General features: G+C 50.0%; 14 protein-coding genes, 1 long non-coding RNA gene and 2 pseudogenes across 20 annotated transcripts; 9 read left to right on the top strand and 8 right to left on the bottom strand.

Moving 5' to 3' along the window:
- Positions 1-20,833: 20,833 nt before the first annotated feature.
- On the top strand, positions 20,834-21,565 carry LOC120663875. The gene has a single exon (XM_039942818.1). It carries the CDS (start codon positions 21,022-21,024, stop codon positions 21,367-21,369), a length of 348 nt encoding a protein of 115 aa, XP_039798752.1. The 5' UTR covers positions 20,834-21,021; the 3' UTR covers positions 21,370-21,565.
- A 16-nt stretch (positions 21,566-21,581) lies between these two features.
- LOC120668043 lies at positions 21,582-23,970 on the bottom strand. The gene is made up of 3 exons (XM_039948000.1): positions 23,779-23,970; positions 22,420-22,636; positions 21,582-21,742 (listed from the first exon to the last, which is right to left on the bottom strand). Exons 1-3 carry the CDS (start codon positions 23,968-23,970, stop codon positions 21,582-21,584), a joined length of 570 nt encoding a protein of 189 aa, XP_039803934.1.
- Positions 23,971-35,849: 11,879 nt separating this feature from the next.
- LOC120666900 (formin-like protein 3) lies at positions 35,850-37,728 on the top strand. The gene has a single exon (XM_039946886.1). The coding sequence runs from the start codon at positions 36,203-36,205 to the stop codon at positions 37,382-37,384; it is 1,182 nt and encodes a 393-aa protein (XP_039802820.1). The 5' UTR covers positions 35,850-36,202; the 3' UTR covers positions 37,385-37,728.
- Positions 37,729-41,915: 4,187 nt separating this feature from the next.
- Positions 41,916-45,399, bottom strand: LOC120666899 (transcription factor PHYTOCHROME INTERACTING FACTOR-LIKE 13-like). Of its 3 annotated transcripts, XM_039946885.1 has the most exons (9): positions 45,084-45,399; positions 44,291-44,414; positions 43,584-44,190; positions 43,391-43,492; positions 43,238-43,303; positions 43,074-43,139; positions 42,765-42,995; positions 42,530-42,686; positions 41,916-42,297 (listed from the first exon to the last, which is right to left on the bottom strand). In XM_039946885.1, exons 2-9 carry the CDS (start codon positions 44,347-44,349, stop codon positions 42,257-42,259), a joined length of 1,329 nt encoding a protein of 442 aa, XP_039802819.1. In that variant the 5' UTR covers positions 44,350-44,414; positions 45,084-45,399; the 3' UTR covers positions 41,916-42,256. The 3 variants fall into 3 exon arrangements, with proteins under 3 accessions (XP_039802819.1, XP_039802817.1, XP_039802818.1); XM_039946883.1 differs by having other exon boundaries at positions 42,530-42,995; XM_039946884.1 differs by having other exon boundaries at positions 42,530-42,995; positions 44,342-44,414.
- Positions 45,400-53,722: 8,323 nt separating this feature from the next.
- On the bottom strand, positions 53,723-54,616 carry LOC120666898. The gene has a single exon (XM_039946882.1). The coding sequence runs from the start codon at positions 54,586-54,588 to the stop codon at positions 53,926-53,928; it is 663 nt and encodes a 220-aa protein (XP_039802816.1). The 5' UTR covers positions 54,589-54,616; the 3' UTR covers positions 53,723-53,925.
- Positions 54,617-54,961: 345 nt separating this feature from the next.
- On the bottom strand, positions 54,962-64,542 carry LOC120666896 (WD repeat-containing protein 75-like). Of its 2 annotated transcripts, none has more exons than XR_005671929.1 (16): positions 61,158-61,361; positions 60,853-61,053; positions 60,556-60,726; positions 59,853-60,246; positions 59,606-59,724; positions 58,699-58,776; positions 58,399-58,539; positions 58,221-58,265; positions 57,707-57,873; positions 57,539-57,617; positions 57,335-57,417; positions 57,036-57,165; positions 56,816-56,948; positions 56,200-56,335; positions 55,735-55,909; positions 54,962-55,488 (listed from the first exon to the last, which is right to left on the bottom strand). XR_005671929.1 is itself a non-coding variant. In XM_039946880.1 (16 exons), exons 1-16 carry the CDS (start codon positions 61,275-61,277, stop codon positions 55,286-55,288), a joined length of 2,388 nt encoding a protein of 795 aa, XP_039802814.1. In that variant the 5' UTR covers positions 61,278-64,542; the 3' UTR covers positions 54,962-55,285. The 2 variants fall into 2 exon arrangements, 1 of the variants encoding a protein (XP_039802814.1); XM_039946880.1 differs by having other exon boundaries at positions 56,187-56,335; positions 61,158-64,542.
- On the bottom strand, positions 61,695-64,503 carry LOC120666897 (pentatricopeptide repeat-containing protein At4g02750-like). The gene has a single exon (XM_039946881.1). It carries the CDS (start codon positions 64,467-64,469, stop codon positions 62,364-62,366), a length of 2,106 nt encoding a protein of 701 aa, XP_039802815.1. The 5' UTR covers positions 64,470-64,503; the 3' UTR covers positions 61,695-62,363.
- Positions 64,543-66,993: 2,451 nt separating the features above from the next.
- Positions 66,994-67,998, top strand: LOC120668042 (annotated as a pseudogene).
- Positions 67,999-70,064: 2,066 nt separating this feature from the next.
- LOC120666895 lies at positions 70,065-81,778 on the top strand (annotated as a pseudogene).
- A 1,754-nt stretch (positions 81,779-83,532) lies between these two features.
- On the top strand, positions 83,533-84,434 carry LOC120668041. The gene is made up of 4 exons (XM_039947999.1): positions 83,533-83,571; positions 83,628-83,701; positions 83,897-84,021; positions 84,137-84,434. The coding sequence occupies exons 1-4, from the start codon at positions 83,533-83,535 to the stop codon at positions 84,304-84,306; spliced, it is 408 nt and encodes a 135-aa protein (XP_039803933.1). The 3' UTR covers positions 84,307-84,434.
- A 1,089-nt stretch (positions 84,435-85,523) lies between these two features.
- On the top strand, positions 85,524-87,821 carry LOC120666894. 2 transcript variants are annotated; one of them, XR_005671927.1, is made up of 2 exons: positions 85,524-85,714; positions 87,181-87,821. It is a non-coding gene; the product is annotated as an uncharacterized LOC120666894 (long non-coding RNA). The 2 variants fall into 2 exon arrangements; XR_005671926.1 differs by having other exon boundaries at positions 87,165-87,821.
- A 450-nt stretch (positions 87,822-88,271) lies between these two features.
- On the bottom strand, positions 88,272-91,570 carry LOC120663870. The gene is made up of 10 exons (XM_039942814.1): positions 91,066-91,570; positions 90,120-90,221; positions 90,006-90,041; positions 89,816-89,911; positions 89,637-89,726; positions 89,377-89,493; positions 89,262-89,294; positions 89,107-89,157; positions 88,920-89,001; positions 88,272-88,827 (listed from the first exon to the last, which is right to left on the bottom strand). The coding sequence occupies exons 4-10, from the start codon at positions 89,882-89,884 to the stop codon at positions 88,817-88,819; spliced, it is 453 nt and encodes a 150-aa protein (XP_039798748.1). The 5' UTR covers positions 89,885-89,911; positions 90,006-90,041; positions 90,120-90,221; positions 91,066-91,570; the 3' UTR covers positions 88,272-88,816.
- A 3,341-nt stretch (positions 91,571-94,911) lies between these two features.
- Positions 94,912-99,527, bottom strand: LOC120666892 (serine carboxypeptidase-like 17). Its single transcript, XM_039946878.1, has 13 exons — positions 99,203-99,527; positions 98,873-99,095; positions 98,668-98,790; positions 98,450-98,552; positions 96,852-96,889; positions 96,674-96,775; positions 96,510-96,590; positions 96,262-96,417; positions 96,059-96,130; positions 95,724-95,848; positions 95,505-95,618; positions 95,275-95,320; positions 94,912-95,162 (listed from the first exon to the last, which is right to left on the bottom strand). The coding sequence occupies exons 1-13, from the start codon at positions 99,361-99,363 to the stop codon at positions 95,079-95,081; spliced, it is 1,428 nt and encodes a 475-aa protein (XP_039802812.1). The 5' UTR covers positions 99,364-99,527; the 3' UTR covers positions 94,912-95,078.
- Positions 99,528-105,762: 6,235 nt separating this feature from the next.
- LOC120666893 (C-factor-like) lies at positions 105,763-108,874 on the top strand. Its single transcript, XM_039946879.1, has 6 exons — positions 105,763-106,087; positions 106,210-106,365; positions 107,461-107,554; positions 107,662-107,744; positions 107,883-108,036; positions 108,254-108,874. The coding sequence occupies exons 1-6, from the start codon at positions 105,971-105,973 to the stop codon at positions 108,484-108,486; spliced, it is 837 nt and encodes a 278-aa protein (XP_039802813.1). The 5' UTR covers positions 105,763-105,970; the 3' UTR covers positions 108,487-108,874.
- Positions 108,875-110,271: 1,397 nt separating this feature from the next.
- LOC120666891 (L-type lectin-domain containing receptor kinase IX.1-like) lies at positions 110,272-113,006 on the top strand. Its single transcript, XM_039946877.1, has one exon. It carries the CDS (start codon positions 110,717-110,719, stop codon positions 112,799-112,801), a length of 2,085 nt encoding a protein of 694 aa, XP_039802811.1. The 5' UTR covers positions 110,272-110,716; the 3' UTR covers positions 112,802-113,006.
- Positions 113,007-115,195: 2,189 nt separating this feature from the next.
- LOC120666890 (thiosulfate/3-mercaptopyruvate sulfurtransferase 2-like) lies at positions 115,196-120,476 on the top strand. Of its 2 annotated transcripts, none has more exons than XM_039946875.1 (12): positions 115,196-115,448; positions 115,524-115,742; positions 116,275-116,334; positions 116,503-116,565; positions 117,460-117,584; positions 117,779-117,941; positions 118,126-118,185; positions 118,287-118,345; positions 118,782-118,863; positions 119,324-119,387; positions 119,950-120,017; positions 120,101-120,476. In XM_039946875.1, the coding sequence occupies exons 1-12, from the start codon at positions 115,293-115,295 to the stop codon at positions 120,197-120,199; spliced, it is 1,218 nt and encodes a 405-aa protein (XP_039802809.1). In that variant the 5' UTR covers positions 115,196-115,292; the 3' UTR covers positions 120,200-120,476. The 2 variants fall into 2 exon arrangements, with proteins under 2 accessions (XP_039802809.1, XP_039802810.1); XM_039946876.1 differs by having other exon boundaries at positions 115,198-115,391.
- A 168-nt stretch (positions 120,477-120,644) lies between these two features.
- On the bottom strand, positions 120,645-123,082 carry LOC120668040 (L-type lectin-domain containing receptor kinase IX.1-like). Its single transcript, XM_039947998.1, has 3 exons — positions 122,286-123,082; positions 121,087-122,164; positions 120,645-120,663 (listed from the first exon to the last, which is right to left on the bottom strand). Exons 1-3 carry the CDS (start codon positions 123,058-123,060, stop codon positions 120,645-120,647), a joined length of 1,872 nt encoding a protein of 623 aa, XP_039803932.1. The 5' UTR covers positions 123,061-123,082.
- Between the last annotated feature and the right edge of the window lie 14,219 nt (positions 123,083-137,301).

Here is a 137,301-nt window from a genome sequence, read left to right as displayed (position 1 = left end):
GTCCTCAGCAACCTGTCTCTTTCTACAATGAACACAAGGCAAAGAGTTTAATATTTTCAGATTAGTAGTCATTAGTAAAACATGAACTAAGACAGCTGTGTACCTCTTCTTTGGAGTGGCAGTTTCTCCATCTTCTCCAACAACTGGCATCTGGCAAGTCTTGAAGAAGTGACCAAATTCTTTGCACCTTCTGCATCTCACTTTCTTTTTTGTTGCATTTTTCTCTAGACATCCCCGAATCCTGGCTTTCCTAGACCTGCCTGCTGATCTACCCAGTAAAGGAGGGTACACTTTGAAGCCAAGGTCCACAACTGGCCACTGGGATCTGTCTGGTAATGCTTCAACTCTCCCTTCATATGCAGCTCTGAACCTTGCAACTGAGTAGTACTCATACACATAATCCCCAATGTTCAGGCCTCTGTTGGACAAAATCCATGCCAAGGCATGCCTGCAGGGTTTACCTGTCACTTGCCATTCTCTACATGAACATTTGTGGTTTTTCATGTCCACAGAATGCCTTCTAGTGTTGTTCCACTTGTCAATTAGAGTCACTTCTGCTATGTCATTGTTGACGCAAAAATCAACATACTGGAATCCGAGGGCAAGTGTTCACCGAGTCACAGAAAGACACCCAAGCGTGCCAGTCAATTTGACCTAAAATTGACAAGGGAGAAAATGAAATCAAATTCGAGAGCGTATCGGCTGGGATTCCGAATATCTCTCAGATGGGCGTATCGGCAAGCTTTGCCGATACTATAGATGACAAAAAGATATTAAATACAAGCGCATAATAAACAAGCGTATCGGCAGGATCAGCCGATACACTAAACGACAAAACCAGCTTTGAACAGCCGATCGTGTATGTATGACAAGATCTAAGCTACGAATGTGTAGCTTAGATGATGTGAAGCTAAAAATAGATCTAAACCGACTTTTGAGATAACAAAAGTGTTACTCCAAAACCTAAAGCCGATATAGTATGTTTTTAGGTGTGATAATGGTCAAAAAGCATAGGAAAACCTACAAATCTAGCCGATATCAAAAATTGGTGAATAAATCTAAACAAGGCGTCAGCGATGCACCCGGAAGTCAAAGCCTAGATAAACGCGATAACTTTTGAATAGATTTGAACGAAGCCACAGCGATGCGCCCGGTAGCTAAAGCTCAAATATACTCGGTAAAACAAAAACTCACCAGCAAATCAAGTCGCTCGAATGTGAGGCGTCATTGATCAACTTGAAAGAACTCGTAGAAAAAAGAAGAGAAAAGGCGAAGTCGCTGAAAAAGTGCAAAGAAATTGTAAAGTTTGTTGTATTGGATGTGTATCAAGTTTTTCCGGTCCCTTACAACTGATATATATAGTCTAACGCTATCAAGTTCTAGCCGATTACGGCAAACATTACTTGACTAAAAAGAAAAGATTTGATCCTCTTCTCCTTCCTTGACTTCATCGGCAACTCTCCATCGGCCGGATACCAGAACGGACAAATAAGCATCTTCACGGTATATTCCTATGGCCCATCGGACGAACTCCATCGGCCGATAAAAACGTGTGCATTTTTTGGTTTCTTCCAAATCGGCCACATTCCCTTCACAAAAATCACCTTCCTTGACACGTGTCAAAAAACGGTGTCAACACATGCCCCCCTAGTTTTGGAATAATTTGCTTTGTTCCGAAATTACTCCAACCAGCATTCAAAGCTATTCCTCGTAACCCGTGCACACGGCTTACCCCGTACAACTGGGTAAAACTCTTCTTTGCCCCTGGCCTTTCGCCTTCCATCTGCGCAGGCCAAACGCACCGATTCACATTCCGTCTTTTTACCTGCCCAGACAAATCCATAAAAATCACCCATCGGCTCTACATCGGCAACAAGCCTCCATTAGCTACAACACCTCTCCCTTTCTGTTTCCAAGAGCTCCAAAAAACCCTAGGCTTTCCTGTAGCAATGGTGGGCTCCAAGCACCCCGATGAGGGTCCCTCCATTGCCCTGTCGGCGATCCGTCGTCGCGTGGAGTAAGCCCCTCTTTCTTCCGTCTTCGGATTGTCATGCTTTTGTTCAACTTCGATCTCTAATTTCTTTGCCTCTTTTCTGTAAAGTGACGATGTCTCTTCTGGTTTCTCCAACTCGGAGGGACCCCCTTTTCCTGGTGTTCCCGAGAGCACCAAGGAGTACATTCGCCAGCTCCTCGCGAGAAGCATGAAGCTCGGCAGACTTATTCCTAGGAGACCATCTGGTCTCAGTTCCTTGCCGCCGAACTGGAGGCGGTGCAATCCGATCGGGCAACCCTCCAGGCCTAGCTCACCGCCGCCGACTCCAGGGTCGCTTGTAGGTTGCCCCTTCCAAAGCATCGCTTTCTCCTGTTTTTGACTCTTTTTCTGACATCTTGCTTCAGTCCTGGAGTCGTAGGTCCAAACCCTCCATGCCGCAGTAGCCACCGCTACTGAGTAGGTGAACGCGCGCGGCGACACCATCGCCGCCTGTCTGCAGGACATCCCCAACCGCATCCGGGAGATCGCCGGACATGGAGTTCGTCGTGGCGCCGCCGTAGCCTCCGCCACGGCCCAGTTCGAGACCGGTCATGATCTCCTGCAGGTCGAACCGGTCCACTTCCTGCTGGGCAGCGAAGACTGGTTGTAACACCCTGCCCGGATACTCCGGCCGTAGGCCCGGATACTCCGGACATGGAGTTTCTAAGTCATCTAAGTTTTTCCATCTGGGCCCCACAACCATTAAAACTGACTCATCTCTCTCATAGCTCACTCTCACTCTCACTCTCTCTCGTTACTCTCTCTCCCTCTCACTCCCTCAAGAGCCCTCTCTCTCCCCAAACTCTAGAACTCAAAAATCCCCATCCCAAATCAATCCCAAGACCAAGGAAGCTCAAATCAGCGTGGGGGATCATCTTCTCTAGGTATTCCACCATGGGGTGGCTTCGTTTTTTAGTTTTCTTGCAAGGAGAGCTTGCTCAAGGTACTAAGAGCTAGGGCAAAAAGGGATTGATCGATCTAGGGTGTTTAAATCGATTTCTTTTGGGTCAATCATCTCCCTATGAACCATTCTATTAGGGCCTGAAAGGGTTTCAAATTTTGTTGGTTGGTTTTGCCAAAATCAAGATTTCAGTTTTTGGGGCGAAAATGGTGTGAAGCCCGGAGACTCCGGGTATAAGCCCGGATACTCCGGATTTGGAACACTCTGGGGGAACTCCGGGTATATGCCCGGATACTCCGGACTTGGAACACTCCGGGGAAAACTCCGGGTATAGGCCCGGAAACTCCGGACTTGGAAGTCCGGATACTCCGGGTATTCGTCTGGATACTCCGGATTTTTGGGGAATGTTTTGGGTCAGGGAGTGCAATTTTTGTGTAAATACCTAGTAGTTGCATCTAGTCATTGGCTATTTTAAGGTTGCAACCCATTTATGCATTTCTCATGGCAATTGCATACGTGTAGAAACCGCAGCCCAGGAGGTCGTGTACGAGGTGGTTGCGGAGCCATCGGAGCCGCTGGTGTAGGCCCAACAGGAGGAGAGGCGTGAGAACCCGGCCCAAGGCCCAGTTCACCCCAGTGCCCAGCAGCAACCCGAAGGCAAGCCCCGGTGCATGCCCTATTATTTAAAATTTATGACACCTATATATGTTTTTATTACTTGTGCATTAGGTTTAAGAATTGTTTGGAACTCTAGTTGCATGATCCCTAGGTTCCCTGGAGTTATACTAGTATGTATAGGACGATAGAAATGCTATGCTTAATAAGATCTCGGTAGAAGTCGAGTGATTTCTGGCCACTCGCGAGATATAGGATATCTCGTTATTTTGAGTATATGGAATATTGGAATAGGTTGGAGAAGGAAAAAAATGGAGACCGGGCGGGGAAAGGCTAGCCCCATCTGTGTCGGCTAAGGACCGTTCGTTGTCTAGCCCTGTGATCGAGTTTGAATTGTACTAGCCGCATGCCGGGAGTAGGAGGTAGTCGAAACCGGTAAGTCGAGTACTGCCTTGCTTCGAAAGTACAGGAACTCGCACCCAACTCCTGGGGTGGTCAAGTAGTCGCGGAGAATTGGGGAAGCATATGTTTACTTTTGGTGGTCTCACGTTGAGCTCGGCTGACCATATGTCGTTGGGCTGGTTCCTATAGTTCGAGGCGGGGAGGGGAATGGTTGGTGCATGTGGTCCGACGGGGCATACGCGTGCCGTATTGGTTAGGTTCAGCTTGCAAGGTTAAAGTAGATCGATTCGCCGTCAGTCGCTCTCGGATATGAGCACCTTGATCGCAGCACCGCATCGTAGTAATGCTATATGGAATTTAAGTGATGATTGGAAATGATTATCATGAATTATTACTCTATGTTTGTTACGATTGCTTAGCAGGTGCAAATACTAGTTGATGATTTTAGCATATAGAATTTGGAGCTAAAAATGGGGGGGATAAGGACTCATTTTAGAAGCTTTTTCTGCAAAATTAACCACCAGCCAGAAAGCCTTGCATGTCTAGATATGTGGGCTAAGTTATACCCACTGGTCGGGTAAGTCTTGCTGAGTATTAGTTGCTCAGGATTTGTTGCCACCACATTTTTTTATTTCAGGGCATTCGGACGTTGATTTCTGCCCCTACTGTGTCAAGTTTATCGGCAGAGATGCAAAGGGGTGGGAAGTGGTGGATCGAGACCCCTAGGCTAGGAGTTAGCCGGGTTGCACCCTCGAGGGCTGAGTGTGCAGCCCTCTATCCTGTCTGGACCGGTCTGACCGATGGTTAGTGTAGGCCGAGGGGCACTGGTCTGTCTGGTGTTGGGAACCGGTCTGACCGGTTGTGTTGGACCTGAACCAGGGAGTTAGTTTAGTTGTAGGTTCTTTTCTTTGAACTTGTTTCGCTATTGTAAAGTTTGAACATTATGTAATCTTTGTAAATTATGTAAGTCATGGTGTATTTGAACTCGGATTGTAAAACTATGGTATTTTCACTGGGTTTGTAAAAGTTATTTATTACCTTGTGTCGAGTTGTTGTATTTTCAAGTATTTTGTCATGATTGTACCATCTGCGCCCGCCTTCGCGTGGGACTACCGGTGTCGTTTCGATCGTACTGTGGGTTGAGAAAGGATCGCCAAATTAAGCCGTTAAGCTAATGCACCTGATGTGTTCAAATGACGGCCATTACGCTTAATTAGAGTTTTAATTTGGCGGTTCCATCACACTGGTGGGCCTTCGAGGAGCTCGCCAACGACATGGAAATGGCAGCCGCCGCCATCTCCGCAGATGTCAGCATAGAGGCGGTCATCGGCAACGTCTTTGCCGATGATTAGATTTCTAGGAGTAGCATCTTCCTAGAAACAATCTTTTGTTGTATCGGCCAGATCCTCAGATCGGCCCTTTTGTAAATAGTATTATTAATGAAGTATTCCCCTTTTCCTGCCAATTTTCATTGGAATTTCCTAATTGACGTTGCAAAAAATCAACTCTGATCCGAATTTGAACGCATCTGTTTATTCTGAATGGTCCTTCCCACGTTGGCGACCATTTGCCGAATTTTGAACTCTTTGTTCCTATCGGCAGTATCAACTTCCAAACCAATTCTCCTTGCTCAAAGGTTTTGGCTTTTACCTTTTTATCATACCATCGGCTAACTCTGGCTTTATTTGCCTCAATATTTATAAGAGCCTTCAGCCGATGGCCAGCCAAAGAATCTAATTCATCTTTCATCAGAGCAGAATATTCATCGGCCATCAATTGATTCTGAAACGTGACACACCGTGAATCAAGTTTCAACTCCCATGGGAGAACAGCTTCATGTCCGTACACCAAATGATATGGAGACACCTTTGTACCGCCATGACAAGCCATCCTGTATGCCCATAAAGCTACATGAAGCACAGTATGCCACTTTCTAGGATATTCATCAATCTTTCTCTTGATCAATTTGATGACCCCTTTATTAGATGCTTGTGCCTGACCGTTAGCTTGGGCATAATATGGAGAAGAATTCAGAAATTTAATCCCCATTCCAGTAGCAAATTCCTCAAATTCATCTGACGTAAACATAGTACCCTGATCGGTCGTAATGGTCTGTGGAATACCAAACCGATATATAATATGTTCTTTGACGAATTCAATCATCTCTTTTGATGTAACATTTTTCAGAGGAATTGCTTCAACCCACTTGGCGAAATATTCAGTGGCCACCAAGATAAACTTATGATTTTTACTGGATGGAGGATATATCTGGCCGATCAAATCAATTCCCCATCCTCTAAATGGCCACAGCTTGATTATGGGATTCATGGCTGACGCAGGAACTCTTTGCACGCTCCCAAACTTCAGACATTCTTAGTGACCTCTGTAATATGTGAAGCAATCTTTCAATATCGTCGACCAAAAATATCCATTCCTCTTGATCACCCATTTCATCTTATAGGCCGATTGATGGGATCCACAGACACCTTCGTGAATTTCACCCATTAACACCTTTGCTTCTTCTTTATCAATGCATTTGAGCAAAACCCCATCAATTGTCCGATAATATAAATCTTCCTCCAACAATACGTACTTGATTGCCTGAAATCTGTTTTTTCTGTTCACTTTCTTGGATGGATCTTTCAAATAATCAATAATCTCTTTCCTCCAATCATCGACTGTTAATTCCAAGGCCATTATTCCTTCCATCGGCCGATATCCTGAAGCATGCTGAGCCAGCCGATTCGCATCACTGTTCTGAAATTTGGGAACATGCTCGATGGTTACCTTCTTGAATTCTTTCAGTAGCTGGAGACATTTTTCATGATATAATTGCAAAATATCATCTTTGCATTCATACTCCCCAACTAACTGATTAACCATCAGCATAGAATCTCCAAAAATCTCAATAGCATCGGCTTTGATCTCTCGAAGTAATTGAATTCCCTTGAGAATAGCACGATACTCAGCTTGATTATTGATTGCAGAGGCTTCAATCGGAAATGAGAACTCAAAATTTGCCCCCCGAGAGGAAATAAGCACCACACCAATTCCAGAACCATTCCCACACGAAGATCCATCAAAGAATAAAGTCCAAGGAACAAGATCTACCATGTTTAGATCTGGTCCACAATGTTGCACAACAAAATCGGCTACGGCTTGACCCCTAACTGCTTTAACCGATTCATATCTCAAATCAAATTCTGACAATGCCAAAATCCATTTCCCTATTCTCCCTTTTAAAATCGGCAATGAGAGCATATATCTAATAACATCATCTTTGCTCACAACAACACATTCAGTCGATAATAAATAATGCCTAAGCTTGGTACAGGAGAAGTATAAGCAAAGACACAATCTCTCGACAGGAGAATACCTGGTTTCAGCATCCAGCAACCTTCTGCTCACAAAATAAATATCTCTTTCTTTTCCTTCAAATTCTTGAATAAGGGCCGATCCAATAGCACGCTCATCAGCCGATAAATATAATTTAAACGGCTTTTGTTCTTGGGGAGGAACCAATACTGGAGGCTTTACCAGATAATGTTTAATTTCATCCAATACCTTCTGATGTTCCTCTCTCCATACAAATTCCTGATCGGCCTTCAACTTCAGTAAAGAATTGAACGGTTAAATTTTTCCCGACAGATTAGATATAAATCTTCGAATAAAATTAATCTTGCCGATCAGTGACTGAAGTTCAACTTTTGTCGTAGGGGCTTCAACTTTGTCGATGGCTGATATAGTTTTTTGACTAATTTTAATTCCTCGCTCATGTACCATAAAACCCAAGAATTGGCCAGCTGATACACCAAAAGCGCAATTGTTTGGATTCATCTTTAAACCATGCCTTCTGGTGCATTCCAAAGCTCTACGCAGATCAGCCAAATGTTCTTGGTGCCCCTTTGACTTCACAACCACGTCATCAATGTATATCTCCACAATTTTGCCGATGAGTTCATGAAAGATATAATTCATGGCTTTCTGGTACGTAGCACCAGCATTTTTTAATCCGAAGGTCATGACTACCCACTTGAATAAACCGAGATGCCCTGAATATCTGAACGCAGTCTTGTGGATGTCTTCCTCTGCCATAAAGATCTGATTGTATCCAGCATTGCCATCCATAAAACTGATCACTTTGTGCCCAGCAGCAGCATCTACCAACATATCAGCTATCGGCATAGGGTAACTATCCATCGGCGTAGCTTTGTTAAGATCCCTGAAATCAATACACACTCGTAGTTTGCCATTCTTCTTGTAAAAAGGAACCACATTAGAAATCCATTCGGCGTAACGACACTGCCGAATAAAACTAGCTTCAATTAACCATGTAATCTCGGCCTTTATATCTGGCAAAATCTTAGGATTACATCGCCCCGCTCCTTGTTGATATGGCCGATATCCCGGTTTTATAGGCAAACAATGTTCCACAATAGATCTATCCAAGCCAGGCATCTCATAATATTCCCAAGAAAAGCAATCTTTGTATTCTCTTAATAAACTCTTCAATTCTTGTTTATATTTGGGATCCAAATTGGCACTAATAAACGTCGGCCTTGGTTTATCACCATCTCCAATATCAATTTCTTCTAACAAATCAGCCGACGTAAATCCCTGTCACAATTTTCCTTCTTCTTCTAGGAATTCATCCATTAGGAACTCTCTGAAGAACCGACTGCTTGGATCGGTGTGGAACTGTTACTGGCCGATTCACCATCGGCCTTAGCCTTAACACGCCAGACTTGTGATCTGATCCCTTTCTTGCGCAGAATCTGTTCTCGCTCTTCCTCAATGATCTCTAGCTGGCGTAACCTCTGAACACGTCGCTTCTGAGACCTGGTCAAACCCCCTAGGCACCATTGAGATTGATCTATGCGATCGGGCTCACATTCTGGATCTCTCCGCATTGGCTGATCATCTTGCACACTTTCATCGGCCATCTGTTCTAGCCGATCGTGTGCAGGCACTCTTCTATCAGCAGGATCACGTAGCATTGTCCTGCCCCCCAGTCGATCATGCACCGATATTGTCGGTGTCCCGACCCGGGGGTCCGGATCTCAACTAGTAAATGCTGCGTATTTCCTCGTCCCAGATGATGATGCAAGAGGCAACACAGTAACGCACGGGTTTACCCTAGTTCCGGCCGCGGGGCCGTACGTCCAGCAAAGGGGGTGTGCGAGGGCGCTGTATTATCTTGCACCCGGAGTGCTTGTAGTAGGGGGTACAAGCAAGGCGAGAGAGGGAGGGAGGCTCCCAAATCTTTGCTAGAAGTGGAGTCGGTTGAGGCGAGTGCTCAGTGGTGCTGAGAGTGTGGCGATGATCGTGAGTGTGGGTGACCGTGGTTGCTGATGTCCAAAACGTCAGAACCCCCCTTAAAGGAAGCCCGCCTCCTCCTTTTATAGTCACAAGGAGGGGCGGGGTATATGTGCAGGGGAACGTGGAAGTCGTCGTCTTCCCCCAAATCGCGGGGGTGCAGTGGTCGAACGCTGTAGGAAGTACAATGTGGGGCTTGACGTCGGGCGTGGCGGTCGTCCTGGATATCGTCCTTGGTCTTGCAGAGGTTGCGCTGGCGTCCTGCCAGCTCCAGCAGGCGGCGTGGTCGTCGCGGTAGGGTGTACTGTCCTCCAGACATGGCGTGATGGCGTTCCGTGGGCCCCGTAAGCCAAGGTCTTACATGCCCCAGCGGTGGCGGGGCACACGGGGGTCCCGGACCCCCCTGGATAATGTGCTGGTGCGCGCACTAAGGGGGTCCGAGGGTTGCGTGGATGTTCCGGACCCCTCGAGGGGGGATGCCCGGGACTCCGACTGCGTGTGCTATGCGCCCCACTTGGAGGGGCACGTGGCGTCGCCGGACCCCTTCCCAGGCAGGAGGTGGGTCCGGGGCCATACATGTGATGAGGTGGAGTCCGGATGGCCGGAGTTGGCAGAATAGTACGGGGGTAGTGCCGGGCACGCTTCGTCCCACGTCGCAGGTCCCACAGTGCGCCACAGTGCCCGGGATGGCAGAGCAGTGACCAGAGTTGGCGGATGGGACTCCGGTCATAGCCACTGTGGGGGATGGCGGCTTGACGCCGTCTGTCCTGAGCACTGGAGAGGAGTGGTTGGCATTCAATGCCTCCGTACGACGGGCGGTTGAGCGGCAGAGCCGTTTGTCCCTTACGCCGAGGGGTGGCCTCGAGCGAGGCGGATGTTCGCTGCCCTCGAGCGAGGTGGAGATTGTTTGCCCGCTCAGGGGAGGTTCGCTGCCCTCGAGCGAGGTGGAGATGGTTTGCCCGCTCGAGGGTAGATTCGCTACCCTCGAGCGAGGCGGAGATGCGGGGCACAGTCAAGGGTCCCGATGGGAGCCCTCGAGCGAGGCGAAGATCGTCCTGCGGGCCCGAGAGGGGTGCGAATGGACCGCACGCTGGGCTTCTTTGAGTCCTTTGCTTTCTTCCAGATTGGAAGGAGGCCGTGGGTCTTCGTGGGCCCAGTTGCCTTAACATGTGTTTGCGTTTTTTAGAGCGATTCTAGTATCCCGATTAGGGTGTCCCTAATCGTGGTACCCGACAGTAGCCCCCGAGGCTTTGGTCGAGTCAAGGGATTCGGCCAAAGGGTATTTCGGCGATTTTCCCCCTTTGACGTGATTAGTCTGCTGTGCACCCGCCAGGCGCGCCTGAGCGCCAGCCCGACGGATGTGACAACTCGTCGGTCGAGGTAGTGCGCCTACGGGGGGAGTACTTCGAGGCGCGCACCTTTTTTGTTTGTTCGTTCCTGGGGCAAAACGTGTCCGCGCGCTGAGGGGGGCCAGGGCGTCGATGGCGCCTGCTGCTCGGCAGCTGGTACTGCCGTCGCGCTGTCCCGCACTTAGGGCCTTGACCCGGCTTTCCCTGGTTGCCTTACGTCGCGCCGTTCGAGGGCGGTCGGCCTGAGCCGATGCTGTGCCGCTTAGCGTCCAGGGGCTCAGCTTCGCTTTATTTTGTTCGGGTAACCGAGGGCGTCCTTTGCTCGTGGAGTGCCGTGCCATCACGGGCGGTCCAAGCCTTCGCCCTTCGACAGGCTTGAAGCTTGGCGCCTGACACAGCTATAAATAGGGGTCGTGGGGTTCCCTTTCCTCTCCAACTTCCCTGCTCTTTCTTCCAGCATTGCCTAAGTCTTAATATTTTCCTTTGCCTTTCGTGACCGGCCCCAGATAGGGTGGTCTGGCTTTTTTAGGCTTTGGTGCTAGAAGAATGCTTGCGAGCGGCGGGGGAATACCGGAGAGGGCGTACGCACCACCCCTCAGCTTCAGTGGGATCAGCAGAAGAGCATTGGGCCCGTGGGGTCCCGCTCCTACGATGTCCCCTAGCTTGAAGGGGAACGGCGGCGCCTGACCATGGCGTTAGTGCCAGGTTTGGCGGCTGTTCTTCGCATCGTCCCCCTCGGCAACAAGGTTGCTCTCGGGGAGACGGTGCGGAGGGTGCTGTCCGCCAGCTCGACCCCCCGCATAGTCTTCGGTGGAGGAGACGCTAGAAGAAAGCTTGCGAGGAGAGCATCCCGCTGGACCTGTGCGGCCTGGGGGTTGTTCCTCGCATCCCTAGCAGCCTGGCCATTGCGTCAGCCAAGGGCTCGGTGCTTTTCTTCGTTGCTCGCCTCCCCCAAGACAAAGAAAATTGCCACGCAGGTGGCAATGTGTTTGTACCTTTCGACGGCTTCGCGCTGGTAAACCTTTGTAATCTTTATTTGCATTGAGCAATGAAGTCCCTTTCTCCTTTACGGGGAGGCTGACCGAGGGTATAGGGATATACAGAGGGTTATAGTCCTCGAATATGTGTGAAGTCTCCTTCACGGGGGCGCGTCAGCGCACCCGCGGGTGTAGCCCCCGAGGCTTTGGAGGAGAGTTTGTGCTCGTCCAAGGGCTATAAACATTGCCCCACTGGGTTGCCTCACCGGGGTGGCCGTCCAGCATCTTTTTTAGCCGGCAACGGCACTCTTTCAGCTGCCCTCGGCATTCTCCGTGCTGGTACAACGACCCGGCGTTTAGCTTAACCATCAGGAGAGCGCGCGTTAATAGCGGGGGATTTGGTTATACACGTGGAGCTTCGCAATTGACGGTCGTCGACTTATTCGAGGGTGCGGTCTGAACCGTGGTGTGCGAGGAGCCCCCGAGCTCAGGCCCATGTGAAGGCATTCAGGGGAACTCTCGTCTTTGATTAAGACCCTCGTCGCCCTTCCGCAGGGAGGAGGGGTGAAGCGCACCATGCTACCCATGCCCGGGCCGCGAGCTATGGCTGCTTCAGTGAGCTGTTAGCGGGTAGTTCAAGCGGACGTCCGTGCCCTGTTCGATAAGGGTCGGCTCGTGGTCCATGGACACGTCACATAAAGCGCTTGCGAAGGTTTGCTAGGCGGGGCTCGGACCCGTTCGATAGGGTCTGAGGGCTCGATGCTCTCCCTCGATGGGATCCCCCTTCTTGGCACCCTCGACTGGCCTTGAACACTGTGTAGGATGTCTCGAACTCCGTGTTCGAGGGTAGCTTGTACGTCACATCCATGCAGTCCCTGACTCTGGCGATCTGGGGCGCCTGTCGAACCCCCGACGGGCCAGGCTTCGAACCCCTAATCAGTAAGGCCTCGGAATGTGATTCCTTCGAGGGTAAAGAGACCCCTGAAGGAATATTCCGTCATGATTCGAAGACGGCGCAGGGTCGCCGGTCATGCGCGCGGGTCTTCCGCTGGTTGTGTGCGACATGGCCCGATTTGTGCGGTGCGGGCGCGCCTTTTCAGGCGGCAGCCTCGGGCAGACGAAGCGGCGTGGGCGGCGGCTGACGGATGGGACAGTGCAACAGTCGCGCCGCGTCCGCCGATTACTGTGCCGCAGTTATTGCTATGTGCGCGCGTGGGAGACTCAGCGGTCGTGGGGCCCCAGCCGTCAGCGACAGCATAATCTACCGCATTCAATGCGGTAGATTCGGGCTGTGGCCGCGGACCCGCCCATCGCAAAGGATAAAAACGAAAGGGAAGGGGTTGTTTTGGGCTCACCTGGCCATTTGCCTTCGCCTCGCTTTGCCTTAGCCATCCCGGAGCCTTCATTCCCGCATCCCCCCTCGACTCGAAGAGATGTCGGATGTCTAGGAGCCCTTGCCGTGGGGGAGGTCCTCCGCCACCGTGGCGGTTCTGGAGCAGTTGGTTGCCGACCGGCTGTTGCCGCGGAACTCCACCGTGGTCGATGGCGCCGGTGTGGATCTCCCCGCTGCCAGAGGAGACCGAGCCGAAGCCTCCCCAGGGCTACGTTGTGAGCTTCGTGCATCTTCATGAGCAAGGCTTCGGCGTCCCCGTCTGCAGGTTCATGCTGGCGTTATGCGAGTACTACGGAGCAGAGCTGCATAATTTCAACCCCAGCTCCATCTCGCAAGCGGTAGTCTTCGTCGCCGTCTGCGAGGGGTACCTCGGCATCGAGGCTCATTGGGATCTTTGGATCCATCTATTCCGCGGCGAGCTCTTCGTCGAGAATGCGCGGGGCCAGCCGAAGCGGTTCACGCGCGTCGGTGGCCTGACGCTGCACGTGCACCCGTACTGGAAGAATTTGTACATCCCCTGCAAGATGACGACGAACAACGCCGGGTGGAGTCGAGGGTGGTTCTACCTTCGGAACTATAGCGGTGCGCTCCCGACGTTCACCAACAAGGTACTCCGGGAACGACCACCGAAGTGGGACTGGGGGGTATCGCCCCCAGCGCAACAAGCCAAGCTCGGAGTCCTCACGGATGCGCTGGCGCTCCTGGCGAAGAAGGGGTTGACGGCAGCGGCCGTCGTCGCGAACTTCCACCGGCAGCGGGTGATCCCTCTCATAGAGAGGTCCCTGCCGATCTACAAGGTCACCCCCGGGAGCCAGGCTGAGGGCTCGAGGACGGCGTTCGAGCTGCTTTCCCGTACCACCGTCGCCCGGAGGGCGAGGTACGCGGTGGCGGATTTCCCCTACGACCCCGAGGATCTTTGGAGGATCAAGATGCGCCCCGAGGCGGGGTACATTTCACTGGTGAGTTTCGATTCCGAATTCGTTATGTCTTGTACGGACCCTTTCCTTGCTCCTGACTCTAGCTTGGTCATATTTTGCCGGGGTTAAAGTGCCACCCCTCGAGGCCTCTAGTCCTGGAAGAACGCCAAATCAACCGCCTGCACGCAGAGAAGTTGAAGAGGCGGAAGGACGCGGTGGAGGCGAAGGCCGAGAGGAAAAGGAAGAGGAAGGCGAAGCACGACAAGGCGTGCAAGATCGCTCGTGCGGAGGGGAAGCCGCGGCCTGCCACGCCCGAGTCCACGGAGGAGGAGGAGGAGGCCTCGGACGCCGAGGGCCGCCTTCTGGGGGACGACCGGGTGGCAGCGGGTGCGAGTCCCCCACCGACCTACCGGTGGGATGTCGACGAGGGGGCGCCGGCAGCGCCGAAAGAAACAAGGATTGCGGCGGAGTCGTCGGCGGATCCGTCCTTCGAGGGGGCGGAGCGGGAGTCATCCCCTCCGGCGGCGGGTGAGGAGACGCCCGCGCCCCAGGTGCTGATTGGCGACGAGTCTGCTGCGGGCGCGGAGACGCCCGTGCTGACAGCCCCGAGGCTCCAGGTCGACCCGAGGGCGGCGCCCTCGGGGCAGTCTTCGAGGGGCAGCACGGTGCCGCGGGCTCGGAGAAGCGGTACGAGAAAGCGGAGCATGAGTGCTCGATACGGGTAAGTAGACTTGGAATTCATATCTGTTGTGTGTTTGATCGATTTCTCAATCCTGTTGTCCTCAGCTTTTGTTCCTCAATTTCCAGCCCCGGGGCTGTCGCTAAGGATGCAGTGCAGCTCGCCCCGACTAAGGCCCTCAAGACCGGGGCACGCAGTACGCCGCACACGGCGCCGCAGCTCCTGCCTGCCGTGGACCTCGTGGTATGGTCTGCAACCAGCTAAATTTGGTGGCATTAATGCAACAAAAATCCTTCTAAACCTATGTATGGTGGCATCAACCCCTATGTATGGTCTGCAACCAGCTAAAACCCCATCTACACTTGGCTTCAATGCAACAAAATTCCTTCTGAACCTCATCTTCTTATTCTTCCTTTCTAAATTAATTTCAATTACACTATCAGGTGCACTGATCTTCATCTGTGCTTTCCAGTTGAACAAAAATTGGAAGCTCTCCTCATATTTACCATGAACTTGCTCTAAGGCAAGTTTCAATCCTGACCAAGTCTTTGAATACTTAAGCTTGATGCCATAATCTCCTTCCACCTTCTCTTTAGCATCCTTTGCACCTTTATTGGGGTTTTTCTTCACCCATTCAGACAACCTATCAGCAACCCATCCCTGAGTTGTCATCTTGCTCTCCCTAAGCTTGGTAGTTGGACAATTGTGCTATGCAGAAAGAACTTTTATCGGCACAACCAATACAAACAGGTGTGAAATTGGAAGCATAACAAACTAAACAATTACATAACTAAATCAGACATGTACTTTACCTCAATTGTCTTCTTATCCCAAATGTGGGAAGCATGTATGCGTCATGGGCATCCCTGATGAGCACACTTGGCAATGAATCTGGTCTTATCTATCTTGAGGTCAGTGAACTCAAAACCCTTCTGTACAGCGTAATGCCTAATTGCTTTCCTAAAGCTCACAATATCAGGAAACAAAGCACCCTGCTCTATATTTGGCTGATCAGAATCATGAATCACATTCAACTCCTGTAGATCTGCATCATTGACCTCTGCCTCAAGATGCACACCTCCTTCAGCAGCAGTCCCATTTTCATTAAATTGAGGACATGCATGTGCATGAGATGATTCAGGTGCTTGTGAACTAGGCTGTGATGGTGTAAGTGTGGGTTCAGCAGCAACATTTTCAGTGCCTGCTGCTGAAGATGGTGGCACAGGCATATAGATGCGCTCATCATCTACCCCAACATATTCCTCCTCATTGTCAAACAAATCTGTCTCTAGAGCATCTGCCTCCTAAACTGCAGCACCTTCTGATACTGCTACCTTGGATGCAGACGCTCCCTTTTGGTTAGCAGGTGCCCCTTCATCAGGTAGCACCATACATAGTGGCTCTAGTTCTTCAGTTAGTACCACCTCAGCAATCTTGGAATTGTCAAGGATGGCTACTACCACATGGCAACGCATCTCTGCCCCATACATTTCAAACATGTCACGCAACTGAAACTCTTCTGTTAGTCTAATGTCCTCACCCAATTTTTTGTGAAAAAACCACACTGTAGCCGACTGGTTAGGTGCCCATTTTACTTCATTTTCCAGACATTTCATGAGCAAATCAAGTGAATAAGAGCCAATCTCGACATCTCACTTAATCACCCGGCCCTTACAGTACACTTTCCTACCCATAGAATCGACTGTGAGAAACCCTTCCACCATAATCTCTAGCGAGAACAACTCACACCTATAAAGAGGAGACAGAGAAACCCAACAACAAATCAACAACCTACGATTCACCCTTCGTCTAGTTAGGTTTGGGGAACAGATCTAGGCTTACCTACTGTGCCCGCCGCTGCTGTCCACGCCGTCGACCTCCATCGGCGCCCCGAGTAGGGGAGGTTCCGTCGAGGGGGGGCTCACCATCCGCTTCAAGTTGCCTGCATCAGACTTCCTTGGAGGTCTTCCGCCGCCGTTGTTCCGCCGCCGCCGCCGGTCTAGGGTTTGTCGGGTCGAAGAGGGGAGGGGCGAGTGTTCGAGTGAGGACTGACCGGCTCAGCTGAACCAACCATGGCCTTATCATTTGGGGAACGGCTCCGCTGGTTCGGCTCGGCTCGTCGTCTCGGCTCGGCTTGAGTCGCCAACCCAGTAGAATACGTCGCGTACGGTCTGCATGTGTGCCCAAAGCCGCGTCAAGAGTACAAAATGGCACGAGCCGAGTAGAGATGAAATAGCAATGGCATGGTTCCAAACAGACGAATAGTAATGGTAGTTCTCTGAACTTGAAAAATTGTAATGGCACGGATTGAATTAACCCTTAATCTAATGGGCTGATCATATGGGTGCTGCGTGATGACAGGAGACGGGGGTTGGTTGGGGTACTTGGGTGGGCGGCAAAAGGAACTTGATCAGGGGATCACCGAGGAGATGCTACGTGCCGTCCAACCGCCGAGCATTGGGAGCAAAGAAGAACATGTGCGTTGGATTGGGGGATCATGGAAAGGCCAAGGACGGTGTGTGGAACAAAGGTCAGCTTGGGTTGGCCATTCTGAAAGCCTGAAACAAAACAAAAAAAAAAGATGATGGGTACGTGCTCGATGATGGATGAAAGAACGAGCGGCTTGGCCAGGCTAGACAAAACGGTGAGAGTGGTTAGTTGGAGTATTTAGCTGTGTTGTTAAAGCTTAGTTGCGCGCGCGTTGGACTAAGCACCCCCATTGGGTTTTGAACAATTTTTTCCATATCTTGAATTAATTAGCTCGTTCCAAGCATTTTTTATTTCATATGTAATGGTATTTTATCTTTGTAGGCCAACAAGAAGTTAGCACCTTAATAAGGTGACAAATGATTACCTTTTTTGTAAGAAATAAAAGATTATGTTGCCTGGAAGACATTGAATGAACAATGAAAGGTCATTTTTTCTAAAAAGTGTGGCAGCTGCTGCGGTAATGTGAAAACTCGAAAGGCTTAGCAATATCATAATTTACTTGCCCACATCTTAGAACCAATCGCTGTGTTCGCTTGGCTTGTCAGCCAACCAACCAGTAGTACTGTTCTCTCAAATTAAATCAGTACCAGGCACCAGCTACCAGCCAGTCAGCAGTACTGTTCTTTTATAACAAATCAGCACCAACCACCAGCCACAGCCAAGCGAACACAGCGAATATCAAAAAGTATTCAACATCATAGCACCAACCTATACTTTGGAAAACAGTACTCTCGACTCTCAAGATAAAAAGGAAGATGCTAACCCTGCCCAAATGGTAGAGTAAAACCCACCGAATAAAATGGAAGTCAAAGGTACCACATGAAAGTACATATCAAGCACGACCTCTAGCAGTACCATCAAAATAAAATTCAGATATTTGACAATAAAAGCAATGATCATTTTTTTTTTGCGATCGTGCCTGAGCATGTATTTCATTAAGAAGAAAGCAGTTTACAAACAATTCTTAATGCGGCCAAGCAGAGCTTGACCAACACAAGATCACAAAGGACTAAAAAAGAGAAAAAACTGAAAAAACACAAACAAACACCTAAAGACCACAACAAACAACCAGCAGCAGAAGCAAGACGGGGGAGAACACCTCCAACCCTACAACCCAAACCAAGGCCAACCTAACGCCAACGAACAACTAGACCTGATAAAAGAAACTACACTGTCAAAGGCGTGAAGATCAGCAACACAGTCAAGGTGGCAAAGCATCCACCCGACCGACCAACAACGACGGCAAAGCATCCGTCCGAGGAGAACTCAAGCCAACGACAGGGCGGCAAAGCATCCGCTAACAGACGACCAACGCGACCTGGATGATGCAGAGTAAACTAAGCGAAGGCAGGCGCAGAAGTGGATCCACCCCGAGAAGAGCCAACGACCACCACCGGCGAGAGCATCCAAGACAACGCCTCCAGGGAGGGAGCGACGCAAAAGGCGCCGTCGTCGTCCGACCAACATGATCTGGATTTTCACCTGGAAAGCTCGAGAGGGCATAGGGGGACAGAGTGACGCCTTCAACAAGGCAAGCGACGCCCTCGGGTGTCGCCGTCACCAGCCCGCAAACGAGCCAAGGCTTTCGCCTTCACCCCAATCCCAACCAAGTGCCGATGGCAGAAGACGCCGTCACGCAGGGGAGCCCAACGCACCCAGGACGGCCAGCGGGGGCCGAAGCGGCGGCGACAACGCATAGGGGAAAAGGTGACGGCTTCAACAAGGTAAACGACGCCCACGGGCGTCGCCATCACCGGCCCGCGAGCAGACCAAGGCTTTCGCCTCCCCAAATGTGGTGGTGACGCAGCCAGGAGCACCTGGCCACCGGCGGCAGCGCCAAGGCCAAGGGCCCCTGGTCACCCGAAGTGGCGGCAGCGCGGTGAAGGCCCACGGCCAAGCGGTTGCGGCGGCGCGGCCAAGGGCCCAAGGCCAGGCGCCCCGGGCCCCCCGAAGCGACGGCGGCGGCGGCGCGGCCCAGGGGCGGCGCGACCAAGAGCCACAGCGGTGGCAGCACGGCGAGGGCCCAGGAGCTGCGGCATGCCACGCGCCCCCCCCCCCCCACCCGTACCGGCGGCTGCGGCACGGTGAGGGCCCAGGGGCATCCGCGCGGCCCCCACCCGATCCGGAGACAACGACGAAGATCCGGCCAAGGAGGGGTGGATCCGGCGAGGAGGAGGCCGGATCCGGCCCCGGTGACCGGCAGCGGTGCGGCTGCAGAGCGGGAGGGCAGCGACGCCCCCCCCCCCACCCGAACCGGCGGCGGCGATGGAGATTCGGCCAAGTGGGGCCCGGATCCGGCGAGGAGGAGGCCGGATCCGGCCCCGCGATCGGCGGCGGCGAGGCGGCGCGGCGATTTGTAGAGTGGGAGGAGGGAAGTGGGAGAGGAAGGGGAGAGGCGTGGGGGCGTGGGCGGAGCCGACTTCGGCTTGGCCACCAACCGCCGCCGCCGCCGCCCGGACGGTTGCCGGCGGCGGCGGCCACCGGAGGCGGCCCTCAGAGGGGTGGTGAGCGGCGGCGCGGGGTGCCCCCCGAGTCACCCACGGGAGCGACGCAGGGGGGCGGAGGAGGAGACCAGTGTTACGGTGTTACTATAAGCAATGATCATTCAATAGCAATCACCGTCCACCCCCGAGACCAGCCGCACAACCCAAGCGGCCAACCAACCCAACCCAACGAGGCCGTCGCAGACAAAAACCACGGCGGCGCCCCCTCCGAGAAAACGCCGTCACCACACGCACGCCGCCACTATGGCCTACGGCGGCAGCCTCCCCTAGTCCTAGCCCATACGCCACCCTCTCCCTCCTTCCTCCTCGTGCGTGGTCGCCGTCTGCCCGTCAGCCCGTCTCCACCTCTTCGCACCAGACCACCACCTTTCCCAGTTCCAACCCTTCCCTTCTTCTCACGTCTGTCTTGTTCGTTGCCGCCAAGGAGGGACAAGGATCTTACATGAACAGTTCTTACATGACTCAATCTCGTCGATCAGCGTTGGTTATAGCCCAAATATCTTACATGACTCCCCAGTACTCCTTGGCGCTTTCAAAAAAAAGTAACAAACACTACTACATTAGCCATTAGAATCACGTGGCCAAAGTTGTCAGACATTTCTGTATATGAAAGTGCATGAGGCAGCCACGCGGCCAGCATGGCCATGCCGGCCCGATTGTTGGCCACCGTTCGAGCAAGCATCAGACGGCTCAGAACACATCCCGCATTTCTGTGTGTTTCTATCGTCCGTAGCGTGGTTCATACTGCTTTTCGTCGTCCACATTGGCGCCGCCAGTGTGCGTTCTCCGCGCTGCCGCCTCCATGCTGCCGGTTACTCATCTCCTTCTACGGTTCACACTTGCCTTTCCGTCGGCATCGCATTTCTTCCTTTCACACCCTTACCTGAGTCCCAAGCACCTTCCAAGAAGTTTCCTTGCTTCCTTACCTTCTTCCTCTGTCTCTCACTCTACTTGCTGCCATTGACTCCGGCCCTGCTCGTCCTCGCTGCGTCTCCCTTCCAACACATGCCATTCTCTTCCGCCGCAGCCTGGAGCTCGCCGGATCCAGGCGCCACACCTTCCTCCCTCTCCGCGCTGGGGCCCCTGCACGAGCGCACCGCCCAGATCCCGTGGCGGGGCATTCGCGGAGGGGCGCGCGCGTGTGGTGCGGCCCTCCCTCCCCTACGGCGTGCGCGCGGCAGGCGCGGCTGGGGTTGGGGTGGCAGTGTCGGCTAACGTAGCGAGCGCCCGAGTTTGGGGGCGGCCAGAGCCACGGGATCCCTCCTCCCTTCCTTTCATGGCCGGCCGCTCTCTTCCTCTGCCGCCCATCCCACCCGAGCCCGCCGGCGGCGCCCCCTCCCCAAGCTCCTGCCGCTCCTTCCTCCTTGGCAAATCAGGGGCGGGGCACGGCGGCTCCTCCGTCCCGGCTAGCCCCTCTCTCTCTATCCGCCTCGATTCGGCTGCTCCATGTCGGAGCTGGAGTTCAAGGAGGTCAAGGGCCTGCGGGACCTTGGCTTCACCTTCTCCGACGCCGAGGTGGACGCCGAGCTCGTGTCCATCATGCCCGGCCTGCGCCGGAAGCGGTCCGAGGAGGAGAATCGGGTCACCGCGTCTGCTCCGGCGGCGCTGTCCTCCTCCGCCCCGCCGGAGGAAGCCGCCGCGCCAGCCGCCCCGGTGCCGAGGAGTCCATACCTCTTAGAGGCGTGGGAACGACGAGGAGGAAGCGGAGGTCAGGAGGGCGCTGCGGAACATAACTTTATCCAACCAACACATTTTGTGCAGCAACAAGTCGGTATAAATCTGGTTGTCAAGTGACGCTACACGATCAGATGTCCAATTTCTCAATAACAATAAGACCATAAATGTCATTAACACTGCACACGGGCAATATTAATATCCGAAGTAGCACATACGAGGGGGCTTACATAGTTTTCAGAACATAGTTTTCGAATGCTTTGCCAGTTCACACAGCTTCCAAACCATCAAACTGATGTAATAGGTTACATGAGAATATAAGCATCCATGATTCATTCGGAATCAGAACCTACGAAATAGTCCTCAGCATAATGGCCTCCTTCGTAGGTCTTTCCTGTGGGGTGCTTTATCTTCTCAGCACATGCATAGCAATTATTTTCATCATAACGCTCCGCTGGCCAACCATCTTTAAGGCGCAGATCCTTTTTACCACCTACGGTACAAACTTTTATAAGCATCTCAAAAACCTCATGCTTAAACTACTTTTTAGTTCACACAGAAGTTTTCAAGATCCAACTAAGAGAAAGCAAGAACCATTTATACTGAGCACTCCACAAAAATTTCTTACCAATAATATTGTGGTTTCGAGAGAAAGAAAATAGTAAAGTGCCTACGGACAGTTTCGCCTACCATTACTGGGTACATCAGTGACACTATGTGCAAGAATGGACAGATGGACTCAATATGCTTTTCTCGATGTTAACAGTGTTTACTATTTCTTCCGTTTTCCAATGTTCTATCTAACGTAATTGCACCCAAAACACGCATTTGACCATTACCAAGCACATTTTCTAAGGAAATGATAAACCACCTAATAACATATTCATATGAGAGATGTAAACACTTTTCACAACACCTGAAATTTTCCTTTAAACCCAAAGCACGATTACTTGAACACAACTTCACCATGTGATGAGTCAATGTGAAACCACCATAACATCTTGCATAAATCAACAATAAAAGACATGGAGAAACAGGTTCACTTTGTCAGATATGAATGCACAAAGAAAACTATTAAAAGAAACAGTGCACCTTGTAGAGTTCCTGCTCAGTCAATCATGAAAGAAGAGCAATGTGTTGACAGAAAAAGGCTAAAGGAGATGAGCATACCGACACAGTTGTCATCAACAATGCTGCAGGCAGTGGTAGAATATCCATTATTGGCATAAAAAACGTTGTTGATTAAAGCCAATTCAGCGAAGAAGAGCTCCTCTGACCCTGTTTTCACATTCGTTGCCTTGAAATTCATGTGCATATAAGAAACTCCTCCATCCATGAAATTACAAACATCCTTCATGGGCATGCTTGTAAATTCATAGGAATCGTCCTGTTGACACAGAGGATAAATACATGGATCAATATATCATTTAAAAAAATGGATCAATATGATAATGTTCTCTGTTTAGCAGGGAGGGGGTGTTTGCTAGGGATGAAAACGGTCGGCGAAAGACTCCACCACTCCACTTTTAATTTAACATTTTTTTTATCGGAAACGAAAGCGGTACGGTATTTTCGGAAACGAAAACGGCGCCGGTACTCCGGTAATTTCGAAAACGGAAATATACGATCGAGAACACATCGATAACGGTCGAAACCCATCAAAACGATATTTAAAAACGATAAACATATCAAACAATAGAGCATAACATTAACAATATGACTTGACACATCTCATATGCAAGTAGTGAAGATTCGATTAAGATATTAATCCAAATATCGAACCAATCCGTGATAACTGACACATAGTAGCATGCACGATAGTATGGCACAAAGTTGCACACAGCATACGTGACATAGTCATGCATGATCATTAACCAAATTCAAATGGAGACTTAAACATATACTAGCATGCCATTAAGAATAGTACTAGTGCAGGGCCGCAGGCTGTCTATGCCTACAGCTGAATCTCAGGCATGTCATCATCATCACCTGCCACATAATCATCATTGACCAGTTCTGAAAATTCATCCTACAAATATAAAAATATATTAGTACTCATATTATCATACCAAAGTACAAAACCAATAGCCAATAATGAAATGAGAAGAACTAACCTCACGGGGGTCACTGTCTCACTGGGTCACTGCCTCACTGGGTCAGGGAGTGGGGAGTGGGGATTTTGAGGCTAGGGTTAACCTGAAAGACTGGGCCAGCAGGGAAGCCCGCGAGCTATTCGGCCGAGAAAATATGTGTTGGGCTGGGATTCAAATACGGTAAGATCCCTAAAATACGGTAATACCGGCGGTAAATTACCGCATAAATATGGTAATTTTCGAAAACGGTCAGTAGAGGCTGAAATCAATTTCGCTTTCAGTTTCGGATAAAAATACCATTTTCGTTTCTGTATTTTCGGTAGCTGTTTTCATTTTTATTTACACCAGAATCTTGGTAAAATCTCGAAAATGGTTCCCGGTAATTGAAAATTTTCGTTTTTGTTTTCAACCCTAGTGTTTGCTAACAAAAGCTTACTGGGTTATTTGTGTTGTACCAAGCCACGCACATATTGGCTGTCTTCTTGTACAACTGCTTGAAGTATGAAAGCATTTCTTCTGGTGGCCAATATAATCGGCCATTCCTACCAAACTCTGCTTCGGCGTCATCCACACTACTTCCCACAATTATTTCTTCATCATCATGTTTCCTGCATACAGTTGCATTCATTTCTTAGGCACGCAGTTTATTTCATAATAGATACCCTGAGGCAGCAAGATTGTCAGGCATCACCCTAGTTGGGTTTGCAGGTGTAACTTTTCTTCTTCAAAAAGTAAACACCCATCTTAAGAGGAATAATAATGAACTTAGTCGGATGACTTGAGTATAAGGCATTATCAACATACCCTTCCAGTCCAGGTAATAAACATTCTTCTTTTGCCCTTGGCAAAACACCCAAGGTTATTTAAGCACCTGCGGCCAGTTTTGGTATAGGAGATTGGTTCAAATTAACTTGAATAGAATACCCACAGCCCACGTGCACTTACAGTTCCACGATTCCGCTCTCAATTTGGGGTGAATAGCGAAGATCGGGAACAAATAGCAGAGTATGAAAAAAGTAAACCCTAGCAGCTTCGATGGGAGCAATCGTCCCAAGCTGAACCGATGTTGCAAGACTAGAAAATCTAAGTGAGCAGAGGAGGGAAGGGAAACGACGATGACCCCTTAGAAGGCGCGCAGGGCAAGGGTGGAGAGGCACAGCGGGACCGCTTGATGCCTTGCATCACCCGCTCGCTTCGGCGCGGTGGCTCCGTGGATGAAGCACCGGCAGATTCCACGGCGGCCGTCGTCGATGCCTTCAACATGGTCGATGGAGAGATCTAGGTCGAGGCGAGGGTTTCGTGCTTTTCGGTTTGGAATTTTTTAAATAATATTATTTTAATAGTTAATCGCAAAAATAAATGTCGAATTTAAAAATTGCAAAAATAAGAGCCTAGAGACCTGTCAAGAGCCGATAGGTGACTTGGCATACACCGACTGGCCTTGCGGATGCTGACCGCCTGTCAGCGCCGAAAGGTCCCGTCGACTACTGGAGGGCCAACAGGCCCTAATCGGGCTGATTGGGACGTCGGCCCGTGGGCATCGACAGCCCAATTGGAAAAGGCTCCTCCACAGCCGATAAAAGCCGATAAAAGCAAGTCGGCTCCTCCATAGCCGATAGGCCCCCTGATTAATCTAGAAAATAGAAAATATAGATGTGTTGGGTTTGAAACAATTCTGATGAACAATGCAGACATCTGATGAATTGATGAACAATGCAGACATCTTATTATGGTTCTACTGCAAAGAGCTTTACACAAGGATTTCAGAACATCAAGATTTGCTATTTTACGAATTTCCTACGAATTTCTACTAAATTTCAAAGATTACAGCTAGAAATAACAAAGAAGTCCTTAGAGCACTATTCCTCTGAGTCTAGAGCTTCGCAGACAGCCCCCTGGGCTTTTCCAAATTCTAACACGGGGTCCCAGGCCGTGGGGAAAAGAACAGAGGGAGGATGGCCGGCCAAATCCGGCGACGGTGAGCGCCGGCGGCGAGGGTGGAGGGGCGTAGGAGGTTAAGAAGGCCAAGGCGCACCTCTGGGTGGCTTTAGAGCTCGAGAGGAGGGCTGGAAATGGGGTGTCGACGGCGAGCGGCGGCGATTGGAGCTCGGCTACGGCGGCGGGATAGTTCCCGTGGGGGTTGGGCGAGAAGAAGGGGCTGGGGAGCTGCGATAGGACGAGGCACAGCTAATGGAGTGGTCAGCGAGGGCGGAGGAGCTGCGGAGGGGCGGGTCGACGGCGGGGGTGAGCTCGTCGGAGTTCACGCGGGGCGGCGGCGGTGTTCTGCGGGTTTGGGGTAGAGAGCGAGCGAGAGGGTGAGTGGAATGCGTTGCTAGGTCTCCAGGGGTGCTAAGGCGCGCGCAAGATGGGAGCCCAAGGTGCTGCAGCGGGCCCTCCACGGCGGCGGCGAGGTGGCGGCCGCGGGCGGGTCGCTGGGTGCGTGGCGCGGGAGGGAGAGGGCCAGCGCGAAGCCAAAGAGCGGTGGAGGAGGTCCAGCGCAACGCGTGGACTGCCAGCGCTAGCAGGAGGTGGCTCGGGGGCGGCCCAAGGCGGCGGGCGGCGCGGTCGGTCGGCGGTGAGAAGCAGAGCAGAGAGGCAGGCTGGGGAAGAAGACAGGGACCTAAATGAAATTTCCAAAATTTCAGGAACCTATCTGTAAAACATTGATAACTATTAATCTAGGGCTCAAATTAAAAAGTGCCCAACATGAAAGTTGTTCAGTTTTTCAAGATCTACAACTTTGATGTTGAGCAAAAATTTATTTGATCAAAAATTCAAGAGCTAAATTTGAAAACATAGAAGGGATTTTGAATTCAAGGATTTTTTGTCTTTTTCAAGGTAATTTCACTTTAAACTTAGGCTGAAATGAAAGTTTTTCTGCCAAGCAATGATTGCACTGAATTTTGCAAAAACACCGTCCACAAAAGCAACATATACACAATCAATTCAAATAAAACTCTAAGAATGACCCTACATTAATTCAAAATTACACAAAAGGCCCTTATAAATTTAAATTAAGCCCTTGCTCAAACAATTCACACATGAAGCATAGCAAACAAATGCAGTTTTTATTGTGCAGACACCTAGGGTGTCACACAATGCCCCCGGGTATTTAGGACATCGCCTCCCCGGGCTGGGATCCTCTGCAGTCAGCAGTAGGAGTCTGAGCCAAAGTGAATGTGTCACCGACTTGTGGGCCCAACTGTGTCAGGGCCCACACGTTGGTGACAAATCACCGCCATACCTCTTCTAGTTTGAAGCCACTCCCAGTCCCAACTCGCACCCGCACCACCCGCGGCTCACCCGCCAACTTCTGCCGCCTCCGACACCTGCCCATGGGACACCACCCAGGGCTCGAATAACATGGAACGCAGATCCATCCAGACCTCCCTCTCGATTCAAGGTAAGGAATCCTCTCTGTTCGATTGGGTCGGTGCATCCGTCGTTAGGGTTTGGTTCCTCTGATCCGATTTTAGGCTTCTTCCACCGATCGCCGGGGATTGGTTCCGCCGGACATCGGCTATATGAGGGGGAGGAGCGCCGGACGGATGGCTAACGGGATCTGGCAGCGGGCGATGGGCATGGTTGGGGCGAAGGAGCCTGGTGTGGGGCTGTGGGGTTTAATGCTTCCCATAGCGGCTTTGCGGCCGGTGAAACCGGAGGCCGTGGGGAAGTTGGTCAACAGAGGGGTGGTGGCGATTCTAGACTGGGGTTGGTTTTGGGTTAGGGTTTAGGACGCTGAACAAGAAAGTCTGGTTTGCTGAACGCGAAGAAGATGAATTTGTGTGCTCTTAGCTTGTTCGGGTTAGCTTGCTACTGGTAGCTGATTAGTAGTCTCAAGTTTTGTTTATATGGTTCCTCTCCTCAATGAGGTGATATCATACTAGATTTTGTTCATGTGATACTTTCTGTGGTGTCGTTTACTGTTACTATTGTAGCTTAGTATGTGCATCTTCAGAGTCAGATTCTACTCACTCATATGCTGCCTCTTTGAGATTCTTTAGCCTTTCTGCGGACTGTAGTGCGTGTGTACTTGAATAAATATGGCCATCCCATAGGGTTGTAGCTACAATCATGGTTATATCGTGTTTATGTGTATCGATTAACAAAGAAGCATATAGTTGTGTTTCCTGTTAATTTGGACTGTTTAATGATACTGATGTTTTGTCCAGACATACCTCTTCTATCCTTATACTGTGCTTATGCGTGACAATTATGATTGTGTATGCAGTTATCTATGAGCCTTGCCAGGTATGGTGCTTCTCGGTTGCGATTTACATTGAGGAACCGTCTTGTAAATAAGTCTGCTCCCCGCACAAGTCAGAAGGTCCTGGCAGATAGCAAGGACCAAAGGACTTTGAGAGGTACATAATCATCTATTGATTTTTTTTTTGCATCTTTTGGCTTTGCTGCTTGTTAGGAACCGAGGTGGTCCAAATACCCACTATGGAGAGACCTACTGATAAGACACACCAACTCACTCTATAGTCGATTAGTTTTTCTAATTTCTAACTACTTAGTGTATAGGGTCCTTTCGACGGCATAGCCGCCTTCTCGCTTTCGGGTGGCAGAGTCTACCAACAGATGAAGCTAGTTTTCGAGAGGCAGAGCCTTGATGAAGCCCAGACCTTTTGTGATCCCGAGTGGCAAAACCAGCCTACGATAGATCACAACTTATACACTAAGTACTTAGAGACTGGGACACTAACACTTACAAGGAAACTCAAATATTTATTCACAACTCAACTTGAACAATATAAGAGCATCTCCATGAGCTCTTGTATCTATGGATAGCTAAAATCCTGATATAGCTATTATGTAAAACAAAATAGCTAGCGAAAAAGGAATGAAATCCAACAGCTTCTTCAAAATCCAAAAAGAGATGGCTAGCGCTCAGTGCTAAGTAAAGATACCCAGCGGCATCCTCTGGATAAAAAACGAGGATAGAAGACGAGGTAGATAGAATTTCTGTTGGATAGAAGTTTTTTGTCAACCTTTTCTTTTTTAAGCTAACTCATCCAAGATACAAGAGCTCTTGAAGATGCTCTAAGATGACACTTACACGCTTTATGTGGCTATCCTACCATGACACCACTATACTACATAGCAATCTTACCATCTCCTACTTGAGATCTCTTATGCCATGGTATAGCAAGGGGGAGGAGACACCCCTATTCATAGGACTCCATGATTCATATGGTGTTGCCATGTGTCCACCTTCTACACTCTTCTACATTTCTAGGATTTTTTACATCTTTATCCTATCATACAAATATCTTTCCTCTAGAGAATTCTATACTTCACCATAAAGCATGATAACTATTACTCATACTTGCTCTCCACTCTTCTAGAACCTTCTTACCTTGGCGTGATCTCATCCTCATGTATTACAAGATTAGTTTCTTATGATTTCCACAATCTTCTAGAATGTTCCAAGTATGCATTGCATATTTCAACACTGCTCGTTGCCTTGCCATTGGATCATCCCATTAATAGAAGAAAGCACTCTTGTGAACCAGGAAAATCCTCTTTCTTTGGTGTTTGCACTGCCCTTGAAGCACATCAAAGACTCAAGACGGATAAACCTTGTCCAGAACTCTCGTGGGAAGAACTTGAGAGTAAAGTAAATGCTCTCACAGATGTAGAAGAAATAGTTGGGCTGGGCTTCATCCGGCTCCATCTCCAGTATATTGTGGACTACTGTAGCAGAGCCAGGAGAAGCTCCAACAACCTAGCTCCACCAGCTTCTTCTGTTCCTAGGTAAAGCTGAGGGGGAGCCAGAGCTGTTTTTTCTACTGCTATAGGGCAAAACAGTACGACACCGTAATTTTAGAGCCGAAGAGGAGCCTTGACAAAGAGGCTCGAAGAATCTTGACGGCCTGGCACTGGCCCGCTGGACTGCAGACATCGGTCGCGGGCTCGCAGCGACACCCAGGGCCGGCTCTTGGGCCATGCGGCGGAGGCGACCACCGGGGGCCCACGAAGGAGGGGGCCCAACAACTAATACACATTACCCTGGTCTAGAAGATTTTTTCTCTAAATTAAAAGTACTGCAAGTAACTCTGCCAGATGGTTTTATGTCTTTGTTTGTTAAAATTGTAGGTTGTTATCCAAATGTCTCTATTGCATATCGGATTCTCTTAATTGTATATGTGACTGTAGCATCAGCTAAAAGAAGTTTCTCAAAATTGATACTACTAAGAAATTGTTTGAGAACAACTATGTTACAAAAAAGATTGAATGACTTGGTTATGTGCAGCATTGAGAAAGGTATCTTGGACAATATTGATCTAGATACGATTCTTAATGATTTTGCATCAAGAAATGCCCGATGGAGTTTTTTTGTGAAGGACTGAAAATATTATTCTCGATGAAGTCGTGGGGTTTAGCTATTATTTGAGATAATTATACTCGTTTTATTTTCTACTTTTTAGTTTGTATTATAGATATTGTTCTTCCAAATTTATATATGTCATTAATATTATTATCTATTTATCGTGTTAAAAAATTTATTTAGCTTAAGGGGCCCTCAAGCGTGGCTCGCTCGTGGGGGCTCGGAATCCTAGAGCCGGCCCTGGCGACACCGCCACGTCGGCGAGCCTGGTCGCGGGCCCGCGCCACCTTGTCCTGCGCCACCTTGTCCTGCCGGCCTGCCTCCCGTGTAACAAAAAAAAAAATCCCCCGTGTAGCGCTCCACTGCACCGGGCCAACTCTGCAGCGACCCTGGCGGCCCCCAGACGCCTCCACCCGAGTCTGTGGCGACATCCTACCCGTCCGCCGCAGCAGGCCCGGCCCGGCTAACGGCCGCGATGCCCCCCCTCACGTGCCCGAGTCCCGCCGGGGACGGGACGCGACGCGTGGCCCGGTCAACGTCAGAGGACTGGGGACTGGAGACGGACCTGGTCCCTGACTGGTGGGGCCACTGATGCGACGGCGCAAAGCTGCCACTACTTACCGTTACTGCTGCTGCTCCATTATGTATAGGGAGCCGTGTTTAAAGTATCTCCAAGAGCTCTTCTATCCGGCATGTGCTAGCTAGAAAAAGAAAACGGAGAGTAAAAACTGCATCCAACAGCTATTGTAAACGAGTCGTCATCTATTCAGGTTAGAGCATCTCCAGCCGGGCATTTAAATTTAGGCCCTTAAAATTGCATTTGCAGGCTGGCCTGTATAAAATAGAGGCCCAAATTGAGGCCCAACTCCAGCCGGGCCTGAAAATAAACCCCTATTCCTTGTGGGACCTAGTTGTCAGCCACGGCCGCCTGCCCAGCCGCCTCCGCACGCCCGCCCGTCGCCGCCACCCGGCCGCCTCCGCACGCTCGCCCGTCGCCGTCGCTGTCGCCGTCGCCCGCCACGCCAAGCCACCTCTGCGCGCTCGCCCGTCGCCATCGCCGTCGCCCGCCACGCCATTCTCTCTCTCTTCTTTCTCCTGCATCGTTCTCTCTTTGCCACCAAAGCTCTCACGATAAAAAAAAAATCTCCCTGTGCACGGCGGTGTGCTCGGCCCGCCGGTCCCCTGCAGCCAAGCTCCCTGGCTAGCTACTTGGCTAGGCAAGGCCGCTACTAGCCTAGTTTCCGCCATGCGCATGCGCATCGGGGAAGGGGAGGTCGGGGATTGATGGGAGGGGCTCGCACAGCATGCCTCCATGGCGGCAAAAGCTCGAGCGCCGGGGCGGAGGAGTGGGGGTGAATCGAGCTCGCGCCGCGGCGAATCGAAATCGAGGCACAGCTAAGCTTAACTGCTTGCCTGTGAGCTTGGGGACGGAGCGAATCAAGAAGTGGATCCAGCGGAACCAAGAACCGCATGCACGCTCCGGTGAGGTGTGAGAGAGAAACTGAGCTGCCAATCGAGCTCGGGGCACAGCGAATCAAGTTCGAAGCGGATCTAGGCAGCAGCACTCGAGCTCCCCCCCCCCCCCCCCCCCCCCGCGGCCGGCAGATTCTGCTTGACGGCACTGGTCCGGTGGCAGGACAGGTCCGGCGGTGGCGCTGGTTCGGTGGCGGATTCAGCTACCGGCGGCAGGGCTGGTCCGGCGGCAGCGCTGGTCCAGTGGTGCGGGAGGGAGGAGCAGCCGCGCCGGTGGGAGACGGAGCGCACGCGGAAGGAAGAAGGAGCTGCAGCACGGGCGGCGACGGCCCTTCTGGCGGCGTGGAGGATCCGGTGGCTCCACGTGCGGCGAGCCTGGCCTGCCGCGGCGGCGCGACGAGCAGGGGCGGCGCGGGGAGCCGGGCTTGCCGCGGCGGCGCGGAGGAGCCGGTGGCTCCACGTGCGGCGAGCCTGGCCTGTCGCGGCGGCGCGACGAGCAAGGGCGGCGCGGGGAGCTCCACCCCGGCTGAAAATAGAGGGCCTTCAATTCTAGGGGCCCTGGGCTAAAATTTGATGGCCTCCACAAAATAATAGCCCGTTTGAGGGCTCGGTTGGAGCTGTTTTTTTCACTTGGGAGACTAAAACAAGGGATAGAGGCTCATATAAGAGCCCGGCTGGAGATGCTCTTATGTATTCTTCGCCCTCCACTAGGCTTTTTTGCAAAGCCCTCAGCGCTAGCCTTCTCGAGCCCGGCCCAGTCGTCGCCCCTCCTTCCCGCCCCTTCGCCGGTCAGCTGATCAAAAAATTGCTTCACTGCAGTACGGAACGGAGTAAAGCACAACATTGAAGCTAGCACGTCACGATACCTCAAATTAATTTGATCCAACTTCCAGCGTCTCCTTGCATCCACGTATAGGTGCTGTCGCCAAGGGTCTTGACCACGTCCAGGCGGTGTAGCTCCAAAGGGGCAGCGGCACTTACGTCTAGCTGGGGCGGCGGCGCCAATCCAAGGGCTGCAGCGCTCAACGTCGCGGGGCAGTGGCGCTCAACGTCGAGCGCATCACGAACAGATGGATCACGGTGGAATCGGAAGGGGCCGACGGAATTGAATGGTATGACCCAGTTTTGAATATAGACATCATATTTTACCTAATTTTTTGGACTACTCTATAGAATTAGGTGCTTTTCTATTTTTACAAAGGCCCTACAATCTTCAAATTTAGCTAACAAAATACAAGAGCTCTTGGAGATGCTCTTAGATGCTACGCCAAAAAAAAATTGATCTGAGTCTTGCTAATTTGAAGTACTAAATAAAGTTTATATACAAATTTTTTTTTATAAATGGATTGTAAATCGCGAGACGAATCTAATGATGGTAATTAATTCCTGATTATTCCATAATTAACAGATAGTACTGTAGTATTATTGTTGCAAATCATAGATTAAGTAGGCTCATTAAATTCGTCTCGCGATTTACAGCCCATCTATGTAAAAGATTTTGTAAATAGACTTTATTTAGCACTTCATGTATATGTCCAAATATTCGATGTGATGTTTTTGGGTGTAGAAATTTGGGAACCCTGAAATTAAAAAAACAAACGAGATGAACGAGTAAAAAAAAGAAGAGAGAGAGAATATTAGTAATCCAGGAATAAAAAAAAGGGGTAAAACCAAAAAAGACCTTCACATCACGCGATCGCATCACCGTCGGATCTTGTCGACGAGAATTTTCTTTCCGACAGAAAACAAGCCGGAGGCCATAACGACGCTGTGCGGAAAAGGTGGGAGAAAAAGCCACATTAGTCACTGTAGCATACTGTAGTATTTTTCGTTTGTTTGTGGTAAATATTGTCCTACCATGACCTAGCTAGGCTCAAAAGATTCGTCTCGCAACGTACATCAAAACTATGCAATTAGTTTTTTTATTTAACTATATTTAGTACTCCATACATAGGTCATTTGTTATATTTAATATTTCGATGTGATAGGGGATGTGATGGAAAGTTTGGAGAGTTTGGAAATTTTATGGGAACTAAACACACCCTTGGTCGCTTTTGAGCCTGACCATTTCTTTCTAACTGGAGCTTTTTGTTCTGGTCCTCGAATCTGGATTATGTTTCATTTGTTTATGATCTGATTATGGTATTCTAATAATAATCTTATGGGCTTAGCATAAAGGGGGACCAGCCAGGAGATACGTGCGTGCCATCCAATCACCAAACAACGAGAGCAAAGAGGAACATGTGCGTCGGATTGGAAGATCATGGAAAGGCCAAGGACGATGTGTAGGTCAGCTTGGCCATGCTGAAATCAAGCAAAAAATACATTGCGTGGAAGACATTGAATTGGATGTCATTTTTCCTGCAAAAGAGGTGGCATGCATCTTCTACCACAATGACAAAACTTGAAGGACTTAATAAAATCATAAAAAACTCGGCCGGGTGGGGTATGACGGCCCTGTCCGTTCTTCATTAAGAAGAAGCGACAACGACTTTCTCCCCGGTCGAGAAACCCCTCGAACCCTGACCCATGCCCACAGAGCCCAAACCCTTGCTCATGCCCAGTGAGGGGTTTTTTTACCCCACGGCCCCGGAAATTCGTCTCCGTGGGGATTCGAACTCCGCCCGTGGGGGGTGCCGCCGGTTCGCCTTGACCACTTGGTCTAAGGGCCTTTGGAAACCACAAGCAGTTAACATCCAAGCACTTGCCTATTTTGAAAACCCACTCCAAGTGAAAGAGAACACATGAAGGACAACGTCAAGCATGGCCTCTAGCAATAACATCAAATAAAATCCGGATATTTGACGAGCAATGTTTAGATCATGAAAAATTTTGGATTTTAACCAAAGATTACAAGGACTAAACATAATCTAATTATAAAACTAATTACATGGATGGACGGGAAATCACGAGACGAATCTATTAAGTCTAATTAATCCGTCTTTAGAGATTGTTTACTGTAGCACGATATTGTCTAATTATAGTCTAATTAGGTTTAAAAGATTTGTCTCGCAATTTCAGCTGGGGTTGTGGAATAGGTTTTGTCGGTTATCCATATTTAATACTTCTAATTAGTGATAAACATACAAAATTACTGTAGCCCTGGAAAATTTTAGGAACTAAACGAGGGGCACAATGACCGATGGGCCCCTCGACGCTACACGGCGAAAAGCCGCCACTACCGGCTGTTATCTCTAGCAGCTGTACACGAGGGGGAGAGAAAAAAGGTGTATTGTTGCACGAATAAAAACACAAAGAGCCTTCACATCACCAATCTCGTCGACGAATTTCCTTTCATAACGACCTGCTCTGGTCGCTTTTGAGCCTGGCCTTTTTCGCCCTTGACCCGTTTGGTTGGATGCATTCTACTGCCACCACCATCACCATTTGTTTTTAGCTGGAGCTTTTTGTTTTGGTCCTCGAATTCGGACCATGTTTGAATTTTTTTATGATGGGGAGGTTTGGTCTGATGATCTGATACCTAATAGTAATCTAATGGGCTTAGCATATGGGTGCTGCGTGATGACAGGGGTACTTGGGGTGGGCGGCAAAAGGAACTAAGTAGATCAGGGGGGGATCAGCGTGCCGTCCAACCGAAGCATGAAGCAACGGGAGCAAAGACGAACATGTGCGTCGGGTTGGGAGATCATGCGAAGGCCAAGGAACAAAGGTCAGCTTGGCCATGCTCAAAAGCCTGAAACGAAACACCATGGCCCTGTTTGGTCGAGTCTAGCACAAGTAGCACAAAAATTTTGATCAATAATTAGAGGTACTAAATAAAGTCAATTTACAAAACTAATTCCACAACTTTACTATACTTCGCGAGACAAACCTAATGAGACATTTGACCGCACGAGTAGAGGATGGTTACTGTAGCATCACTGTAGCCAATCATCAATTAATTACTGTCATTAGATTCGTCGTGAAAAGTTACACCCATCCGTGAAAAGGTTTTGCAAATAAACTTCGTTTAGTACTCCATATATATAAGATTTTTTTCTCGAGAATCGTATGTTATGGTATGACAGGAGAAAACAAACAGCCCATGATATGATATGGAACATGCCTATCACATCGGAAGATCGCGTGAAGCGAATAGCCAAGGATGCGTGCTCGATGATGGATGAAAGAACGAGCGGCTTGGACAAGCTAAACAAAACCTTGATTTGGTTTTGAACATTTTTTTTTTCATATCTTGAATTAATTAGGTCGTTCAGAATATTTTTTAACTTCGAATATAAATGGTATTTTATCTTTGTAGGCCAACAAGAAATTCGCACCTTAATAAGCTAATAAAACATTACCTTTTTTTATAAGAAATAAAAAAATTATGGTGGGTCCGTAATGTGAAAATTCAAACGGTAGACGAGTATCAAAAAGTAGTATTCAACACTATAGCACCAATCTGCTTTGTTCATTTGGCTTGTCAGCCAATCGCCTAGCAGTATTCTTCTCTCACACCAAATCAGTACTAGCCACCAACCACCAGCCAGTTAACAATATTTTTCTCTCGACCGTCGAGATAAAGAAAGATGCTGACTCACAAATAATGCCCAAACGGTAGAGAGTACAACCCACCCTAATGAAATACGTAGAAGTGAAAGGCAACACATGAAAGTACACAACAACAACATCAAGCACGACCTCTAGCAGTAGCATCAAAATAAAATCGAGATATTTGACAATAACAAGGCACGCATCTCATTCGACAGCAATCACCGTCCACCCCAACACCAGCGGCACCCAATGACCCAACCCGTCCCAAACAAAAACCACGGCGGCGCCCCCTCCGAGACGCCGGCACCACACGCACGCCGCCGCTACGGCCTACGGCGGCTGCCTCTCCGTCTCCTAGTCCTAGCCCGTACGCCACCCTCCCTCCTCCTCGTGCGTGGTCGGCGTCTCCACCTCCGCACCAGACCACCACACACCACCACCATTCCAAGTTCCAACCGCCCTTCTCCTTCCTTCTCTCCTGTCTTGTTCGTTGCCGCCAAAGAGGGACAAGGAAGAAGCGGCGTAGCAGGAGCCGTACCGAGTACCGACTCTCGACATGGCTTCAGCCGCGGCCGCGTCGCGCCCACCGGCGCCGCCACCGCCCCCGCCGCCTCCGCCTCCGCAGCCTGCGGCGGCGGCGGTGCAGTGGCTGGGGCCGCGGGTGTCGTTCAGCCTCGAGGACGCGGGCGGAGGGGGGAGGGAGGCGGCGGCGGCGGCGGGAGGGAAGACCGGGCCCGGCGCCGGCGCCGACTTCGAGTTCCTCCTCGGCGGGTGCGCGGCCGCGTCCATGCTCCCCGCCGACGAGCTCTTCTCCGGGGGCAAGCTCGTCCCGCTCCGCATCCCCGCGCCACCGGCGGAGGAGGAAGCGGTGGGGGCGGCGACGGCGGCGCAGACGACGGCTCTGCCGCCGAAGCACGCACAGCCGCCGGCCCCGGCGTCGGTGGCGGCGCAGCAACCGGAGGAGGCGAAGGGCGTGGCGGTGGTCGGCGTCGAGGAGCCCAAGATCCCGGCGCGGAGGTGGCGGGATCTCCTCCGGCTACGCAAGCAGCAGGCGTCGTCGGGGTCGGCGGCGGCGAGTGCGTCGTCGGAGCCGAGGCCGCTGCGCCGGCTGCTCCGCCGCGGGCCGAAGCCGCCGGAGCCGGAGCCGTCCCTGAGCCTGCCGCTGCTCCGCGAGGTCGGCCCCGACGAGCCGGACAAGACCGCCGAGAAGGCAACGCCAGCCCCCGCGCCGGCGCCGATCTCGGCGACCCCAACGCCGCCGGCACCACCACCAGCGTCCCAGCAGCACCAGAACCTGCCTCCGAAGATCCGCCTCCCCCCATCTCAGCAGGCGGCGGCGGCGGCGCCCCCGCCGCCCCCGCCGCCTCCCCCTCCGGCGGTCGTCGCGGCCGACAGCCCGCGCCTGAACGCGGCCGGCAAGGTGGTGTTCAACGGGCTGGGGCGGAGCTCCAGCAGCCCGAGCAGCCTCGCCGGCGGGCGGCGCGGCCACCGCGCGGGCGGCGCCATGGAGCGGTCCTACTCGGCGCACGTCCGCGTGGCGCCCGTGCTCAACGTGCCCGTCTACTCCCTCCGCGGCTCCCGCAAGTCCGTCTCCGTGTTCGGCATCGACCGCCTCTTCTCCCCGTCCGCCGCGGCCGCCGCCTCCTCCTCCTCGGGCGCCCCTTCCTCCGCCGGCGGGACCAAGAAGAACAAGGCCGCGAAGAAGGACGTGCCCGCCGCCGGCGCCGCTCCTCAGTAACTTCTTGTTACCATCGCCATTGACGAGCTCGCTCTTCCGTTGAAATCAACCTCGTGCTTGATCTTGCGACGCGTGATCAGAGTGGTTAGCTAGTGCTTCTTGCGGACAAACCGGGCGGTTAATCTGGCATGTAAATACAGGCGAGTGAGTGTTGAATCGGATGATGAATCCGTGAGTGAACGGGCAAGTGAGCTTTTTGCCGTTTTTTACTTTTATTACAGTGTTCTCTTTGGCTGCTTGCATAGTGCTGTCTGATGTTGAGCTCGTTGCATCGGAATTCGTGAGCATTTTTTGTGGTGTGCTCGTGCTGGGAAAAGCCGGCTGGATGAAGCTTTTGGTGCTTTAGATGAAGCAACTCCAGGCTAAAAAAAATCCATGTAGTTTGGGAAAAAAATCCATGTAATAAAAAAAAAGATGAAGCAACTCCATGTAGCGTCAGAATTGTCCGTATTTAGTATCTTACTAATACGGAGTAGTTTGGAAAGTACGCAGTGTCAGACGGTTGGAGAATGGAGATCAGTACGTAAATTTTGCAACAACAGATGAACATTGCATCTTACCGTACAATGTCTCATGTCTGGTGAGTGATGAATCGTATTGCAGAGTGCCAGATCGAGTTCCATGACTCCATGAGTTCCTCATGGTGTTGAGAGAAAACCAAAAAAAGAAAAGAAAGCAGAAACTGCCATGGTCCATGGATGATGCATGGATGGCCGGAGGCAGACAGGTCGGGACGGCAGGCGCACCGGCGTGCATGCCCGGATCGGGTGCAGGCGATGTGTGGCCCCGTCGCGGCGGTGTCGACGGACGGACGGCAACCAACCGCAACTGCGTGCCTGCGTCTGCACAACCGCATTGACCACTCGTCGCCCGCCACCGTCCATCATGATCCGCGCTGGAAGCATGTGCCCGATTCGCCATGACTAAAAGCTGCTCGCCGGCGAAGGACCTTCCCCGCAGGACGCCAATGCCAAAAGGAAGGAGAAGACGGGGAAAAAAAAGATGTGTATATATACAAAGATGATTCATTTCTTTTTGTTTCGAAGAAAAAGATGGTCCATTTCTTTACTTCAAAAAAAAAGGTCGCATGCCTCCGCGCTTGTTTACCACGTCTCCGGGCGCGCGTCCTGTTAGCAACGTGAGGGCACGCCCCGGACCCGGGGACCGCAGGGGGCACATGGGGGTGAAGAAGCGGCGAGGGCTGTGTGTTTAGATTCGCGAAAATCTGGTAGAAAAAGTCACATCGGACACTGTAGTGTACTGTAGCACTTTTCGTTTGTTCTATTATAGGCTAACTAGGCTTAAAAAATTCGTCTCGCAACGTACATCAAAACTATGTAATTGGTTTATTTATTTATCTATATTTAGTACTCCATACATGAGTCATTTGCTATATTTAATGTTTTGATGAAAAGTTTGGAAAATTTGGAGGAGTTCGGAGGGAGTCAACACAGCCGAGGTGTGAGTCGGACGCCGCGGAGGAAGGCAGACGAGACGACAGGCACGCACGCCATGTGTGCGTGCGTGCACGCCGCAGCCGCACCTACCACGGCGGATCGGAAGCCTGCCCCGCCGGCGCCAGATCGATCTGGCAACAGTCCACCGCCCGTCGGCGGCCATGCGACATGGGTCGTCGTCGGGTGCCAGGCGAGCGACTGGTGCCTGCCGCCGGCGAGTCTATTCCCGGAAGGACAGTCGATGGCCGGCGATGGCGATCCCGAGGCCACCGGGCGGCCACACAAGCACGGAACCTGAACGAAGCGCTGTGATTTCTTTTGGATCCCGACTGAATAATTGAGGCCCTCTCATTGCTTGCTAGCACTGGCGGGCGACAGTCAATGGCGCTACTGTTCCCCGCTGCCAGCTGCGGATCTGGCCACTCATGGCGGCGGGCTCGCGGGCCCACCTGCCAGAGGGCCCGTCAGCGTTACTGTCCAGCTCTTTTGGTTCGCAAGCGTGGTGGTGGTGGCCGGTGGGCTGCGCGCAGCACAGTGCTGGGCTAGGGCTCTACTGCGTCAACACTCGTTGCACTTGCAGGGCAAAAAAGTTAAAAGGGAAAAGTTTTCTGTCTTTAGTGGTGGTCGTCTTGCTGATTATTGCAGCTATGAAGGGGTTGTTCAATCATTAGAGAGAGAGAGAGAGAGAGAGAGAGAGATAGGATCATATCAACTGGTCTATCATATGATCATATCCCATAGCCTAAAGAAAATCTGTTGAGCATCTCCTACCAGCGCTCGCTGCTGGTTTCGGATAAGCTGCATCATTGCATCATCGACCGATTTCTGCAGGTGTGCAGTGCAGATCTCCTTTTCACTTGTGCCCTTTTTTTAAAAAAAATAATAATTATGAAGCTGTCCTTGGTCTTCGTCAGGGCGATCGGCCATCATCGCTGCCGCCTGCAATAATTCCTTGGAGGCCCACGATTACGGCAGGTGGACCCACGAGAGGCCCGAGGCCGGACTCCCCCCCCCCCCCACAACCACAAGTCGTCGTCAGCAAACCGGATTTCGTTCACATGAGGCCCATGGTCTTCACGAGGCCCATAGCGTGCAATCAGCCCATCTATTAAATAGCTCTTTGCGTCTAATTTCCTTTTTTTTAATAAAAACTCGTCAATAAGACAATAACCCTTTTCTCTTTGTTCCAGAAATGGTCAGATTTGAGACACTGGTTGTCTCTTTCAACCCATCTCAAAAAAGAAGTTGTTTCCTTCAAAGAAAAAGTGATCTCCCATTCTAACAATCACAAAAAAAAAAGAGAGGACAGGGTCAATTGGTCATCCGAGCTGACCAAAGGCGCCGTTCCGATCTGCGAATACGATGGTACAGTGAACTTGGGAGGCCAAGCCAGGCCTCCATCTGCCTGCCTGGTCCATTGAACATCCCCGTTGAAATCCTTATGCTTGACATGGACACGGGCACACGGCGCTGGTCCAGACTCATCTAGAGCAGCCATTGATGCTGCCTCCTGTCGCTTGCTGCCGCTTACCAGCCGCTGCCAATCCCTATCCATCTCAACTCTCATCGCAACAAGCAATCGCAAGCAATTACACCCAGACACAGGCAAGAAAAAAAGGTCAACTGATCATGCAGCAAGCCGTCGCCGCTCTTCAGCAGATGGGTTGAGGAGAATGACTGCAGCCGCTTTGGGGAGATGCATGCATCCTTCATCCTTGGCTTGCTGCCTTCTTTTGTTTTCCTGACTGAGACCGCTCGGGAGGATCTATCTTGGAGCTCGGAATTCCCTGTCTGCAAGATGCTGACCGGTAGACTCTCCTCGCAGCGCGGTAATTCCCTGTCTGCAAGATGCCTGAAGAGTGAGTGAGAGCATGCCATCAGCACATTCTGCTTCCTGATCAGGTTAGGAACAGGAGACACCAACTGGTCAGTTCGTCATCAGGTCAGGCAACTATTTTGCTTCAGGTTCAGGCATGAACTCACGATCAGCGGTTTCTAGGTACTGTGAAACCATTGCCAGCAACCATAGCAGGGAAGAAAAATGAAGAGGAATAATCTTCAGGATAAAGAGACTCATGCCAGATGATGAGGGCGAGGCCCGTCCATGATTTGTGCCGCGAGAATGGAATGGAATACAGCGACAGATAGATGAACGGTCTCCGGGTCAGGTGAACAGGGCCAAATTATTAAGACCAAATCTGGGAAGCTGTGTGCAAAGTTCGGAGTTTAGATTTTGCGGGGCAGGAGGGTACTGTAGGTGATAGTGATCTGATCCCAACCACACTTTCTTTTTTGCCCCCAAAACAAAACATAAGCACACTTCACTTCATGTTGTAATTATTATTTGCTTCTTGGTGAAAGGAAATATTTACCAACTGCCTAGTTGATCTCCTAGAATCTGAAAAGTTCCCAACTCTTGGAGCTGTTAAAATAGTAAAGAGAGGTATTTTCCGAATAGTAAATCGCATTGTTTATCTTTCTCGGGTTACTGCCTGCCATTGATCTGCAACTGCTAAGAAATAGAGCCATGATTCAGGCACTGGTCACCTGTGGTGATTATGATCATAGAGCACATGCATGATGCCTGCATTAGCTCAACTGTGGTCACCGTTCCTGTCACTCATCGGCAGACAGGATTACAGGAATGCCACATCCATCTGATGATCTGAATGGCCCATGAGCTCAGCACAAGGCTATACTAGATGTTTAGTGTCCCATACGAGTAACACAGTAGCAAATTTATTTTTTTCCCAAAAAGAAGAAAAGGTAATCTGGAAGAGTTGATGGATGATGATGAGCTCAGAGAAATGATTGGCAAGGCTCCTCTCTTCTTGGAAACTGGAAAAGACTTGGTATGTCATCCATGTCCAACTACTTTTGTTGGAATAAATAAAAAACAAACTGGTTTAGGAGTGTGAGGTTCATATTTAGTGGTATGCATCAGTGTTAGACGATAAACCTGGGTTAAGGTAAAAGAACTAGTTTTCCAACATAGGCATCCTGGCCAACCTTTCTACACCAGCTTCAAATCGTTCTCTTGGGCCAACTAGTTACAGTGTCGTCTGAATCCAAACTTACATTTTCCCAAATGATCTCTGAAACAATTTGGGTAAACAATCTAATCATAGACTAACCATGACATGGTCAACCAGTTGTGGAACACAACACCATTCAGTACATATCAACATTTTTGCATATATCGCGAGAAAGAATCGCGTGACTTGGCAAATCTCAATCGCCGATCGAATTACTACACTGCCTATCAAACGCGTAAGAAATGACTTGATCAGTCAAGGGATTGAACAAATCTCAAATTTATCTATGACTAGTTATATATATAGATCCCAGTCAAGCCTTAACCTTACAGCATCAGTACTATTACTAACTACACAAACATGTAGAATCAGAATCCCCATCAGCTGGTGATACACTGGATCTCAGGCTTGCCACAGTTTTCTGAAAATCAAGTTCAAGGATAGGAAAAGTCAAGTCAGTGATGAACAAGAACAACTGTATTGTTTTAGATTATTGTAGAGCTATCCAAGGATGGATGCAATGCATGTGGTTGAGTGTGAGCAGGAAACTGTTTTGGAGCATAAAAGAGCCTCCCGACGGCGACAGGTTTTCACACCAGCAAGATCACATTCTCTTGACTGCCGAATTTGATTTTTTGTGCAATGTCGCGTACCGTATTTCTTGTGCAGGGTGCCGTCGGGTGGCGACGTCCGTGCAGTCGCCGCTGGCAGGCTGCTGGCCGGCACGGCGGGTGGCGGCGGCGGTGGCGGCGCCGGGCTCTGCTGCTGCTGCTGCTGCTGCTGGTAGAAGCCCATCCCCTGCAGGTAATGCTGCTGAAATCTCTCAGGAAACAGCGGAGGCATACGTGCATGCATCGTGGCAGAAGTCCAGCGGCGTATGGGTGGTACCATGGGGGCCGCCGCCGCCGGCGGCGGCGGCGGCTGCAGGTGGTCGACGGCGAGGTAGCGCGCGTAGGGGTCGGCCCCCGGCGGGCTCTGCACGGCCGGCGGCGCCATGAACGGCATCCTTGGCATGGACGCCACGTGGGAAGGGGCCACCATCCGCTGCATGTACTGGTGCACCCCCGCCGGGAACATCACCGGCGCTGCCGCCGCCATCCCGCCGCCCATCCACATCATCTGCACCGCGACACGTCACACATCGAGGTCTAGTTCTTAAGCAATTACGAACATCTTAAGAGGGTAGTAAGTACTCACCTGCAGCTGGAGCTGCAGCGACTTGAGGTACTCGATCGCCTCGTCCAGCATCGACGCCTTGTCCGTCTGAAGGAAGAATTCGATTCGACGCAAGAAAGAGTATGAGATGAGATCGCCAAGGAGGTGAGATACAAGAGCAGAGTTCCAAATCCACATGTGTTTACTTTGTTGCAGTGGGGAATGAGCTCCTGCAGGGTCTTCATCCTCTCGTTGATCCTGTCCCTTCGTCTCTGCATCGGGGTTCAGATAACAGTTAGCAATGGCGGGAACCGTCACAGACGAACGAAATGGAAGTTCCTGGAAGGTTCGCAGCCTACCCGCTCCGAGAGGTTGTGCACTTCGGCGGCGCGCCGCCGCTTGGCCGTCGTCAGCTTCTGCGCCGGCTCGCACGTCGCGTCGGCGGACTGGAACTCCGCGTCCTGCATTCGCGGCCGCGTCATCGATTGATCCGGCAGGGAAGATGGAGGTTGCGCCGCGGCAAAGATGGCGATCAGGCACCGGAGCGCGTACCTCGGTCTCCGCGGCGTCGCTCGGCTTATTCCGCTTGCCGCTGCGGTGGGCGGTGGCGCCTGGCTGCCCGGTCCTGGTGGTGCAGGACGGCGGCCGCATCGACGACGAGGTCACCGTCGCCGCGTCGCGGGCCCTGCCGCCGGACTTCCCAGCGGCCCCCGGCGGCGGCGCGCCGGCGCGGGCGCGCGGTGTCTGCACGTGGTTGCTCCCGCAGAAGCTCGACCCGACCGTCAGCATGGACGACTCGACGACGGCCTCCGTCGTGGTCGCCGCGCACTCGCCGCCGGCGGCCGCCCTCGCCGCGGCGGCGTGCGAGACGTCTCCGAGGTCCCCCGGGCACGCCTTCTCCCGCGGCGGCGGCGTCATCATCGCGCTCCGGTGGGCCGCGCACTCCGCCTGCTCCTCCCCGAAGAGCTCCGTGAAGAGGTCCCTCTCGAGCGCGTCCTCCGCCGGGTACTGGAACCACGCCGCCGCCTCGTCGTCTTGCACCACCGCCGCCGCCGCCGCAGCAACCTTCTCGGGCCTCGTCGGCTTCCCCGGCGCCTGGCTCTGCATGACCACGTGGCCGTTGCACCACAGCAGCTCCATGAGCCCCTCGTCGTCGCCGCTGCAACCACACGTTCCACAAGAACCACCGCATCGATCAGCCACCAACGGATTCATCCAAGAGCGAGAAACGGAGGAAGCCATGGACGACCAGAACGCACTTCAATGTCGCGAAGGCTTCCCCCATGCTGCTGCTCCAATCAGGGACGTACTGGTTCATGGCTCAGATCGCCGGCGCCGCCGCGGGCATCCCACGGAACACGCCGCACGCTGCCGGCTCGATCGCTGCAAGGAGGAACACAAGAAACCCTGTCAGGTTTGCAGCTGCTGCAGAGTGATCAGACATGCAGACAAGCCTACTCATTCAGGCCGTGTTTTGTTGGTGAAAAAGTTTGAATTTGGCTACGGTAGCACATTTCGATGTTATTTGATAATTAATATCTAATTATAAATTAATTAGTATCATTAGATTTATCTAGTAGGAATCAGTTAGACTATGTAATTAGTTATTTTTTCAACTGAATTTAATATTCCATGCATGTGTCCGAAAAATCGATGTGACATATACTACGCAATTTTTTTTAGAACTAAACGCAGCCTCAGATTGATCGCACAGTGGCGACTGAATTTCGAGGATCAAATGAAAACCAAAAGTGCAGTACGAATAATACACTAATCTACAAAGCGTATTCATCTACCTGAAGCTCTGACTGAACCTGCAGATAAACGAGGCAGCAGGAGATGATGAGCATGCAATTAACAGAGGACGAGCAAAGGAGGACCCATGAGCAGTAAAAATGTGTGGACGAGAGGGGAGGAAGCTCCTCCGGTACGGATAGAGAAGCATATCCGTTTTGACAAGTGCAGACAGAACGACGTACAGAGAACCGAAAAGACAGGGAAAAGAAAAGGGAATCTGGAGATGGACAGAGAAAGTACAGAAGAAACAAGAACCTGACTGTTCGTCCTGCCGGCTTCTGAGCTGAATTTTGCTGCGGCCAGAAATAAATCTGCAGAGCCTCCTTCACCTTCTTCTTCTTCTCTCTCTCTCTAGTAGTGTGGTGCCTGTGGCCTGTGGCCTGTGGCCTGTGGGAGCTGATGATCGCTGATCGGTAGAAGAAGCAGGTGAGGAGGAAGGGGTGGTTGAGGGAATTGGGAAGTTGCTGGCAAGCAGGGGAAGCAGGGCGCGGCGGCCTTTAAAAGGAGGCCAAGCTGGTGCAGGAACAGTGCGCGGTGCGGCGAGAAGGAGCGAACTGGATTCGGCCGGGGGCACAAGGGTAGACCGGAGAGCGACCGGGAATGGTTATCGCGCAGCCATTATACATGCACAGCACAGCCCCCAACTTGCCGCCACCAAAATCAAACATAGTATTTTTCTTTGAAAACACACACACGCACACGCACACGCACACGCACGAGAACGTAACACACCACTAGAATCTCATAGGTTGAGATCCTCTGCCGTCGAATGTAGACACCAACATACACACTCTGTCACTCTGCAGTCTGCAGTCGACTGCAGAGGAACTGTGCCCGAATCTCATGAAAGTTGAAAGTTGGATCAACACATAGTTTTGATCATAGAATTAAAATCGACAAAGATTATATACGTTCGTTCGAAATTAAAAAAAACTCATGCTACAATGGATTTGAGCACTTGTGTGCGTCGCGGTTGCGAAGATTTGCTAATTGCTAGCTAGCATCCTGCCACCTCTCGGCCTCATCGTCGTCGGCCTGACTGTGCGTGTGGCACCGGATCCCTGAACTAAAAACAGATTAGCGTCACGTCCATCTCACTCCAACTCACTCACACGCACTCATCACGCAGCCACACGCCTGAAGAACCAGTCAGCGGCGTTGCGTCCATGCATCTTTGACAGGTTCCACTCCTGCGGCGGCGAGCCCATCCCATCTACTGCACAACTGTGCTCCATGCCCTGTTCTACCCGGAGAGAAAGAAAACCACGCGTGATCCGAGCATCCAGATCTCAATGCGATCGATGCCCCTCCTGTTCTACTGTGCTGCAGCAGGAGCTTAACAAAGATCCGATCGTATTGCGGCCTGGACCCACGAAAGGAGAACAGAATTCTATCCACTGCGAATTTGTTTGGAGCACTCGATTTATTGCAGGATGTGATGTGACCTCACCTCTCTCGCTCTCCGTGGTGTTCAGAACTTCAGATCATGGGCACAGGCAGGGCTTGAACTTTGCAGTCTTGTTTTGTTTGCATTTTGTCGGGTAACACGATTAGGGACACTCTAATTAGGGTACTAAGATCATCCTAAAAATACAAACACACGTTAGGCAACTGCGCCCACGAAGGCCCACGGCCTCTGTGACACCCCGGCCCAGGGCTTAATAGGATACTCATACCAACAAGTTGCAACTTCTTTTCCGGAAGCCGGTCTCCAAAAAACTCCGAGGTTAAGCGTGCTTGGCCCGGAGAAATTTGGGGATGGGTGATCGACCGGGAAGTTCTTCCCGGGTGTGCACGAGTGAGAACGAAGTGTGCAGAAAAGACTGGTGTTGGTCTGTGAAGACAATCTATGTCCTAGAAAGCAGGCAGATGTAAGCGGGCCCGGCCTCGGGGAGGCGGGACGTTACAGAATGGTATCAGGGCCGACTCTCGCCGACTCTCGCGGTTTCACGGGCAGTACGGTCATAAGTGCGGAGGCATGAGCATGAGCGCGTGGGGGCGCAGATGCCACCGGCATGTGCACGGGCGCGTGGCGGGTCAGTGCGCGGGCATCTGGGATGCACCGTTGGCACTGGACGCACGGACGTGGCACAGGGACCGTTGGCACTGGACGCACGGACGTGGCACATGGGCTGCTGGCACTAGACGTACGGGACGTGGCCAAGAGAGGACGTTCCTAGCTTGGGATTGACCGACGAGGACGTCGGTCTCTTAAGAGGGTGAGCATGTGACACCCCGGCCCAGTGCTTAATAGGATTAATAGGATACTCATACCAACAAGTTGCAACTTCTTTTTCGGAAGCCAGTATCCAAAAAACTCCGAGGTTAAGCGTGCTTGGCCCGGAGAAATTTGGGGATGGGTGATCGACCGGGAAGTTCTTCCCGGGTGTGCACGAGTGAGGACCCGCCATCCCGGACGTTGTGGCAACACTGTGGAACCTACGACGCGGGACGAGACGGGCTCGGCACTGCTCCCGTCGCTGTTCTGCCAACTCTGGCTGTCCGGACTCCACGTCACCACACGTATAGCCCCGGGCCCGCCCCCTGCTTGGGAAGGGGTCCGGCGTTGCCACGTGCCCCCCGAAGAGGGACGCCCGGCGCTAGCAGCCGGGGGCCCGGACCTCCCCCCTCGAGGGGTCCGGGATCTCCGTGTGACTCCCGGACCTCCTTAGTGCGCACGCCAACCCTTTGTCCTGGGGGTCCGGGACTGCCACGCGCCCTGCTACCGCTGGTGCTCGTATATATGCAACACTCTAACCTGCAGGGCCCACGGAACGCCACTACGCCACATCTGGAGAACCGTACACCCTACAGCGACGACCACGCTGCCTGCTGGGATTGACAGGACGCCGGCGCGATCTCCGCGAGGTCAAGGACGATGCCCAGGACGACCACTACACCCGACGTCATACCCCACAGTGTACTTCCCACAGTAATTGACTGTTGTATCCCCACAGCTCGGGGAGAAACCACGACTTCTGCGATTCCCTATACATGTACCCGTCCCTCCTTATGTCTATAAAAGGAGGAGGCGGGCTTCCCTTAAGGGGGTCGGTCGGCTCTCTAGGCATTACACCTCTCACAGAGCACACACTCGCTCCTAGCCCTAACATCGCTACTCGACACGCTCAACCCCTCTTCTAGCAGAGACTTGGGAGCCTTCCTCCCTCTCTCGCCTCGCTTGTACCCCCTACTACAAGCATACCGGGTGCAAGATAATACAGTGCCCTCGCACACCCTCTTGCTGGACGTACGGCTCCGCGGCCGGAACCAGGAGAAACCCGTGCGTTACTGTGTTGCCTCTTGCATCAACATTTAGGACGAGGAAACACGCAACATTTACTAGTTGGGATCTGGACCCCGAGTCAGGACACCGACACATTTTGTATAGCTCTTTTTTGTTTGCTGAAACAGTAATTGGAGAAAAAAAATCATGAGTATGTGGTTTTCAGGTATGTCAGATTCTCGAGTGAGGTGTAATCTTGAAGCAATGTCTATTTTTCTTTCTTTATTTCTGTTTTTTCTGCAAGTTTTTTACCATTTTTTTTCTCTTTCGTACTTCTAATAGAACTTTTGGCGATTCAAAAAGAAAGAGCAATTGATAACCAATCAGCCTCTTTTATATTCCGAAGTTCTCATCAAAGTAATGCGCCAAGATGCGTGCCCGACAAAAAGGTCACAAGATTTGAAGTCACGGAAACTTTAAGAAGCTATCTGATATCATACATATGCCAAGGATTTGTTGATGAGACATTTTTTTAAGAACAAGGATTATAAATCCGGCCTCTACATACGTGTACGTACACAGCCGATTATTACAACGTTTACAAAGGAAGAAAAACACCGCCAGTCTGTAAACTAGACAAAAAACTAAAGCAAACGATAATTATGCTTCCACCCTCCCTTGACTAGCTCCATAGCAATGATCTCTATGTTTCTGCTCATCACGGAGAGTGTGTTCTTAGCATGCTCCTCACGCTGCAGCTGCGCCCAGAACCGTAACCAGTACGTTCCCCTGAAGATAACCTGCAAAATCGAATTAACTTTAATTTTGTTAAAAATAATATCATTTCGACATCTCCAAATGGCCCAGCAAACAGCAGCGACCCCCACCCAAATCAAGTTCCTAATATTTTTAGATTGATTAGAAAGCCACGAGTCAAACATATGGCGAATCGATCTAGGTGGCATCAAGCCTGTAGCATAAAAGATAATCCTCCAGACTATTCTCGCATAAGGACAATCCAGGAAAATGTGTTTGATATTCTCATTACTGTTACACCCACAACATTTTTGGCTTCCCGTCCAGTTTTTCTTAGCGAGGTTGTCTTTAGTTAAAATCACTCCCCTTTGTAAAAGCCAGAAGAAAATCTTAATTTTTAGAGAAATCTTCAACTTCCAGATCAACTTATGTCTAAATGGCGGATGTGTATCAATAAGATGCAGATAGAAAGATCGAACTATAAAAACCCGAATTTGGTCAAGTTCCACCTAAAACTATCTAACCCATCCACCAAATCAACATGGGCGATCTGTGCTACCAGATTGTGCCATTCGACAAGTTTGTTATCCACCAATGCCCTTCTGAAAGATAAATTGAGGAGTCTCGTAGCCATTACTTTGGCCACCGTTGCATGAGGGTCACGCACAATATTATAGATTGATGGATAACAAACTTTGAAAGGCTCCTGACCTGCCCACGTATCCTCCCAGAACCTAGTCTTGCTCCCATCTTTAATTTGAAAGGAGCTTTTAGCCAACACCTCATCTTTTATTTTCATCAGTCCTCTCCAGAAATGAGAGTCGCAAGGTTTGGCCTTGACCTGAGAGAGCGACTTAGATCTTAGGTATTTATTAGTTAGTAGATTTTGCCACAAACCATAGGTGTTTAGCAAATTTACAAACTATTTTGACAGTAAATATTTATTCTGCAACTGTAAATTTAAGATCCCAAGTCCCCCCTGTTCTTTAGGACGGCACAAGATGTCCCATTTGGCAAGGTGATGCTTATGCTTATCCGAAGATCCTTGCCAAAAAAACTCTTAATCTAAAATGGTCAAGATTCTTGAGCACCCCTTTGGGGATCTCAAAAAAAGACATCATAAACATAAGTAGGTTACTAAGTACCAAGTTTAGTAGAACCAAACGTCCACCATAAGATAGGTACTTTACTTTCCAGTAGGATAGCTTTTTCTCAAAACGATCTTCAACTTTACTCCATTCAGAATTAAGGAGTTGTCTATGGTGCATTGGAATCCCCAGATATCTGAAAGGGTATTCTCCTGCGTTACAACCAAAGAGATCGGTATAAATATCCTCCATTTGTTTTGCTGCACCATAGCAGAAGATTTCACTCTTGTGGAAATTAATCTTTAGACCGGATAACTATTCGAAGGCACATAGCAAAAGTTTGAGATTCTTTGCTTGTTCCAAGTCATGATCTAAAAAGATGATAGTGTCATTAGCATATTGCAAAATCGACAAGCCATCATCTAAAAGATGAGGAATGACACCTCTTATTTGACCATCGACCTTTGCTCTTTTAATCAGGAGAGCCAACATATCAGCCGCAATGTTAAATAAGATAGGTGACATCGGATCTCCCTGACGGAGCCCTCTCTTCGTTTGGAAGTAGGGACCAATATCGTCATTAACTTTGATTCCCACACTCCCGCGAGTCACCATTCCTTCAATCCATCTACACTATTTAGGAGAGAAACCTTTTATGCGTAGAGTTTGCTGAAGGAATGACCACTTAACCTTATCGTAGGTCTTTTCAAAATCAATTTTGAAAACGACCCCATCACGCTTTTTGGTATGCAGTTCATGGATAGTCTCATGTAGAATAACGACACCCTCCATGATATTCCTGCCTGGCATAAAGGCAGTCTGCGTAGGACTCACCACCGTCTAAGCTACCTTATTCAACCTATTCGTGCCAACTTTGGTAAAAATTTTGAAGCTGACATTGAGGACACAGATCGTCCTATATTGTTGAATTTTAGTAGCTTCCTAAACTTTAGGAATTAGCGTGATGATCCCAAAATTCAAGCTATAGAGGTTTAATTCCTCTTTGTGGAAATCCGTAAAAAGAGCCATAAGGTCGTCCTTAATTAAGTTCCAGAAGACTTGATAAAATTCCATTGGAAAACCATCAGGACCAGGTGCCTTATTATGTTCCATCTGGAACATAGCATCTTTTACTTTAGTTTCTGTGAATTCGCTGATGAGCACATCATTCTCCTCTTGGGAAACTTGTGGAATATCCAAGATTTGATTTTCCATAAGTGTAATCTCCGACATGTCTGGAGTCCCAAAGAGGTTTTTATAAAACTGAGTGATATGGCTTTTAAGCTGATCATCACCAATAACAACCCCTTGATCATTTTCAAGTTTATAAATGTGTTGTTTTCGGTGTTTACCATTAGCAACTAGATGGGAGAACCTAGTATTATCGTCTCCCTCCAGAAGAGTTTTAACCTTAGCTCTCTCGTACCATTTGATCTCTTCTTCTCTCAAAAGAAGGACTAATATCTCTTTTAGGTAGTGTTTATAATTAATTTCTTGATTAGAAAGAGGTGCCAACTTGGCCTTTTTATCTAAATTTTCTAAAAGAGCTAAAAGCTTCTTCTTTTCTTTTCTATGTTTCTGCTGCATGCTTAGCCCAGCCTCTGAGATGTTGTCTGAGCCTGCATATTTTATTCTGCCATCTCTCAAGGGGTGTACGTCCCGAAACGTCTGATTGCCAAATGTTTACAACCATATCGTAGAAACCATCTCTAATCAACCATCCTCTTTCAAATTTGAAATGAGACATGAACCCTAGTCTCTTTTTTTCTTCGACACAAGCCAACCATGACTAACACATGAAAAAAAAACAAAATGAAAAGGCAATGAATTCTCCAAGAAAGTGAGAAGGAATATTTTATTCCAAGATAGAAAGTCCAAAAAGGAAGAAGAAAGGAAAAGTCTGGCATGGGATCTCATGCCGCCCTTCATCATCAGAAATTCATAACAGCCGTGGCCTCAAAACAGATCCTCGGGATCCCTGGCCACATATTTTATTCTCCATCTGGGGCCTCTACTTGCACCAGAGAACCGAGCGAGCTCCATTCCATGGCGTCAGAGTGTTCTCAGCCCATCAGATGAGAGGCAGGGAACGCAGCAGCAGGAGCCCTCCTGAGGCTCAGGGTCGCCGCCTTTGCTCTGACGGCTACAACCTTCTTGTCTTGTGGCTCACATCCCTCCCCTGGCTAACCATACCTGATCTGCTAGCATCTTGGCTACCTCACTTAACTCCTGTACACTGACATAAAGGTGCCAGCGGTTTCTACATCAGAATCATGCGTGACAAGCTTGCTGGATGACGCATTAATTTGATGAAAATGATTTTCGTCATATTATGTTATTAGTTGTTGGAGATTGGAAAATGATTTTCCATCATATTCTGAAGGAAATTTACTAAGTAGAAGAATCTTTCGTAGTCCTAGGATGACCATGCATGAGGTTCAAGGTTTGTGCTAGAAAATATTGATGTGCCTAATTGTGATTCAGTTAGGGGATGATCAGTGCTGGTTGCTTTGGCTAGTCTTCATGATTCTTTGGAAAGCTTCTGGGCAGTTTTGTTTGAGAGAATAAGGTGAGCAGAGAAGCTGGGTGGTTGACAGAAACAGGTAGATGGCTTCACTGAGAGAAAGTAATTCCCTGTTCAGTCCATACCTCATCCAAGCAGAAATGGGCAGCTTAGAGCAGGTATAATAATAAACTTATAGCCAAGCTAGTCAGTAATTTTGATGATGTGGAAGGGGGAAGGGAGGAGAGAGAAGAGAGCTTGGCTCCTAGTTAAGCACCAAATTGGGCACGGATGCATACGTAATAGTGGGTCCTAATAAAGATCTATATGAGTACAATAGGAAAGAGAATGGAACCATATAATAATAAAAAATATTTGAAGACAAGTAAAAGCCTAATTATTATATAACTTGGCTCTTGTTACTTAGCTTATAGCAAAACACTTGGCGCTATTATTAGCCATGCTCTTATGATGGCTAACTCTAGTCTTTCGGTGCTGAATTTCTTGGAAAGCACAGCCGACCAGGTGTTCTTGGAAGCATAGCATCTTGGCGATTGGAGGCAGTAATAATGGTCTTGTTTGATTTCTCTGTTCTAGGATTTTTCTAGGAGGAAATCTTGTATGCATGGATTGCTAAATTAAATTTATTTGCAAAATCTCTTTACAGATGGGTGTAACTTTTCGCGATTAATCAAATGACGGTAATTAATTGATGATTGGCTAAAGTGATGCTACAGTAATCATCATCTAATAATGTGGTCAAAGACCTCATTAGATTCTTCAGATTTACTAGCACAAAGATTCTGAAGTTAGTTTTGTAAACTATCTTTATTTAATATATTTAATTAGCAGTCAAAGTGTTTTTTAAAATCTTTTAGAAACAAAGCAGATGGACTCATGCTACGAATCCTCCTGCATTAGGAGGAGCTGGTAATCGGGAGATGACCCTGCCTCCAGTCCAGCCACTCATTCCGTCAGTGGACGCCCTCGGGAGCGGGAGGCGCCGCCGCGTGGCGGCGGCGGCGGCGGCGGACTGGCGGAGGAAGCCGGCGACCGCCACGTGGGATGGGCCACTGACCTGACCTGGGTCAAACGAACTGGGTCTTCCCTGACCGTGCGATCGGAACGTGCGGCCCAGGTTGATCCCAGCGCGGCACCGGAGGGACGTTTTGCGCATGGGACCCTGCATCGCATGGAATTTACTGTTACGACCCCCTCAGATTGGATCGCGAATACTGTATGTACTGAAACTGAAATGGAAACAAATATCACCGTACTTTTGTAGAAAAAAAAATCTTCATGAAACTGACACTGAATTTAGTACACATATCGAGTTTAAAGAACATCACGGAAATGAATAGACAACAACCTTCTCTAACTCTCTCGACTGCTCCTTGATACAAACATTTTGCTCAAACTGCAAAAAGTTTAGTATGCTACTAACATTTTCCTTAATTAGTCTACCATTTTTTTCATCTACTAAGCTAATCGGCTTATTTCGCCACATGACTAGCCATGAGCTATCTAGTTGCGGCGATCGATGTTGCCCGAGAAGACGCCCCACTTGGACTGGGCGACCTGCGCGGCGACGGCGGCGGGCACGTCCATGGTCGCCCCCTCGGCGGCCTTCCCGCCGCTGGCGATGGCCGGGGCGCCGGTCCCCGCCGCCGCCGTCTCGCCGCTCAGAGCGCCGGGCACCCTCGGCCTTACCTGGAACGGGTTGAACAGCGACGCCCACAGGCTGAGCTGCTCCTGCCGCGTGGCGCCCACGTACGGGGGCACGAGCGCCGGCATCCCGGCGAACGCGGGCGGCGCGCCGGGGAGCCACGGCATGGACGCGCCGGACAGCGGGAACGACACCGGCGGGAACCGCAGCCCGCCCGCCAGCGCGCTCCCCGCCGGCATCGGCATCGGCATGGGCAGCGGCAGCCACTTCCCCGCGCCGAGATCGTCCTGGCCCTCCTCGCCCCCGGCGGCTCCGGCCCACCTGGTGGCCTCCGGCGCCTCGGCCGCCGTCACGTCGAGCACCGCCTCCGACGCCGCGGACTCCGTGCTCCCCTCCGCCGCGTGCAGGCGCCTCAGCGGCCTCGCCGCGGCGCCGCTCCTCCCGCCGAGCGCGAGGACAAGGCAGAGCGTCGCTGCGACAGTGGCGGCGGGCCAGCAGCGGCGACGACGGTGGTGGTCCATTGCCGGACTGTCCGTGTGGGTTGGCTTCTTGGCACGGCGTGGTTGTGCGCGGCGGCGAGGCCGTATGTATAGGACGCCGTGACGAGGTTTTAGGTAGGGGTTTGTAGGGGACCTGTCAGGAGAAGGGCATGCTCCAGTGTTGCCTCTCCTACTCGCCTCCTAGCTGCTGCTCGTTGCAGGCAGCTGGTTGACAGTTGAACACGGTTGATCCATCTGGGTGATAGTTCAGTTAGGCCATGCAATGTTCGTGTCCACTTATACAACATAAACTTTTGCAAGTGGCCTTTTTTCTGGCCCATGAACACATTGACAAAAATATAAGCTGCTACTTGGACCGAGCTACACTACCACAGTGAAAAGAAATGGAACAAGCTAGCGAAGACATGGAACAAGCTGCAGACATCATATCACACAAAAAATTGCCAGTTTGGTTGTCTGGCTTACATGTGAAGCTGTCAAGGAAACAAAACTGCTACGGATCAGTAGGTTGCCAATCACTTGGTACCACTACAAAACGGGCTTGGTTTCAGCCGATGCTAGCCCGTGCTCACGGCTCAACAGCACCACCCAGGATCTCCACATGAGTAGCTTCTGCATTCCAGCATGGACCGATCACCTTTGTTGCGTCTAAGTCAGTGGAGTTCTTTCTGCATTGCCATTTTGCAATGGGTATGATGGGACAAAACTTTGGGGTGTCTCACTCATTTGCGACTGGTCTCTTCTCGAGCAATGATGACAAGAAAGCTGAACATAGTTTTGTGAGGGGCGGAAGAACATGTGACGAGCCACTGAATATGGTCTCCCAAGGCCTGTCTGAAGGGATAAATGGAACATCTGAAACCTCTTTCTTTGACTCCAGCTTTGGAAGCTCTCCGTAGATAGATGCGTAGCCGATTAGTGCTGAAAAAAAAAACAGACAAGAGGGTCAGTGCTTTTACACAATGTTTTGAAGTTGAAAGGAAATGGGACAACACAGCCATTTTTTGCTAGTTACAGATCAAACATTTTCCAGAACCTCATCAGAAAATCATAACATATAACAAGCGACAATAGTAGCAAGGATTGTAGAGAAGATGTGAATACGTGGCAGTAGAGTATAAAAGAATGCGTCCAGGAACAATGTAACAACCCATGCAACACACTCACCAAGTTCCTCAGCTTGAACCTTCTTGTCTATGTTCCTGCTAACGACCAACTCTTCTCTCTTCCGGGGATCAAAGATGACATATTCATGAGAACCATTTACATAAACCAGCAACATTGTCTCTTTATCTTTCGAAGAGACGTCACCCTTCACAAAAGAAATGCTGCCACCCCTTGCCTGGAAAAAGTGAGATCAACCAAAGTTGAGAGTTATTATGGTTCCTCAGTCCATTGTGTGCTATCTAATAATACATGCAGAAGGAAACAAACGAACATAAATTTTATTGGAGAACTAAAGGAATAGGCAACTAAGCACACTGTGCTATCCAACAATGCAAGTATAAACATGAGAATATTAAAAAGAATAAATATCAGTTCCTTAAGTATATCCAATGGAGCAATACTCCAAAGCAAAAACAAGTGATATGACAAGTCAAAAAGTCAAATGGACATACTTTCTTTACCGACCAGGAGGCAACAGGGTTCGGGCTTTCTGCATTAAAAAGTAGAATCGCTCCATTTTGCTCCGTCGATGTTCCTCCATCAGGACAGCTCAGAAGAGTAAGAACCGCAAATTCATTCCCATCTGGCGAACAGCATGCAGCTGTAAAAATAAAACATCAATATGAGAACAAGATCAAATGTGCTTGCTCATTGACCAGAAATTAGTTTTCACAAACCCAATTGTCAAACAACATTTGATAATGTTGATAAAGAGGACTCGCACAGAGATAAGTATTACAACAGTAGCAGCATTCAAATGTGATAGCAGTGGAAATGAGCTACTACAATGTAATACGGCAGCCTTTAAGCAGGCCAGATTCACCATGATGATCATGCTGGAACTTAATTAGACAAATAAAGAGCAACAATTACTGTAACAAGGCTGTCAGATTCAACTTATGTGCCTCTGCAATCATGACCAGGGAACTGATCCATACCCAAGCACCAGAACTACAAATTGTATTTTCCCCAAATCCCAATAGGACAAAGCAAAATGCACAGTAAGAAGTAGAGCATGCATAGTATTTTGGCCTTGCTAAGTCTAGATAGCACAAATTGTGTTGCCAACGTAGTTTTGTACCTTCGGCATAAATGCTGTAAGCCCACTGCATGGAAAGATTTGAAACATTCCATACAGTAACCTCTGGTCTTGAACTCTGGCACAGAGACATCAAAAACACCGATGTCCCAACAAAAGAAAGATTTGTAATTGGCTGCAAATACAATAATTGACACACATCAAACTGCTGTTTTAAAGCAGAGGCAAAACATACAACACAAGTCAAGGTCTAATCAGATACCGATAGTGTTTCTGCAATTACACCAACAAGTGCATTGCTATCAGGATCCCACAATGTGATGACACTCTCAGCTGCAACTGCAAGAACAGATCCATCGGCTGAGAAGGCTGCTGCTGTCATAGGTTTCTTCCTGCAAAATTCCAATTGCTCAGAATATTATCTGCTTCACATAGTAATAAAATAAAAAATTGAATGCTGGCATACTAATTGTGTGGTTATGTAAAAGGTTTACAAATCTGCTTAAGATAAATTTTAACCATATCAATAGGTATTGCTCAAAGGTAAACAGAGTAACTCACTTGTAAGAGCCAACCGATTGGCATCTCCAACCAGCATAATTTCTTTCATTGCTTGATTGTGAAGACAAACTCTGGACCCAAACCTATAAAACCGAACAATAAAACTTACGAAATAAGGAATCATGGCATCCTCTCAAAGATCACAGACATGCTTTATGAAATAAGGAAACAGGGCATCCTCTCAAAGATAACAGACATGCACACCTTGAAGTTACCACCAAAAGAAGAGCTCACAGCCATATTTCTTCCTGGACGGAAAGCGACAGCAGAAACCCCAGCATCACTGCATGAAAGATTAAATATAAAAGTTAGAGAAAATAGTTTCATACATTCATTTTGTATTTATCAGAAGCCTTATAAACATGAACCAACCTGTGAGGCTCATAAATGACAGTGGACAAAAAATAATTTCCTGCACTAGACCCATGATTCCAGAACTTCAGTGTAACAAGACCACCTAATTCTTCTTCAGGAAGCTTGACGTCCACAGTGCACATCAAACTGCCATCTATTGACAATGAAACTAAGGAAATGTACATCTGTAGCCAAGAAAAAAAATGGAACATGTCAAAAACTAAAGTTAAATTCTGAATACCAAACAAGAACAACAAATTATTCAAGCAGCAATGGTAACTAGTTTTTTTTTATCACGAAAATGCAAACAAAAGATATTCAGGACAGTTAAGACTATGTAGAAAGTGTATCAAATACAGCATAAAGGTAAGTAACAAAAAAAATTGTAAAGCAGCATATAGTAGTGTGAAATGTTTGGAACATAATAAACCGAGAACAGAAACAAAGAAAAGGAAAAGGGGAAATAAAAAGAAGGTAAAGTGAGTACACAGTACAGGACTAGAAATATACAGAAAGGTACATGGCATCTTACCGTGATATCGTCAACAGGCTGAAAATTCCTCTCACATACTTGCAACTGAAAAGGTTAACAATACTGGGATTAGTTGCACTATAAAATGTTCATCGTGCTAACCACTCATCAATCGATACACTGCCCAAAGGAGGACTGAGTAAACAATTGAAATTCCTCTGTTAGGTTGATTGCTTACCTCTGAAACCTCAGTGTTCTCGAACAGATTGTAGAACTGTATGCAGTAATCTTCCGTCGGTATAGCAACAAGTTTATTAGTATAATCAAATCCGTACACAACCCGATCAGATCCACCCAAGCTCGGGGAAGCAGTTGGCAGCTAAAGAGATGAATATAGAAAAGGATAATCGTGAGATCAAGACCATACAATTAAATTAGTATACATCAGAAATATGGAGAGTTGGAAACCAGAACTAGCAATGATATTTAATTGCATACTCTTGAAGGAAAAAAGCTGCACATTTTTCAAGTTACAAACCTTAATTCCAGCAATAGATCTCATGACCTCCATATTAGGCATTTTTAGGAGATACACTTGGTTATTTGTACATGACACCTAGAAAGCGAACAACATCAGCCATCATTCAAACAGTGGACAGGGAAATCCAACAGAGCATATCAAAGATGTAGCTTGAAGCATTCATGAGTGACTGAACCAGTCCCACACCAGCGAACCATTATGAATCCTCCTCGTGCTTGGACAATTACAAATCAAAAGCAGGACTCTAGTTTACCTCACTGTCAGCTCTAACAACATTATGCAACCAGTTCTTTATACTAACGCATACCACCATACCTTTATGTTATGTCACTGCATAGTTAGCACTAGCTTACGCTGCCATGCGGATAGACACACAAACAACTTTCTTTATTAGATAGGTTTCCTCATATGATGAGACTTAAATTAGTCATTATACCCATATTTGTACAACAAAAGAAAAAGTAGGGAGTATCAAATGATTATTTGAACTAGTACCACAAATGCAGAGTAAATTTCCCCAGTCATTAAGCATAGATATAGGTTTAACTAGAATATGGTCTTGGGCAAACTCAGGAACTAAAGTGGAGGGAACTTGATTTTATGTTTCTATACTATAATACGTAAGAAAACAAGGAGTGACAGTGATAACAGTATGAGATCCACGCATGACCATAGGACAAATTTGTTGATGTATTTCCATCTATACTAGGAGATGCGCTGGTCTCAAAATTTGAATTATTATTTTGATTTTAATCGATTAGCGACATAATTTCTGCGCAAGACTGAAACATGATTCACTAAACTTCCATTTGAATACAGATCCTAAAACTTCATAAATCAACAATATAATTTGCTCTGCAGAGAAAAGGCATTGGGTAAAGGAAGCTAACAGAAGGACACTTACACAGGAAATGGAAGAATCTGGAGAATCTACAAAGAACAAAAGAGGAGACCCCAGACGCGGTTTATATCTTCTCTTTCCAGTATCTAACTGCCATACAACAATAACTCCCTCCAAACCACCTACAAAACAGAAAATTTGTCTGAGAATTATAAAGCCAAAAAAAAATCAGGCCATCATTACAGATGTTCCAGGAAAAGACCGAATTAAACTGATGTAGATAGAAGGTAAATGAATCAGTAAGCCAAACCTGAGAACAAGTATGCTCCATCAGAGGAAAATTTGAGAAACCTCACTCTGCTTGAATGCCAATGCCATGTCGTGCAAGTGTCTGCATCATCATTGCCCCTAACACCATCCCTTCCTTCATCCACCTTCGACTTTGCACTACTTTCAGAGAACTTTGCATTTCCAAAACCTCTCCAAATCAAGATCCTCCCTGTTACATCACCAGCAGCCACAATTCCCTCGCTTGGATGGAAAGCCAGAGTGGTCAGGTTTTTAGTGTGCCGGAGCTTTATCTTCCTAATCTTATCATGCTTGAAATCTTTCGTTGGTATTCTCCAGATATGGAGCTTTCTTTTATTTGTAATGCCCAAGAATTCCCCAGAACTACTTGCAACAATCTTTTCTGGTTTCCTTGTCTGCTTAAATTAGAGTAAATAGTGCATAGAAGTAAGTTTCAAACACTGAAAAAAAATTCAACAGCAACACATCTTCAAAAAATTCTGTACTGATAAAAAAACAAAATTCTGTACTTTCCAATTGAAAATTTTAATCATTTCCAATTTACATACCAAGATTAAAGGCAAATTTCATAGCTATTCAAGCGAATTACTATTCCAAGCATAACTGTCCATATAAAGTACATCAAAATTCTAATAGTTATTCATGTGGAAAGTGGTCGGAAAATTAACAATGATCAGAGAAGGTATAAAGCTGAAAAACCTCACCTCAGCCAGGAGATAACCCACTTTACGCCCCTTCGTCAGGTCATAAATTCTCATCTGCCCACGCAGAGCTTTTGGTTCATTAACTGGCTTACTTGTATCTTCGACAGAGACAAATGCAAAGGGAGTCGACACCTCAGCTCCTTTTGAGGTCCTACATATGTTAGGAATCACCTGTGCACACAGAATCAAAACATAAGCATGCAAATTGGCATATTTAATCTCAAATTCACTCAGCTCAGCATAAAGACCAATAATAACCAGAGCTACGAAATTGCTGAGGCAGCAGCTTGAGCTTACCATGGAGTGGACGGGGAGTCCGACCTGGACCTTCCGCACGGCCTCCGCCGCCACGAAGTCCCAGTATATGAGCACGCCGTCGAGCCCCGCGGTCCAGCAGTTGCTCGCGAGCTTGGCCGCCGGGGTCGCAGCCGCACCAGCCGGCGGCGGCACCACCACCACGGCGGTGACGTCCCCCTCGTGCCCCTCCAGCTCCGACACCTGCGACACGGAAACCACAGGGTCGCGGTGAGGCAACGGTCACAACCCCCCACCACCAATTCGTTAAGCGGACGCAGGCGGCGGCCGCGCGGGGCGGGGCTTACCAGCATGGCGGTGGCGGTGCTGAAGACGGAGACGGTGCGGCCGGAGCAGACGAGGAGGAGGCGGCCGTCGGCCGAGAAGGCCGGCGGCGCGGAGACGAAGCTCTGGCCGCCGGTGATCATGGCGGCGGCGGCGAGGGGGTCTAGGGTTTTGGGGCTCGGAGTCGGAGTGGGAATGAGAAAGCGGCGCTGGCAGGACGAAGGGTTTCGGGCTTGTCCCGGCGGTTCGAACGGGTTGGCGGATCGACGGCCGCGTAAGCGGGTCCAGACCCGCTTTGAATTTGGGCTTTAGGTTGATGGATTGGGCCGACCTGTCTCCTTAGGTGGGTCGGGCCTGACCTGATTAGCATAACACGTATATATCATCCCCTCCGAAACAGAGAGGCAAGCTGCAATCCTCAACTCTCAGATCAGAAAAAAGAAAGAAAAAAAAACAATCCTCTACTCCAACGCTATACAGTTCATGACATTCCTCTCAGATGAAAAAAAAGAACGAAAATTCATGACACGGCTCAGAACTCAGAAGCAAAACTGAAACAATTCAAGGCAAAGCTATACAGGCGTGTACAGAAAGTCGTTTTGGAAAAGGCGATTGCAGAAGCAAAGCACCAGGATAGTGAGCAAAAGCATGCCAATGTGAAATGTTCATGGCAAGGAGCAGCAGTACTAGAGTAAATGGGAAATTGCAAACGTTAGCTCAAGTTGCTTAGCCCTTGGTTTGTGCATACTTTCTGTTTCCGAGGATGGATCCGGTGTTTCAGGAGATATGAGAAGAGTGACAATGTATGATCATGTGCTTTCCAGGTCTCAGATTTCAGTTTTGTGTTAGTCTTCGGACCGCGGCTCAGAGGACACAGAGATGGCAGCTTAATAACAAGAAATCTGAGGCTCTCCTGGCTTAACAAGAACGGGAAGTCAGCAGCCCACTGGAACGAATGCTGTAAGACAGTGCAAGCAGAAGCTTGACCCGGCAGGCACTGGAAAGAGAACTACTGGGACTTGGTTTTATAAAGTTCTGCAAAAACAGAAAACACTGCTGTCCTCCCGCTGTATAACTTCCTCATTGGCATGGGAGTCCAACCAGCAACCAGGGTGCAAAAACGCAAGAGTCTAGTTCAGACTTCAGACAGCAGCCTTAAATAACCTGTCTGTATGCTCAAGTTCCATAAATGAGTGAAAACATAGCGCAAATTCATTGAATGAGAAGGTCTATGTGGATCCAGCTAAACCAGGTGGCTTATGCACTCCCTTTTCTTTAATTGAAGCCCTCACCTTTTCAGCTTCATCCCACTTGCCTGCCTCAGCACTGATATTTGACAGCAGCACATAATTTGAGGTCTTGTTAGGTTCCAATTCAAATAACTTCTCAGCAGCCAATCGTGCTAGCTCATCGTTTTTGTGCAGCCGGCATGCTCCAAGCAAGGCACCCCACACCCCAGCGTTGGGTTTGATCTGCATTCCTTGCACAAGTTCAAATGCCTCGTTCAGTCTCCCAGCTCTTCCAAGCAGGTCTGCCATGCAAGCATAGTGCTCAGCCACAGGGTTTACTGAGTAATCCTTTCCCATTGAGTTAAAAAACTTCAGTCCTTCATCAATCAATCCAGCATGACTGCAAGCCGACAAGATACCAACAAACGTGACCTCATCAGGTCTGATATTCTTGGCTTCCATTTCCCGGAATACTGAGATTGCCTCGTTCCCGTGACCGTTAGAAGCATGGCCATCAATCAACGCATTCCATGAAACAATATCCTTGCCCACCATCTCATCAAATATTTGTTTTGCTTCCAATATCCTTCCACACTTTGCATATGTGGAAATCAAAGCATTTCCAGCAAATGAATCGTTGATATACCCACTCCTAACAAGAAGACTGTGGAATTGCCTCCCAACTTGCAAAGCAGCCAGGTTTGCACATGCGCTGAGACAGCTTGCATAAGTAGACCAATCAGCCAGCTTTGTGTCCCTTCTCATGAGCATGAAATGGTTGAGTGCATCAACAAAGAGTCCATTCTGAACAAATCCAGATATAACTGAATTCCAAGACACTGTATTTCTCCTATTCATCCTCCTGAAAATACTGACTGCCTTGCGCATTTGACCACCCTGAGCATAGCCAGCAATCATGGTGTTCCAAGAAACCATATCCTTATTCGGCATTTGCTGGAACAACAACATGGCCTCTTCAAGCATTCCACACTGGACATAACCAGATATCATCGTATTCCAGCACACTGCATCGCGCACCTCAATTCCATCAAAAATCTGACGAGCATCACCAACCATCTTGCTCTGTAAATAGCCATGCATGAGTGCAGTCTTCGCTGCGACACAGTTGAAAGGCATCTTATCGAGAAGATCCTTTGCTTCTTGGAGTTTCCCAGCACGTGCCAATCCACTTATTATAGTTGTCCATGAGATAGAGTTCTTATCTGGCATCTCCTCGAACAGCTTACTGGCCTCCTCCATGAGAGAGAGCCTCACATACCCTTCAAGCATCACGTTCCAAGCCACAATGTTTCGCTCAGGCATTCTGTCGAACAATTTTCTGGCATCACTGATCCTCCCTGCCCGGCAATATCCATTCAGCAAGGTCACCCAAGAAATGACATTAGGTGATTCAATCCTTGCAAAGAAGGTAGAGGCCCCATCCAAATCCCCAGCTCGCACATACCCCTCCAGCATCAAGTTCCAGGACACCTTGTCCTTCTCCACCATTTCGTCAAAGAATTGCACTGCACGGACCATTTCTCCACTCTGGGTAAGACCGGCCAGCGCCGAGTTCCAAGAAACCAGGTCCGGGGCTGGCATCTCCTTCAGCAGCTTCACCGCATCGTCGAACCTGCCGTTCTTGGCGTACCCAGAGATCATGGCATTGTAGCACGCCGTGCACTTGTCGCTAGGCATGCGGTCGAGCACGTCCCTAGCGAGCTCGAGCTCCCCCGCGCGCGCGTAGCAGGAGACCATGAGCGTCCAGGAGAAGTCGTCCCGGCCGGGCATCGCGTCGAACAGGCTCCGGGCGTCCGCGACGCGGCCGTGGTCCGAGCACGCCGCGATCATCGCGTTCCAGGAGACGCTGTTCCTGCTGGGCATCCCGTCGAAGAGGGCCCGGGCCTCGTCGATCCGCCGGTGGCGCGCCAGCGCGGAGAGCATGGCGTTGTAGGTGACGGTGTTGCGGCGGGGCATGGAGTCGAACAGGCGCCGCGCCGCCGCCAGCTGCCCCGACCGCGCGAGGCGGGTGAGCTCCTGGTTGCCCCGGAACACCGCGGAGGAGACGGCCGCCGCCGTGGCCTTGGCGGCGCCCGCGGCGACCATGAGTCGGGAGCGAGCGCTCGTTCGCGTCAGTCGTCGGCGGCGAGCGGGAGGCACAGATCGCCAGCACACGGCGCTCTTGCTCGATTCGGCCCACTTGGAAGTTGCAGACCACCTGGAAAATAGAATGGACTGGGCTTAATCTTGGGAGGCATGGGCCGTCTAGGAAAAGGTGGAAGTTTTTGCATTTTGGTCAGTGTGTTTGGGGCTTATGCGGGAAGCTATCAGCTATATGAGTGCGTTCAAATTTAACTCCGTCACCGTGATCACATGAAGAGGGGATTTGATTTAAAATGCCAAGGACCAGTGGCGGAGCTGACAGTTTTTCACGTCTAGGGCCACTTATCTAAGTGTTTGGAGCACTTAAACTAATCCACATACTAATAGTTACAATAGCAGTAGCTACAAAGTTCTTAAATTGCATGATTTAGATTATATCTCCAACCGTTAAGTCTAATTGTACGAAAAACTCAATAAAAACTTGAACCTTCTGTTTCTAAATTATCGGCATCCACATTGCCAGCTCTACTTGATGCTATTATTTCAGACTATACTACACTCTGGCTCTACTTGTTGCTCAACTTCATCAAGAGGTTGGCAGAAGGTTGGGTGCAGTTACAGGCGTAGGAGCACGAGAAAAAAAGGATCTTCTTGTCCTGTTCCTCTTCATTTAGTAATTTAGTTTATATAATGATATTGGGACATAAATAATCTCTTAAGTCAATGTGTTTGATTTTAGCAGAAAAATGGATGTGTATTGCAAGACTACCCGATTGGGGAAGATAGAATCAAATTGAATAATTGACCTTACTGCTTGCTGATGGTGGTCTGCTGGCTTGCTACTTTTGCGGCCGACCGTCCGGCCATCAGCTGTCGTGCTAGTGGCCCTGGCCCCTGGGCGCCTGGGCGCCTGAGCGGCTAGCGCCGGCCGCTGGCTGCGGGCCGCCTGGACGCCGAGCAGCCGGAAACGCCGCGCCGCGCGCCCGCTCTCATGCGCCTCCAACCGTTCGGCAACCTCGCCCCATCGTGACCTCGCTTGTCGGCCGCTCGCCGCCACTGTAGCTCGCTTAGGTTTGGGAGAAGTCGGGCAAGTTGAGCAAACCGGCAGGTGGCGCTAGGGGTGAATGGTGCGATGCAGAGACAGGCCGACCCCAACCTCCGGGATGAGTTAGTCACAAAAAAAAAACCTCCGGGATGAGTTGCTGGGCTGCGAAAGAACTTGGGCCGCCTGAGACACTAGGCTACTCGACGCAAATCTTTCGTTGGATCAGGGAAACTATAGGAGATTGTGTTTGGTTGGAGGTGCGGAGCGAACCCGGTTGGAGCCAACCCACTTTTAGTCTGTTTGGATGAGAGGTGGAGGGAGCGGAGCGGCTCCAGAAAAGAATATTCACCCAAGATGCGGGTTCGCTCCCCCGTCAAATTTCGAGGGACGGAGCGAACCCATCCGGGTCCGTCCGCGTCCGTCTCGTCCGTCCTCGTCATCTTCTTCGTCCCGGCCACTACTCCCTCTCCCCTCTCGCCGGCGGCCCGCCCTTTCTCCCCTGGTGCCTTCTCGGCTGGCCGGACCAAGGAGCTACGCTGGCTCGATGGGGGCGACGCCCCTCCCGCAAGGCTCGACGTAGGCGGCCGCCGCCCCTACGCATCTCCGACCCGCCTCCCCGCCGTTACTCTCGCCGCCGGCCTCATGTGGACTCTGCTTCCCCTCACGCTGCCAATTGCATCCCGCCGGAGCTCGCGGGGAGATGCCTCAACTGCCCCCCGCGGCGGCAGAGCTCGCCCGCGGCGGCTCGCGCCCGCGGCGGAGCTTCAGGCGATGCCGCTGGAGGAAGAGGAGCTTCAGGCGACGCCGCTAGAGGAAGAAGAAAGGAGGAAATGGAGAGAGAGGAGAATGACACGTGGGATCCACTAACGGAATGAATCTGCCATCCATTTCATATCCCAATTCCTCCAACCAAACAAAGATTAAGGATTGAGCCAACCCATCCCAACAAAGCTAACCAAACTTGAGGAGGGTTGGAGTCATCCCTAAAATCTGGGTTGGAGTGGCTCCAACCCACCCAACCCGCAACCAAACAGACAATAAAGGGATCTTGGGCAAGACCTAGGGCCACGGCCCTAGTTGCCCTAGGCCCATATCCGCCCCTGCCAGGGACCATGGAATCTTCTTTTTCATGTTTAGGACAACTCCAACAGCCTCTGCAAAATGAGTTGGATAGGTAAAATTAGCAAAACTAGGATAAAAACTGGGTCCAACAGCCTCTCTATCTTGCTTGGTTCGGTATCGTGGTCGCTATCCCACACCCCGCGCTAGCTTTTTTTCACAAACTGTCGCACTCGCCATTCCTCTTCCTCCTCCCGCACCCTGGACCTGGATCAGGTGCAGTCGCTATACGGTCGCACCATCCTGAGCGTCAGGAACGAATCAAGGGCCACAGCCAGACGGACGTCCACAGCAGACAAGCAAGTTGGAGGGAAAAGGCGCTCCCTGGTGGCGCCATTTTCTTCTTTGCCACGGGAGCGTGCCATGGCGGGCGGCGGCGGCAGGGGCGGCACGGGGTGGTCCTCGCTGTTGGCGGACCTGCTGCTCGCCGTCTTTGCGCTCCTCCCCTCCGACGCCGACTGCGTCCGCTTCTGCGCCGTCTGCGCGGCCTGGGCCGCCGCCGCCCGCCCGCGTGCCCTGGCTCGTGGGCTCGCGCACCGACCGCTCCGGCCGCGGCGGCGCCGCCGTCTCGTCCTTCTGGCTCTCCCCCGGCGCCGGCCTCCTCCGGCCCTTCGTCGCCGCCGTGCCTGCGGGGCTCGAGTACCTCTCTTCCTCCCGCGGGTACCTCGTGCTCTCCGACCCCAGCGTCAGCCCCAAGGCGGTCGTCCTCGTCAATCCCGTCACCGGCCGGCGCATCCGCCTCCCGCCCATTGGCTTCTTCAGGAGGGGGCTCGACGTCACCACCGTCGTGCTGTCCGCCGACCCGGGCGCCGCGGCCGAGTGGGCGGCGTCGCGGTCGGGTTCCCGATGACATCCCTCGCGTACTACAGCTCCGCCGCCGGGGCGTGGGCGCAGCTCGACTCCGCGGCCCCCGGCTACGCCGGCGTCGAGCACTACAACGGGCGGTTCTACGTGGCCTTCGGCTCCCGGATCTGCGTCCTCGAGGCCGACGGGGATACGCCCGCGGTCATCCCGCTCGAGCGCGTCGATGAAGGCGACGGCGCGGACGGCTCATACGACGGGAGGCGCGTCTTGGAGACGCACCTGGTGGAGTGCGATGGCCAGCTGTTCCTCGTCTCGCTGCGTGACGACGACATGGGCGGCCTCGCCGTGGACGAAGGGGGCGGCAAGGGCGGCGGGGACGCGCGCGCGGTCAAGGTGCAAAGGGTGGAGTGGCTCTTGGACGGGCGGGTGCGGCTGGTGAGGGAGACGGACCTCGGCCGGAACGCGCTGTGGCCCTTGGATTCGTTCCTGACCCTCAGGATGGTGCGACCGCTTAAGTTGCACCTGATCCAGGTCCCCGCACCCCTCCCCCTCCTCTCCCACTAGCTTCCGGCAACTGCTGCCACTCGCCGTCGTCCTTCTCGTCGAGGCACGGCGGCACGGGAGCTGCGGCTGCAGCGCATCCTCGAAGTGCTCGAGCCGGATGTCCGCGTCGGCCTCGATGAACAATACGCCTTTCCCAGAATCCCAGTGCACTCCATGGCGGGCTTGTACCCCTCGACGCCGTTGTGGCGGGCGCACGATGTCCGCGAGTTCCCCGACCTCCTCGACGCCGCCCGCCATCCAGAACCTCCTCTTCTACAACTGCCGCTTCGCCATCAATGACCTCCCCAACCAGCTCTACGACGTCTCCTGGTCTCTGGGACGTCATCCTCGTGCGACGGCTGCCCGGATCACCAGCACGGGTCCTGTGCGCCCACCAGCGTGCTCCCGCGGTGGAACTGGATGACAGGGATGTGGAATCGCAGGCCGTCCCGGTCGTTCTGGTCATGAGCAACAGCACCGCCGCCGATGTGCTTCTTCACGGGGAAGAAGCTGAATGGAAGGGTAAAGGGGAACATTATACAAAGAGTGAGATTTGGCTAATCTGTTGGTGTGCATCTAAATATAAAGAGATGATCTTAACTAAATAAATAGCTAAATGGGAATATAAAGAGTGGAATTTGGCTACACTCTTGGAGTTGCTCTTACCCCCTTCCATCTAAAGTGAAGTTTGAACTGTGGCATCATAAGGACAGTCCCAACCTAGACTCTACCATGGAGTCTAAGACTCTTATTTATTGTGTTTTGCTTATGTGACAGTATATTTATGGAAGAGAGAGAGAAAAATCAAGACTCCAAGTCTTATTTAGACTCCAAGTCTTCACGCAAATCAAGAATGAATGTGAGAGAGACAAGTGGGCCATATAAACTAAAGTAACACACTTTGTATTTGTAAGTATAATTTCTTGTGATGGAGTCTTTGAGGCTTAAACTCTATGAGTGGAGTCTGCATTGGGACTGCCCTAATGGACTGAATCGGAGTTAGTTTCATTTAGATCACCGCCGATGCAAGGTAAAACCGTGTCCCAAAAGTTAAAGTAGGGGTATTAATTGGTGATTTTTATATGCACCTCTAATTCTTTTTTAATTTAAAATTTTATACAATTTTTTCAAAATAAGATCTTAGTTTAAAAATTAATACAAAATTTTGAACTAATAACATAACTATGTTAAAGTTTCATTGAGCTTTAAACAAATCTTACTATCATTGGGCCCTTTTGAGCACATGCGCTATCAATTGGCATCACACACAATCATGCTCGGCGTGCCTAAATGCTTTAGAATTACTCTCCTAGAGAAAAATGTGCCGTGGTGCTCGGTTTTAGGACTTCAACATTTTAAAATGTGTTATATCACGCGATTTCTCATTGCTGGCACTAATACCACAATTACATTTGATCTTTCGCTCCGTTTGGCTTGCTGTGGCTGGTAGTTGGTGCTGATTTGTTATCAGAAAAAATTATTGCTGACTAGCTGGTGGTTGGTGACTGATGCAAATTTAGTGCGACAGAAAAGCACTACTGACTGGCTAACTGACAAACCTGCCGACAGAATAGAACATTTATCTTTACCGTGATCACTCTAGATTCATAAAGCCAGAAATATACTTCACTACAAAGATTCTACCCCATCACGGTATAAATAAGATCCGGTTTGGTATAGCTTGAGCTTCTCGTATAATAGATCCTGAAGTAGTTTTGGTGGTGAAGCAGTTCTCTGATGAAGCTGAAACTGTTTTCAAAATTGTTTAGCAAAACATGGGTCTAAAGAGAAATTAGGCGATGCTATAATTTACAGCTTTTCCTCTCCCGTGTAAGTTGAAAACAGCTTCACCAGGTGCTTCGTAAAAGAAGCTGCCAACAAAATACCCGTTTGGCACAGCTTCGAATAAACAGAGCCTAATATTTTGATGTACTGTAAAGAAAAGGAACATAACCGCGGGGGGCTAAGCACGAAAAACACGCGCCCTGTGTCTTTCAATTTTCGAACGCTACGATAACGATACGAGTCTACGAGACAGCGCGGCACGTCGCAATAATGGGGCGGGCCGTTCCCTCTCCGCCAACGTGGCCGCCGCGTGCTCCCTTTTGCTGCCGCCGCCGCCGCTGTCACTGCCTCCTGCTGCAGCAGCCGCGAATCGCAGCAGCCAGCAGCAGCAGCAGTAGCCAGGCAGCTGCCACCACCACCGCCAGCAGCGGCGCGCCCACTTGTCTCCCCCGGGCGCAAATTTTTATCCGGGCAACTCGCGGGGCGCTCGTGCCCGTGCCTCCCGCGCCGAACCCTAGCACACCCACCAGATCCGGAGATCCCGCGGGGACGCGGGGGGCGCAGGCGGGACCCCGCACCCACTCGCTAGCCGGCCCCGCCAGTGGCGCCTCCTCCGCGGCGCTGATCCGATCCCGCCCCGCCGCCGACAACCCTGCGCCACCCGCCGCATGGATTCCGCCCGGAGCTGGCTCCAGAAGCTGCAGCCGCGGGACAAGGACAGGGACCGGGGCGGCAAGCCCGCGGCGTCGTCGCCCACCGGCGGCTCCGCGAGGATGGCCGGGGCCGCGGCGGGGGAGGAGGCGCTGTCCAGCGCCACCAAGCAGAAGGTGGCGGCGGCCAAGCAGTACATCGAGAACCACTACAAGGCGCAGATGAAGTCGCTCCGGGAGCGCGAGGAGAGGTCAGTCCGCTCAGTCCAGTGCCCCTTCCCGCCCCGCTCGCGGGTTCCGCGGCTTGGACATTGCAATGCGTGTCCCTGGGTGATTCGAGGGGTGTCGGTGCGGAGTTAACAGATCAGCGCGCGCGAATTTGTGCTTGATTTTGCTAGAACCGTGGAGCTCTTTGATTTTTTTTCCTTCGATCGTACGCCACTAGTTGTTTAAGCTGGCTGCATTGTTGCGGGAATGTACTAATGTCATTTGCTCGATTTCTATTGAATCATTGAGCTCTTAGATTTTGTATGTGATCACGTGCCAGTATCGGTTTAAACTGTATGCATTGTTGTGGAAATTTACTCTTGTACTTGCCCATGAAGTACTCGCTTGTAGCTAGTGTTGACTATTGAGTGTTCGTGCTTGTAGTGCATGTGCTTATTTTAGGATGCAGTTGTCTTATTTTGGATATATTGGGCTAGATTGCTGCACCCATGGACAGAATTTGGAGGAAAGGTGAATGCTTAACACCTCTAACTTCTTTTGGTTTCGTGACTGTTTGTCTGCTTTGTTCTAAAATGCACAAGGCACCAAGTGCACAGAGCGCCATTGTTAGCTTAGGGGGCTACCCTAGGTAAGCTATGTGCTATATAGAACTACTATTGTCTGTGAATTGAATTTTGGCGCGCTACAACATGGTGGGCATATTTTCAATTACATGCATATGTCATTAATAATGAAAGCATGTGATGCTTTTAGGATCATGACGAGTAAAATGATTCCAATTTTGGCATGGTACAATGTGCATAGCATCAAATAAATTGTTGTTTTTTCTATTGTGTTGTGGGAGCAAAATAGGGAGAGGATTTAAACAGCTGGGTCTTCAATACAAATGTGGAAGGAGGTGAAGGGGCACATCAGCTCCAGTTTTATATCCTAGAACGCCAAATATCGCATAATTCCACTGCTTTATCTAATAGTAGATGTTGCTGTACTTAAAAAGTAGTATCAAGTTTTAATAGTCATTTTGTCACATTGACTTCACTGTAAGTGCTGACAAATCGATCTAATTGTTTAGTGGTGCAACCTGGAGTTGGCCTCAAGCTTCTATCAATTGCCAAGCGTTACTGTTTTTAGGTTGTCTATGCCCTTTTTTAGGAAAGCTGGTGTTACGTAGACCTATTGATAATTTGATATTTCGCCTGCTTGCAAAAGCTTACAAATTGTAAATCTTTCCTTAGACTGCAAAAAGAGATTAAGCCAATACGATAGAAGGTATCATGCATGTATATTGATGCGGATAAATACAGATGGGAAATAATGAGCAATTGAGGATAACACCCACCCATGAAGAAGGAAATAAATTTTAACTAGCTGATAGCTGAGGCTTGCCCAAATTCCTTTCAGTATGTCCTTTAGTCTGCATGGGCACTGCTAAGATATAGCTTTCATTTGGATTATGGGAGTACAACCTGAAGTCTCCTTCTGAAATTAAGGTGTCCCATCTTCAAACGGTCTTAGCTCTGAAGTCTTGTAGGGGCAAGAGGGTAGTTGGGTGTTTACATTTCTCTCTTGCCATATTTTATGCTTGGCTGCTCATTTTCTTTAGGAATGCCGCAGGCCTTACTAAACTGATATATATTGTTTTTGGATCATGCTTCTAGCATGACTTATATTGTTGAGTTCCTGCTATGTTTTCTACTACCCAATTTAACATCAACTTATATTTTAGGCGTTGGATGTTGGAGAAGAAGCTAGCAGATGCTGATGTATCTGAAGAGGAGCAAAACCGTATCATGAAAGATTTAGAAAAAAAGGAGACAGAATACATGCGCCTACGAAGGCATAAAATGGGTGTTGATGATTTTGAATTGCTGACCATCATTGGGAGAGGTGCATTTGGGGAGGTAACAAATATTTTGAGTTTTTGACTTGCCATTTTTGTAATAAACATCAGTTTACTCAATACCTTGAGAGATCTGAGTTAGTACATGCAGGAAATTTCTCAATTGCTTTAGAGACCATAATGTTTTCTGTGTTCGCCTTCTGCTTACCTCCTGTTTATACTCCATGATGAGTAAGTCTTAGCTTAAGGCACTAGCAGCATTGTATAAGCTGCACATATAATCCTGTGATGTCACCCATGACCTATATTAGTATATGAGGTCAGCAGTGACATGTAGTTTCCTTAACTAGCAAGTATATCTGCTGTCCACAGCAGAAGTAGCAGTAGTCAACTTAGTTTTTACCACTTCAGGACTTGTACCAGTATAAATATGCCCCTTTGGGCTAGCAATGAAGTAAGCATTCTGCTCATAGTCACAGAATTCGGGGTCGATGCCTCGTCCCACGACCCGGGAACGCCGTTCCGATTCGAGGGTCGGGGTCAAAGAGGGTCAGTGTCCCATTCAAGGTTGGATCGCGTCCCGGTTTGAAATGGGTCGTAGCCCCATTGCTAGCAGATTTAATTGGGATAAGAATGTTATTGATAGAGGATTGATGTGGTTTTTGTTAGATAATAAGCTGAGTACGTGTAGTATGATCTAGATGTACTATTTTGTATGTTTCTTATATGCTTGTGCAGATTAGTTTCTTCATTAGTAGCACATATATATATAGTTTTTGTCTTTTTAAAGACGCATCGACCCGAAGATATCGACCCGGATGAATCAGAGTTGCGTTCCACATAATAATTTATCGTTCCATAGAGGTATACCCCCTTCGTACCACAATTTTATAAAGTGACGACCCTCGACCCTCGACCCCGTTCCTCGACCCGGTCGACCCAGGAACTTTGTGACTATGATTCTGCTTCTATACTATCATTTGGCACCAGAGCTAAAAAAATTCTGAGAGACCTGTGCTCCTTGCCGTGTTGCTTTCTTCCCTGTCTTGCTGCTGAGAGAGTGAGGAGCCATGACTTCAGCTCCAGGCGATGTCCGGTTCCGCACCTATCGCCGCCGTTCCCCTTCTCCACCACACCGGCGTGGCAGAACGCAGAGACAGACCAAAGAGGTGGTTGTCCAGCTTGTCGTGAAGGAAGCCAGCAGCACCCCTTACCCGCAGCTCACTCGCACAAACTATGAGGACTGGAGCCTCTTGATGCGGGTGAAGCTGGAGGCCAGAGGGTTATGGGATGCGGTGGAGCATGGTGATGCTGACCGACAGGAAGACCGGATGGCTGTAGACGCCATCCTCTTTGCTGTGCCGGCGGAGATGATTCGGCCGCTGGCCAGCAAGCGCACAGCGAAGGAAGCTTGGGAGGCGATCAAGTCAATCCATGTTGGCTCTGATCGTGCAAGGAAGATGACCCTGCAGCGCCTCCGCCGCGATTGGGAGCTGCTCTCCTTCCGCGACGGCGAGCAGGTTGACGACTTCGCCCTACGCCTCTCCGGGATGATGAGCTCGCTCTCCATTTATGGTGAGCAAGTCTCGGAGCAGAACGCCGTCGAGAAGCTGCTTCGAGTGGTTCCAGACAAGTATGCGCAGATAGCCCTGTCTATCATTACGCTACTTGACACCGACTCACTCACCATTGAGGAGGTGACCGGGCGCTTGAAGATGGTGGATGAGCGCCCTGCAGCAACCTCTTCCTCGGTGGAACAACCTAACCTCAAGCGGGAGGCAAGCTGTACCTCACTGAGGAGCAGTGGGAGGCACGCTGGAAGGAACGCAACTCCGGCGAGGGGTCTTCTGTTGGAGGCTGCAGGACCACCCACACCGGCCATCACAGACCGCCACGCAAGCAAAAGAAGCAAGGTGGCTCAGGAGGCTACAGGGCGCCCTGCCGCGATTCCTCTCGCGATCCACCTCGCGATCAGAGGCAGTCCTATCGGTGCCTCAACTGCGGCAAATACGGCCATTGGGCCAAGGATTGCCGCAAGCCTCGCCGGGAACGGGCCAATCTTGTCGAAGAGGAAGATGATGGCCCAGCCCTGCTCATGGCAGAGGTCTGCGCACCGCTGAAACAGAGCACTTTGCTCTGCTGTTCCAAAACAGAGGAGGCGGACGCTGCTTCACCAAAACAGAGCACCCCTGCTCTGTTCAAAATCCATCTGGAGGAACCACGCGCCCAACTCCACCTCAACTCTGATGGCAACCGTCATGCTGATCAGTGGTACCTCGATACCGGCGCAACAAACCACATGACTGGCCGGCGAGATGTCTTCTCCGAACTTGACCAAAACATCACCGGCACGGTCCGCTTTGGCGATGGTTCGCTGGTGACCATTGAGGGCCAAGGCACGGTCGTCTTCTCCACCTCCAGCGGCGAGCAGCAAGCTCTGACAGGCGTCTACTTAATCCCGCGCCTGAAGAGCAACCTCATCAGTGTTGGGCAGCTTGATGAGAGTGATGCCACGGTGGAGATCAAGCGTGGGGTCATGCGCATTTGGGATCAGCATCAGCGGCTACTGGCCAGGATCGAGCGGGGCTGCAATCGGCTCTACACCCTGCACCTCGACATCGACAGGCCTCTATCCCTTGCTGCCCGCGCTGACGACAACGCCTGGAAGTGGCACGAACGCTTCGGCCACATCAACTTCAACGCCCTGCAGCAGTTGGCGAAGAAGCAGATGGTCTACGGCCTGCCAGCGATCGAGCACGCAGATTAGTTCTGCGACACTTGCGTCCTCACCAAGCAGAAGCGGACGCCATTCCCTGCTCAGGCGAAGTTCCGCGCTGAGCACGCCCTCGACTTGGTTCATGGCGACATCTGTGGCCCCGTCACGCCTGCAACTCCCGGCGGCAAGAAGTATTTCTTGCTGCTGGTCGACGATTATAGCCGTTTCATGTGGCTGCTTCTACTGGAAGCAAAGAGCGATGCACCAGCAGCCATAGAAAGGTTCCAGGCTGCAGCAGAACTTGAAAGCGGGAGGAAATTGAAGATCCTACGCACTGACTATGGTGGGGAGTTCACCTCCCTCGAGTTTGGTGACTACTGCGCGGCGAAGGGGGTGCAGCGCCATCACTCGGCGCCATACTCGCCGCAGCAGAATGGCGTTGTGGAGCGGCGCAATCAGACCGTCATGGCGACAGCGCGCAGCCTGCTCAAGCAACGCAGCATGCCCGCCAAGTTTTGGGGAGAAGCCGTGTCAACAGCCGTGTTCCTCTTGAACCGAGCGCCAACCAAAGCGCTCAATGGCAAAACGCCATATGAGGCATGGTACGGCAAGAAGCCGGCCGTAAGCTTTCTCCGCACCTTCGGGTGCTTGGCGTTCATGAAGAAGACGCGGCCTCATCAGTCCAAGCTGGAAGATCGCAGCACTGCTGTTGTCTTCATCGGCTACGAAGCTGGAACCAAGGCATACAGGGTGTTTGACCCTGTGTCCCAGCGCGTCCACATCACGAGAGACGTGGTGTTCGACGAGAAGAGAGGCTGGGACTGGAGCAAGGTGGAAGAATCAGCAGATGGCGAGTGGCGAACCCAAGAGTTCACCGTCGAGTCAACCACCATGCTGTATAATGCTCCAGCACCTGCTGCTCCAACACCAATAGCAGCAGCATCACCGACTCCAACTGATGGGGGTGCAGAGCAAACAGCTCATACACCACCACCAGCGCCATCTGCAGCACCTACTGGAGAACAAGCTCCGGTGGAATTCGCCACACCACCACCTTATGCTGAAGACCAGCTTGATGCAGAGCACAGCGACACGCCTGTGCGCTTCCGCCGCCTGGACAATGTCCTCGGCGATGACGCACTACTGCCGGGCATGGCGGAGCGTGAGCTGGCTGAAGGTGAGCTGCACATGATTTCATCACTGGAACCTGCATCCTTTGCTGAAGCAGAGAAGAAGTTGGAGTGGCAGCAAGCAATGAATGAAGAAATCAGGGCAGTCAAGGAGAACAAGACATGGCGGCTTGTTGAACTCCCACCAGGACATCGGCCAATTGGGCTCCGGTGGGTTTGCAAGGTGAAGAAGGACGCTGCTGGCAACATTGTTTGCCACAAGGCCCGGCTCGTCGCCAAGGGATATGTGCAGCGCGCCGGCATTGACTTCGATGAAGTGTTTGCGCCGGTAGCCCGACTTGAGTCTGTTCGGCTCTTGGTCGCTACAGCTGCACACGCCGGCTGGTTACTCCACCACCTCGACATCAAGTCGGCTTTCCTCAATGGCGAGCTCCGAGAAGAGGTCTATGTCGAGCAGCCGCCGGGCTTCACCATCAAAGGCAAGGAACACCTTGTCTATCGGCTGGACAAGGCCTTGTATGGCCTACGCCAAGCACCACGCGCATGGAACATCAAACTTGATGCCAGCCTGCTGGAACTCGGTTTCAAGCAGTGTGCCTCTAAACATGGCATATACACACGTGGCTGCAGAGATCAAAGGCTCCTAATAGGGGTCTATGTGGATGATCTCATCATTACCGGCAGCAATCCAAAGGAGATTGAAAGATTCAAGGCAGAGATGAAGGCAAAATTCAAGATGAGTGACTTGGGACTGCTCTCCTTCTACCTTGGCATTGAAGTGAAACAGGAGAAGGACAAGATCACCCTATCTCAGTCTGCCTATGCTGCCAAGATCCTCACTGCTGGTGGAATGCAAGGCTGCAATCCCTGCATAGTGCCCATGGAGCCACGGTTCAAGCTGAGCAAGGTTAGCTCAGCACCTGCAGCAGATGCAACCTTGTATAGAAGCATTGTGGGGAGCCTGCGCTACCTCACACACACTCGACCTGACATCAGCTTTGCTGTGGGCTATGTCAGTCGCTTCATGGAAGCCCCAACAGCAGAGCACCTTGCTGCTGTAAAGCGCATTCTGCGCTACCTAGCAGGAACTCTGTCCTATGGGCTCCAGTACAAGAAGGAAGAAGAAAAGAAGAACATGAAGCTGGTCGGCTACATTGATAGTGATATGGCTGGTGACATTGACACTCGCAAGAGCACGAGTGGCTGCATCTTCTTCCTCGGCAGCTGTCCTATCAGCTGGTACTCACTGAAACAGCGAGTTGTGGCACTCTCCTCATGTGAGGCAGAGTACATTGCAGCCACATCTGCTGCCTGCCAAGGCATTTGGCTGTCAAGGCTGCTTGGGGAGCTCCAAGATGAAGAACCTGCTCCCTTTGAGCTAAGGATGGACAACAAAGCAGCAATCGAGCTGTGCAAGAATCCTGTCTTCCATGAGCGCAGCAAACACATCGACACAAGATACCACTTCATCAGGGACTGTGTTGATCAAGGGAAGACAAGGGTGAGCTACATCAACACTAAAGATCAGCTAGCTGACATCCTAACCAAGGCATTGGGAAGGATCCAATTTGAAGAGCTACGCAGCAAAATTGGCATGATCAAAATTGCAAAACTAGAAGAAGCCAAGACTTAGGGGGTGATTGATAGTAAGTCTTAGCTTAAGGCACTAGCAGCATTGTATAAGCTGCACATATAATCCTGTGATGTCACCCATGACCTATATTAGTATATGAGGTCAGCAGTGACATGTAGTTTCCTTAACTAGCAAGTATATCTGCTGTCCACAGCAGAAGTAGCAGTAGTCAACTTAGTTTTTACCACTTCAGGACTTGTACCGGTATAAATATGCCCCTTTGGGCTAGCAATGAAGTAAGCATTCTGCTTCTATACTATCACTCCACACTGGTATTTTGCAGGTGAGACTTTGTAGAGAAAAGGCTACATCCAATGTATATGCAATGAAAAAGCTAAAGAAGTATGAAATGTTACGAAGAGGCCAGGTACTCTCTGATGTTAAAACTAGTAACTCTTCCAGGTTATCCAGCAGCTTTTCTTTTTCTAATGTGTTATTTTTAGGTTGAGCATGTGAGAGCTGAAAGGAACCTCCTTGCAGAGGTCGATAGTGCTTATATTGTTAAGCTCTACTGCTCATTTCAAGATGATGAGTTTCTGTACCTCATTATGGAGTACCTTCCTGGTGGTGACATGATGACTTTACTCATGCGCAAGGACACACTGACTGAGGATGAATCCATTTATGTTGCAGTCACAAGCACAGCTATATTCATAGGTAATATTCAATAAGAAGAATCACTCTAGCAAATCATGATTTGTTATTCAATTGTTGTTTTACCTTTCCAGGGATATCAAGCCTGACAATTTGTTGCTAGATCGATGTGGACACTTGAAGCTTTCAGATTTCGGCTTATGTAAACCTCTAGATAGCAGTAGCTTTCCAAATCTTAGTGACCTTGACTATGCAGCAGGGAAGAGCACCAATCCATCATCAGATGGTGATAAACAATCAAGTAATTCTACTGGCCCCAGGCAGACACAACAGGAACAACTAATGCATTGGCAGAAGAATAGACGGATGTTGGTAGGTGCTTAGCTATAAAAGCATTTGACTCCTGTCATTTCATGGTAGATACAGAAACACGAGTTTCGGCTGCCACTTTAATCTGCTTGTCAGCACAAATTTTGTTCTAAGCAGGGGCTTTCTTATGTACTTGTATATGTGTGTGCATAGCTTATAGTAGGCAAGCTTCAGACTAATACCTTACATTGACCTTTCTTACATGACTTGGCTATAAAGAGCACTATTACGGCAACAATGAAGCCTGTTGGGATAGGCTAGTAGTTATAAAGAGCACTAATGAACTATTTTGGCTATAAGAAGTCATAATCTCGGCATACTGACTATATTATATATGTGAAGCACGATTGTATTAGGGAAATGTGAAAAAATTCAAGATGTTATTGTCTTCAAACTTTGAGCAGGTTGCGTAGAGACATGGAAAAATTGACCCCCCCCCCCTCTAAGATGAAATGTATTCCTCAGTAAATTACATACGGAATGACTCGGAGTGGTCATTTGCTTAAAACTCATGCTCGTTTTTTTTATTCTCGACTTCTGTATTTATGTACATGATTTTATGATTAACAGGCTTACTCTACTGTTGGTACGCCTGATTACATTGCACCTGAGGTACTTTTGAAGAAAGGATATGGGGTGGAATGTGACTGGTTAGTTTTGATTTGAATTTGTGCATTAGCTTCCAATGGTGTCCATTCTTCTTACATGAACTTTTCATAGGTGGTCACTTGGTGCCATAATGTATGAAATGTTAGTTGGATATCCTCCATTTTATTCTGAAGATCCAATGTCAACATGCAGGAAGGTAAGCTTATGTGCTGTTTCTATGCCAATTATTTAAGTGTTGCGTAGTGCTAAGTCATGTCCTTGTGAAATTGTGCTTTTGCTTTTGAGTTCTTGGACACTGCATGAATGCAATTTTGCAGATAGTGAATTGGAGAAGTCATCTAAAATTCCCTGAAGAGGCCAGACTTTCACCAGAAGCTAAAGATCTCATCGGCAAGTTATTGTGCAATGTGGATCAGAGACTTGGCACAAAAGGTGCACATGAGATAAAGGTGAGCAATATTCAGTCGATTTGTTGTGCTACGTACTTTTGAATATTTCGCAATCGATAGCAGTATGGCGCAATGTGTTCATGCAGGCACATCCATGGTTTGGAACTGTTGAGTGGGAGAAACTGTATCAAATGGAAGCAGCTTTCATTCCTGAGGTTAATGATGAATTGGACACACAGAACTTTGAAAAGTTTGAAGAGGTGAGGTTCTATTCTTCTATTGTGTTTTGTCTGACGGTGCAAAAGGTAATCATTGAGCAATTCACAGAATGAAATGGTCTGGAAGTTTGCACATTTCCTTCTATCCTGAGCTATTCTTTATTTGTACAGTTGAGCCTAGTATAATTGCAATAGATTTTGTTCTGCATTCGGCTTGCTTAGATGATATTGCGGAGACAGTGTACCGCATGACAGTGAAAAGTGGCAGCTAGGGTGGTGTATAAAATATTTAGTTCTTGACCCCTATTGTAGTCTTGTATCCAGTGGCTGTTGTCTGTTGAGTACTTGCATTTATGCATTTTGTTATTTTTTACAGACTGCTCCTCCGATGCAAACTTCATCAAAGGCGGGCCCTTGGAGAAAGGTAATGTTTTCGAGATTCTTGGAATACATTTTCTTATATTGTCAATCTTTCACAAAGACTACAATCTTTAGTGTTTTTTTCCCTGACCAAAGTTTAAGCAGTTCAATGTCAAGACCCCCCCCCCCCCTTTTGAGGTGATATCAAGATTTGAGTCTTAGGGTTTTGCTTTCATAGTCTGAAATGCAGATTTTTCCAGAAATAAATTATTCTCATAGTTTTTTTTTATATATCACAAGAATCACAAACTGCACCTAAAATTAAATGTCTTGCATCTTTGGAGTTTGGATATGGTGACTGATTGATTGTTAATTTGTGCAGATGCTTTCTTCCAAGGATGTGAACTTTGTTGGATATACCTACAAGAACTTTGAAATAGTGAATGATCCTGAACTTCCAGGAATTGGTTGGGAATAGATCCTATCTTTGCACCTTCACTTTGTTTTCCAAAGTTTGGGTGACATTTTTGCATTGCACATCCTTTTGAACTATTTTCTTTCTGATATTGCAGCTGAGCTGAAGAAGAAAAACAAGCCAAAGCGACCAACCATCAAATCATTATTTGGTAACTATCCTTAACACTCTCGTGAGTTTTTGTGGATAATTTTTTCCATAGCATTTACACTGCATTCACGAGTATCTGTGCAGAGACTGCTGATAGTGAAGACCAGACTTCTGAAGGCAGTTTCTTGAACATATTACCCACACAATTGGAGTTGCCGGAGAGCCTCGACCCCTCACCTCACTCCAGCATATCTTCTGAGGATTCCCAAGCACGGCATAGGTAGCAGGTGCATTTTTTTTGGCACCTGTCAGCTGTAAGCTGAGCCTGAGAAAAGCAAGACTCGAGAAGAACCTTGCACACAGTGATGGATGGCAATCTGCAAAATCAAGTTTGCCCTTGAACAGATTGTCCATCCTGTACATTGTTACTGGTTTTTTAAGTTCGTTTGCCAACAACCCGAGCAGGTTGTTTGTCATAGAGAGGGAGGTATTTGTTCTCTCCTGTAAATTCTTGGATTCTGTGCATTGCTGAGATTCATTCTTTCATGGGAGCATGCCATGGGGTGTGCTACCGTTTTCTTTTTTCTTAAGCACGGAAATCTGCATTTCTACGTCATTGTTGTAAGATTTATGACAATGTAAAGAAGCTGTGAGTATATGCAAGAAAGTTGTACCGCAAATGAGGAAAATCTGTAAGGCTCAGTTTGGATGTTGATATTGGAGGATGTGGCTTTGAATTGGGTTCAATACCAAATCAGTCATGGTATTGAAATGGACTATTTCAATTATGTCGTTTGGATGCCCGGAAATTGGCTTTTTGAATCTTAGGAAGCAGCTCAATTCAATTCCTGTTTGGATGACAAGCCTGGAACTGTGGTTCAATAATAGACTAGCTACTTCATCTTCTCCAGAGTTAATTGTTTTCTTTAATCCAGTGCTAGTTTTGGAAAAATGTTCTGTATGTATGCCAATTAATTTTGTTAGCATTTGTGGTCAGAGTGTAATTTGAACAAATGTGAGACCATGTGCAAGAACTTTGTTGTTCCTTTGTGATTCATAAATTCCAGATCACCAGTCTATAGTTCTATTCTCTTAGCTTTGTGATTCTACTTTGACTAGGCACACAAGGCTATGACGTTTTCTGATCCCGAGGCTCAGGTTTCAGGAATGCGTAGTGGCATAGTTCTAATAACAAAAAAAAAATCATAGTAGATTTAAAATAATATTAGACTTCTTTATGAGAATATTAGACTTTTTTTGTAATATGGAACATGTATGACTTTGTACCTGCTCTCCTTTCTTGACCAGTGCTCCTGCAATTTTCTTGAAAAAAAGGCAGTGGACCCACGCATCGGCGCACGCCAGCCAGCGGAGACGCCTTTGTTGGCAGAAGCAGTTTTCCCCTCTTGCTTTTGTGTTGCTCGAGTCCTGACCACCAGCAACAGAGGCAATCGGAGCAAGCGGCGGAAGAAGGCGGAGCAAGTGAGCAGGCCACCGACGAATGGACGAAGACGGCAGCTGCACGCCCTTTGCTAGACTGCTACCATAGTCGACCAGCGGCGATCTTCCCATTCTTCCGCGCCTCCTTCCCTTCTCTCATGTATGTACGCGCTACGCTGCCACCCTCCTCCTAACCCTAGGTAGGCGGGGCTCACCGCTCTTCGCTTACAACCCTCCTCCAAACCCCACGTGAAGTTGTTTGTTCGTAGGAAATGGGAATCACGCCAAATAGTAGCAGTATCTTCGATGCTTTGGAGAAATTTTGAGTGGGAAATCATACAGGGTACTCCATGCAGATTTTATTCATCGCATCTTAAACTTAGGAAGAGTTTGATTGTAAATCACGTGAATTGCTTGCAGCTCACAACCCTTAAATTTTCCACTGAAGCACTTACCATAATTAAATAAGTTGGACCATGTCCATTAATGCTCCCAAGACATTAAAATCTTGCAGCACATGAATCTCAGGTGGCATTTCCTCCAGTTAATCATCACTATCTTCATTATGGTGAGGATAACACGCCTTATTGACTGAGCATACTACATAGTAATATGCTAGTTAGTTTCGTCCATTTAGATTTCACAATTTCGGGTAATTCAAAACCCTGTTTTCATAATTCGTAGTTTTGAATTTGCAACAACATGCAGGTGTATTCTTTCTAGAGACTGAGCAGGATGGATCCAGAAGTAGAGAGTAACATCAGAAGGTTAAAAATATTTGTGATCAGATTTAGCCAATCCTAACGGATTTGATGGCTCTTGTTTACACTTATTCTTTTCTTTTACTCTGCATGCAGTCAACCGTATTTGTGAAGGGTGCAAATCAAATTGTTGATGAGAGAGTGAAAGAAGATAGTCTGAATCTGAATAAGGGAAAATATAAAATGCATTCATTCTCATCTGATGTCCTTATTGACAAGAGGGAGGGACTGCCATTGGATATCTTTGATCACCTAAGAAACTTTCGACATGACAATGTTGTGCCACATTTGGACTTCTACATCCAAGGTAAAAGGTTTGGTCGCTTTGTAATCGCAAAAGTCGGATCATCATTCCAGGTCTAGTTTGATAATGAAGGAAAAACAATGCTATTTGATGAAAGGGGGCACATGACTCATATTTTTGAGAAGCTGATAATGTAAGCCATCTTCTTGCATCATGCATGTATTTGATTTCTGTGCAATACATTTTCTTGTAAACTTAGATGTGCTTTTGTCATGTTTCAGAAGATGATAATGTGAAATTGTGAACCTTCTCCTTGCATCATGCAAATATTTGATTTCTATGCATTATATTTTCCTGAAAACTTATATTTGCTCATGTTTATATGCAGAGAGTATTTTGACATGTTTGAGAGCTTGCTTAAACAGAATTTGATTCTCGAGAAATTTGACATAGACAATATGTTTGTGAATATCTTTGATAGGGTGCCCACATTGCGCGTTTTGCTCACAGAAGGTATAACTTACTGGAAATATACATTTTTTTTGGAAGAGTTATAATTTTCTGTAGACACTAATCAGGAAAAAAAACTAATGAAGCATGTTTCTCCACACCTTTTGTTTTGTTGCAGTTACGAAAGTCCCATTCATAGGTGTGCTTAACCGGAAGCTTGCCTGGGATTGCCCCCCATTCATAGGTGTGCTTAACCGGAAGCTTGCCTGGGATTGCCCCCGTAGTTCATATCATGGTGTGAGGATCAATGCCATAGGACAAGGGATCGTCTCACAGAAAAAATTGTGATGTGAAAAAGCTGAGGAGATATCCACACAACTGTAATGATGTTATCAAAGGGGAATATCTGTTGTCCCTAGTAGCTTATGACCACAGTGAAATTAAGTATCTGCCGAGACATTCAGGCCTAACTTGGCCTTTCCATGAGAATTCATCTCAGAAATCCTGTGATCTAAGTGTTTAAAATAGCGGACTAAGACATTTAGTGTTTGGTGTTTGTAGAGGCTAAGAAAGGCTATAACGGGCTATAGTCTAGCTAGTCCATTTAGCATTTCTGTAAATGTCATGTGTTGAGAAATCGGCGCTCATAACCTTGACACCGACTTACGATAAGTTATACCTAAGTAATTTGATACCACTTCTTCCGTGGACCCTATGCTCACACTACACCAAAAAAAATCTTCACCTAAACATTAATATGTGAGAACAACTCTATATGAAAACTCAACTCTTTATTCACCATAACTTACTACAAAATATGACTCTTGCACTCTTTATGTGGCTACCCTACCATGATACCACTACACTACATGGCAACCTTGCCATCTTCTACTTGAGACCTCTTATATCATAGTATGGCAAGAGGGGAGGGGAGTACCCCTATTTATAGGACACCATGACTCATATGGTTTTTCCGTATGTCCATCTTCTGCACACTTTTTTTACAAATATCTAACTTCTAGAGTGTTCCATATTTCACCAAGAAGCATGATGACCATGGTTCATGCATACTCTCTAATCTTTTAGGAGCTTCTCACAATATGTATTTCTACTTCAACATCACGCATAAATCTCTAAGTAATTTTGCATATAAACATGAAATCTAGATAATTTCATGAACTGAAGTACGTTTTGGACTTCATTCCCTCATTCAATTGTTAAGGAAATACTAAATTTTGTAAATGACAAAGTTCAATAATAAAGTAACAATAAATAAAAATTAATTATATGATTTAGCTTGCTAAATAACCCTTAATTTAGCGGTTATAATGGGATATAGCCCGCTATTAGTGGATTTAGCCTTTTAGAGCTAAGAGACGGATGTCCTAGCTTTCTCCTCTCCTAAAAGCTATAGCAGGCTGCTATAGCTGTGGCTATAGCCGACTATTTAGAACCTTGGATCTACCAGAATTGCTCCAGTTGATTATTGCTTGGGAAGCACAAAGAGGAAAAGTGCATAACGTGAAAGACTTTTTTAGCTATGTTATCCTTCTAACAAACTGCTACAAACACCGTGAGGATCGGCCAGGGGATAATAGAGCGGTTGAAGTGACCCGTGAGGCCACAGAAAGCAGCAGACGGCCGAAGGTGGAGTGAGGAGAACCAGAAAGGAGGACGGCGAGGAGGCAGAGCGAGCGGTCCAAAGTCGAGCTGCTTCTCGGCGGTGGAGAGGGCGGGTTCTATTCACTGCATCCCGGTGAGTGGCCCCGTCTGTTCTTGAGTCGGAGGGTGCGGCAGATGGCTTGGTGGATGGCCTGATACCGGAGGGAGCCGGGGAGGGGCGGCGCTCATACCCTAGCCGCCTAGCCATCAGGGCTGGGGCGGCGCTCATACCCTAGCAGTCATGGCCTAAGACCGAAGGGAGCCGGAGACGGAGAAGGGCGACGCTCATACCCCAGCCGTAATGGCTATCCTTTGGGAGGCAAGACCCCGGGGGTCTTTGGTTCAATAACAGCCCAACACAACACGCCCAAAACAGCCCACAAACTATATAAATATGTTTTTTGGGTGATAACAAACTATATAAATCTTGAGCGTGGCTAATTTGGGAGCACTCCACTCACCAAATTTAGCTCTACTCCACAAAAAATTATCCAAACACCTTAATCTGCTCCACTCCACTCCACTAAAAACTAGCTTCACTCCACTAAAAACTTGGAGCACCTCAAGAGGTGCTCTACCAAAATTTGAAGCTGGTGGAGTTGGGAAAAATTACCCACTTCCTACACATCCCTCTGTACCGGTTCGCGATGAAGAAAATAGAAAACTCAACTCCTTCGACGCCATTCCTCCACTCTCTCCTCCCCTCCTGCATCCCCCTGCCATCGCTCTTCCCCACCGCCCTTCCTCAATGAGATCCCGCGGATGCCGCCGCTGCCAAGCTCACGAGCCGCTGCCACCCTTCCCCGCCACCACCACCGCCCTTCCCCGACGAGATTCTGCAGGTGCCGCTGCCGCCAAGCTCCTGAGCCGCCACTACCCTCCTCCCCCCCCCCCCCCCGCCGAGCTCGTGAGCATTGTTGTCTGCCTCCCTCGCCACCACCGCCACACCTGAGATCCCACAGGCGCCGCCGCTGCCGAGCTCGCGAGCCACCACCGCCCTTCCCCGTTGCCGCCGAGCCCGCCGCGGCGGCGGCCGCGTTGAGCTCGCGATCAGGAGTGGAGTGGAGTACAATTTTTGCCACCAAACTTGGTCATACTTGATGGTCAAACTGTGTGGCAAAAAAGTCAAATGACCTACAATTTGGAACTGAGGGAGTAGCTAAAACAAATTTGAATGCAGAAGTTGTACAGAATTTCAAAATCTACAACTTTCGTTTCAGGCCAAAGTTCATTGAGCAATGGTTTGAAAGTTATTTTAAATTTTCTAAAATCATGATTTTAAATGACTTGCCATTTCATGTGTAAAATTTTGTTTTCTCCCCTAGTAGACTTTAACTAGACATTTGATTTATCACGACAAAAGGGATGTGTCTACTCATTATGTGGATTGATTTGAAAGTTTTAGAGTTATTAGTTAATGCACACATACACATGCTCATGCACATACACACATATACATATACTTGCAAATGCAAAACATGAGGTATTTAGTTAACTTTTTTTGGTCCTTCACGCATGATGTTACACTAATGACTCTTGTTTAGCAATTTAAACATCTAGGGTGTTACATCGCCGAGCAGTTCTGGTTTCCTGTAATCCGGCCGATGAGTGCGACCAATGGCTCTGCTGTCGAAAACCCAGCTGGATTGACGACATCCTCAGCCTTGGCTCCACGCATGCATGTCCAGGTTCCTATTTTGCGTCAATTTTGCTTTCGCCAATACCTTGATCAGCATCCATTTAAATAGCGTGTGTTGTTTTCAATCAGTCAGCTTCCTGATCTCGTGACTACTACTTCTACAGGATGTTTCATTTTCATCCGGCCATAATCTTGATGTCTTTCTCTTTATATCAGTTTATTTTTCTTTTTCTTGATCAACCTGCAGGGTGCAGAAGTTGCATACTTCCATGCCTGCCCCTGCAATAGCACCATGACAAATCGTGCTAGCCACATACTGTATGGCCTATGCAAACATTTCAATGTGACCAATTGATGGTTGTGCCCTAACAATTTGATCAATCAGTGGTTGTACTAATGTACTATATAAATATTTAGATGATCAGTTATTTGACTTCAAATTGAAGCTCAGTTGTGTTACTTTAGGTTGATGCTCAGTTTAACTTTATTGTGTTACCGAGGATTTGGGTTGTTCATTGCACAATTTTAGCCATCTACATGATGTTTCACTGATTCTTTCCTAGCGTGTGATGCCTTGATCATCCCATAGATTGCTCAAATGCAGCAAGTTATTGTGAATGGCTATTTTCTAAATGAAGCTCCATTACTACCTCAAGGGTCAATTCCTGCAGTAGTATTGTATATATTAGTTTTTTGGAGGGTATTCTAACAAAGTTTGTTGATGATTCAAAAGAGGTAGTTTTGGCCCTGTCCTACTGGAGTGCTGCTGGTGCTGGTCAGGTTCGCATTCGGCCTCACAACTTCAGCATCTATCTTTTACCAAACTCTTATTTGGTGTCAGCATTAGCATCAGGTTCGTGTTTGGCCTCACATCTTCAGCATCTATCTTTTTGAGCAAGTTCCTTGCTAAAATTAAAAGCTCAAGCAATTTCATAAAGTGAGCTGTGCCTGGATAGTCACACAACCCAGTACCCGTTCCTTTGACTCAGTGAGTGGTCATGGAGAGAAGTTATTTGACACGAAAGCATGGAGCTAGTATATTAATAAAAGGAAGAAGCAAAACAACCCTGGATCGAAAAGGACTAGGACTAGTCCTAGTCTCATATGGTTTTAATTACACACGGAGATTTGCAACCAACGAAACAGGGTACAAAAAGTTAAAACCTGAGGAATTTCCTTACAATGCCGCTAAGAACTCATAATAATCCTTCATATGCCAGCAGGCCAGCACCCACTCTTTCGGCCTTGGGCACCAGCATGTTTAGCTGTTATTGAGTCCCAAATGGTTGACCTGAAAACATTTCCCCTAACTCCCATAACTTAGGACAGAAGTACTACGCCCTTGTCTGATGCATCAACCACTGTAGATCTCACAAGGATACGCTGGATAGTGGACATCTCAGTAGAATATAAACCATTATACGGGATAAAAAAACCGTAACCTATTTCTTAAGACTAAATAAAGCCACAATTTCTTTCTGACAGCTGCATTTTATTTGAGTCATCCGTTTCTGCCTTTTCTTGGCCATTGCCTCCCTTGCCCTGTGGAGCAACCCCTCATCTCCTTCCTAATAAGTAAATAAAAATAGTAAGTAATTCTGAAAACTGCATACTTATTATCAATACCTACACCGTGTGTGCCTGTTCAAAGTCTATGTACCTTGGGAAATCAAAGCAATTTCTTTTGCAATGTCCACCTTTCTCTTGGCATAATCGAAAAGGTACTTCGGTTTTGATGAATTCTAAAGATAAAATTTAGTCAGCGCTTTAGCAAAATAAAGCCAAACAACTAGTAAAAATCTTATTGCTACAATACAATTGCTTGCTATGGAAATCAATCAACTAACAATTTTTACAACAGCCTCTCTGATCAACTGACGAGCTTTATCTTCTGGAGTCTGCATAGACAGATGTACCATCAGTGTAAAAATGTATTTCCAGTATAACATCGATCAAAAATGAAAAAAAGAGTATCACAAGGATCCCAGGCAGACCAGCTTACCATTTTGTCAATGCCAGCCACGTAAGCATCATACTGGAGAAAGGAACAAAAAAATAAGTATCTAGATGAACAGCTAATGAGAAAAAGGGAAAAGATACACCAAAGTGTAACTTACACGTTCTTTTATAGGGTATCTGTATGGAACATTTTCAAGCTCATTTTTAATTTCAACTCTGCGCAAGGGAATCATGTCTTTCTTTTGTATTTCGAACAAAGCTTCTTTGGAACTCATCTGAAAGAAGTTAGATAAAGATATATGTCCCTTAGAAAGCAAGCATAAAGCACGTACGTATAAGAATATAAAGAAAGTTGCAAACAAAGCAGAAAAGAAGGAGAGCAGCATAGGTGCTTAGTTGTGCATAATGAGGTACTAACTTTTCCTTTAGCAACCCGCTTCCAAATCTCAAAATAGAGATCATCCAATCCCTTGCGAGCATAATCATACCTAATGCTACAGATATACTCCTACATTAAAGAAAAGAATGTCACATTCCAATATATCATCAACACTTATGCTCAACAACAAAACTAACATGTGAGCAAGGTGGCATTACAGGGAAACCGTAGGTAACTAAAAGTGGGGAAACATTGGGAAAGTCTGCTGCAATCTCCAGTGCTTGCATAAAAACCGCACCTTCAATTCTTTTCCACTGATCAACAAAAAAGTTGCCATGCATGACGCGTCACTATAACATCAATTTACATTGTTAATTTATTAGGCACAAAAGTCTTTAAGGGGCTTACCTGAATCGTGCTGTCTCGCAGATAATCTTCAATCCACTGTCATATGAAATGAAAGCAATTAGACCAAGGATAACATGCGATCAGTAGCTTACACTTTGATCGAGCCAATCATACCTTGGTCTGTTTTGCTACTTCTTCAAAGTACTGTACATATGCTAGGTCTTGTTCATAGGTGTTAACAATAGAGATGTAGTAATCCCAATCTACATATCGACGCTGCACAAAGAATATGTTGTCTATTAGAAGCACAAGTAACAACTATGTACTAAAGTTTTTAAATGAGGAAATATGTGCGTGTGTGACTGTCTCAGAATGCCAACTTGCAAATGTGGATTTCCAACAGATGTCCGATATGAGCTGAACCAGCAAGCTAGAATTTGCTGATACTATGGAGAAACAATGCTCGCAACAAACTCACTGTTGTTTCACTAGTCCAGTATAGTTCTGGTTCAGACTGTCATATTTTTTTAATACGCTTGAGAACATTACTTACAACAAAACAAAAATGTTAATCAGACATACAGCAGACCTTGTTGATGCCAGAATGACAAATGTTAAAAAAACATGCTACTAGCTTGAACAAAACTATTGCTTGTAATATCCTAGAGAAGGTTGTAACAGATAATTAAGGTAGTCTACTCTTCCAATTTTTTTATTGAATTAAGCTATTAAGGAATATAAAAAGCTTTAAAACCAATCAAAGTACTCCCTCCTTCCCTATTTATAAGGCATACACGTATATCAAGATTCAAACCTTGTCATCTTTGACCAATAATTTGACTATTAAATTTTTATTTTTATAATGCAAATTTCATATGATTGGATTCATAATCAAATATATTTTACAATGATTATAAGTTTATAATCAAAAGTGATATAATATATGATAAATAAATGGTCAAAGTGTTGTTTAGAAGACCGTGTCATGTTCCACCATGCCTTATAAACGGAGAAGGATGGAGTAACATTTAACCTCGATGGGTATGGCAACATATACTAAGTGATAACAAAAATGAGAATAAAGCTAGATGGCTTGGAGGAGTCAAGTGTTCATGCTTACATTGTGAAGCACTAGCCGCTGGTAGTTATCAAAGGAAGCGTCCTGGCAGCGTTCAAGATCAAAGTACCATTCGAGACTTTCCTCATAGTGCTTAAAAAACCAGTTAGCACAAAGTTTGTCTGGAGGGTACTCCAGTTTTAGACTCACATCATCCAGTTTATCCAACTTCCTACCCACTGTTAACTGCACAAGACAATCATAAAGTAATTAAACGAGCAGAGCAGATGAGCATGACTTTCCTCATAGTGCGGCGGACGGGACTTTCCTCATAGTGCGGCGTCCAAGACAATCATAAAGTACCATTCGAGACTTTCCTCATAGTGTGGCGGACGGGACTGGCGAGCGTGAGCGCCGGCGCATCAGCCTTTGGATCCTCTTTCAAGACCCGAATCTGATTCCCCCCGACAGGAGGAGCAGCCACGGGTTGTCCACCAGCCGTCCAAGAAATTGGAAGGCGTTCGGGGTCAGCAAAGAATGAGCTTGGCGGACGGGGAGGGCAGGGTGGCCCATGGGACCCAGTTCCTGTGCAGTCGCTATAGCGACTGCAACTTAAGCGGTCGACGGAGCAGGGAGGTCACTGTTCACTACTGTGTATCACTGTAGCATCATTGTTCACCAGGTACTGTTTACTACTGTATCATCACTGTGGCGATAAATCTAGTCCGTTCACTGAGAAAATGGATGGCTCACATCGCGTGCAATCGCTATCTTGCAGTCGCAGTAGCGACTGCAGGCGATCTCCGTCGTGGCCCATGCTCTCTCTTCTCGGTTAGCCCAAAGGAAGCCTAGCCCGTAAAATAAACAACGATGGTGCTTCTTCCCTTTTTTAAGGAAAAATTCTATTTTCCTTCCCGAATGGAAAAAATCTCAGGAACAATTCCACGCGCGTCTCAGCCCAGCAGGCCGCCGGCCTTTTTCTCCTATGCATGCCGCTTGCTGTGCACGTGGCCCAGTTCTACCACTCAGCAAAAAAACGTGGCCCAGTTCTACGGTACTCCTTCCTCCCTCGCGTCATCCACCCGGACCACACCTTCCTCCCTTCCTTTGCATGCTATTTTATTAAATAGTATTTATCCATAAAAATATTTATCTTCTTCGTATCACCTCAATTTCGAGGACCGATTACACCATTGTGTTGACCTCAATTTCGAGGACCGATTACACCGTTGTGTTATACGCAACGAAACCAACAAAACTAGACCCCACTTGCATATGCTCTGACGATGTTTGTGAACTGTTAGTAACTTATGTAGCGATTTACTCTCTTTTTGTGGCAACTTATGTGTATATCGGCTTACTGCAGTAACAATTTATGTGCATAATAACTCAATTTTTTTTCAACTTATATATATGAGTGTATGATGGATTTTATTTGCAGTAACTTATATCTTATATGTCTTATATCTTATATGTGTGAAAACTCATCTGTACAATAGATTATATTTTTGGCAATTTTTGTTTAAATGTGTGATAACTTTTATTTTTATAACAATTTGTGTATAAACTTATGTGTACAACAGCTTACTCTTTTTTTTTGCTACTTATGAATATGACATCTTATATTTGTGACAACTTATGCATATGATTGGTTCTATTTTTGTACGACAACTTATTAATATTTTTGTGACAACCTTAATCTCATATGTGTGGCACCTTATATATGTATATTGTAGCAACTCCTTTAATAATATCAGACCCAAATTTACAAATAAATAGCTAATAGTGCAAAATGTCTTCAAAATATATACAAGTGGGATCTAGTTTTGTTTGTCTCATCACGTAAATACAGTGCTGCAATCAGTATTCAAAACAGAGATCATACGAAGGAGATAAAATATTTTTTTATGAACAATTTACATGCTAAAAATCCTATGTCCAATGGTGGACCGGGATCAGGTGCAGTTGTAGTAGCAACTGCAACTTTGGCAGTCATCAGACGGATGGCGTCTAAATCCCGTCCAAGTTCCAACGTCTACAAGAAAGTAGGCCCCAGCGTTGTCATATTCATCTTCTTCCTTAGCTTGGATTTGAGACTCCTGATCATATTGGTCAAAGTTACTGTCATCGTAGAGTTCAGGATCAAAGTATCATTCAAGAGACTCCTGATCATATTGGTCAAAGTTACTGTCATCATAGAGAACGTACGGCGGGTAGCGCTATATCAGAGTTGCATCATCCAGTTCACACTACTACAGAAAATCATTAACCGTGACCTTTAAAAAAGCCCTCAGAGACAGGCAGAAAAAATAACCGTCTCAATTAATGGCCAGCATTAACTGAGGCGATCATTCTTCATTAACCGAGGTGGTTAAAAAAACCGCCTCGCAAAATGGATTAACCGAGGCGTACAACTTTAAAATAACCGACTCTGTTAATAGATATTAATCGAGGCGGTTGTTGTAAAGCAAACACCTTAACCGAGGCGGGCACCCTATAGGATCCGCTACGAAAAATATTGTGGCCCAAAGAGATCTAGAAAGCCTATTACCAGACTTCCGTATATATTTTCAAGTTAGGGTTTCTTTCTTTTCTCCTCTTTCCCTCCCTCACTCTTGTCATGGGCCGCTGCCCCTCTCACTCCCCCCCCGGCACTCCTCTCTCACTCGGCGGTGGCCGGCGGCGGCGGAGTGGCCCGGAGCCAAGGCGGACACAGCGGCGGGCGCTACGGCGGAGCGGCGGTGGCTCCTGGCGGCTGGCGCTCCCTCCCGGCGGTCCCCTCCCCGTCCTCCCTCCTGGCGGACCCCTCCCCGACCTCCCTCCGAACTTGCAGCGGCGGCGGGCCACTTCCTCCTTGCTGCCCATCGCCTTGGGGTGCGGCGGCGGCGGATGGGCTCGACGGGCTTTTATTTTTTTTAATTTTTTTTTTGACTGTCAACGGGGGGAGAGGATCCCCACCTGATTGTATTGCCAAATTGCCCCAAATGGCTGAATTCAAGAAAGTTTTACAGTTGGCGAACACTTGCCAAAAGTGTCACCCACTCAACTCCAACACCAAACACGTTTTTTAAAATTTTTATTGAATTAACTGAGGCCGGCAGCAAACTGTCCACCTCAAAAGAATCAGAAAGTTATGATACACAAATTAAACCAGAGAGAAGCAGCAAACCGGAATGCACACGACCACCATATACATGCGGTACAAAGCTAGTCGCTGGTACAGCTTAGAGATCTGCTGCGGCTCGTGCTGGGACCAAGGATGCTTGGGAGGATCATAGTTGCATGCCTTGTTTAAGCAACAAAGTATCTTCTCTGTGATGGTGTCAGTGTCCATGAAGAGAGCTCGAACATTTTCTCCTGCTCCTTTCTTGGGTGTTGTCTTCATCAGTGTCAGCCTGTCAGGAGCAGCTGCGGCGGCGGGGTGGCGCAACCTGCCTCCGGCTCATCATCTTCGCACGGACAGGTCCAAATCCAAAAGGGAAGAGGACGCCACACGCCGCTGCGATCTAACTAACGAACAGGAAGGTCTAGCCGTGTAGGTGAAGCAGATGCGAGTCGGAGACGAACGTGATGCGACGCGACCGCAGACGACGACGCCGGCGGCGGCAGCCGGTGCGCGTGCCGGGACGGGAAAGAATGGGTGCCCAAGGCCATTGAGGTCGGGAAAGAATGGGTGCTGGCTGCTAGCCAGCTTGCATCGCTAACTGGAGATTGCAGCAGGCTTTCTCAATGTTTCCCCACTTTTACTTACCTATAATACCACCTTGCTCACATGTTAGTTTTGTGGTTGAGCATAATTGTTGGTGATATATTGGAATTCGACATTCTTTTTCTTATTATAACGATACTCTTTAATGCTTAATAAAGCTCCCCGTGTCACAAAAAAAGGAGATAAAAAAAGAGAGCCAAAATGAAAGTGTAACACGTTTTGAGTGCAAACTTAATATTTGACGTGCTTTTATTACATTGATTAACTTACTTCGCTAGCTTTGGTTGTCATTTTACAGACTTAATGCACAGTTACAGACTGAATCTGGATCAGAAGTGCAGCCTGAGTTGGCAGGCACATCACTACATCAGAGAGGCTTATTATCCAGCCACCTTTTAGCCATAGCGAAGCATTCTTTGGGCCGATTCCCTGGAGCTTCATGGCGACCACCCTGCAAAAACAAAAAACCATGTTACCAGTACAATCCATGTGCAAATCATCGGACTAATCTGACGAAGGTGAATAGATCAAGAAAATTTGAGATAGAGAGAAAAAAGACAAACCTTCACTGTCGCGAAAGTGAGATTGTTGGCATATTTGATCGTGAATCTGGCCAAAAAAAAAGGTGAATTCTTCATCAGTTCAAGCAAAAATGCAACAGGGGAACGAACCAAGGAGATTGCAAGTGCTCCATCCATAAAAACATGAATGGAAGATGATGGCGCCACATGATGGTTGAGAGTGGAGCAAAGCGAGAACAATAGAATTCAAGGGATTCAGGAGATGACTTAACCCTGCAGCCTGGCCATCAAGGTGCCACGCCCTCCAGTCATCAACAATGGAGAAGTTGTAGGATCTTATCCATGCTTGTGTGCCCGAGAACGGTATAACTAGATCATGGTCTCCACTGCACTCACAGTACACCACTAAGCATGATGTTCATGGATGAAGATTTCGAATAGCATATGTGAACTTAAGAGATAGATGCTCCTACTGGACATCATGCTTTCACCTGTATACCAGAGCGCGGTAACCCCTGGTGGTGAGGTTGAAGTGGTACTTTATGCTGCTCGGAATATCGTAGGTGTAGGGGAAACCTGGACGCTTGCAACACCTGACCCATTCCTTCACTGTCCCCTGTTCATTAATGCTATCCTTTGGTCAGTAGAATCTCAGTCCCAAGAAATTCCAAAAAGAGTCATTAGCAGCTGAAAAGTAAACGGAGAGCTAATAAGCACGGATTCCTTAGTGTTGCAGAGCGAACAAGCTGGTGGAGGCAATTTGTGCTCTGACGAATGACGAGTACAAATTGAAGGCTTAGAAGCAAAAGATAAGGAAGTGCTTTACCTCCTTGATCCCAAGGGCAGCTCTAGTGGCATTGTCATTTGCCCAAAAGTAAGACAGGTAGTAGCGGTATTCCTGGGTTCCAAAGAAGCAATTTCAGGCAATGGTTTGTGATGAACAGCAGAGATCAATATTCTCATCACATCAATCTAGATTTGCATGAAATCGACAATCGACACGATGATTATTTGAGGGATAAAACTCACAAAACAACGGAAAGAAGGTTCCGCAGGTGGGTCACTAATCCGATAGTAGTGTTCCTCTGCTAGGGACTTCCTCGCTAAAGCATCTCTCCTCGGATTCAGTGAATCACGGGGACATGTCGGTCCCAGTATGTCATGGTAGTCGACTTCTGACATGAGCTGTGAAGAGTGAAGACATGATAAGGAGCTGATACTCCAGTCGATGATGACAGCCATTAATTCTGAAAATTAGCACAATAGATGAACCTTACATTGTGGATAGTTTGTAGCACGTCGGCGCAGAGCTTGTTCGTCGGACTCACGTAATCCCCATTGCAATTTGCCACCGCAGCCTTTGACAGATGAAAGCGAAGAAAAAAGATTAGTCAGTTGTCGTCCAAGTAGGCAAGTGGATCTGAATGAACAAGAGTGCTACCTCGTACTGCTGGTCAGATATGATTCCATGCGAATGAGCGTACGGAATCCGAGAGTTGGTGTCGATCTGGTCTCCGGTTACAGGGTTGCCGACTATATAGCCCTGCATATACAAAGAAACAATCAGTAGGGACAGCGAGTTCTCCGGTTTGTCGATTCGTGTGCTAGAAATTACATGCCTTGAGATTGATCAGTGAATGATGCATTCCTTCATTTCCTGCAGCACAGAAAATTTATCAGCAGAAAAGAACAATGGCGCCTCCAAGGTTGGAAAAGGGAAACTCCTGAACTGTGCGGGTCGGTTAACTTTGGTAACTTTAGTGCTATCCTCCATGCCGGTATACCATCTGACAATTTTCCCGCTAGCAGTCTGGGCAAGAAAACAAATTGACAAGATACGACGCTCCTTCCTTTGGAAAGGCGAAGAGAATGCAAATGGCGGCCATTGCTTAGTTACCTGGCCCACTGTCAACAGGCCGAAGGACATGGGCGGCCTTGGAGTTTTGGACCTTGACAAATTTGGTAGAGCCCTTCGTGTGCGATGGATGTGCCAGGAGTGGCATGCTGATAACAAACCTTGGTCCGGTCTAGAAATTCCTTGCACTGAGATGGATCGTCTCTTTTTCAATGTATCCACCACCATAACTATTGGCAACGGCAAGAAAACAAGATTCAGGCATCACGCCTGGCTAGATGGAGAGGCACCTAGAAATCTGGCCCCACATCTCTTTGAACTGGTACAAAGAAAGCACAAAACAGTAGCGCAAGAGCTGGCAAACAACTCTTGGATCAGCGCGCTACAAAATAAAATAACAAATACCACCCAACTTGAGGAGTTTGTCTCGTTATAGATCCGAATTCAAGGAGTGCCCCTAAATTCAGAGATTGAGGATACCATCACTTGGAAATGGACACCGGATGGCATCTATTCGGCGCGGTCAGCATATCGGGCTTAGTTTATCGGATCCTTTAGGAACTTCAAGACGGATCTCATCTGGCGTGCGAGGACTGAAAACAAGTGCAAAGTGTTTGCCTGGATTCTCATCCAAGACAAAGTCCTAACAGCTGACAATCTCGCGCGTCGGGGTTGGCCACATCAAGTCTCCTGTGCTCTCTGCAATGGACCTATGGAGACTGGTCAGCACCTCTGTTTACTTTGCCCTTTTGCCCAGGCAGTTTGGAACCAGGTCCTCTCTTGGGAGAACTGGACTCTCCCCCAACAGACCAATCCGGCAAATTTTGACTGCATTAATGTTTGGTGGGAGGAAACAGCAAGAACCGTGCACAAGAATCAGCGACGTGATTTCAACGGTTTGGTGATATACATTATGTGGAACCTGTGGAAAGAGCGGAACCGGCGTATTTTTGAAAACAAACTCCAATCTGCGCAGCAGGTGGCGGAAAGGGTAAAAGAGGATCTTGTGCTTTACAAGAGGTCTTTTAGTAACACACACCTTTAGTTTCGGGTTTCTTGTTTGAAGCACAGGGGGCTGTTTCATGTGTTTTTTCAGGGTTGTTCCTTTTTTTTCCGGTTCGCGGCCCGGTTATCGAACTTTGTATATAAGAAAACTCTTTTCCTTCTCTCTTAATTGAAAGGCAGAGCTCCTGCCATCCCGTTCAAAAAAAAAGAAGAAAAGAACAATGGAAAGGATAAAAATTAAGACCAAGGTCGAGTACTCTTCAGTACACAGGATCAGGTAGGCATATGACAGGGGTGAGGAAAAGAACAAAACAAGCGGCTCTTTCTTAGCAATCAAGACTAGACTTGAAAAATTACCTTCTGAGATATATTGCGCAATAACGGGCACCATCTTTCCTGCATAAGAGTCGCCAGCGACGTAGAAAGGGTTTGATTGAAGCCATGGGTGAGCATCAAACCACTGCACAAACAGAACTAGCAAGCTTTATTTTAACAGGCACATTTCTCTCTGTTTTTTTTTTCAACTTATGGATCAACGAATGTACTCCACGCCTCTCTGCGTGTTCTTTCCAGACCTTCCTCAGGAACGTGACGACCTGCCTAGACGACGAGACGTCCCCGACGTCGTAGCCGCGGGGGTCGCGCGCGTACGAGAAGCCTGAACCCACGGGCGAGTCCAGGAAGATGATGCTCGCCACCTGAGATCCATCGATCGGCCAATTTGGTCATCACCAAATCGCAATTCCTTGCACGCATCACTGAAGAATCGCAAGTTCTCACCCGCGTCCAGGAATCCGGGCTGTAGACCAGCCGCGGCAGCGTGCCGTCGTAGGGTTCGAGGACGAACTTGACGGGCCCGATCTCGTAGGCGAGGCCGCTGAAGGCGGAGCACCGGGGCCCGCCGGTGAGCCACACCAGCACGGGGTCGGTGCCGGGGCTCCGCTCCGACTCCACGAAGTAGTAGAAGAGCTCCGCCCCCGTCTCCTCCTCCACGCCCACGTACCTGCTCCACGCAACAATAATGGCTTGGCTACCTGGTATGTGAATCGTTCAAGCAGAGAGCATGCATGGAGCGTGGCGGTGGGGGATCACGACTGGCGTAGCACCCACCCTGTCTCCAAGTAGAACGGCAGGGGGCCGTGGAACCCCGGCAGGCGAGTGACCACCGTCGTCGCCGCCGCCCGGGGGAGCGGCAGCAGGAGGAGGAGAAGGCAGCTGGCGAGGAGCGGCGTCAACGGCGGCGACGAGAGACGACGATGGCGGAGCCGCATCCCGGAGAAGAAGCTTCGTCCTCGAGGCCGATCTGGGATCGGAACTCGGAGAAGGTCTCACCTACGACGGGCACGGGAAGAAGGCAGCGAGGGGAAGGCGCACGTGGCGGCGATTGTCGCATGGAGCAGCTAGCCGACAGCGCAATGAAGGAGGCCATGGCGACGGACGGGGAGGGCCCCTCCGCCCTTGCACAGTTCGGAGGAGAAGTAATTGGCGCCAACTACCAAGCGGCCCGCGGAAACAAACGACGCTGCCAGCGCAATAGCTCAGTCAAACATAATCCGATAATTATAAAAATTTTACAATAACTCAATCTTATAATGATTAGTCCACCATAAAATTTTCATCATAGAGACTATAACTATAAATTAATTACAGAAAAACATATATCTAAAACTACAGGAAAAAATTGTACTAAAGAGTATCATATAATATGTTTAGATCTACTTAAGTGGAGTTCAAAAAAAATTAGATTTTTTCTTTTATGATTTTTTTGGTGATTTATTGTGATTTTTCAAAGATTTAATCAAAATAAAAAATAAAAAAAATAGAAAAACCGATGCCACCTCACCCTCAAACCGCTCAGGGAGGGTATTTGAACGGTTTTGTGAGTCTGAGGAGACTGGACGGACGGTTTTGTGGTTCAGAGAGGAAAATCAAATTCGGCTCGAAATTGAGGGAGGCAAAAAAACACTTTTTCCTTCTTTTTTTTTTACTTCTCCTCAGTTGGCCCAGTGGAAGCCTATCCCAGCCAAGGTTAATCTAACCGGTGGGAACCGGTCCGGTTTGACCGGTTACCGGTCAAACCGGTCCGGCCCGGTTCCGGTTCCGGCCGGTACCCAACCGGCCAAAATTCAAATTTTAAATTTGAATTCAAAAAATGAAAAATTCCCAAAAAATTCCTAAAAATACTTCAAGGTGTGATGAATCTAATGGTGTCAAATTTTCTCAAAAATTCATTCATTTAGTATAGTTTGTGAGAATTTAAAGTTAAATCAAAAAAGAAAAAGAAAAAAAATGGGCCGGCCCATGAAGGCCCACCGATCAAACCGGTCAAACCGGCCGGTAAACCGGTCAAACCGGTCGGTAAACCGGTAAAACCGGCCGGTAAACCGGTTGCACGGGAGCGTTTGAATTTCAAACCGGTCAAACCGACCGGTAAACCGGTAAAACCGGCCGGTAAACCGGTCAAACCGGCCGGTAAACCGGTCGGAACCGGTTGCACGGGAAAATTTGAATTTATTTGAATTTGGATTTGAATTCAACCGGTTTCCACCGGTTACCGGCCTAACCGGTCCGGTAAACCGGTACCGGAGGGCGGCGGTTACCGGTTTCCGGTTGGGAAATAAAACCCTGATCCCAGCACGGAGCTAACACGCCATCCTCTCCAACCAGAAGACCAAGTTCCTCTTATCAACTTTAATTCTCTAATTCTTTGGTTATTTTTAATTTATCATTTTGATCTGGATAATTATTTTGTTTGTTTACTTTTTCCTATATATGATGCCCACGTGGCTAGCGTCGATGAAATGGTAAGCACGGTCTGCATGAGATCCTTCTCCCAACTGGAGTATATAGTACCTTGTTTACACTGATGGAACGAACATCTGTCTCTGCAGGCATCAGGCTTCAGACGATGAAACCAGAGATGCCCGGCTGTTATACTGTAATGGTTACTTGATTAATTTCCCTAGCAAGCAATGGCTATATATAACATCATGAGAGGTGGTTCTACTGTAATGGTCACTACCGGAAACTGCAAATATGCCATGTGCCAAGCGGTTTGCCGAGTGTCGGCTGCGCGGCACTCGGTGGACCTTGGTTCTTTGCCGAGTGTCGGACAGCCGGCACTCGGCGAAACCGCCATCACCGTAACCACTATGGAGACTTTGCCGAGTATTGTTTGGCTTTTGATGAAAAGGCACTCGGCAAAGTTGTCTTCGCCGGCACTAGCTTTGCCGAGTGTTTCTGGCACTCGGCAAATTAGTGTTTATTTATTATTAGTTAAGTATTGAACTTTGTCATTTACAAAATTTAGTATTTCGTCAACGATGCAATGAGGGAATGAAGCTCAAGACGTATTTCAGTACATGATTTTTTTTATTTCATGTTTATATGCAAAATTACTCAGAGATTTATGCATGATGTTGAGGTAGAAATATATAATTGTGAGAAGCTCATAGAATATTAGAGAGTATGCATGAACCATGGTCACAATGCTTCTTGGTGAAATATAGAATACTCTAGAAATTAGATATTTGTATGGTTAGATAAGTATGAAGAAAATTTTAGAGTTAGATATTTGTAAAGAAGTCTGCAAAAGATGAAAATATGAAAAAAAATCATATAAGCCATGGAGTCCTATATATAGCGGTACTCCCCTCTCCTCTTGCTAGACCTGGGCATGGGCTGCCCGACCCGACGGACCCGACCCAACCCGCCCGAAAATAGCCCGACCCGACCCGACCCGAAGAGTTTAATGGGCGGGCTCGGGTCAAATTTTTTGACCCGGTATGACTGACGGGCCGGGCACGGGCTAAAAATTTTGACCCGAAACCCGAAAAACCCGAAGGAACCCGACATTTTACATAGGCCCGGCCCGACCCGAACCCGAACCCGACCCGACCCGACTGGCTGTCGGGTCGGGTGCGGGCTCAATTTTACGGCCCGGCCACCGGGTCGGGTCGGGCACGGGCCGCTAAAAAAAACACCGGGCTTTTTTTGGCCCGACCCGAACCCGACCCGGCTTGGTGGATGCCCAGGTCTACCTCTTGCCATACCATGGCATAAAATGTCTCATGTAGGAGATGGCAAGATTGCCATGTAGTGTAATAGTGTCATGGTAGGGTAGCCACATAAATAGTGCAAGAGTCATGTGTTGTAGTAAGTTATGGTGAATAAAGAGTTGAGTTTCCATATAGAGTTGGTCTCTGATATTAGTGTTTAGGTGAAGGTCTTCTTAGTGTAGTGTGGGCATAGGGCTCACAGAAGAAGTGATATCAAACTATTTAGGTATAACTTCTCGAAAGTCGGTGTCAAGGTTAGGGGCACGGATTTCTCAATACATGGTATTTATAGAACCGCTAAATGGATTAGCTAGGTTATAGCCCGCTATACCCGCTATAGCCTTTCTTAGCTTTTACAAACACCAAACCTTTCTTAGCTTTTACAAACACCAAACGCTAAATGCATTAACCCACTATTTCAAACACTGGGCCACACTCCTTTCCGCAACCTAGCCGCCGCCGCTGCCGTCGCCATGCCAGAGAGAAGGAGAAGGAGAGAGAGGAGGAGAGAGGGAGAGGCAGGAGCGTGGGAGATGTTTTCGCTGTGCTTGGCGCGGGGCGGGGCCTGTCGCGGCGGCGCGGAAGCTGAGTGGGGCGTTGCTCCAGCGGGAGGGTCACGCGCAGATCCAGATCTAGGAGGAGGCGCCCCGCGCGCTCCAGCGCTCCGGGGAGGCGGGGCATCTCGCGGAGTATCCGATTGGCCTGAGCGGCCTGATCCGCCGCCGTTACGGCACCGGACCGGCACTGCCTCGCTCCTCCTCCTCCGACTCCGCCACCGGCGAGGAGGCCGTCGACGCCTCCACCGCCGTCGACGACTCCGCCGCCGCCGACTCCTCCGCCCACAAGGAGGACGACGACGACTCCGGTTGGGAGTTCGATGTTTGTGAGGACTTCCTCAAGTCCCACGGCATCGACCCCCACAACAGCTGGGAGACGCGCGGCGATCCTCCAGGGATCCCTGAGGCTCAGGGTCATGACACATCGGCAAGGACCACAAGGTGGTCATGACCTCGTGCTGGAAGGATGAGCACGACTTCTGGCTTCCCGGCTTCATCAGCCTTAGGGGTAGACCTGGCACACTACACCTAGTGGTAGATGTCGAGATCTACAAGGAGGGGGAGGAGGATGGCGAGGAGCGTGACTTCCCACCTTGGATGTTCCAGGAGAAGGATGGCGAGGAGGGCTATCTAAAGGGCTCGAATCCGGTAGTGTCACTTGCATTGCATGAGAGGCTATACATAAGATTGTGTCGATGATTGATCAGGTGAAAAGAAGCTCCTGATTCTTATCTCCCACTCTCTTGCATTACGGAACTTGCCATTTCAGCTGAGAATTAATATAATATTCCATCTATGTGTTGCAGCTCTCACAGGAGACAGAGATTGAAGGAAAGATGGTAGGTGTGATGGGTTATTCGTCTACCTAAAACTCTATATTTTTCATGCACGACTTGTGTGTGCCCGTTGGTTCCGTAGGTTCTAAGCTTCCTCTGGCTCTGAGTGCCTTTCATCTCCGTAAGCACACAGACACTGTGTTTCTCTAACTCTGAAGTATCGGTATGAATTATATTTGTCAATATATAATTTTTTATTGTAAAAATTATATAACTTTCAATTTAGCTTAAACAATTGTGATTTGAACCTCGCGTGTTATGATTAGCAAGTTTAAGGATCTGAATATGCAACTTAAAAATTTGGGGATCGGGATGACACCCGAAGTCTAGTTCGAGGGCTGCGGTGCATTTTACTCTGTATAATCCAAGCATCCTTCACATTTGCTGCAGATTCACCATGTCGGCCATGCCAAATTTCATCTAGCTCTCCATCTGTTTGAAACACGAGGGTTTGTTCGCTGTCTAGCGGAATTGCAGATCGATTAAATATCTCTAAGTCTCAAAAAATTTCAAAAAAGATAGTAGAGATATATATTGGAGCACGGTGAGCCTAAAAGTAATTAGAGCTCATGAAAATATTTTTAGAAGCTTCTAAAAATTAGACTTAACTCCAGGAGAATGTGAAATTATATTTTCACGAGCTCCATTTATTTTATTCAGGTTTGGTTTAGATGTGAAATGCTAATCCTTTTAATTCACACACACACACACACACACACACACACACACACACACACACACACACACACACACACACACACACACACACACACACACACACACATGAAAGAAGAGCTTCAAAAGTGAAAATGCAAATGTGAGACAAATTAAAGTCTACTGATTAGTTCAGGTATCACCAGCAGTCCAGCACCCAGGAATTGGAAAGGATTAAGAGAAAAGAAAAGCTAATCTGATGCAGGTACAGCTAGCTAGATAGACATATCTACAACTAGCAGCAGGTAGTAATGCGTTTGGACAATTAGGCAGGCAGATATACCCAGGGAGCTAGATAGAGCACCTGACGCAGCTAACAAGCACACCCCCAACGCACTCAGCAGTTGCAGAGTCCCTATCACATTAACAGACATGATTTGGTTCAGACACGGTCCACCCAGTCACCAGTCTAGCTCTAATTGGGCCTTGTGTGTTGGTTGTTCCCCTGTCGTACACAACGCCTTGTGTGTTGGTGCGCTTGCTTTTGTCAGCAGCACATACAGGTTGAGTAATTTTCTGGCCAAGATTATTGTTGGGCAAATTGGTTGGATCATGAAATTCTTCAGATTCTTTTTCTCTCGAAAAAAAGCCTCTTTAGATTCTTTTTTTTTCAAAAAAACTTCTTCAGATTCAGCGAAATGCAGTACTGTCAACAAAAAGACCCAAGTTTTCTTTGGAGATTTTTACGTGCTGACGACTTCAAATGAAACTGGCGCGACGAAGCTTTGGGCCTCAGAAGGCTCAGAACAGATTACGGGCCCCAGTTTGTCGGAATGCGAGGCGAGACGGAGACGATGATGGGTCGCGGGGGACATGTGTTGCTTTGCCGACGCGTACATGGGCCTGGCGGACGGGGAGAGTCAGGGTGGCCCATGCTCTCTCTCCTCGGTTGGCCCAGTGGAAGCCCAGCCCAGCATGAATGGTAAATGTGTTTTTGTTCGTCTATGAATAAAGATAAGAGTTCGCCACACGGTGCAGTGTCCATGTCACATGAACAGACATGATTTAATTCAGGCACGGTCCAGCCAGTCTAGCCCTAATCGAACCTTGTGTGTTGGTTCCCCTCTCGCACACAAGGCCTTGTTAGCTTGGGCAGAAGACTGCTGGTTACCTGGTGCGCTTGCTTTTGTCAGCACCACATACAAGTTGAGTAATTTTCTGGCGAAGATGGTTGGGCAATTGCTTGGATCATGAAACTTCTTCGGATTCTTTTTTTTTTCGGAAAAACTTCTTCAGATTCTTTTTCTTTTTTTTTTGCCAAAAAAGCTTCTTCAGATTTAGTGAAATGGAGTACTAGCAACAAACAGGACAGACACCCAAGTTAAGTTTTCTTTGAAGATTTTTACGTCCTGATGACACCTGAGTGCTGAGGACTGCCAAAAAAAAACCCTGGCGCGAGGAAGCTTTGGGCCTCAAAAGGCTCAGGACAGATTACGGGCCCAGTTTATACGCACTGGTCATACATGTCCTTTGGGCCTCACAGAGGGAGAGAGAGAGAGAGAGAGAGAGAGAGAAGGAAATGGGGAGTACGTGTCCCACCGTTGAGCCATGAGAATCCCCGACCCGAGCACGGGCGCCACCATTACTGCGCAATCCGAACGCAACCACCGCTTCAATCCTTGTTGAATTGCGATTTGCGAGCGAGCTCGTGCCATGATCTACGAGAACGAGAGATCGTGAAGGAAGTAAAGGCGGGCGGCGCCGAATCCGCCGATGAGGGGAGGAGGAGCAGCGATGGCGAGGCTGGCGGTGGCCGCGAGGGCCTTCTCCTCCGCCGGCGGCGGCGTGGCCATGGTGCAGGGCGCGTCCCGGGGGATCGGCCTCGAGTTCGTGAGTCCTCCGCCTGCTGCTACCCACATCCCTCCCCATCTCGCCTTCTCCGCATTTCGCCCCCTCCGGTTCCCCCGTATCCGCGATTCGCCTCACCCGCTGCCATGTCGATCTGGGGGCAGGTGCGGCAGCTGCTGCGGAGGAGCGACCAGGGCCGCGTCGTCGCCACGTGCCGCGCGCCGGGATCCGCCGCCGAGCTCCAGAAGCTCAAGGAGGAGCACGCGCCGGGGCGCGTCACCGTGCTGCCGCTCGACGTCACCGACGAGACCACCATAGAGGTACGCCGTACGCGCACAGCCTCGTCCTGCGAGTTAATAACACATCGGTGGTGGTCAGCAATGGCAATGCTGCAGTCTTAGGAAATTTATCCGATTCAGTGCAGTGAGTATTCAGACGAAATGCTCCTGAGTAAACTGTCGTGTCTGTCAACAACCTGACGACTGACGAGTTTTACCAACCAATGTTCAAGAAAACGCTAGGCGCTAGGCAGGCGCTAGCCTACTGACTAGCGCCTAGGAAGATTAAACGTAGATTAAACGTGATTAATCGTTTGTGTGTTTTTTTATTTTTGTGCTACTGAGAGCAAAGATTAGTAGTAACTAGTAAGTACTAAGTAATAATCTATGTTACCCGGACACGCCTGGAAGCCCACGTATCGCGTATCTGCCCGTTTTTGGGACACAGCCCAGCCCACAAAGTAGTTCAGCCTCCTATCCAGCCCTTGACCTAGCCCCTCACGGGCCACACGGTCACGCACAGGCGCACATCACTCCCAACCTCAACGGATGCACGCAGGCGCCGCCCGACCAAGCGCCCGCACGAGCGGCGCCACCCGCCGGCAAGGAGGAGCGCCGGCTGCAATCTCCGGTGAGTTTCCCCTTTCCCATTCTCGTTGTCCTCTCTGATTTCCTCCTCCCCGAAGCAACCCGCCCGTTCCGGCCGTTGCTTCCCCGCAGCTCCCGCCGCCGCAGAAGCAGCAGCTGAGTTGACTCCGCCAGCCACCTCCTCTCCTCCTGCTCCGGCGCCGCCGTTCTTGTTTTGGCGCGCAGTCCGCCCGCAGCCCGCACTTTTTTCCCGCGCGAGTGCGCGTTCTCCCGCTCGCACTTTCTGCGCGCGCGCGGCCGCCGCCCGCCCGCCCAGCGACGCTTAGCGTCGTTTTTTCACGCGTACACGCTGCCCAGCGCTTAATTGGGCGCCTAGGCCCTAAACGAGACGTTAGGCTTCCGTTTAGCGTTTAATCTCGATTAAACGACGTTTAATAACGTTTTTTTGAACCTTGTTACCAACATTGCCAACTGATTCTGCTTAGTTTTACTGTTCGCGGTGCTATTAAACGGCTGTCTAATGTGCGAATTTCGTTTCTTCCGTTGCAGGCCGCTGCGGCCTCGATTCAAGAGACACACGGTTCTCTTGACCTGCTGATCAACTCCACCGGCATCCTTTCTATCCCAAACGTGATACAACCAGGTGGATCCTCTGGCTCGATCGCATTTGAGCACAATATTCAGATATCTGCTAGCATCAATTCCCCAGTAACTTATCTGAAACTAGGTTCCTTCTGTTTCCTGTCACAGAGACTACACTGAGCAAAGTTCAGAAGTCGTCCCTGCTGCTGGCGTATGAAGTGAATGCAGTCGGCCCAATCTTAGTGATCAAGGTGAAATTCATTGCTTGGCCTTAGTGCCTTACAGTCTTCTGTTTCTTGTTTTGTTCGTATCAACATTCTATTTTGCTTGTCATTGCGGCACACTTACAGTGATGTCTGAATCGATCCTTTTTTTTGGTGGTTGATTAGCACATGTGGCCACTGCTGAAGATTGGTGGTCGCTCCGATACTGGGAGAGGATTCTCATTGGTTGCAAACATGAGTGCTAGAGTCAGTTCGATAGGAGACAATGGTCTGGGAGGCTGGCATTCATACAGAGCTTCCAAAACGGCACTGAACCAGTGTAAGTGAACACCAAAAGAGGTTCCATCCTGTTCTCTGTTAGTTTCTCACTATCCTGCTATGCACACTAATCTTGTCATAATGGTACTATATTGGTAATCTCCGTTCATGCAATGTTCTGCGTACCATTTCATCTTTGAATAATCCAGTGATTGTGCAGCTATAGAAATTTGTTTGACATGGTTTGATTCCTGAAGTTATTTGCTCATGCCATGCAGTGACGAAGACTGTGTCAGTAGAGTTTGGCAGGAAGGACAACATCACCTGCATCCTGCTACATCCAGGAACCGTGGACAGTGACCTCTCACGGCCCTTTCAGAGAAACGTCCCCAAGGATAAGCTCTTCACAAGAGAATTCTCCGTGCAGAAGCTCCTCTCCATCATTGACAGCGTCAAGAAAAGCGACAATGGCAAGTTCTTCGCATGGGATGGCCAAGAAATCCCTTGGTGACTCGTGATCACTGTTTCAGCCAGCAGCATACAGGTCAACAATGAGAACAGATTTTCTTTTTGCAAAGTGTTGCCCTGTTATCGACCGTTCCACGTTATCGCTCCGGATCTTCCACAAGTGCATGCGACCACATTCAGAAGTCAGCTGTTGTAGAACAAGAAGAACCACAAGCAAAACATGGCGATCGGTTTTCCATTCACTTTCCGGCTGCATAGGAAAAGATGTGAATGTTTGCTGATGAGTGATGACGCAAATTTTGTTCAATTTTATTTGAGTCCTTCAATTCTGGGAGTTTTTGTCATTCATGATGATGATGATCCATCAAGCTACTCTTGACATGTGAAGGCCTCGAGAGAAGTCAATAGTATTATTTGGATATTACTACCCACCTAATGCGCGTTTGACCCAAAAGGAACTGGAGAAGAGAGAACACGTTCGAGCCACAGCCACCAACGAAGACTGGTCATACTGTGCACAGCCTTCTCAGCCGCCGGTGCAATGGTCAGAATGAAACTTTGATAAATAATGGGTAAAGTCCATTTTTAGCCATCAAACTCTTGCCTTGGTTTGCTTTTAGCCATCGAACTCCAAAACCGGGTATCTTCGACCACTCAACTATCAAAACCGTTCACATTTGGCCATCCGACTGTTTTGCAGGGCGTTTTTCGCTGACGTGTACACCACACGGCAGTGGGGCCCACCTGTCAGTGTTACCTCACTCTCTCTCCTCTCTATATCTCCTTGCTCCCCTGGCTGACGGCGAGGCGGCGGCGCGAGCGGTCCGGGCGGCGACGTTCACACCCCTGCTCCCCTGCTCCTTTCGGCGGCATCCCTCCCCGCGGCGACGGAGTAGCTCTAGCAGTGGAGGAGCGGCAGCGACGGCGCGAGGAGGGACGGCGGCTCCAGCGTGGTCCGAGCACCGAGCCGGCGAGCTCCGCGCCGCACGGGCGGGCGAGCTCGCGGCGGAGCGGGGGCCCCTCTTCCCTCCCCTATCTCGCCGCGCCTCCCTCTCCCCTCCACCCCCATCTCCTGCGCCGAGCGCTCTTCTCCCTCCGCGCCGGATCGAGCAGGGAGCTCCTCCGCCGCGCCTCCCTCTAACTCGGATTCACGGCGCGGCGGCGAGGCGAGGCACCATGATCCCCCTCCCCAACTCCCTCCGCCGGCGAGGCGGGGCACCCGTGGCGCTCCTCGGCAACGCGGAGTTGCGTCGCGCGATGGTCGGGCCCGCTCGCCCGTGCGGCCATCACCGAGGCCGACCTCGAGCTCGCCTGCGGAACGGAGGCGCGGGCATGGCGAGTGGAGCCGCGGGGCCGCCCTCCCTCCCTCGATTCACCGCGGCGGCGTCACCAGCTCGTGCGCGGGCGGGGCGGGCACAGCGTCGTGGAGCTGCGCGCGGAGCGGCGGCTGCACGGCGTGCGTGGGAGGGAGGAGGGAGGAAGAGCAGTCGGCGGCGGCCCTCCACTCCCTCCTCTGCACGCGGCAGCTCCCCTGGTCGCCCTCCTCGACCGGCACAACGCTTCCTCGGCCCAAAGCCGTAGCCGCACGCCGCTCAAGAGAGAGAAAGAGGGAGATATAGAGAGGAGGGAGAGTGAGGTAACACTGACAGGTGGCCCCCACTGCCACGTGGCGTACACGTAAGCAAAACCGCCCTGCAAAACAGTCGGATGACCAAATGTGAACGGTTTTAATAGTTGAGTGGTCGAAGATACCCGATTTTGGAGTTCGATGGCTAAAAGCAAACCGAGGCCAGAGTTGGATGGCTAAAAATGGATTTTACCCATAAATAATTACTCTGTTAACATTCTATTCGTCGTTGTATCTTCATAAGGATGTGTTTTTGGATTCAAATCTAATGGCACCAACTTTGTGAACTAATACTATGTATTGATAAAGTAGTAAATTGTTTGTTAAAGACTTGCATTAGCGATAAGCCGTGCAAGTTAAAATCGAGAGAGTGTGAATTGTGCCTGTGATAATGGGACTAGAACGCGTGTTCGGTTTTTAAAAGTTTGGTTGTTTTTCTTCCAAGTTGTGAAAATACTACTGTTGTTGTATCTCTCTTCTTTGACTTCCTGCCGTGTCAACAACATTCGTCTGACTGGATGATTGTGCAGCGTAGACCTGCTGCCTGCTGGTATATTTTTATTGTACGGAACCAGTCAGAACAATCTAGTCTTTCAGTTGTTAGATGAGCAAGGAGAGATTTCCATAGTTGATTCAGTAGCAGAACATGCGCCTCCTCGTCGTTCTCCTCTTGATTTCCGGCACAGCCTTCCCCGTCGCCGACGGTAGCGATGGCAGCGGCGGGTGCGACCGCCGGTGCGGTGGCACCGTCGTCCCCTACCCTTTCGGCTTCTCCGCCGGCTGCCCCGTCGTCCTGGCCTGCGACGCCTCCACCTCCACGGTCCTCCTCCCGCGTTCCACCGCGGCGGCGCCGTACCCCATCCGCTCGTTCCGCCGGCCCCCCTTCTCCACCTTCCTGGTCTCCGTGGCGCCCTCATGCAACCGCAGCGTCGGCGAGGCCAGGGCGTCGCTCAGCGGCGCCGGCTACGGCGTCTCCAACCGCACCGGGCTCTTCCTCGGCGGCGGCTGCCGCACGCCGGGGGCCTCCAACTGCTCCGTCTCTCCGAGCCTCGCGGCGTCGCTGCTCCGCACGGCGGGGTGCGCCGGCAACGACACCTCCTGGGCGTGCGTGGCCGACCTGCCGTCGTACAGCTCCCCGCCGGCGAGGGGCCAGGGCTGGTTCTTCAACTGGGAGCACGCGGACGCTGCGGGCTGCAGGGACGCGCTGACGGCGACGGTGTACGGGGAGCCGAAGGTGGGGTCCCCGTCCCTGGATTTCGATGTCGTGGAGATGAACTGGTGGGTCAACGGGACGTGCGCGGACGCCGGCCGGTGCGCGGCGAACGCGGGGTGCGACGACGTGCTGGCGCCGAGCGGAGCGTGGGGCCACCAGTGCTACTGCTCGGATGGGATGTCCGGCGACGGGTTCGTCGCCGGCGAGGGGTGCCACTACGGTTCCCGCGCCCGCGGCAAGCTATCGGCGGCGGCGATCGCCGGCATCGTCGTCTCTGCCGCTTCCTTTGCGTTCGCGCTCTCGATTTGTTTCTGGCTCCGGCGGCGGAAACGGATGAATACGAAGACCGCCAAGCAACCACACGTAAGAGCGGCGAGGCTTTTCCGCGGCAAACCAGTGGAAGAAGACGACCTCGAGCTAGGGGAGGAGGTGGCCGGGCCCCAGCGATTCTCCTACGACGAGCTCGCCGCAGCCACCGGGAACTTCTCCGATGATCGGAGGCTCGGGGCAGGAGGCTTCGGCAACGTGTACAGCGGGCTCCTGGCCGACGGGAAACGCGAGGTGGCCGTGAAGAGGGTGTCGGAGACCTCGCGGCAGGGCTGGAAGGAGTTCGCGGCCGAGGTGAGGATCATCAGCCGGCTCCGGCACCGCAACCTCGTGCAGCTCATAGGCTGGTGCCACGGCGGCGGCGGCGGCGGCGACGTGCTCCTCCTCGTCTACGAGCTGATGCGCAGCGGCAGCCTGGACGCGCACCTCCACGACCCGGAACGCGTCCTGCCGTGGCCGGCGAGGTACGGCGCCGCGCTCGGCGTCGGCGCCGCGCTGCTGTACCTGCACGAGGACGCGGAGCGGCGCGTGGTGCACCGGGACGTGAAGCCGAGCAACGTGATGCTGGACGCGTCGTTCACCGCCAAGATCGGCGACTTCGGGCTCGCGCGGCTCATCGACGACGGCCGCCGGTCGCACACGACGGGCTTCGCCGGCACGTGGGGGTACATGGACCCGGAGAGCGTGCTCGCCGGGCGGGCGAGCGTCGAGTCCGACGTGTACAGCTTCGGCGTCCTCCTCCTCGAGGTCGCCTGCGGCCGGCGGCCCGCCGTGCCCGTGCGGGAGGAGGACGAGGACTTCATCCACCTGGTGCGGTGGGTCTGGCGCGCGTACGGCGGCGGGAGCATCCTCGACGCGGCCGACGCGCGGCTCGAAGGCGAGTTCGACGGCCGGGAGATGGCGTGCGCGCTGCTCGTCGGGCTCTGGTGCGCGCACCCGGACCGCACCCTGCGCCCCACCATCAGGCAGGCCGTCGGCGTGCTGCGGTTCGAGGCGCCGCCGCCGAGCCTGCCCGCGAAGATGCCGGTGGCGACGTACGGGGCGCCGGCCGATCGTCCCGACACCACGACGTCTTCTGCGACATCCACGACCGTGAGCGGCGGCGGCGGCATTGGGCATTCCAGCACCACGCAGTCATCGGCTGAGTCCAGTCTGATGAAATGGCAGGCGAACAACAATACATCAATCTGATTGCCACAAAGACTAGATTTTTTTCCAGCTCTGATAAACGCTACTTCTACTGTTCATAGTGCAGTTACTGAAACTGCTACAATTTTATCGTGCATGTGTACAGCTGAACACATCAAGTCAAAGAATCAGCCATTTGATGGGCCAGGTGTTCTTTCTTGTTTTCACCAGACCATAGTCTGGAGCATCCTGAGATAAAATTCCTGCTTCATCGAATGAAATTTGCTTAGCTTAGAATGGCCGTGGAATATCCCATGGTGATCAAAAGAAAGATGTTTCAGTCAATACAGAGCAGTGTACCTGCAGGTTGCAGCTGACACAATTTGCCTCTCTTATGTAGTGTCTGGTCACGTTTACCCACTTTTATGAAAGGGCCGATCTTAGAGACCACTAGTTAAACCACATAAATAAAAAACAATGTTTGTTAAGCTAGGTAGTCCAACTTTTAATTCAAATTTAGCGAAGGAGATCGGTAAATTAACCATATCATCAGAATCTATGATGAGAGTGTCCAAACAACACTACACTAGCACACCTACTGCCTCGCGGAAAGAATTTCAGTAGTTACCATTGAGAGAAAACCGTTGAAAATTTTGAACTTGCTTATTTGTCACTACTCACTTAAAACCTTCTTATAGGAAATTTTGAACTTGCTTATTTGTCACTACTCACTTAAATCAAAAATATGTTGCGTTTTTTAATTGCATATAAGGGATCATGTTTATTTTTCTTGATGACAAACAGGATACTCTCTCTTGTGGCAAAATAGGAAAATCTGTTCGTACGTTCTTATATGGGTGAGTGTACATACGGTATGTGAGCATCTATATTTGTACTGAAAGTTATGTAAATTTTAATTATATATTTTTTCTTAAAGATAAAAAATAACCTAAGATGACAAATACTCCCTCTATTCCAAATTATAAATCATTCCTAAAATCTTGGAGAGTCAAAGTTTTTAAAGTTTAATCAAATTTATATAACAAGATAATAATATTTATTATACCAATTAAGTATTATTAGATTCTTTATTAGCTATATTTTCATAGTGCACCTATTTGATGTCATAAATCTTTATATTTCTCTCTATAATTTTGGTCAAACTTTGAGATGGTTTGACTCTCCAAGATTCTTGGAATCTTACTATTACTAATTGGAGGTTCCTTTGAAGCCTCCACGTGAAGCCACTTAGGATCCTAAGTGGACACTCTAAAAAAATAGAGAAGTCCTAAAAATTCTCACAAAAATCATAAATATCTAGCCATCCATCTAACTACTCTAATCATAATAGTCATTGGGTCTGTTATCTTTTCTAATAACCCATATCTCCCATTATAAAAATAGACTAAAGTAACCCCCTAAAGATGTATGTAAATTACCCACCTCTACCATTATAAAAAAATCTAAAATAACACCTAATCTTCGTATAAATTACCCACCTATGCCATTAAAATAATAATACAAAACAACCCCCTAAATTTATATATATTATCTAATTATGTCATTATTAAAAATTAAAGTAGCCCCTAAATTCTGAATCTAAACTATATAATTATAATAAAAATATTAAAGTATATTAACATAAAATTCTAATCTATCGGACTACTCTAATCATAATAGTCATTGGATCTGTTATCTTTTCTAATAACCCACCCCTGCCATTATAAAAATAGACTAAAGTAACCCCCTAAAGATGTATTTAAATTGCCCACCTTTAGTATTATAAAAAAAATCTAAAGTAACCCCCTAATCTTCGTGTAAATTACCCACCTATGCCATTAAAATAAGAATGCAATACAACCTCCTAAATTTATATATACATTATCAAATTATGTTATTATTAAAATTAAAGTAATCCCTAAATTCTGAATCTAAATTATATAATTATAATAAAATATTAAAGTATATTAACATAAAATTCTAAATTACTATTTCTATCATTATTATATTATTATATATATAAATACTACCCACGATAATTGTCACTGTGTATTCATATACGATGAAAGAGATAATAACACTAATTCATAAACAAATAATTCAATTAAATATATATATTAAACACACATGGAGGTGTGGTGCAAAATGAAATCTATTTTAATTATATTATAATAAATATATTTTATAGTATGTGTTTGAATATTCAATAGATGGGAGTGCGTGAGCTAAATAATTATAGTATTAGTTGTAAGATTTATATTTTTAAAATAATTTCAATTAGTCCGTGCAGGAACATGAGTTGATAGACTAGTGACTTATAATTTGAAACGAATTTGAAACGAAGGGAGTAGTATTCAGCACCCAGGTTTGCAAATCTGCCCCCGCCCGGAGTCGCGCCGCTGATTGACGACGATGCCACCACCTCCGCCGCCACGTCAGCATCAAACCCACCCATCTGCTGATCTGCCATCCCCTTCGTCCCCTTCCCCCACCCACCACTCCACCCATTGCCCTCCCGGAACCTTCTAGAACCCCTGTCCAGAACCCTACCCCCATGGCGGCGTCCCTCCTCTCCCGCGCCGCCGCTGCCGCCGCGGCGCTCCGCGGCGCGGCTCGGCCCCACCACCTCCTCCTGCGGTCCTCCCTCCCCAAGGAAACCCTCCTTCCCCCGCTACTACTCCTACTCCTCAGCACCGCCACTCTACCCGCGGTCGTGAATCCCGCCGCTCTACCGCCGTCTCGATCCTCCCCAGTCTGACGTGGTCCTTTGTTTCGGTGCGTGCAGAGTCGGGTCGGATGGGCGGCGCGCGCGGCGCAGGGCGCCGGCGGGTACGGGTGCGGGGCGCCGCCGCTGGCCTCGGGCGCGTTCGGGATCGCGGCGCGGTGCAACGCCACGTCGTCGTCCGCGGTGTCGGAGGCCGCCGGCGTGCACGCGCTGCCGCGGACCGAGCCCGTGGTGTCGCCCGAGTGGCTGCACGCCAACCTCAAGGACCCCGACGTCAAGGTGCGTTGCTCTCAGTCTCAGTACTGGGCTTTGGTGACCCGCAATTGGCCTGTGAATTAGTTGCACGGATTGTAGCGTGCAATTCGGTTAGTGAAACTTAGAACTTCTGGATTAGTAGCTATATATTGCTTTGATAGTGATGATATTGCCTTATTGGCTATATGAAGAGACTTATTTGGCTGACTGATAGTCTATGGCAGTTGTGTCATCTGATGAGCGGAGTTGTCTAGGCTATGAGAATAGGCACACTAATTCTTGGATAAGTGCTTAAGTGTAGTTCAAACTGGAAAGCAGGGCCTTTCAATCACTATTTGGTCTTCACAATCAATGGTGCTCAAAATATCATTGAAAGTTGCTTCTAAGGGAAAATTTTCAGGCATGTTTGACATTATGGGATAAACCCAGCAGGGTTACCGGTTATTTGCAAAGATTCAGCTGTAACAATGGGGTTTATTTACAAGATACACTTTGTTCTGTAAATTTATCTCTCTTCCAATGGTTCACTATCTGAACCTCATACTTCTGTGTCTAGGTACTTGATGCCTCTTGGTATATGCCTGCAGAACAAAGGAATCCACTACAAGAGTACCAGGTAATGATTCAGTGTTTTTGTGGTTCTAAAATTCCAGAACTCTTGCGGCCCCTGGCGGACCTCTGTAGAGGCGAAACAGGGTACTGCCATTATGGGAAATGCTAGGCCCATGGTTTTGAAAGTATTATTCATATATTCTCATGCTTCTGTCTTCAATCTTGTTTCCAGGTGGCTCATATTCCCGGTGCCTTGTTCTTTGATGTTGATGGAATATCTGACAGAACATCTAGTGTAAGTTCAGCTCTGTTGCTTGTACATTTATTGTTAATTACTACAAAACCATACAAACTCCTTTAAGTACATACCGTTGTTTATTTGCACTATTTTCATTGTTGATTCTCTTCTAGTTCTGCATGGACATGCCTTAGTCCTTTCTGTAATTGGTTGAAAATACTAGACTAAGCAGACTTTTATAAGAACCCGACTGAATGGATTTGTCAGTACAGGGTGGCAACCCCTTTTCATGAATAGATGAAACATTCAGCTGTTCACATCATTCCGTGGGCATACATATTACTTGTTGAGGTGACACCTGCAGTGCCACTCTCTTACATATTAGACGCAAGCATGCAGTAAGCTAGCCAACATCTGAAAGTGAAAGTTGAAAAGAAGCAAATCAAAACTGGGAAATCCAGATCTGAACACACATAGGTAGGCGGTAACTTTCTTCTTTAGGTTTGCAATCTGGCTACCACATTTTCAGTTGCCCCATAGCTAATCATTCAAAGTGTTACCTAGTTGCTATAGATAGTGGGGGCACTAGCAGTCACGTTTCCTTTCCCATTCTTCTGGTCTATGTATTTTAGTTTCTTTTGACAACTTTGATGATACCATGCTCTCTAGAGGCACATATTCCATTTCTTGTATCATGTTAGCTGTGCTTGTAGTATGGAAGCTTGCTTACTAATTCCTCTGAACTCATCTTTTTCTTTGTCGAGGTGGTCATAATTATGTCAGTGTTATTATAAGAGTATAACTTGCTAAACATGACATTCCTACTTAGTACTTGCTTTCTTTGCGTTGGTTGTTTATAATAATAATATCATTTAATCTGATTAGTTGCTTTTCTTGGTAAGCATCTACATTTACATTTGAGATCAATGGTTTCTTTTTCATTTTGTCCAGTTACCGCACATGCTGCCATCTGAAAAGGCATTTTCGGCTGCTGTATCTGCTCTTGGCATCTATAACAAAGATGGGATAGTAGTTTATGATGGAAAGGGACTGTTCAGCGCTGCTCGTGTTTGGTGGTAAGCTTCTTTTCGTCAGAAAAATATGTAAAAATTGCGATGGTGGTAGACCATATGAGCAGTGGTCGAAATGAGATGCAAAGCTTATTTTGTTCATTCATGATTACTAAGTTTTTGCCATGATTTTGTTCAGTTCTTTATCTGGTAGTTTTGATTTTAATACAGTTGTGCTATGCTTGCTACCTCTACAACAGGATGTTCCGCGTATTTGGACATGATAAAGTTTGGGTGCTAGATGGAGGTTTGCCTCAATGGCGCGCTTCTGGGTATGATGTTGAATCAAGCGCCTCCAGTGATGCCATCTTAAAGGCCAGTGCTGCTGGTGAAGCAATTGAGAAAGTTTACCAGGGTCAATCGGTAATTTTTCCTCCTATTTCTTTTGGCAGTAATTCGATTGTAAGTTGCAACCACACAGCAAGAGTCTTGCTACTTCTCTTGATCTATGGAGTCTTGATTCATTACAGATACGATTAGCTGCTCTTCCCATATGGCCGTTTAATCCCAATTTCCAGTTATACATAACCTTCATATATTTCTCCAGATTGGTCCATTCACATTTGAAGCAAAGTTGCAGCCCCATCTTATTTGGAGTCTTGATCAGGTCAGTGTTGAAAAGGGTCCCAAATCTGCCTATTGTTTTTCTTCGCGACTCCCTAAACTCTTTCTGCACATTCCATAGCAACTAATATATGATTTTCTCAGGTGAAAGAGAACATCAAGACCCAGACACATCAACTTATAGATGCTCGATCAAAACCTAGGTATCTTACTTGTATATTGTATTTTAATTCAGTAAATCATAACTCATAAGTATGTATGCAGTATATAAACCCTTTGCATTTATCAATAAGGCTCTGCTTGGTATTGATGGTGATTTTTTTAAGGCACTTACATCTGCTAGTTCTGGTTACTGCTTGGAAGCATTTCCTCCCTCCCTCTCCCTCTTCCTGTAAAGAACTAGTTCCACAGTGTGCAGTGGTGTGCTTTCAGGAAAATGATTCGCATAATCAGAGTGAGGATAGTATCCATAGCATTAATATTTGCTGAGAACTCAGTTTAGCTTTTGTATTTTGATACTCAAGTGTCTTTTAACCAGTACAGTATATGAACTCTAATACAGTAATGTTATAGATTTGTTTTGGTAATTAAATTTTGACTTGCATTTTCAGGTTGACTAATTTGAAACTTCAATTTCAGATTTGATGGTGCAGTTCCAGAGCCGCGCAAGGGGATTAGAAGTGGTCATGTGCCTGGGAGCAAATGTGTTCCTTTCCCTCAGGTGGAAATTCTCCACTTTTCCATACCTTGATACTTTGACTTCTTGCTCATTCTAACGTCATATTCTTCTTCATCCGTCCTTCCATTTTAGTGAGGTGTAAATGTGTGTGCTTACTAGATACACTAGTGGACAGCTCAGATATACTAGATTTGGTTGATGAGATAATCACAGCATGTTGACATAGTAGGAGATCATGATATTGTTGGTAGATACACTTGTAGTATTGGAGGCTATTATTCACTATGACAACTTGTTAACCATATTAGGATTGAGAGTTGGATAATTGATTGCACTTCTTTGTAGCTTGGCTACGTGCACTGTAGCACTGGAACTTGGATTGGTGTTTCAACTAGAAGTCCATGTATTATCATCCTTTTTATGTCCATGCAGAGTATTGCCAAAGATCTTTTTCTATCTCTGGAAATATTGCCTATGTTATTGCTTACTTTTACTTCTTCAGGTGCTTGACAGCTCACAAAAGCTATTGCCCCCAGATGAACTCCGGAAACGATTTGAGCAGGAAGGTAAATATTTTATCCATATAGGTTGCAAGTATTTTATTCCTGCTGATACAGCTTCAATAGCCAGGCGGACGTTTTATTGTATGCTTCATCCCTATTCTGGAAATATTTTATTTTATGTATGTTTAGGAGTCATAATTTTTTTGACACACCCCACTAAGCTAATCTGGCTGCTAGCATACACCAAGAAGTTATATGAGACTTTAGCTAGTTATGTGAAACTTCACTGACACTGTGCAGTAACAGTTGATCGCTGCCACACTGTTCCACATAATTAACATTTATTATTAAAACTTGGGACAATTGTGTCCGTGTCCGTGTATATCAGTTTATGACCCAAAATAGATCATATTTTCTAGATTAAGTATTGCTGTATTTCTATTGGATTTGTTGAAGAGAGTGACATCCACTGGGTTTGCATAACATTTTGTTCTATACTGGTATTAGTCGATGTTGGAGCTCGTTTTTATGCCACCTAATGTAGAACTGCAATAGCCTGTTTTAGCAGTAAAATCCACCATAGATAGGCAGTATTTATAATTACTCTGGTTTGATTCACTACCAGGAATATCACTTGATCAACCCCTTGTGACCTCTTGCGGCACTGGCGTAACAGCATGTGTATTAGCCTTGGTATGATTACCTTGGACTTGATCTCTTGATATTTACTTTCAAAATGGTAAATTGGGCCCCTATAACCTGTACTCTCATTTTAGGGCCTCCATCGCCTTGGTGAAACTGATGTCGCTGTATATGATGGATCATGGACCGAATGGGGAGCCCATCCTGACACTCCAGTTGCGACAGCCGTCTAGTCCCACATCTTGCTCTTGGAGGCTCTTGATTGTACTTCCCTTGTGCCCTTGATCCCATGGGTAAAGGCGAAGGAAACTGAAGGTCGGATGTGTGCAAGGTTAGGGAAGCGAAGCCTTTTGGTCATCACTGTAAATGCTTAAACAGAAAATGTCATATACACATACACTGGTGAATTGTAGGGTCATAATTTCCCTTGCCGAGCACCCCTTTTCTTGGTGGAACAATAATAATGAAATGGCAAAAAAAGAAGGAAAACTGCTATTAAATTTAGTATCCCATGCAGCCCTATGTCAATGGACACGCCATGTGTCCCCCATCTCACCAATCCCAGTCATCTGCTTGATTTGTCACACCTTTGTGAGTGATGAGAAGTGATGAGAAATCGAAGGGATAGTTGAGATTGCCATGGACCTACTTGTACTATGTTTGTGAACATGATGAACATCAAACCAATACCCAAAATCTTCACACACACACACACAAAATATCAAAGTGACACTATATGATTGTCCAGTGCCGAGCGGTGGTGCCGGTGCTGCTGCTGCCGCCTGTCGCAGCTTAAGAACATGTGTGGTCTACAGCATTAGGCGGCGACAAGAAGGTCGCCACCGGCATCCTTGCTGGCAGGCTTGGCAGCGGCGCCTCGAGTCGCAGCCAGGGTTTGAAATTTCGGCGAAATTTCGCCGAAATTCGGTGAAAAATTTCGTTTTCGCTACTTACCGGGGAAAAAAATTTCGGTATTTTTCGGAAAATTTCGTTTGAAAATTCAAAATTCAAAAAATTTCGGCCAAAAGTCACCGAAATTCGCCGAAATTTACCGAAATTTCGGAACGAAATTTCGTTTTCGCTAAACACCGGGATTTGCAACAAAAACGAAATGGTTAACCCTGGTCGCAGCACGTTGAGGGCCTGTCTGATGGACGGCCTCAGGCTCCGGTCAGGGTGCGCACACCACAGCCCGACGACCATCACCGCCTCCATCTCCCGGGCGTCGAACTCCCATGTCAGCCGCGCGTCGGTGGCGTCGAGGATGGCTCCCCTGCCGTAGAACTCCCACACCCATTGCACGAGGTGGATGACGTCGTCTTCGTCTTCGTCTTCCTCCACCAGAGGCCGGTTCACGTCGTCGTCCCTGTGGCGAGCCACCGGGGGCTGCCGGCCACAGGCGATCTCGAGGAGGACGACGCCAAAGCTGTAGACGTCCGACTCGGTGTCAGCCAGGCCGGTGATCATACACTCCGGGTCCATGTACCCCATGGTGCCGGCGACCACCGTGGTGTGCGAGCGCCGGCCGTGGTCGACGAGCCTGGCGAGCCCGAAGTCGCCGAGCTTGGCGTGGAAGGACGCGTCGAGCATCACGTTGCTCGGCTTGATGTCCCTGTGAAGAACGCACTGCTCCCAATCCTGATGCAGGTACAGCAGCGCCGACCCCAGCCCCAGCACGACGTCGTGCCGGAGCGGCCATGGCAGCGCCGGGTCGCTGTAGAGGTGCGTGTCGAGGCTGCCATTGGGCATCAGCTCGTAGACGAGGAGGAGCTCGCCGCCGCCATGGCACCAGCCGATGAGCTGCACGAGGTTCCGGTGCCGCAGCCGGCTGATGATCCTCACCTCCGAGGCGTACTCCTTCCTCCCCTGCTTGGAGCCCTTGGACACCCTCTTGATGGCGATCTCAAGGCCGCCCATCTCCTTGAGGAATCCTCTGTACACCGACCCGAAGCCACCTTCCCCGAGCTTCTGCTTGTCGGAGAAGTTGTCGGTGGCAATGGCGAGCTCGCGGTAGCGAAACTGCTTCGGCCCGGCCCCTTCCTCGAACTCCTCTTCCATCTCCCTCTCTTCCTCGAGGAGCTTAGCCTTGTTCCGCCGTCGCCGGAGGAGCCACATGGAGAAGGCCAGGACTATCAAGAACAAGGTGCTACCGACGCACATGCCGATCACGATGCGGTTCTTGGAAGACAATGAAGCTCCTGTGAATTTGCAAAACGTAGGACATGGGATAATTCCTCACCGCGTCAATGTTGTTGCACAGGTACAGCTGGCGTTGGCGGCGCTGGAGGAAGGTGCAGCAAGGAGATGTAGTTTAATTACCTGGAGCTGGCGGCGCCGGCGCCGGAGCTGGCGGCCACGGCGCCGGTGCCGGCGGCAGGGTGATGTCGAGTTCCTGGCCGACCTGGTAGCGCAGGTAGCAGCTGTACCCGTTGATGACGCCTGAGGTGTTGTTTGGGAACAGCTTCTCCAGCATGTCCGTGTAGCTTGAGATACAGTTGGAGCACTCGCTGGCGTTGAGGTCCCTGGTGCACTGCGCCAGACCGTACATCCTCTGCGAGCCCGGGAACGGCGTGCTGCCGTTGGCGAGCCGCAGCGGCGAGGCGGCGACGCCACCGGTGAGCTTGCTCATCAGCGGCACCCAGGCTGCTCGCGCGCTCTCCGACCTGATGGGCACCACAGGGATGGTGTCGTACACACTGTACAAGATGGCGAGGTCGGCGGTGGCCGGGATTGGCGTGTCCGAGTACCGGACGACGCACGGGCTGTACATGGTGCGGACGCTCCGGCTGCCCGGGCACACCGTCGTGATCCCGGCGGGCGCCCTGGAGAGGCAGTCGAGGCACGCCGTCGCGTTGTAGTCGGCGTAGCACATGATGAGGCCGAACACCTCGTCGGCGCCCGCCCCGGCGCTGCCCTTGTAGAACCAGCCGTTGCCGACGGCCGCCGCGGGGAGCCTGGACAGGAGCTCGGCGAGGTTCCTCTGGTACTGGCTGCCGGCCGTGTAGTTGTCCGCCGTCGAGCAGTCAGTAGTCGCCACGGCGCGGAGCACAGCGATGGCGGCGATCTTGACATGGAGGAGGAAGAGGGAAGCCATGGCCGGGGACGCCGTTGCAGCTTGCTGTTTTTTTTTTTTTGAAGAAAAACAGCTTGCTGTTCGATGAGGGACTTTGGCCTCTCAAAATGCAGGTGCTCCTTTGGCCTCCTTTCAGAATAGGCTTCAAACAGGTTTTTGCATTATTTGTGCAGTTCCTCTAGCAGACTTGACATGGGGTGTGTTTGGTTTGGGAGCCGAGTGGGACGGAGCGGTTCCCTCTTGTGTTTGGTTTACGAGCGTGGGAGCGGAGTCATCCCAAAGAGCGAATATTCGCTCCAGATGCGGGATGGCTGCGTCCAGTAAAATTGGGCGGACCGAGCGGATCCAGTTGGACGACGTCTCTCACCGTGACGCTCTGACACAACGAGGCACAACGCGGGGGCGGAGCGTGGCAGTCGACGCTCGGCGTAGAGCAGGGGCGGCGCTCGGGCGGAGCCCAGGCGGTGCTCACGCACGGAGCAGGGATGGAGCTCCGGCGACGCTCGGGCGGAAGCGGAGGGGGCGGAGCTCGGCGGGGCAGAGGCGGAGCTCGGAGCGGAGCTCGACCGGAGCTCGGAGGGGAGGGAGGGGTGGAGCTCGACCGGAGCTCGGTGGGGAGGGATGGGTGGAGCTCGGGCCGTCGGGCGGGAGCGGTTGGAGCAGAGCTCCACCGGAGCTCGGGGTGGAGTGCGGGCGGAGCGCGGGCGGATCAAGGGCGGACGACCTCCGCGGCGGCGGTGCGGCAGACCGAGGGCGCAGGATCTCTACGGCGGCGGCGCGGCGGACCGAGGACGCAGGACCTCCACAGCGACAGTGGCGCGGTGGAGGGCCTCCGCGGCAGCGGCGGCATGCCGGCGGATCGAGCACAGTGGATGGGCAGCGGGCGGTGGCAGAGGAAGATGATATGGCTGACACATGGGATTCACAAACGGGATGCTGACGGACAAAAAGTTCGGTTACCTCCTTCCTCAAACCAAACATGAAATGGAACCGCTCCATCCCTCCAACCAAACACACGTATAGGAGTCATTCTATTCCATAAAATAGGGATGGATCCACTCCATCCAACCTCGGTCTCCAACCAAACACACCCTTGAAGTCTTTGATGACTGCCACGATCTTTACTGCTGCATACTGCATAAGAGCAACTCCAGCAGGTCCTCTACTCTAAATTTAGAGAGTGAAATCCAAAAAATCAACTCCAGCAGACCTTCTACTTGGCACATAAAATAAGGAGGCCTCCAAATCGCCCTCTCCACCCCCAGGCCGGGGGGGGGGGGGGCTCTAGGGAGCCATACATCCTCTTCTTCCAGGCATGTGCTCAGCTCCTCTACCATGCCTGCCGGCGCCGGGCAAGCGGCCGCCCTCGCCGAGTCAACGCACCAGGCCAAGCTCCAACCCGCCCTTGCTTGCCGGCGCCACCCTCGACGCGTCGGTGTGCCCCTTCCCGCCGACGCTGCGGGAGCCGCCGCCCTCGCCGCGCCATGCCAAGCTCCGACCGGCCCCTGCCTGTAGGCGCCGCGCGAGCCGCCGCCCTCGCCGCACCGGGCTGAGCTCCAGCCGGCCCCTGCGCGCCAGCGCCGCGCGAGTCGCCACCCTCGGCACGTCGTGTCGGTGTCCCGACCCGGGGGGGCCGGATCCCGACTAGTAAATGCTGCGTGTTTTCTCGTCCTAGATGATGATGCAAGAGGCAACACAGTAACGCACGGTTTATCCTGGTTCTGGCCGCGGGGCCGTACGTCCAGCAAAGGGGGTGTGCGAGGGCACTGTATTATCTTGCACCCGGAGGGCTTGTAGTAGGGGTTACAAGCAAGGCGAGAGAGGGAGGGAAGCTCCCAAGTCTCTGCTAGAAGTGGAGTCGGTTGAGATGAGTGTTTAGTAATCCCTGAGCGTCCTCTTGGAGGAGAGAAGCCAGAGAGCGGGCGACCGGTCCTAGATCAGAGAGATCAGCCAGCCCCCGCCAAAGGAAGCCCACCTCCTCCTTTTATAGTTATAAGGAGGGGCTGTGTACACGAGTGGGGGCATAGAAGTCGTCGTTTTCCCTTGAATCGCGGGGGTACAGTGGTCGGATACTGTAGGAAGTACACTGTGGGAAGGCGGCGCGCGTCGCAGTCATCCTAGATATCGTCCTTGGTCCTGTGGAGATTGCGGCGGTCGTCCTGCAGTGTTCCGGCGGTAGTAATGGCGCGGGATGGCCCCGGACCCCCTGGTCGGAGCGCAGGCGTGCATACTTGAAGGTCCAGGGGACACGCGGAGGTTCCGGACCTCTGAGAGGAGGGGGGAGGTCCGGGACTCCGACCATGTGTGATGAGCGCTCCTTCCGGAAGGATACGTGACATCGCCGGATCCCTTCCCCAGAGGGAGGCGAGTCCGGGTGGTCGGTGTCGGCAGAACAGGAACGGGAGGGGTCCCGGACCTATATTGTCCCGCGTTGCAGGTCCCAAGGCGCTGCTATAGCATCCGGGATGGCGGAATGGTGACCGGAGTCAGCGGATGGGACCCCGGTCACATCTACTGTGGGAGTGGCGGCCTGACGCCGTCCGTCCTTTGAGCCGTGGCGGAGTGGCTGGCTTTTAATGCCTTCGTACGGCGAGCGGTTGGGCGGCGGGGCCATTTGTCCCTTGTGCCGAGAGGTGGCCTCGAGCGAGGCGGATATGAGTCACCTGCTCGAGGGTAGATCCGCTACCCTCGAGCGAGGCGGAGATTGCCCACCTCCTCGAGGGTAGATCCGCTACCCTCGAGCGAGGCGGAGATTGCCCAGCGGGCCTGAGGGACCCTCGAGCGAGGCGGAGATCGTTCCGCGGGTTCGAGGGGGATGCGAATGGGCCGCATGCTGGGCTTCTTTGAGTCCTTCCCTTTCCTCTAAATGAGAAGTAGGCCGTGGGCCTTCGTGGGCTTAGCCGTCTTGTCAGCTGCTTGTGTTTTTAAAAGCGGTCTTAGTGCCCAATTAGGGTGTACCTAATTGTGGTACCCGACAGTAGCCCCCGAGGCTTTGGTCGAGTCATGGGATTCGGCCAAAGAGTGATTTCGGCGATTTCTCCCTTTTGATGGGATTAGTCGATGTCGCACACCCCCCTGACACGCCTGAGCGCCAGCCCGGCGGATGTGACAATACGCCGATCAGGGCAGTCCGCCCGTGGGGGGAGTACTTCGAGGCGCGCGCCTCTTTGTTTGTTTGTTTAAAGGACAAGACGTGTCCGCGCGCTGAGGGGGGCCAGGGCGATGGTGGCGCCTGCTGCTTGGCAGCTGGTGCTTTCATCGCGCTGTCCCGTACGTAGGGCCTTGGCCCCGGCGTCCCTGGTTGCTTTGTGGCGCGCCGTTCGAGGGCAACCGGCCAGAGCCGATGCTGCACTGCTTAGCGTCCAGGGGCTCAGCTCCGCTTTATTTCGTTCGGTCGCGTCTCGGCGCGGTGACCAAGGACCTCTTTTGCTCGTGGAGTGTCGCGTAGTCACGGGTGGTACAAGCCTCCGCTCTTCGCCAAGCTTGAAGCTTTGTGCCCGGCGCAGCTATAAATAGGGGTCGTGGGGTTCCCTTTCCTCTTCAACCTCCCAACTCTTTCTTCCAGCCGTGCCTAGATCTTGTAATGTTTCCTTTGCCTTTTTGTGACCGGCTCCCAGATGGGGTGGCCTGGTCTTTTTAGGCTTCGGCGCTAGAAGAATGCTTGCGAGCGGTAGGGGAAGACCGGAGTGGGCGTGCGCTCCATCCCTCAGGTCAGGTGGGATCAGCAGAAGAGCATTGGGCCCGTGGGGTCCTGCTCCTGCGATGTCCCCTAGCCTGAAGGGGGATGGAGACGCCTGACCATGGCGCTTGTGCCAGGTTGGGCGGTTGTTCTTCGCATCGTCCCCCCAGGCGACAAGGTTGCTCTCGGGGAGACGGTGCGGAGGGCGCTGTCCGCCAGCTCGACCCCCCGCATGGTCTTCGGTGAAGGAGACGCTAGAAGAAGGCCTACGAGGAAAGCATCCCGCTGGAACCGCGTGGTCTGGGGGCTGGTCCTCGCATCCCTAGCAGCCTCGCTGTTGCGTCAGCTGGGGGCTCGGTGCCTTTCTTCGTCGCGCGCTTCTCCCCAAGACAGGGAAAATTGCCACATAGGTGGCAACATGTTTGTATCTTTCGATGGCTTCGCGCCGGTGACCCTTTGTAATCTTTATTCGTATTTGAGCAATAAAGTCCCCTTTCTCCTCTACGGGGAGGATTACCGAGGGTACAGGGGTGTACCTAGGGTTACGACCCTCGAATATGTGTGAAGTCACCTTCGCGGGGGCGCGTCAGCGCACCCGCGGGTGTAGCCCCCGAGGCCTTGGAGGAGAGTTTGTATTCGTCCAAGGGCTATGAACGTCATCCCACTGGGTAGCTTTACTGGGGTGGCCGTCCAGCAACTTTTTCAGCCGGCATCGGCACTCTTTCAGCCGGCCTCGGCACTCAGTGCTGGTACAGTGGCCCGGTGCTCAGCTTAACCTTCAGGAGAGCACACGTCAACAGCGGAGGGTCCGATTAGGCACGCGGAGCTTCACAATGGACAATTTGTTGACTTATTCGAGGGTGTGGTTTGAACCGTGGTGTGCGGGAAGCCCCCGAGCCCAGGCCCGTGTGAAGGCGTTCAGGGGAACCCCCGACTTTGATTACGACCCTCGTCGCCCTTCCGCAGGGAGGAGGGGTGAAGCGCACCATGCTACCCATGCCCGGGCCGCGAGCTATGGCTGCTTCAGTGAGCTATTAGCGGGTTGTTCAAGCGGACGTCCGTGCCCCGTTCGATAGGGGTCGGCTCGTGGTCCATAGACACGTCTCATAAAGCGCTCACGAGGGTTCGCTAGGCGGGGCTCGAACCCATTCGGTAGGGTTCGAGGGCTCGATGCTCTCCCTCGATGGGATCCCCCTTCTAGGCACCCTCGACTGGCCTTGAACACTGCGTAGGATGTCTCGAACTCCGCATTCGAGGGTAGCTTGTACGGCACATCCCTGCAGTCCCTGACTCTGGTGATCTGAGGCGCCTGTCGAACCCCCTGAAGGGCCAGGCTTCAAACCCCCGATAAGTAAGGCCTCGAAATGTGGTTCCTTCGAGGGGTAAAGGGACCCCTTGAAGGAATATTCTGTCGTGATCTGAAAACGTCGCAAAGCTGCGAGCCACGCGCGCGCGGGTCTTCCGCTGGTAGCGGGCGACGTGGCCCGATTTGTGCGGCACGGTGTGGGCGCGCCTTTTCAGGCGACTGCCTCGGGCAGACGAAGCGGCGTGGGCGGCGGCTGACGGATGGGATGACGCAATAGTAGCGCCACGCCCGCCGGTTACCGTGCCGCATTTATTGCTGCGTGCGCGCGTGGGAGACTCCGCGGTCATGGGACCCATCCGTCAGCGGTAGCAAAATCTACCGCTTTCAATGCGGTTGATTTGGGCCGTGGCTGCGGATGCGCCCGTCATGGTGAATAAATATGAAGAGAAAGGGGATGCTTTGGGTTCACCTGGCCATTTGCCTCCATCTTGCTTTGCCTTCTCCGTCTCCATCGCTTCCTGAACCCGTAGCCAAGAGCGAGAAGGAGGAAGGAGAAGAAAGAGAAAGAGAGAGAGGCTTAGCTGTTTCGGAGCCTTCTTTTTCCCATCCCCCCTCGACTCACGGAGATGTCGGACATCCAGGAGCCTTTGCCATGGGGAAAGTCCTCCGCCACCGTGGCGGTCCTGGATCAGCTGGTCAGAGACCGGCTGCTGCCGCGGAATCCCGATTCGGGGGCGCCGGCGTGGATTTCCCCGCACCCAGACGAGACCGAGCCGAAGCCCCCGCAAGGCTACGTTGTCAGCTTCGTTCGCCTCCACGAGCGAGGCTTCGGCGTCCCCGTCAGCGGGTTCATGAGGGCCTTATGCGAGTACTACGGGGTGGAGCTGCACAATTTCAGCCCCAACTCCATCTCACAGGCGGCGGTCTTCGTCGCCGTTTGCGAGGGGTACCTCGGCATCGAGGCCCACTGGGACGTCTGGATCCATCTGTTCCGCGGCGAACTCTTCATCGAGAACGCGCGGAACCAGCCGAGGCGGTACGCGCGCGCCGGTGGCCTGACGCTCCACGTCCGCCCGACCCGGAGGAATTTTTACATCACAAGCAAGATGACGACAAACAACTCCGGGTGGAACCGAGGGTGGTTCTACCTTCGGAACTACAAGGGCAGGCTCCCGGCGTTTACTAACAAAGTTCTCCGGGAGCGACCGCCGAAGTGGGAATGGGGGGTGTCGCCCCCAGCTCAACAAGCCAGGCTCGAGGGCCTCACCGACGCGCTGGCGCGCTTGGCGAGGAAGGGGCTGACGGCAGCGGCCGTTATTGCGAACTTCCACCGGCAGAGGGTCATCCCTCTTGTGGAAAGGGCCCTGCCGATCTTCGAGCTCACTCCCGGGAGCAAGATTGAAGGCTTGAGGACGTCAAGCAAGCTTCTCTCCCACACCAACGCCGCCCGGAGGGCGAAGTATGCGGTGGCGGAGTTTCCCCAAGATCCCGCGGATCTTTGGAGGATCAAGATGCGCCCCGAGCCGGGGTATATTTCCCTGGTGAGTTTTGGCTTCGAACTCGTCGTGCGTCGTGTAGTTTCCTTTCCCTGACCCCATTTCGTGTGTGTTGCACAGGGGTTGAGGTGCGGCATCTCGAGGCCCCCGGCCCCAGAACAGCGCCTGATCAATCGCCTCCACGCGGAGAAGATGAAGAGGCGGAAGGACGCGGCGGAGGCAAAGGCCGAGAGGAAGAGGAAAAGGAAGGCGGCGCACGACAAAGCGCGCCAGCTCGCTCGGGCGGAGGGGAAACCGCAGCCCGCCACACCCGAGTCCTCGGAGGACGACGAGGAGGAGGCCTCAGACGCCGAGGACCACGTTCTGAGGAGCGACGGGGAGGGCGCGAGCCCCCCACCGTTCTACCTGTGGGACGAAGAAGAAGAAGAAGGAGCAACCGTGGCGCCAGAGGAGCCGAGGGCCGTGGCGGGGTCATCGGCGAATCCCTCCCTCGAGGGTGCGGAGCAGGAGTCATCCCCACCGGCGGCCAGCGAGGAGACGCCCGCGCCCCAGGTGTCGACCCGTGGCGACGAGGCTGCAGTGGGAGAGGGGTCGTCCGTGCTGGCAGCCTCGAGCCACCGGGCCGACACAAGGGGGGCGCCCTCGGGGCAGTCTCCGAGGGATGGGACGATGCCCCAGGCTCGAAGAAGCGCCACGAGGAAGCGGAGCATGAGTGCTCGGTCTGGGTAAGTACTTTGGATTTTGATTTTGTTACGTGTTGGGTGAATTTCTCAATCCTGTGGTCCTCAACTCGCGTCTCTTGGTTTTCAGCCCCGGGGCCATTCCCAAAGATGTGGTGCAGCTTGCCCCGGCCAAGGCTCTCAAGACTGGGGCATGCAGCACGCCGCACACGGCGCCGCAGCCCCAGCCTGCCGTGGATCTCGAGGCGACGGCCGCGAGACTACGGGAGGCCCTGGCTCGAGGGGCCCGGGCAGCACAGCAGGCTCGGGCACAGGAGGGCGGCGCCGGCCAGAGCGGTGCCGAAGCGGCCGCTCAGGCTGACGACATCGAGGAGACCGGCCGGGGTGGGGCCGGTGACGCCACCCAGGCGGCCGTTGAAGTTGAGGCCGGTCAGGGCGACGCGGCCAGCGCCGCCCGACCGGATACGGAAGGAGAAGCTGGCGGGGATGGGCAGGGGCGCCCTGCCGGCCAAGCAGAGGAGGAGACCCTCATCTTCGAGCCCTCGAGGGTGGAAGGCGAGGGCCTCGCGGAGGACACGGTGCAAGAGGCGCCAGGAGTGGAAGGAGCCCCCATCTCGGAGCCCGCCGAGGCCCGGGACGAGGGTACCGTTGCGGTAGTGCCCGTGCCAACGGCGCAGGAGGGCGCGACGGCGGTGGTGGAGCTGTCGGACAGCAGCGAGGAGTACGGGGACTCGATGGATATCGACCCCGCTGCTTTGGCAAGCGCCGCCGCGCACATCGCCGAGTTTGCGTCGGCCAGCGCGGGCACGCTGGAGGCGGGGACATCCGAGGGGGGCCATCTCGGGGCTATCGTTCCGTCCGGGGTCCCCTCGGTGTCCTCCGCAAGGAGCAAGAGGAGGAGGAAGCCTGGAACAAGCAGATGGGTGTCGGTAGCGAGATCCTGCAAGCCCTCGACCGAGCCTTCCAGCTCCACCAGAACGCAGATTACTAGGTCAGCCAGGTAAGTCTCCCCCCCGAAACTTTCTCGGATTCGGTTTAGTTTGAACGTGTCTTGACCCACGCCCTCCCCTTCGCAGCAGCTGAGGGAAATCTCGCGCGAAAAGAGCGCCGAGATGACCCGGCTGTACTCCCAAATGAGCCAGCTCGGACGACACAACGCCGAGCTGGTGCTCAAGAACATCGATGCCAATATGAAAATGGCGGATTTGGGAGCGCGTCAGCAGGCGCTGGAGGAGGAAATGGCGCGGGTCACCGACGAGCGGAACGTCCATAGGGCGGCAGCGGAGCAGAAGGCCCGGGAGGACGAGGCGCAAGCTGCCGAGTTGCAGCACCTTCGGACGGCGCTCGAGGAGAGAGCTCGGGAGGCGGAGGCACAGAGCGCTGAGCTGCAACGCCTCAGTGCCACGCTCGAGCAGCAGAAGGCCGAGCTCCTCCACAAAGAGGTGGCCGTGGTTGCGCTCACCGGGACCCTCCAGGAACAGGGCGAGGCCCTCGAAGAGAAGGAGGTGGCCCTCCAGAACATGGGGGCTAGCCTTAAGGAAAAAGAAGCCTCCTTGTCCTCGCTCGAAGAGGCCGCTCGAGCCCAGAGGGAGGAAGTGGAGAAGAGCATGGCGGGTGAGTACCTTTGATTTTTCATTGATTTGCTTGTTTTCATAGCTGATGTTGATTTCCTTTGTGCTCAGAGCTGAGGCAGAAGGTGGCGGACGAGACCGCGGCGAAGGAAGCGGTCCACACCGCGCTCACGGCGGCACAGATGGAGTTTGCCGAGCTAGAGCAGACCGCCGTGAGCGTGTGTCAAGAGCTCGAGGGGGAGGGTGCCGTCTCAGGCAGTTCGGTGATCAGCCGCCTGCGCGCGCTAGGCGGTCGGATTGCCGAACACGCCAAGAGCACCTTCCGCCTCGGTGTCCTGCGGGCTCTCGCCGTAGCCTCGATGCATTACCTCATGGATCTCCAGAGGGTGTCGTCGGGGTACGTCGTTCCTGATGATGCTGACGCGGACGCCGCATCAGCCATCATGGATGAAGCCGATGCAGCCGCAGAGGAGTTCGCCACCGTCCTCGCCGAGAAGCTCGAAGCGGACATCCCTCCCATCGTCGAGTTCGACGCCCCTGAGGGCCCGCAAGGGGGGATGGTAGCCTGTAGGATAGTTGGGCCTCGAAGCCCATGTAAATAGATTAGTGTTTATATCATAGTCATGCTTTGTAATCGCATCCTATGAACATAAAAGATTTTGTTTCGTAATTTGAATGTGTGGCCCGTCGAGGCCTTGTGCGTTCGAGCCTGTGTTTCTTTACTTTATTTCCGTGTTCTTTGTATGCGACTTAGATAAACATCTGCGAGGAAGTTCGCGTTCATAAGCAACGTAGGCGTAGGGTGGTGAGGGGGGTGCCGTATCCCGGAGGCGTAGGCGGCCCCACGACTCGGCCAGCCCCGTACCGTAATTGCTTATTCCTCGCATATGTTTTTTCCAAGGATACGGGAAGCTTAAGATCGAGACGGAAATATTTCGAAAAACATTGGCGACTTTTTGGGGACGTTCGGGGGTTCCCCCCGTAGTAGCCCCCGAGGGAGGCTCGGCTTTGCCGAGGGTAAAGCCGAGCGTACCTCAGTGTTAGCGCGCATCCTAGCCTTCGAGGGCCCGGATGGTTCCCAAAAATAAACAAGTAAAGTGTACTTCTTTATGATTTCGGGAAATTAAAGATGCGAGTACGGGCAAATGTACAAAAAACTTGGAGTTTTAAGGATAGAAGCGACGTAGCTGTTATATATTCCAAGTGTTTGTGAGGACTTCGCCTTTTTCGTTGGCCAACTTGTACGTGCCGGGTTTGAGCACCTCGGCGATTATGTAGGGTCCTTCCCATGGAGGTGAGAGCTTGTGGCGGCCCCTGTTGTCCTATCGAAGCCTTAGCACCAAGTCCCCTTCGTTGAGGTCTCGGCGCCGGACCCTCTGCGCCTGATACCTTCATAAGGACTGCTGGTAGCGCGCAGAGTGAAGGAGCGCCATGTCTCGAGCCTCGTCCACTTGGTCCAGCGAGTCTTCGCGAGCTCGCTGGTTTCGTTGCTCTTGATATGCCTTAAGCCTCGGCGATCCATACTCCAAGTCAGTGGGGAGGATAGCCTCGGCACCGTAGATGAGGAAGAACAGAGAGAAGCCCGTGGCTCTGTTTGGGGTCGTCCTCAGGCTCCAGACGACCGAGGGCAGCTCTGTGAGCCACCTCCGGCCGAATTTGTTCAGTTTGTTGAAGATCCTCGGCTTTAGTCCTTGGAGGATCATACCATTGGCACGCTCCACTTGCCCGTTCGTCTGTGGGTGTGCCACAGCCGACCAGTCCACACGTATGTGGAAGCTGTCGCAGAACGCCAAGAATTTCTTGCCTCTGAACTGGGTGCTGTTGTCGATGATGATCGAGTTCGGGACCCCGAACCTGAAGACGATGTCGGTGAAGAATAGAACTGCTTGCTCGGATTTGATCTTACCGATGGGTCGAGCCTCGATCCACTTGGAGAATTTGTCGACCGCCACCAGCAAGTGGGTGTAGCCCCCGGGCATCTTCTTCAACGGACCGACGAGGTCTAGTCCCCACACGGCAAACAGCCACGTGATGGGGATGGTCTGTAGAGCATGGGCCGGGAGGTGTGTTTTTCGTGAGTAGAACTGGCAACCCTCGTAGGTCCGCACGACGTCGGTGGCGTCGGCGACCGCGGTGGGCCAGTAAAAACCTTGCCGAAACGCGTTACCCACGAGGGTGCGTGGCGCGGCATGATGGCCGCAGATGCCGGCATGGATGTCGCGGATCAGCTCTTTACCCTCGGGGATGGGGATGCATCGTTGCAGGACACCCGAGGGTCCACGCTTGTGTAGCTCATTGTCGATTAAAATGAAGGACTTGGCCCGCCTGGCGAGGCGCCGCGCCTGAGCGCGGTTCGAGGATAGGACCCCTCGAATGATCCAGTCAAGGTACTGGACGCGCCAGTCTCGCGAAGTGGGGGCCTCGTCGACTTCCATTGCTTCGGCCTCGTCCGCGGAGGTGGTCCCGAAGTCAATGTCCATGGGCTCGACCCCGTCCGCCGGGGGGTTCCCGTCGGGGGACCCGGTGGACGGGGGCCCCGGCTCCGGCAGGTCCTTGAATTCGGCGGAGGGCTTGGTGATGTCGTGGGCGAAGATATTCGGGGGGACGGTGGTCCGCCCCGAGGCTATCTTGGCCAGTTCGTCGGCGTCCTCGTTGTATTTGCGCGGGACATGATTGAGCTCGAGGCCGTCGAATTTGTCTTCGAGGCGGCGTACTGCGTTGCAGTACGCCTCCATCTTCGGGTCATGCCAGCTAGACTCCTTCATTACTTGGTCGACGATGAGCTGAGAGTCACCGCGCGCATCGAGGCGTTCGACACCGAGTTCGATGGCGATGCGGAGGCCGCCGAGGAGGGCCTCATACTCCGCCATGTTGTTCGAAGCAGGGAAATGCAAACGGATCACGTATCGCATGTGTTCTCCGAGGGGTGAGATGAAGAGGAGGCCGGCGCCGGCGCCGGTTTTCATCACCGACCCGTCGAAGTACATAGTCCAGCATTCGCCCTGGATTTGTGATGGGGGTAGCTGAGTGTCCGTCCACTCAGCCACGAAGTCAGCCAAGATTTGGGACAGACCATTTGGCAATTCTGCCTTCGGCTTCCCGGTTGTGAGCTATCTCCCCCAAAGGGAAAGACGAAACCACGGTGACGGGGTGGGCCTCGAAGTAGTGGCGCAGCTTGCGGCGATCCAGCACTACTGCATAGAGCAGCTTCTGAATCTGCGGATAGCGTGTCTTGGTTTCAGACAACACCTCGCTGATATAGTACACCGGCCGCTGGACGGGCAGAGCCTGACCCTCCTCTTGTCTTTCGACCACGATCACTGCGCTGACCACTTGGGTTGTTGCAGCTACGTACAGATAGAGGGGCTCGCCGTCCGTAGGTGGTGTAAGAATGGGAGCACGGGTGAGTGATGCCTTTAGCCTTTCGAGGGCTTCTTGAGCTTCGGGGGTCCATGTGAAGCGCTCGGTTTTCCTCAAGAGTCGATACAGGGGTAAGCCTTTCTCGCCGAGACGCGAGATAAAACGGCTAAGGGACGCCAAGCATCCCATGACCCTCTGTACCCCCTTCAGGTCTCGGATCGGTCCCATCCGAGTGATGGCCGAGACTTTGTCAGGGTTGGGTTCGATGCCCCGCTGGGAGACAATGAAGCCCAAGAGCATGCCTCGAGGCACCCCGGACACTCACTTCTCGGGGTTAAGTTTTACCCCTTTGGCTCGTAGGCAATCGAATGCGATCCTGAGATCAGCAACCAGGTCGTCCGCCTTCCTGGATTTCAAAACGATGTCATCGACGTATGCCTCTACGCTGCGCCCGAGATGGTCTCCGAAAACGTGGAGCATACATCGCTGGTATGTGGCTCCGGCGTTTCTGAGGCCAAAGGGCATCGTAACGTAGCAGTACATGCCGAAGGGTGTGATAAAAGAGGTCGCGAGCTGGTCGGACTCTTTCATCTTGATTTGGTGATAACCGGAATAAGCATCAAGAAAGGATAAGAGCTCGCATCCCGCGGTAGTGTCTACAATCTGATCGATTCGTGGCAAAGGAAAGGGAACCTTCGGACATGTCTTATTTAAGCTAGTGTAATCTACACACATCCTCCAGTTTCCACTCTTTTTCTTTACTAATACTGGATTAGCTAGCCACTCGGGATGGAATACCTCTTTGATGAATCTGGCCACCAGAAGCTTCTGCAACTCCTCGCCGATCGCCCGGCGCTTGAGCTCGTCGAAGCGTCGTAGGCGCTGCTTCACCGGCTTAGAGTTGGGACGGACATCAAGAGAGTGCTCGGCGACCTCCCTCGGTATGCCAGGCATATCCGAGGGGCTCCACGCAAAGATATCTGCGTTGGCGCGGAGGAAATCGACGAGCACCACTTCCTATTTGTCGTCGAGGGTGGCGCTGATCTGCAACTCCTTGTCGTCGGAGTGGCTTGGGTCGAGGGGTACTTTCTTGATACCCTCGGCGGGTTCGAAGCTCCCAGCGTGTCGGTGCGTGGAGTCCAAGGCCTCGCTCGCCATTTTGTCGAGGGTGGCTGCGAGAGCCTCGTCCTTCGCTTGAGCTTCCGCGCGCTTAACGCACTCGACATCGCACTCGTAGGCGTACTCGAACGAAGAGCCGATGGTGATGATGCCCTTTGGACCCGGCATTTTGAGCTTGAGGTAGGTGTAGTTGGGGACGGCCATAAACTTGGCGTAGCAGGGACGACCAAGGATGGCATGATAGGACCCTCGAAATCCCACCACCTCGAAAGTGAGTACCTCCTTGCGGAAGTTAGCTGCCGTGCCGAAGCAGACAGGCAGATCGATCTGGCCGAGGGGTTGTACTCGCTTCCCCGGCGCAACGCCATGGAATGGCGACTTGCTGGGGAGAAGTTTGTCTAATCCAATCCCCATGAGCTCCAAGGTGGGGGCGTACATGATGTTGAGGCTGCTACCTCCGTCCATGAGCACCTTGGAGAAGCGGGTGTTGCCGATGATCGGGTCGACAACGAGCGGATACCGTCCCGGATGTGGGACGTAGTCGGGGTGGTCCTCGCGGCCAAAGGCGATGGTATCCTTCGACCAGTCGAGGTAGGATGGCGTGGCTTTGGTGACGGAAAAGACTTCGCGGCGCTCACGCTTGCGCTGCCGAGGAGTCATATTCGTCATTGCTCCTCCAAAGATGAAGAAAGCGTTCTCCACTGGGGGGAACTCGTCATCTCCACCCTTGTTGTCCGCATCCTTCTTCTTGTCTTCATCGCGATGCGCGACGCGGTTATAATACCTCTTGAGCATTTCGCACTGCTCGAGGGTATGGTTGATCGGGTCCTTATGGTAAGGGCACGGCTTCTTGAGCATGTCGTCGAATTGGCCACCACCACCTCGAGGGGGGCCTCGAGGACCTTTGCGATCTGGGGCGACGGCGAAGGCCTCCTCGGAGTCCCCTGCCTGCCCCGACCCGCGATGGTTCGGTGGGACCGGCCTCTTTCCCTTCTTCCCCCGCTTCTGTTTCTTGGCGGGGGCGTTGGGCCTGACGTTGCTGCCCTCCGCG

This window comes from Panicum virgatum, chromosome 3N, assembly GCF_016808335.1.
Source record: "Panicum virgatum strain AP13 chromosome 3N, P.virgatum_v5, whole genome shotgun sequence".
NCBI lineage: Eukaryota > Viridiplantae > Streptophyta > Magnoliopsida > Poales > Poaceae > Panicum > Panicum virgatum.
The sequence above is the reverse complement of the archived record's forward strand: the minus strand, read 5'-3'. Positions and strand labels throughout refer to the sequence as shown.

Bases quoted from the DNA above. Each gene is read 5' to 3' on its own strand.
- LOC120666899 (XM_039946883.1), bottom strand. From the start codon at position 44,349: ATGAACCAGTACGTCCCTGATTGGAGCAGCAGCATGGGGGAAGCCTTC. The intron at 44,191-44,290 runs GTGCGTTCTGGT...GTGTGGTTGCAG, and splicing joins GAAGCCTTCGCGACATTGAA to CGGCGACGACGAGGGGCTCA. The intron at 43,304-43,390 runs GTAGGCTGCGAA...ACCCCGATGCAG, and splicing joins TGCACAACCTCTCGGAGCGG to AGACGAAGGGACAGGATCAA.
- LOC120666893 (XM_039946879.1), top strand. From the start codon at position 105,971: ATGAGGGGAGGAGGAGCAGCGATGGCGAGGCTGGCGGTGGCCGCGAGG. The intron at 106,088-106,209 runs GTGAGTCCTCCG...ATCTGGGGGCAG, and splicing joins GGGGGATCGGCCTCGAGTTC to GTGCGGCAGCTGCTGCGGAG. The intron at 107,745-107,882 runs GTGAAATTCATT...GTGGTTGATTAG, and splicing joins GCCCAATCTTAGTGATCAAG to CACATGTGGCCACTGCTGAA.
- LOC120666898 (XM_039946882.1), bottom strand. From the start codon at position 54,588: ATGGACCACCACCGTCGTCGCCGCTGCTGGCCCGCCGCCACTGTCGCA.
- LOC120666891 (XM_039946877.1), top strand. From the start codon at position 110,717: ATGCGCCTCCTCGTCGTTCTCCTCTTGATTTCCGGCACAGCCTTCCCC.
- LOC120668043 (XM_039948000.1), bottom strand. From the start codon at position 23,970: ATGAATGCAACTGTATGCAGGAAACATGATGATGAAGAAATAATTGTG. The intron at 22,637-23,778 runs GTAAGCTTTTGT...CTGTGTCAACAG, and splicing joins GGTACAACACAAATAACCCA to GACGATTCCTATGAATTTAC. The intron at 21,743-22,419 runs GTATGCTCATCT...TTTGTACCGTAG, and splicing joins TGTTGATGACAACTGTGTCG to GTGGTAAAAAGGATCTGCGC.
- LOC120666900 (XM_039946886.1), top strand. From the start codon at position 36,203: ATGGCTTCAGCCGCGGCCGCGTCGCGCCCACCGGCGCCGCCACCGCCC.
- LOC120668041 (XM_039947999.1), top strand. From the start codon at position 83,533: ATGACAATGTTGTGCCACATTTGGACTTCTACATCCAAG. The intron at 83,702-83,896 runs GTAAGCCATCTT...GTTTATATGCAG, and splicing joins ATTTTTGAGAAGCTGATAAT to AGAGTATTTTGACATGTTTG. The intron at 84,022-84,136 runs GTATAACTTACT...GTTTTGTTGCAG, and splicing joins GCGCGTTTTGCTCACAGAAG to TTACGAAAGTCCCATTCATA.
- LOC120666896 (XM_039946880.1), bottom strand. From the start codon at position 61,277: ATGATCACCGGCGGCCAGAGCTTCGTCTCCGCGCCGCCGGCCTTCTCG. The intron at 57,874-58,220 runs GTAAGATGCCAT...TCTTGGCTACAG, and splicing joins AGCCTGTTGACGATATCACG to ATGTACATTTCCTTAGTTTC. The intron at 57,166-57,334 runs GTGAGTTACTCT...GGAATTTTGCAG, and splicing joins CAATCGGTTGGCTCTTACAA to GAAGAAACCTATGACAGCAG.
- LOC120666890 (XM_039946875.1), top strand. From the start codon at position 115,293: ATGGCGGCGTCCCTCCTCTCCCGCGCCGCCGCTGCCGCCGCGGCGCTC. The intron at 116,335-116,502 runs GTAATGATTCAG...TCTTGTTTCCAG, and splicing joins ATCCACTACAAGAGTACCAG to GTGGCTCATATTCCCGGTGC. The intron at 119,388-119,949 runs GTAAATATTTTA...ATTCACTACCAG, and splicing joins GAAACGATTTGAGCAGGAAG to GAATATCACTTGATCAACCC.
- LOC120668040 (XM_039947998.1), bottom strand. From the start codon at position 123,060: ATGGCTTCCCTCTTCCTCCTCCATGTCAAGATCGCCGCCATCGCTGTG. The intron at 122,165-122,285 runs GTAATTAAACTA...GCAAATTCACAG, and splicing joins GCCGGCGCCGCCAGCTCCAG to GAGCTTCATTGTCTTCCAAG.
- LOC120663875 (XM_039942818.1), top strand. From the start codon at position 21,022: ATGTCGGAGCTGGAGTTCAAGGAGGTCAAGGGCCTGCGGGACCTTGGC.
- LOC120666892 (XM_039946878.1), bottom strand. From the start codon at position 99,363: ATGCGGCTCCGCCATCGTCGTCTCTCGTCGCCGCCGTTGACGCCGCTC. The intron at 96,890-98,449 runs GTAATTTTTCAA...TCTGTGCTGCAG, and splicing joins TGCGCAATATATCTCAGAAG to GAAATGAAGGAATGCATCAT. The intron at 95,619-95,723 runs GTGAAAGCATGA...CTGTGAGTGCAG, and splicing joins TACCGCGCTCTGGTATACAG to TGGAGACCATGATCTAGTTA.
- LOC120666897 (XM_039946881.1), bottom strand. From the start codon at position 64,469: ATGGTCGCCGCGGGCGCCGCCAAGGCCACGGCGGCGGCCGTCTCCTCC.
- LOC120663870 (XM_039942814.1), bottom strand. From the start codon at position 89,884: ATGCAAGCACTGGAGATTGCAGCAGACTTTCCCAATGTTTCCCCACTT. The intron at 89,158-89,261 runs GTAAGCTGGTCT...CTGTCTATGCAG, and splicing joins TGGCTGGCATTGACAAAATG to ACTCCAGAAGATAAAGCTCG. The intron at 89,002-89,106 runs GTTAGTTGATTG...TTTTATCTTTAG, and splicing joins GAGAGGCTGTTGTAAAAATT to AATTCATCAAAACCGAAGTA.